This window comes from Dermacentor variabilis, chromosome 3, assembly GCF_050947875.1.
Source record: "Dermacentor variabilis isolate Ectoservices chromosome 3, ASM5094787v1, whole genome shotgun sequence".
In the NCBI taxonomy this organism is placed as follows: Eukaryota; Metazoa; Arthropoda; class Arachnida; order Ixodida; family Ixodidae; genus Dermacentor; species Dermacentor variabilis.
In genome coordinates, this window is record NC_134570.1 from 103,759,083 (window position 1) to 103,882,121 (window position 123,039).

The 123,039-nt window shown below is 46.3% G+C and overlaps 1 protein-coding gene across 1 annotated transcript; it reads right to left on the reverse strand.

Annotated features, from left to right (window-relative positions):
* Positions 1-28,993: 28,993 nt before the first annotated feature.
* On the reverse strand, positions 28,994-95,776 carry LOC142574662 (uncharacterized). The gene is made up of 20 exons (XM_075683698.1): positions 95,660-95,776; positions 95,367-95,533; positions 87,656-87,805; positions 84,242-84,706; positions 82,613-82,741; positions 69,438-69,657; positions 66,328-66,369; positions 64,918-65,634; positions 64,365-64,402; positions 64,147-64,295; positions 61,821-62,038; positions 56,027-56,081; positions 54,995-55,114; positions 52,348-52,470; positions 45,580-45,660; positions 44,652-44,735; positions 41,154-41,316; positions 34,029-34,196; positions 29,806-29,940; positions 28,994-29,219 (listed from the first exon to the last, which is right to left on the reverse strand). The coding sequence occupies exons 1-20, from the start codon at positions 95,700-95,702 to the stop codon at positions 29,112-29,114; spliced, it is 3,375 nt and encodes a 1,124-aa protein (XP_075539813.1). The 5' UTR covers positions 95,703-95,776; the 3' UTR covers positions 28,994-29,111.
* Positions 95,777-123,039: the final 27,263 nt, after the last annotated feature.

Genomic DNA, 123,039 nt, shown 5'->3' on the forward strand with positions numbered 1-123,039 from the left:
CGTTTAAAAAAAATGCAGTATCTGGTGCCCAAAGAATAGAATATACATAATAAAAACGTACAAGGAATGTACAGAAAAACAAAAATCATGAGACATTCCACTCTGTGAAGGTGGATGACCGGCAAAGCTTGCAGCACATGACAAAGATGTGACACAGAATTTTGAACAAACGCACGAACACACTCATTGTCTTAATCGGTGGTTACCGTAACGAAAGGTACGCACACAGATTAATTTTTATGCATAAGGGTTCATCCGTGTTATACCTTCGTTACACATCCGTTATATACATTCGTGTTTTCATTTCGCGATATACTGAGGCAAAGAACTTGAGACCGAAATCACCAGACCCACTGGCAGTGGGCCAGTGGCCAGTGCCGTCAGCGCCTTCGCATAGTACGCCAGGGAGCGCTGGCATGATGAGCGGCTAGAGTTACTGTATGTGCTACCTACGGTAGCATATACAGTAACTGTAGAGCGGCAACGGAGCCAGCTGTGGAAGAAGACGACGACGAATGCTCGAGCAGTGGCACGAGCCATTGCTGATTATAGTTTTTGCTCTCACACATGAACATTTCACAGAATCCTAGCCATAAACAGCTTCGCTCTAAAAAAAAAAGAAAAAAAAAACCACGCAGAAACTCCTCTGGGAGTTCTATAAGTATGCGTAAGCAATGTGCCACTTGCTCGTCTACACGCAGCCCGGTGTCAATATTAATATTATGGAACTTGATGAGGCCAATACAAACGACAGCGCTGCGGTGACAAGAACTGGTGCCGACGGTAGCGCAAGCAGCATTGATGACTCAAGCAAAGTACTGCAGGTGGCGGCGCCAGGTGCGTCGATGACGTTCCGATTATTATAAGCCGTTATCACTTTTTAGCGCTTATCCATCCGCGTCGAACCACTAAGAACAGTGGCCAAACGTACTCAGGCGCGGTGGCTTCGTACAGCAGGCCTCGCCTTGGAGCTGATCTCCGATGTCGACAAAGAGTGCCGACTACTGATAGCTTCGCGAGCTGTGTTCTCGCCCCTTACTTAGCGTTGGAGACGCGCGGGCTCGTATCTTGAAAGCCATGTGCGAAAGTGGCAGATTGCGGCGTGTGCTGAAACCTCCATGAGCGCTGTGTTCTCGCCGCTCCGTGGGCGTTGGCGCGATGTCGAATTCGCTCGCTGCTTCGGGCTCTATCTCTAAAGCGTACTGTCTAAGGACGCGTGGAGGGACGGACGGATGGACGGTTTTCTCTCGTAGGGTAAGCATAGAAATGCTAACGCATTCAAAACAAAAGAAAAACAAAGCAAGTAAAAGAAAAGCACAATAAAATCTCCAAAATCTTGCTTTCTGTCTATCGAATACTTTAAGATCTGAATCCACAGACAAAGTGCGCACGCGCAGTGCAATAAAAAACGAAGTCTCCCCTTGTCGCGGTGAAATCACTTCATCCGCGGAACATGCAAATCATGTGTCAATATTGTGCATCGTTTGGGAGACAAGTAGGGCATCCGCCGCACTTTACAGCTGTGCTATTATAGCACGCCCCCAAAATATTGCATGTGTACCTCTTTCAGCCCGCACTTGAATATTGTTCTTCTAGAGGATTCGCCCTTGAGTTTCCGTTTGAGATAATTATGTTTGCTCATATGTTCAAACATTATAACACACACGCACACACACAAAACTTGGGTCCGGACCGTCAAGGAATTCTGGACATTTCCCTTCGGAAGTTCACGGCAATGCGTAAACGTAGCTGAATAGGCAAAATATTTTAAAAAATACATTTCAAAATATCTGCCCAATATGAAAAAGTTTCAACTGACTACAACGACAGGGTAGTCCCTTCTAACAACATATGTATTTAGGGCACTTAGTCGGAACATTGCTGGTGCGTTAAATCAGTAATTTGGTCAGGGATGGACGATGAAGTCCGTCGACCGACTGACTTCACGTGAGACGTCTCCATTGTCCTTGGTCAGCTGAACTATGCAACGACTTCATATTTTTAGAAATGCTGCAGGATACGTCAGATGTGCGTACAAATTTAAGTAGTGTCGGTTATTGACGGCTTTATGCAAGCGCTATGCGCATGTTTTAAGGCGTCTTTGAATAACGGGACCTGACACTGGCTTTCATTGTGGAGGAAATGGGGTTCAAGCGTGCATACTTTGCAAAATCATGTGCGCGCTAAGTTTTAAGCTGTGTGTTAATATTACGGGCAATTAATATTCCTACTGCAACTGCTCTAGAGAATAAGCTTCGCTAGAAATTTTGCTGGTTCTGTAAGGTCGCACAAAGGTTGTGCGTTTTTTTTTTAGATTGTGAAGTTATATGTTGATAATATTTCAGCCGTATATTAAGAATAATTAGACAAGAACAGGACGTCTGTAAGACGCCTTGTAGAGTAGCGCTTTGAGAGTTTTCTGGTGCACACGGCTGTACCACCTACTAAATTATTTAATCTGACCGTTAAAGAATTCCAGAAGTAAACATTTAGTGATTTTTAACCTATCAGACGCCCTTCTGATTACCATCCCTGCCTTCTCCCTTCCTTTGCTCTTCTTCCTTCCCAAGCTGTCCTACAAACATCGAACTTAAGGGGAAGCTTCAGCTTGGGGTCTCCTACATGAGAAATTATGAATCTTTCTGAGTAACCACTGCACTGAAATTGATTAGTTATTTTTAACTTAAAAAAAAAACAGTTAAAATGTAAGTATTTCAGAGAGCGATTTTTTTTTTAGGCTGGGACCTTCTTTCTTTTTCATAAATTCTTAAAGACTGCGAAATTTCAAGAAACACGACTTAAAGTATACAACTCTGTACCTCAGCAAATAAAAACGGTTTCGCAATTCTGTAAGCTGCACCTAATGTTTCATCTAAAGCGGGCAAGAAATGGTATCATACGACACCCTGGAATATACCCTCTAACTTCTGAATATGATATTTGCAAAACCTTTTCAAACATCGTGACAAACTCACATAAGTCGTAAATACACATATCAAATTTGTCTAATTTAGATGCTCCAATGGATGCAGTTTATAGAAATGCGAAATTTGTTTTTCATGTTGACTTACGAATTTGTAAACTTCGTACTTCTATATTTTTTTCATATTTACAGATTCTCGGCAATTCTGTAAACAATTCCATGGCATAAATCAAAATTATGCTTGCTGCAATCACTGTGGTTTAACTTCCTCTTTTAAGTGCAACTATTCTCATTCAAATCGGTCAAGCGGTTTTTTCATAAAAACATTGTTGCGTTTTACACGTATTTGAGCAGCGGGCCTCTGAGATAAGCCCAAGTTAAAGCTTCCTCTTAATGCATCACGCCGGTTCTATAGGAAACCCACGACACATAACGCTGACTATAGGCAAGCCTGCGGCTGCAGTGGTGCACAAATAGTGAGAAAAAACAGTGAACAACAAAAAAAAAAAACCCAACGGAAGCTTCGCGGGAGCAGTAGCTAGCGCGAAGCTACTCGCCGTGGTTGCACAGTGGCTATGGTGTTGGGCTGCTGAGCACGAGGTTGTGGGATCTAATCCCGGCCGCGGCGGCCACATTTCGATGGGGGCGAAAACACCCGTGTGATTAGATTCAGGTGCACGTTACAGAACCCCAGGTGGTCGAAATTTCCGGAGTCCTCCGCTACGGCGTGCCTCATAATCAGAAAGTTGTTTTGGCACGTAAAACCCCATAGTTTTTAGCTACCACGAAGCTGTAGCTGGTCGTCTTCGAGATAAGGCTTTTACATACGCGCACTCGCTCCCAAGTACCGAGGTGAAGCAAATCAGGATGTGTTTCGTTTTATTGTGCTTTCGTTAGTCGGCGTCATGGCATAGGTCATGGCGCGAATTTCAATTCATTAAGGTCCATACGCCACGTGGCGGCGAAAAAAGGAAACTGATCTAATGTCCAGAATTCATGTTTATGAAGGCCTAGAAGAATGAGGTGTGTGACAAAGAAATACGTACACCGACCAAGTAAAACTTATTAAAAGCCAAGACGTTTAGGCTTCCGTACGGAAGCCTTGTTCACAATGTACGTCTTTCCATGCCATGTCTCATTCCGACCAGACGGGCTTCCGTCGAATTCTCGATTACAAGAATGAGGTGTCCACAGCAGTGACACGTAAGCGCGAACGTGCGCATACGTGTGCACGGGAATGCGATGTATCCGATCCTCCTTTGTTGACTTTCTGCACACTGCATATCCGTCACAAAGCGTAGATATGCACTGCCAACGAGCAAAAAACCCTGACACGTCCGTGCGATGCACACGGCATGTCCCAATAATGTCCCTCACGCACATGCAAGACGCAGAAACTGCTACCAAGTGATTCTGCGAGGGACACCCGCTGAACGAATTTAGCACATGTACCTCAGAAATCCACATTTTTGCAGTGGATATCCAAAGCTGTGAAGGACGTCTCTAGTCTTTGGTGTATAAAAGAACCAGCCTAGCAACTGATTTCAATGTTGTTGCACCACAGCTATGGGCGGCGGCGTGCTGTCAAAATTACCATTACTTCCATTACTATAAATTGCCATTACTACCATTATTCTAGAGCGAAAATTCACAGTTCGTTATGGTGTACCTAAGACGACTTGAAGGCGAAGGCCCAAGTTCCGACGAAATGAACTCGGACACATGAAATCCCCCTTAATTCGCTTAATCTACTTCTCTTGGCCTCTTAATTCCAATGGTAAGTGGTTCGACTCCCACCCAAGGTTGTGCGTTTAAGTGCCTTAATTAACTGTGCCTGAATTCGCCTTTATCAACAGCAGAGGTCGTAGGTTTGACTCCCACCTATGGTAGTGGATTCGAGGACTTAATTATCTATATCTTAATTGCCTGTGCTGAATTAATTTCGCCTTCATTACCACAAAAGGTGGTGGGCTGACTCAGAACAAAAGCCGAGGGTTCGCCTCCGACCTTAACTCTATCCTTACTGAGGCCTGAATTAACGTCGCCTTCAATAACACCAAAGCTCGTGGGTTCGACTCCCATCAAAAGTTGTGGGGCATAGCACCTTAATTAACTTTATCTTAATTACCTTAACTTCCATCAACACCAAAGGTCATGTATTAGGCTCCCACCAAACGTCGAGAGTTCGTAGCCTTTTTGCACCTTTCGTTTCAGCCATTTTAGTAGGCTTTTTGCACCTTTCCGGCGCGTTTTCGCTTAAGGTCGACTGACTAATGAGGCTGACTAATAAGGCTTTGGACTTAATAAAGCATTGCATAGCCGCTCAGTGTTTGTATTGGTGGTTTCCAGCAGCTTCTATGGACATTCGCTTTCGCAATGCCGGGATGGAGAGTCTTTTTTTTCAGATTTTCGCTTCCGATGCTTCTTCCGTGATGTTACAAGCAGCCGTGACGTTAAAAAAAAAAAAAAAAATCACCGCCCAAGCACTCCGTACAGACAGTTAACCAGTGAAGTTGAAACGTGCGTCCCGGTGTTTATCACTGGGTTAATCCCGACAGTTCATCAAACCACGGCTTGGTACGCTGTCGCATCCTCGGTACGCAGTTGCTGCTTGCGCTCAGTTGCACGGCCTGTTTTTGTCCCCAGGCTACAGCATCGGCACGGCGTGGACGAGCTCGTTCCTGGTTCTGCTCGCGGCGTGGGTGATCGAAAGCAGCCCGCTCCTCAGGAGCATGTATGACGCGTGGCCTACGTATTTCGAAGCCACAAAAAAAAAAAGAAAACAAAAAAAAAAAAACAAAAACCGCTGCGCGTGCGCGCGGCTGCGACGGAGAGGAACTACGCCACAAGTGGTGCAGCCAGTCGCGCGCCTCTCTTTCTCTCTTTTTTTTTTTTTCGTGCATGCGCATGGGGTTCCGCCGGTAGAGTTTTCGGCGTACAGTTGACAGATGGACGGACGAATCGGCTTGCCATATTGGCCCTTTTCGCGGCCATCCCGTGGGCTCTGCATGTTTGATCACGTGGTGACGCGTTCATTGCTTGCCTCAATTGCCTCTGTGTTTACAATGTATGCGTACGACACCGGTGCGACTTGGCAAACCTCTGTTTCGGGAGACGTCGTAGGCGGTGACCGGTTGAACGACACTTTCGCCACAGCTTTCAGAGAACGTGCAAAAGAGCTTTCGGAGCTGATTAAAGTGTCCAAATGACGCGAGCAGCGTATATGCTGCTTGTTCTAAAAGCGGGGATAAATATGTATTCCAAGCTAACCAAACTTATCGTTCATGAATTCAATAAGGAGTAGTGTGTTTTGCTCATCATTTTTACTTCGCAAATATTTTGAAGCAGTGGCTTGTCACGTTTCTGGCTCAGTAATGTCTCTCCGTGAGGTCACTATGTAAATATGTTCTGCCTAAACGCTCGCGGGTGTGCTCACTTCCGATAAATTTGTTACTGCTGCGCAGAAGGCTTGGAACGTAGCTATTTTGTACATGGTAATACCTTGCAGCAAAAATGGCTAGTAACTCGCTTACTCTTGTGGAACGTCACGATTGAGCTTCGACCATTCATGCGCTATCATTGTAGCCAATTTATTGTGCGTATATAGTGCACATATATTCAAGTGTGCGTCCATTCACTTATTCTTGACACGTTGGCGATAGAGTGGGCGTAAGTTTCCGGGCCAGTTGGGGTAGTTGTGCACAGATACTGCGGGCGAAACTCTCTATGGCGGGAAGCGGCACTATACTTCCTTTGTCGCTGTTTAACAAGCACTACTCGGACTTGTCGATGTTCCGGTGCCGAAGCCCTTTCTTCGAAGGTTAGCGATACAACAGTGGTGGATGAGCGAATTTCCGTATCCTCGAGGAAAGCCGTGCATTTCAAAGTGTCGGTAACACGTAGGGACAGTTGCAGCAGCTGCTCGCGAACTTGGCCACACAGATTCATTTCATTCTTTAATATGCCCGTCACTACTCTTGCAACCAACTACTGCGCACGTCTTCAATCCACAAGACTGGAGCACAGTGCGTTAGCGAATACTCAGTTGCATTTCTGACTGCTGATCGCACAGGAGCAAGGTGCAAGCGGTAGTGGTTTCGTATTCGTGCGCTGTCGCTTAGGCTACGTGCGGATGGATGGATGTTATGAGCGTCCCCTTTGGAACGGGGAGGTCAGTTCCGCCACCAAGCTCTTGCTGTTATACTGCCTAATGCCCCACCTAGATAAAAAAAAAAGAAAAGAAAGAAAAAGAAAAATGAAACGCACGATGAATTCCCATAACCAAATTTTCTGAGCCCCTATTGTGAACTTTGTTATTGTACGTCTCCGTTTTTTGTCGTTTCCCTACTTTTCTTCCACCAATCTTTCAATCGACTCTTACTAATCTCTTGTACGTCTCCGTTTTTTTGTCGTTTCCCTACTTTTCTTCCACCAATCTTTCAATCGACTCTTGCTAACCTCTACTGCGGACGTGTTTACTTTTCCCCTGCTCTCGGTGAACCAACGGGCTTCAAGGAGTGCACTGATGCCTTAATCGAACGCCGTGCGGATGGATGGATGTTATGAGCGTCCCCTTTGGAACGGGGCGGTGGCTTGCGCCACCAAGCTCTTGCTACTATGCTGCCTAATATCCTACCTAAGTTAACCAATGAGAAACAAAAAAAAGACACTATGAACTACCACGTCCAAATTTTCTGATACCCTATTGCGAACTGTGCTTTTGTACGTCTCCGTCTTTTGTCGTTTCCCTACTTTTCTTCCACCAATCCTCCAATCGCCTCTTACTGATGTCTATTGCGGACCTGTTTGCTTTACCATTGCTCCCGCTGAACCCAAGGGCTTCAAGGAGGCCAGTGGTGCCTAAATCGACCGCTGGATAGGTGTCTTTACATTCAAATAAAATATGCTCCGTCGTTTCCCTAGCTTTACCGCAGCAAGCACATGCTTCTTCTTCCTTCTTATATCTCGCTTTATAGGTGCGTGTTCTAAGGCATCCCGATCTCGCTTCGAAAAGTAATGAGCTTCCCTTTGAGTTATCATAAATGGTTTCTTTCCTAATTTCGTTTTTTCCCCTTAAGTAGTTACTCATGGCAGGTTTCTTTTCCATTGCCGCCACCCATGAGATTAATTCAGCCTCTCTGACTTTCCGCTTGACCTTCTTTGTTGCTGTGTTGCCCACCCCACAGGCCGCATACTTGCTGGTAAGCTTCCTAGTTCTTTTCCTCCACTGTGAATCAATGTTTTGCCTGTACAGATACCTGAACACTCTCCCAGCCCATTTACTTTCCTCCATATTCCTCAGCCGTTCTTCATACTCAATTTTACTGCGAGCTTCCCTCACTTCAAAACTAGTCCAGCCCATATCCCCTTGCACAGCTTCATTTGTAGTCTTCCCGTGAGCGCCCAATGCGAGGCGACCCACTGACCTTTGGTTCCCGTCGAGTCCTGATTGTACCCCTGATTTAAAGCAAACAACCGCATTTCCAAAAGTAAGTCCTGGAACCATTACCCCTTTCCACATACCTCGGAGGACCTCGTACCTATTGTATCCCCATAGCGCTCTGTGCTTCATTATGGCTGCATTTCTCTTCCCCTTGACTGTTATGGTTTTTTCCTGTGTTTCCATATATCCGTTGCCTTCGTTTATCCATATACCAAGGTATTTATATTCTGTTACCCGAGGTATTTCTTGGCCCTGTATCTCCACTGTCTGTTCACTGTTTTCATTGAATACAATAACACCTGATTTTCTAACACTAAATTTCAAACCTAAATTGTTGGCTTCCTGTCCACAGATATTAGCCAGACGTTCGGTGCGGCGCGCCACCGAAAGCGCCATCTCGTTTCTTTAGAACAAACTACTCCGCGAAAAGGGTCAGTGCAGATTCGCTGTAAGAATCTTGATGTTGCAGCTGTAGGGTTATCCGGACACAGACTCTTTCTTACCTGCTTAGCGCAATGAAAACCAATAAGGAGGTCCACTCGGGCTTTAGAATCCAATAAGAAGTTCGCATTTATGAACAATCACACTGATAACGCCACAGCCCATTTAATCGCAATCTTCTATCCCTCAAGACAAACTCGTTTACTGACATGCTGTGAAATACGAATACATATCGTCGCAAAGAATTCACACGCAGACAAAAACAATGATGTAGTTCACATTTCTTGCATTTGTGTGAATATTTTTCGATGCTAGCTACCGTGGATTTGAAACTTCCACTCGCCCAGATAAGCACTTTGATTCTCCTGAGGAAGCGTTGGTATTAATGACATTTCAGCGTCAGTGTCAACTAATGCCAACGTAGCTTATGACAAATTACACTAACCCAAACAAGCCTTGAACTTGTTCTATGTTTACCTATTATATATCATGTGTAACTTGCAAACTAGCACTTGACATGACCGGGTAGCATAAAATCTAATAAAGTTGTTAGCTTTGTCGCCCCAAAGCAAGAAACTCTATGCATATACCCTGTAAGAGAGGGCGGGGGGCTTCAAATTAATATCTACCACATGGAATTTTCTAACCAGCAGCCAATTCCTAAGCACACGAGTGGTTTTGCTGCAAATCGAGCAAACCGGCCCATTAGCTGGATGCAGCAAATCAAAACATGGCGTGGAAAATCTTAGCTCACGTTGTATTCGAAGGTGTATTTTCAATTATGGCGCCAGTAGCGTTGACAATAACGAGCACTAAGTGTTTGCTGAGATGGCCATATTTGGTGAACAAGGCCGCGTTACAGCATTTGCATGTTTTTTTTTACAGAAGACAGGAAGCAGAAAGACACGATATAGCGTTTGTGTTCCAAAGGCACTAGAATATGTACCTGCATCGGAAAGAGCTCTCGGTAAGTTGCAAGCGTATGTTGCCCACCTATGATTCCCAGTAACATTATAGTTTACGTTGCACCTCTCACTCCAAGAGATGTAAGCAAGCAAACTCCGCCTTAAACAAAAATGAGCATTGTCATAGTGTCATAGTGAGGCGATAAAATATGATCACAATATGCGAAATAGTCTCATGAGCGTCAAAACTAAGTTGGGAGCACCTCGGGCACCAATTTTCACGTGGGAGACACACCATGAATCAGACATCGGTGTGTTTTCACCATCGGGGAATCGCTTGAGCACTTGAATGCCTTTGCGAAGTCTTCGTTATACATCAGCGGGACGTTGATCTGTGTACTCGCGGCTGTGGATGAGATCTTTGGACAGCGGTGGTGAGTGCTAAATATGTAAAAAAATTGCGCATGAGAGAGTTCCGACAAACCCCAGGCGGTCTTGACGGTGTGCCAGTTGGTCGAGTTCAATGCCCTGAGAACAGTAGACAACCCGAGCGCACTGAAAAGCGTGTTTACAGGAACGGCATTATCCATGGTGTCGTGAAGGTAAGTTTTGGCGAAGCAGCGTTTGAATTTCTTGATGTTTGCTTGTGTTGTTGGTTTGAAGTTTATGTTGTAGAAAGTCATGGCCCATAGGCTCTCGGCCATTAACTGTCCGAGAACCGCCATGTTCGGCAATTTCGAGATGGAAGAGTCGGTACGGATGAAATTATAGATATTAGACATCAGGAGAACATATCGTTCTTCCACGATCTTTACTTCTCGGTAGTTGAGCATTTTCTTTGCGGACAAGATCGATAAACGTGCTCTGCTTAAATCGAGGTTATAACCGCGGCCATTCAGCAGGTTCTCTGTGAAGTCTGGAGTAGCAATTGGAACCGGTATTGAGGCTTTGTTCATAAACAGAGGTGGCAGTAGGCTCACGTTCTTGAGAACCCTCTTCAATTCGTCGGTGTCCTCGGGTTCGAAAAAAGAACTATTTTTCAATTGTTCGTAGGCGGCATCTTTTATGGTGGAAAATATACTTCTTACTTGGACGTCTTTCTCGTCGCTGGTTAGAAGTTCCGCCTGAAACAAGCCCCATAGTCCACTCAGTTTCATTATGCTGTTAGTGCAGATTCCGAAGAGGCGTGATGAGACAGCGCCGGTCTCGACGTCGAATGTTCTGAGGCCGCTCACAACGGCGTGCCACAGAAGATAAGCGGCTTTCGAGCTCGGATGTGCGTCGTCGTTGAAGAACTCGTAAAGGTGATGAATAATTTTGGCGCCTCGAACCTCGATAATTTCCACTTCATCCAAAGCCAGACCATACGCCTCTGCAGCGGCCCCCAGGCCCTTGATGTTCCAAACCTCGTGGCTGAAGGCTTCGCTGCTGTTGCTGACGTCATAGGTTTTCGAGGAAAATCTACCATTAAACTTGTGGCACAGCGGTTGGGCCATTCTGATTACCTGCTCTATTGTCACAGACTCCTCCGTATTGCTAGTTATAACCTGCACCGTAGTTACGAGGTCGTCCAAGAAGCGATGGTCGAGAGGACATACGAGTGACGTTGCTAAATACAATGTTCCCTCTTCATAGTAGGTGATGCGGAGGACTGATGAAAGATAATACCTCAGCGACATGACTGCGCTGAACAGCATAGCGTTTTGGGAGTCTGGTTTTCTCAGAAGGCCGGCCGTTCGTCGCAATAAAGCTCTTGCCAGGGATGAGGCGAACGACTCGTGCTCCAGAAGGGCGTGTACGCACGTCTGGTAGTAGGCGTTGAGGAAGCGTCCGGCCTCGCGCATTGCTACGTTCCCCGGCATCACACCCGTGATCATGGCTTCCCGGAGCTGGGCTCGCACGGCGGCTTCCACTGGAAGCGCATCACTGATATCGCTTGAGCAGACGTAAGCGAAGAAATCTTTGCACGGGCTTATGCTTCTGTTGACGTACATGAAAATTTCACGGGCGTCGTCTGGACAGCAGAACTCTGCGTCGGAAGGCTGCATGGGGTTTCTTCGGTGCTCATTTACGTACGTGAGCGTGAAGATAATTGCCGCCGCGACGACCACAGACACCAGTATGCCACAGGCCACGAAGATCACTCGCCAGGAAGTAGTAGGTGGCGTTGAGGAAGGCACGTGCGTCGTGCCGATGGCTTCAGGAACGCTGCGTCCGGTCAGTGTCGCTGTAACCGGGCGTGGATTGGCACCTTCCGCCATGGTATGGTAGGGTATGGTATTCCTTGTGCGATGGCGCACACCTGGCTTCTTCCTTCTTCTACTTCGTTCCGCCGTGCGCGCTTCTAACGTGCCGGCGCTAGAGCGGGAATTGGATATCATGACGCAAGAATGCCCTTTTCCGAGAACGCTCGTCCAGAACGAAACTGAGGAACAGAACGTCAAGTGTTGGATGTCTTATAATTTTCCAACTCCTGGTTGAGAGGGCGGCACCAAATTTCTTGTGTCTTTCTTATAGGGGTGCGAATAGGGATAATTGAGACCGAATCTAATGCGCATTGAATAGTGCGAAGTAGCGACGTAGCCTACTCGACTACGCAAGTTCTTTGTTTTATGTTTACACCATGACCGCGGGGGTAAAAATTTACCGTATTTTTGCTCCAATTTAATGTTCATTGGGAGCAGTTTACGTTTTGAAATATTCAAAACGTATTCTAAAGCTATTGGTATTTATGAATTGTGACTGTTGGATTCGAACCCCAAATCGAATAATGCATTATTGTAATTTTTATTCGAAAGTTTCGATCATTCATACACCCCTAGTCCTTTTTGTAGCGGCTTCTTTTGCACTCAAATCATACAAATACATCGCTACATTGTCATGATGAATGTATGCTATGTTGAGCCCTGGTGCTGCGCACTACCTTTCAGGACTTCGAGCGGCTTGGAAAGTCTTTTACATGAATATTGCTCATGCAAATTCCAAATAAACTGTTAATAATGACTAGACATCAATACACACAAAACGTTGACAGAGATCTTCCACCCCGTTATAAATCATCATCATCATCATCAGCCTGGTTACGCCCACTGCAGGGCAAAGGCCTCTCCCATACTTCTCCAACAACCCCGGTCATGTACCCGTTATAAATGCCTTATGTATATTGACAGTCATTTGCACTCTAACGTACCCTCGGGAGAAAGTGCTTTCAATCAACTTGAACCCCAACAAAGAACGACAGGCAGTCTGGCGCGGGTGCAAATTCTGTATACGCGTGACGGTACAGAAATGGCCTCGACGCAAAATTCTCTGAAGCCGCTCACAACGGCATGCCACAGACGGTAAGCGGCTTTCGAACTCCAGTGTGCCTCGTCGATGTAGAACTCGAAAAGGTAGTGAATAGTTCTGGGGCCTCGAACATCGCTGGTTGCGGTGCATTCCTGAAAATACGTTTTGCGTCGTTTTTTTTTGTTTCGACAAAGCAGATTCAGGCCCATGCGAAGATAAAGTTCTCTGTGATTTGTTGCCGTTTGTGTCTTTCTACTCAGTGCTACAGTGTACGATAACAGCGTGTTACTGTTGTGCGGATCCACCAGTGAGACACTAAATGGTGTACATTACCGACAGAATTTTTTTGCAGCTCCCACGCACTGTGAGAATCGATGTTATGCGAAGCATTTTACAAGTGCCTGGCTAATCTAGCGTATTTTTGGTTTCTGCAAAACGATACCAGGTAAAACAATGTGTTCCTGTATATTGACGAATTGCGCGTCGTGAGCGTGTCTGTGACGACAGCAGCACGTCGACGACCAAGTTGAAGACGGTCGCATGGCGGCAACGTCACGATTTCTACGCCGGCCGTTCGGCACACGAGCTTACGACATGACGACTGTTGGTTTCTACATAGGCAGTGGATGAGCGCAAGCTACAGAAAGCGATATTGTGACGCCGTCAGCGACTACGTGTTACGCGACTGTGCGCGCCTATGGCTATATACGTCATGTGGTGTAAATTAAAGCGACGATTGAATTTGCACTCCGGTGAAGAAATATTAGAGTATGATTAGCTTGGGCCATCATGAAGTCGGTACAACGTCACGCAAATTCTGCGTACATTAACTGCTGCTGCGGGGTACATATTCGGAAAAATGGGCCAGTCTCGCAGATAGTGCAGTCAACACGGCGCCTCAGAGCTGGTGCGAGTTTTCACTACGAAAGAAGACGAGTAAGTGGCACAAGGTGGACGCGCCGAGTGTTTGCGCTCGTACGGCATGCATTTATCCATGCGTGCAAAAATAAAATCTATAGTTGAAAGTAGCGTTTTCTCTGCGTATCTTTTTCCTTCTACGTCCTCGTTCAGTCGCACTTACACACTCTAACACGGATTGAAAACAACTAGCCCGCCAACGCGAGTGAGTAAAAACTTTATTAAAGATAAATAAACCAAGGCACGATGGTTGGCGCCCCTCTTCCAGGGCCCCACTGGCACGAGCGGCTCGCTGGGCTTGGTCCAGAAGAGCCAATTGGCTCTCCCGACCCTCGTTCGCAGGCTATGCCTCCCACGGCTTATTCCTCATTAGTGGATGTCGGTGTATTACGGGGCTGTCTATGCGCGGAGGCCTCCTGGAACACTCCCATGTGATGTGTTTTAGTGTGGGTGTGTCTGTGCACCACGGGCACTCGTCAGTGAACCTCGTGGGGTGTATTCTGTGTAGGTGGTGTAGGTTGGAGTACGGATTCGTCTGAATACGACGCCAGTCTCTCTCCTGTTGGCTGTTTAAATTGGAGCGAGGATGTCGAAAACGGCTCCGCTCCTGCCTTTGCTGGAGGAGGAAGTCACGGGAATTCAGTGGAAGGTCGTCGCTGGGCCATGCCGTTGCTCGGACGTTTAATCCTAGAGCGATACGGTCTGCCCTCGCGTTTCCTGCCAGTCCTTCGTGTGCTGGACACCATGTGATAGTGTGGTGCCCTTCTAGTTGATTGCCTAAAATTTTGATTATTGATTGGGGGGCCGTTCCATTTAGAAACAGACGGCAAGCCGCTTGTAAGTCGGATAGTATGACAGCCGCATTGGTTTGGTGCTCGGCGTCCTGAATGGCCAAGGCGATGGCTGCAGCCTCTGCCACGCATGCCGACGTGGTTCTGAAGGCTGCCGTTGTTAGGTTGTTCTGACATGTAGACTATACTGAAGGTGTCTGAGCTGGTTCGACTGGCATCCCTATAATACGTTCCCGGTCCCATGCCAAAAGGTGTGGGAAGGGTCTTTACCCTTGCTCTGCATCGTCCGGGATGGTACTTGGGGTGCATGTTTTTGGGAATTGACAGCACCGCGATGTGCGATCGAACGTTGCGGTCTATCTGTACCGTTTCCTCATCACAATACTGGGGTCTCAGGGGAAAGCCTAACCTCGCCAATACTTCGCTGCCTGAGTTGAAGAACACAGTCGTTCTTTCTTAGCATATAAGGTCACGACTGTATACTCGTCAAAAGTATTGTGCAGGCCCAGTCCCTCGAATCTCTCTGTATTAGCGCATTCGGGAAGACCAAGGGCGGCTTTGGAGGCTTTTCTTATTTTTGTGTTTGCCATTGTGATCTCTTGGTTTGTCAAGGCCTGATACGGAAGGGCGTATGTGATGCGGCTAATTAAGAATGCGTGAACCAGGGGCCCAATGACGTAAAACTATTCTAATTTGTTTTTATTCCAATCTCCTGACGTCAAATTTGCGTAACCGCCGACGCAAGCATCGGGCGGTCACCCGTAGGGTTGTCTGAACAGACCAATCAAACGCTCTCCTCGTTCATAGGAGGTCACTTTTGTTTGCTTAAAAAACGAATAGCATTGCCTACGCTGAGCGGCTTGTCTTATTTCATTGGCTGACAAGAGGCGAGGAGCACGCTCAAGTAGAGAGGGATTTGATGGGGCCGAGCCACTGCACTGAAAACCGATAACCGGATGAAGAGGAGCAACTAGTACCATCTCTAACCTCTTGCAACACATTCTACACTCACAAGTAATTACATATTTAGAGGAACACAATATCATCTTCAAATACCAGCACGCTTTTCGCAAGGGCTTCTCATGCGAAACACAACTTGCAGGATTTGCTCAGGATTTACACTCATCATTGGACGCCGGCATCCAAATTGACGCCATATTCCTTGACTTCTCAAAAGCGTTCGATCGTGTTCCTCACCACCGGCTCTAACTAAAGCTTAGCTTAATATTCACCCACTTGTTCTGGCGTGGGTGAATATTCCTCCTCTCCAGTAGACAACAGTTCATGTCGCTCGGCTATTCGCTGAAGATTGTGTTATTTACCGTAACATCTCTTCTGAAGCTGACCGCCAATCTCTGCAATCTGACCTTCACTCCTTAACTTCGTGGAGCACAACGTGGCTAATGGCACTAAATCTTTCAAAAACTAAGTTGTTGTCTTTCACTAAAAAAGCTTCTCGCATTACAACGTCTTACTTGCTAAATAATACTTCAGTGGAACTTACGGCCACGTACACATATCCTGGAGTTAACTTTCAGTCTGACCTGTCCTAGCATTGCCATATTAACGTCACCCTTGCTTCATCAAACCGCTTACTTGGGTTTCTTCAACGTAACTTGAAACACACCCCAACGCACTTACGTAAACTGGCTTATATCACTTTAATCCGTCCTAAAATAGAATATGCCTCAGCCATTTGGGATCCCGATCAAGACTACATTATAAAGAAACATCGAAGCCCTGCAGAACCATGCTGTGCGTTTAATTTTTTTCGAATTACTCACGTCACACTAGCGTCTCTTCATTGAAGAATGGTGCTGAACTGCAAGTGTTATCATGTTGCCGTAAAATAGCTCCCTTATCAATTCTTCATAAGCTCTACCATCACGAATCACTTCGCGAGGACTTCTTTAGGCCACCCTATGTCTTCTTTACCCACCGTGGTCATCCATTTAAAGTCGAACGCTTCACGTGTCACACACTAACTTATGCTAGATCGTTCATGTCGCGCACAATAACCGAGTGGAATAACTTGCCATCAGACATGGCAACCGTCACCGACATAAATGAGTTTCAGAAACTTCTAATCATGAATTAAAGTGTGTAAGCCTTTCATGTTTCATGTCTCCCCCCTTTGTTTTACACTACAAATGGTGTTAAAAATGTTTTGGCTTTTGTGTAACATGCATATTTTCATGGTTATTGTTCCTGTTTTTATTGCGGCGATTTTCCTTTTCCTTTTAAGTTCACGTGTTGTGTTGTTTTCTGATTTTTTATACATTAATGGCGTGTGTGCTTTCTATGAACCATTTTACCCCCCATTTTTGTGTGTTGTGATTCATATTCTCTTTTTGTACACTTCTGATTATTATTAGTACTACGACAACTTTATTGGCCTTGTATTCTTATTATTGTTTTGTGATTGTAGTTTATCAGTTCCCGTTTTTTTCCTCGACTCATTATTAATTTGTTACATCTGTATGCGTTACTGCACCCCCCCCCCCCCCATGTATGAAGTCCCCTCCTGCGAGAGGGCCTTTAGGGGTATTCTGAATAAGTAAGTAAATAAATAAATAAATAAATAAATAAATAAATAAATAAATAAATAAATAAATAAGTACGCGCCTGGCACCGGCGTCTGCGATTGGTCCGCTTTCCCTTATTTAACTTGCGGTGGCTGGTCGAAAATCGGGGCGGCATGCAACTGAAGCTTAGGAATGACGCTAAAATGGATCCTCAGCAAAGAAGACTTGGCAGCACGAGGTCGTAAACATGACGAAAGTGCTCGAAAACGTTACGCGGCCACGCAAAAAGTTTTATGATACGCAAATAAACCTATGCTTTCCGGCAGGTGCGAGTAGCCAGTGCCTGAGCGGTCGGCGGCAGCCATCTTTTATTCCTTTCGGAACGTGGCAGCCTGCGGCTATTCAGAAGGAAACTCAGTTTTGCTCGGCATATTAATCCATCTTTAACGCGTATATGTTACTTTGACGCGGTGCGTTTTTCCGGTTTTGTGACGTCTCGTGGCAAATGAAGTGGGTGCAGCCTGAAAGCTTTTGAGCAATAGCCGAGGGCTAATGGCGAAAATACATCAAATCAGAAATAACTATTTTGCTTTTGTCCGGTCAAATTATGCATAACCAGTGTGTACACGTCATATTAGATGGGGAGATATCGCGGTTTTCGTGACGTCGCGTCACAACCAGGAGAAGTGGGGGTGGTCCGAAAAATTTTTTGACCAATCGCGTGGAGCTGATTGCAGAATTGGAATAGAAAAGTTTGGAATAGCTTTACGTTATAGCGCCCCAGGCTGATGGTCTCTCCCTCAGTTAGGCCATCTCTGCTTCTTACCACTCTCCGTATCATTCTGGCCACGTTTCCTGCGACCCCGTTTAGTTTCTGAAGGGTGCGGAATGTTCCAGCGTTCCGCTGTATCCACGTCCCCAATATTCTGAGTGTCTCACGAACCGAATGAAGTCCTATTTTTCGGCTGCGCACGCCGTGTCCGCCGCCCTCCTGTATTCCACGACGGCGTCTGTAGCCTTTTAAAGAGGTTCTTGCTTGTTCCCATAGTGCTCCTTGTGAGCCCAGAGCATGATGTCATCGGTATATATCGTTTAGCCGAGATTTGAGTGTTTATCTAGCTCCAGGGCTAGCTTTTTCATCCCCACATTAAATAGCAGCGGAGAGAGTATAGCTGCCTCGGGGGTGCCTCTGTCGAGACAGTTGAAGGTGTCGGATCTCGTGGAGCCTAATCCGATTGTGGCCGTGCGGTCACTGAGGAACGAGCGCACGTAGTTATAAATTCCTGTTCCGCAGTTCATAGCTTCTAGTGCCTCCAGAATAGTGAAGTGGGAGATGATGTCGAAGGCCTTTCTGACATCCAATGCCAGTACAAATTTATCGTGTGACCATCTGGTGGGCTGCAGGACCTCGTACTTTAGTAGTAGAAAAACGTCCTGCGCCGACACGCGGGGTCGGAAACCGAACATGTTGGAGGGGAACATGTTGTTTAGTTCTATGTGGTTCGAGAGCCGGACCTGCACAACCTTTTCAAAGAGTTTCCCCGTGCACGACGTTAGGGAGATGGGTCAACGGCTGTTGATGTATACGGGTCTCGCCCGGTTTCTGAATGAGAATAACTTTGGCTTCCTTCCCTTCTTTTGGAAGGACGCCGTCCTCTGTCCAGACCGTAACGTTACAGAATTTAGGTAAGCTCTTTAGCGTGTCGTCGCTTAGATTGCAAATCATTGCGTTCGTTACCTGATCTACCTCTGGGGTCTAGTTTTTTTCTGAAGGAATGTGCCGCTGCATAAATCTCATCAAAGGTTATGGGGGCGTCCCGTTCCGGTTGGTCCTGACCTTCGTAAACGGGTTTGGTGGATTGCCCAGTCGGAACAGTTCCTACGTATATCTGTTTAATCTTGTCTATCATGTAGGCGTCCCGACCTTCAAACTCGTTTTCCAGCAGTTTGATTGTGCGATTCGCGACTGTTCTTGTACCTCCCGGGTCAATCGTACTCCGAAGTATGCGTCATGCTTTCTTTGCAGTCAACGTACCCTGAAGCGAGTCACTGAACTGACGCCAATTGCTGTCGCTTACCTTTTGCGCGTCCTCGCTAGCTTCCTGTGCTAGCTGAGCTATCCGTATCCTGAGTTTGCGATTAAGCTTCTGCCTTTTCCATCTTTTTGTGATGCCTCTCCGGGCTTCCTAGAGATGCAAGAGGTGACAGTCCACGGCTGGAGCCTACGTTATCGCTTCAATCGTTTTTGTGACCCCAGCGTGAAAAACTGTGATCCGCTCGGCCCATTATCCTTTGTCTGTCATGCTGCCGATCATTTTCTGTTTTTTCACGAAATTTGGTCCCGTCGGATAGCCTTGCCTTGTCAATAGCTCTTCAAATCCTGGCTGCATTAACCGATATGCTTAAGATATAGTGATCACTTCCTAGGTTTTCACCTAAGTTCGTACATCGCGTCTCACTTTAGTTGTTGGTGAACGTGAGGTCGGGGGAAGTGTCCTTGGACACGCTGTTCCCGATTCGCGCTAGGAAATCCGGTTGGGTTAGCTGGAAAAGTCCGTATAGCGCTCTACGAGGTCTGCAAACAAGATGTCCTTGGGACTGTCTCCACTGCAGCTTTAGTTTGAGTGTCTTGCGTTAATGTCTCCTAGCAATATTAATTTGTCCCTACCTTGAGCGAGTCGCATCGCGGTGGTCACCACGTTTTCGAAATCCTCCTGTTTTTGTCGAGGAGAACGTGTTTTAACCAAGTTTCTAAGGGCTGGCTGCACGAGAGAAGTAGGCGTGTGATCGTGGCATAATGCTTTCTTGCTACAAATCAAACGTACGCGAAGGCAATAAAAAAACGAAACAGCGATCATGGCTTAATGGTTAGGCCTCCGGGCAGCTGTGCTCGACGGCATAGGTTCGATTCCACCGTCAGTCCCACATTGTTTTCTTTTTGTTTAAGTGAGGTAAAAGAGTAAGGAACCTACCTAGTTAGCTACCTACGTAGGGGCCGCAGTGCCAAGAATCAGGCAAAGAATGCTACGCATTAAATTATGCAGATCGAATGCACATGTTGGAATCTATGTGAAGCGAATATCTTGTGAAGCTGTTAGTTAAATGCTACAAATTTACCCATTTCGTTCCTGCGTGCTTGGCGTAAAGGAAACTGGGCCCGATATGTACCGCCCGTTTCTTGAGCAATCCCCCGCTATGGGTATGTGCCATATAATCGAAATTGTCCTCATAATCAACGCGTGGCGACCGTGTGAAAGAGCGAGCTGGTTGGCACGAAAGAAGCGAACGTGCGGGGGTGGTGGTTGTATTACGTTTCTTTCCGCAATGCTACACATCCGTTCTTTTGTGAAATGTTGGAGCTATACGACTAGCAAATTATCTTCCAGCCATAGTTCTATCATCCGCTTTAAATGAACTACCGGAGAGACCTTGGGGGTTTCCTCAAGGAAGTCGTCGAAACTGCCTCTTTTCCCAACAATACGTTTCAATACGGAGCATATCTTCAGTGCTTCCCGTAAGGCACCTTCTGCTGCACTGACAGACTGCGGGTTTCTAGTTTTTATATCGTTCCCCTCGTTTGCAATGTAATAATCAAGATGAGCAAAGACATAAGCGGAATGTGCGTTCTTCATGGGGTAAAAACATTCCACGTTAAATTGTACTCAGCAACCCCTCCTGTTAAAGCGTGCTTGTAGGATAGAGGTTGTTTTGTATGACAATCCACCAAATGTCCACTGTGCTCTTAGTCTGAAACAGTTGACCGTTGTGTTGTACATTGCAAAGACGCAGTGTTCTTTCGAGACAGCCTACAAAGAACACTGAAAAAACAAAGGACATAGATTACACTATACTCAGAACGTTTTCTGCCATTTAAAAACCCGGCGGCCCTCCTTATGACATGTTTTGTTAGGCTAATAGTCCTCGGCATAGTCGGATGTGTAACGGGGACGCTGAAACTCTGAGGCCTACGAGATGATTTTTCCGCGAAAGTGCATCGCATGTGCGTAGTGTGTACTCGGCGCCAGAGTAGCCTCCAGAATCAATGTTTTTATTTGATACATCTGTTTATTTGCTTAAACATTAGGTGCCGTTTAACCTAAAGCTTTGCCGATCTCTACGTCTTATTTCCATGTAGTGAAGAAAATATATGTGCGTTGGTGGTTTAATGGCAGAGCATTGGGCTAGCACGCCACTGTTCGAATGCCGCCGTCGGACTCGCTTCTTTATTTTTTTTAAAGAGTAAGATTCAATCTGCTCGGCGAGAACGCGACCAGTGAGTGACCAACAGAGCGCGCGTGCGATCGACCGACAGACTCAGGCGCAACCGTGGGAGGTTCGCAAAGGAAGCTTCGCTTTGAAAGGCCGTTCATTGTCATGTACCGCAATGTTCTAAATAAATGCCCCAATTTGAAATGGACAATTTCCAATTGCAACTTGCTAGTTCTAGTGATTCAGTGAAAATGCGCACATATTGATGGTTATGTTCATGAAACTGCGACTGAAACCACTCGCGATACCAAGTTCAGGTCTATATTTGACACGGGGCCACCCAAGTGCGTGTACTTGTCAACCAATCGCGGCTTAATTCCCATGCACTGTGACGAAAATTCGGCAGCGAGGCGCAGTTATTATACTTTTTTCAAAATCCTTTAGGTGCGCTTCAGTGGCAGTATTGTGGCGCCGCCTAGAATGCAGTCCGACAATGACGGCTGTTGTGTTCAAGATTGTGGTTGTTGCAGATGTTGCCTCTTAAAAGGACACGTACCTTCGAGGAGGGACTGGCCAAGGTTCGCGATGGAAACATTAGGCAATGCCTTGCTTCCAGCCAACCTAATGTTATATATTACCAATGTTTAGAGAAAATGCAAAAAAGTGATTGGAGGATGATCAGGCCATTCTTGGATGGAATATGTACTCATGCCCATAACAACATACTTGCTTTCGGGCGCGACCAAGGCTGCTGGCACCATAAAATAAAGTATCACTTGCAGACAGACTAAGCCCCTTACGCGAAGGCGTTTACTGTAAGTATATGTTTCGTTCCGAGCTGTATCATCAGCAAAAAAGGAGAAAACAGTCCAAGGATTATATATCCGCACATGAAGCACACTGGCTTCATGGTGCAAAACACCAACTACTCAAGTAAAGCTTTCAGTGCGGTATTACACATCTCAGAAGAGTAATTGACATTTCTCACAGTCGAGAAGTATATGACCGGACATGCCAGAAAAATAATGAATGTCTTTAGTCCACTGGAGCAAGCAGGGGCTCATTGCTGCGACGACAAATTGTTGTCGACGGATTCTGGCCACTAAGTATTGCTTTTGCCAAACTCTCTGCGATATTGTTGTACGCTACCCCACAGTGTTAAAATATCCATAGAAACCAAATTTTTCTGACATGAGAAGGAATAGGAAAGTGCAGTGACTGGTGCAGTAGTGCAATATTTGTACTTTCTAGTGACCTATATATGGACAGATAGACAGTCGGCGAACATATTATTATGACACATTGTTGGAATCTTATACATCACCAAGCAATGGGCCAGGAATACGGCCATATAAACGAGAATGTAATACGAAAGGAGAATAGAAATATTGCGAGAGTGATTCAGAAAAATGCTAATTGATCGCCGATTGATCATCTTTTAGAAAAGTGTTCATGAACAGTATATACTGAGTGTATTCAAAACATTTCCAAGAAATCATTCAAGATGGCATCTACGCTTGACGAGCTTAGCATTCATTGGAAAAGCATAATGAAGCTTACAAATATTACGAACTCCAAAAGAGATGACGCTTTCAATTTATCTTATGTCAAGGTTTATTTTAGCTAGGTGCTTCTGCGTAAACAATAGAAGAGGAATTTTGAGCCACCTGGCCACATAGAACTGTAGAATGGTTCCGGTTGTGGGACAAATCCCGACTAACTTGTCCCGGGGATATCCCGGTCGTATGCTCCAAGAAATGTTTTCGAAGCAGCTTGCCTTTGAGTCCTCTTTCATATTTTGTTTTTTGCTTGGTTAGCCGCACCGCACACGAGCATCACCCATGACAACGAACCCGCCAGAACAGAAAGTATGACTTGCTATTGCAAGTGAACTTTTTTATCTTGTATCTAGGGGGCACATATTACACACTATCTAGAGGCCATAAAGAAGAGATTGTCACGAGAAGTGAAACTTTAAAATCGCTGTCTACTCGTGTTTCACCTGAGCCAGATGTATGTGGTAGCATGGCGCGATTGCCTGCCAGTTATCACTCACGCTGCATTCTTTGGCATTTCTTGGCGACTAGCGTGGTTGGACTGGCGCCTTCACTGCAGCACGAGGCCTCTCGAGTCCACGCCGTCGCTCTGGCGGTGATGTAAAGGCCGCCCCACATTCAGCGTTTCTACCGGCGTTTTTTGGCGTTGCGTCTCCCGGCGTGGTCGCATGAACGGCGCCAGAGAGGGCGTCCAGCCACACGAGCGGCACGCGGACCAGCGCCAGCGCAGCGTCGCACAATGTGACCAGATTTATTTTACCAGATACCTCCTAAGCTAATTGTGTAATATCAATGAAAAGAGCTGTCATAAGTATTCTTCAATGCAATACTTATGCCTTTTGCATAGTTTTACGCTAAATAAAATATTCAGGGCTGTGTAGAAAAATTACACAAGGCTAAGCTTCAGAAAACTGGCAGCAATATCGGCGTGAACATCACGAGCGGTCGGCGCGTCGGCGTGCGAAGCTGAGCATCGAGGGTTCTTTATTCTATGATAGAGGGGGAAGTAGGTGCTTTTTATTGCTAGACGCCATACGCCACATCATGGAAAGAAGGCAGCAGCTTTTGCTGCTAAAAAAGAAGCTCCTGCTTCTCATTTGGTACACCCGGCAGGACGATGGCGGCGACTTCAATCCACAAAACGTTTTTTTTAACACGATTCTTGTGTTCCTTGTGTTGGGTCTGCCACAATATCGGCCTTGCTTCTACAATGGCTATAAGAAGCTCGTTATCGATGTTCGCCGGTAGCATGATTGAAGCAACCAAACAAACAGCAATGGCGGCGCGAACTGCGAATGTGCGGAAGTTTCTTGCAAGAGTTGCCAGCAGCGCGGCCACGCCCTGCCACGCGCTGATTGGTCGGCGCTGTCGAGCCGCTTCCGACGGCGGCGGCGAGATCTGGTGTCCCTTGAGCACGACGTTTTGGCTTGGCGCCAGCCTCAGCGTCGACGCCGAGCGACGCCGGGTGACAAAACGCCAGAAAACGCCGGGAAAACGCTGAATGTGGGGCGGCCTTAAGGGCTCACTTCGACCAATACTGGCACTCACGTCCCTCTGGGGATACTCCAGTTTATCCTCCTCCATTCACTCGATGGTCCGCCGAGGGAACTCGCATAATAACCCTGTCCGCTGAAACTTGCTGATGTCCCATAGGACGCTCCGTGAAACCAAAACAACGACGAGGGGCTCGGCGGCACACGCACGAGAAAGTTACACCCAGATGCCGCAGTTCAAAGTACATAAGTGCTTTCGTGCGGATTCACAACGAGTCCTGAGACGCCTGCATTAAACGTTCCGCACCGCCTGCCGTGCTTCAGTTGTAGACGTTCCTCGATGCACCTATGGCTATACGTATTCCCAGGCTTCAGCAGAGGCTCAAGGTCCAGGACGTCGATGCTTCGTAATCCATGCCGACCACTTCAGCGCTAACTTGAGTTGCGTCAGTGCGACAACGCACAACACGACAGTGCTGCCAGCGCTAACAAGATTAATGATCCGATAGAATGGAAGTCAGTGAATCCTCTCACGTTTCGACTGATGGCCTATAGGTGGAGCAATGTATAGGTGGTGGAAATCAATAGTAAGAAGTGATAAATTTAATTTTGCGTTTTGTTTGAATGTTTAGCACCTTAATGGCTATACGTACAAGCAGCCTGCATGTCTGGCAATTTTTGTGCCGATCCGTGCAAGAAACCGTGCAAGATTCGTCGAGTCTTGTTCCCAGCACCACAAAACCTCACGCTATCCTACGATTACAGTCAATACGACGAGGCGCGATGCATTAAAAAACAATTTCAGCTTCTTTTATAAACAGTTTCCAAAGCCAATTAACCATACTTTGACTATGCAAAATACGTGAGCCAACCATGCTTCATTCAAGACAAGCGAAATTTCGCAAATAAAGGTGAAAGATTCATCGGCCTTCCACTCTGTGAATCTGTGGTACGTTTTACCGCAATCGACGCATCCATGTAATACAGGTATTATTATTATTATTATTATTATTATTAATATTATTATTGAAGGTCACAGACAACGAATACATCATTTGACTGTGGAGCGATTTATTCTTGTTCCTTAATGTAGTAGTGACGTGCGTAAGAACTTGCCGCATGGCAGACGGGAATTCCCCAATATTTACAACTTCATTGTGAACCGGGAGTGCAGATTTTTCGGCTAGTCGGTTCGTTGCTTTAATCGAGGTCATAACACTGGGTTCACAGGGACAAGACGTGCGCTGTCGAGTAGTCTTTCTCGTCCGTGTGAATACAGCGCTATGACCTGAAATATTCATTGCGAACTACGTAATTACGAAAAGTAGATGAAACTAAGCTTAACGTTAGAGTCCTCTTAGCGGCTAATCATCATTAATTTCTTTTAGGATACTTTCGATAAAACAAGCGTTACATACGTTTTCTGCAACCATACTCGAGCCTCTGGAAACGCTGCCAGTCGAAATTACAACAGAGAAGGGCACCCCATTCCGAGGGTGAACTCCATCAAAATTTTAGGACTTCTAGTCAACGCGAAAGGCTGTAATGCAGAAGCTCTAAACAAGCTGAGCGCGCAGGCGAAAAATATACTAAGACTCGTAACTAGAATCGCAAGCAAAAGGGGGGACTCAAGGAGGACAACCTACTCAGGGTCTTCCAAGCTTTCTTCATCAGTCACATTACTTACACGGCACCGTACCTCAAGTGGAGCAAAATTGAAAAGAACAAACTCGACACACTCATCAGGTCCGGCGTCAAAAGAATACTCGGTATTCCACAATCCGCTAGCACATTAAAACTACTTGAACTCGGAATTCACAATACCACAGACGAGTTAATTGAAACACAGTTTATTGCACAGATCTCCAGGCTTTCGTCAACTAAGCCGGGAATCAAAATTCTTGATGAAGCTGGTCAACTCCCTATACAGGCACCGCTCGACCGACACCCCGTGTCTAAATTAGCCCGTGAAGGTATAAAGGTTGAGCCCGTGCCGAGGAACATCCACCCAATATATAACGAAGGTCGCAGAAGAGCGCGGGCTAGAGCCATCCTTCGACGAATAGATCCTTACGGGGCAGATGCATTCTTCGTTGACGCCGCCAAATATGGCAGCGAAGACAGGTTTGCAATCACGGTCGTTGACGCGCGCGGAACACTTATCAGCGGCGCATCAATCTACGCCAAACACGCGAACGAGGTGGAGGAAACCGTGATAGCCTTGGCTCTTCAAGCCGCAAAAGGCCCGGCGTCCATTTTCTCCGACTCGCGCACGGCGGTCAGGGCTTTCTCGTCCGCTCTAGTTTGTAAACACGCAGCCGACATCGTTAACAGATGCTTTCGTATTAATACGCCAGAAGAAACTGCAGGTCATACCATAGCATGGTTGCCGGCCCACATGAACGATGCAACTAATCGAGCGGGTTGCAACCCTAACGAGCGAGCCAACTGCCTGGCGCGTGAATTCACGAACCGCGCCAGAGCTAGCAGTCCGGCTCTCCCGCAGGATTGCCCCTTCAAAGATAAACTTACAACCTTTCACGAAATTACGTCACATTACAGACACAGCAGGAGAAAATTCCCTGCCCCCAGTCCGAAACTGAACAGGGCTCAGGCTGTTACTCTCAGGCTTTTACAGACGAGATCGTACCTCACCCCGAGAGCGCTTAGTTCGATAGAGCCGAACTTTCCGCAATCGTGCTCCAAATGCGGTCACGCGTGCTGCTCCTTCGACCACATGCTCTGGCTGTGCCCGTACAACGCGGGCTCCAACTTTCATAACAAGTCTAAGTGGGACGCCTTGCTGAAGAGCTCGGATTTCCCAAGCCAACTTCAGGCCGTCCAGAGGGCCCGCGACGTCGCGGAGAGTCACCATCTCCCTGTCCCGTCGTGGGCGGAGCCACCAACTTGATCGGGGAGCCTTCGGTTCCCCCCAATCAAGTTCCTCAGGACACTCTAATAAAGTTCTTGTCACTGTCGGCGTAACGATAGAGTAGTCTTAAAGGCCAATTTCAGTACGATTTTCTTCCAAGATACCTACATTAGATTGGGAACTACAGAGCATTCGTGAGAAACTGCGAGACGAAAATTTTTTCGCGTTGACGCGACGCACAGACGGACGGACATCGAGCGCTGCCTGCGGGGTAGCTATATACAGCTTTGCTGTAAAAAGCTTACGAAGCCTTAGAAATGGCTGCATCGATTCAACAAGAGCGCCATTAACGTGACCAGAATCGTAAGCTCGTGGGCGCGTACCTGTTAGGATGAGCTATTTGAATGTGCAACGTTAGCTGGACGCATTGCATACATATCTTCCATCAGTATGCAGTGTGCGCGGCACTCTGGAATTTTCACATCGGCGTACATCACCTTGACTCGAAGAAATGTCCTCGCCTGCACGGTATATGCACAACGAGGATTCTAGACGCGGAACACGTTGGCCAGAATTGGTTGCAACTGGTGCATGTTGAGTGAAAAACTTGACACGATCGTCAGCCGGCCAAACTGAGTAGCGTCCGCCACAAAGCTCGTGGTGACGCTATACATTCAATTTCTATTTTTGACGGAAACGCAAAGAGAAGGCTTTATTCGGCTGCCACTGCACGCATGGGGCACTTGCGTGCCGTCCGCTACAAACACTGTATACGCGGAAGCTGGCGTACGAATCACGTGCATGTATGGCAGAGCTTAAGGATACCTTTGGAAGGACTTTGAAAATCTGCTGCTGAAAGTGGCGTCTTAGTTTCTCAGTCGTACGAATGCAAGTAAGAACCGCCTGTGACGGCAGTCTTTCGCAAGTGAGGCAGGGCAGCAAGAGAGGAAACTGCGAGCGGTAAAAAAAGCACAGCAAATAAAGCAGATCTATGCTCATATACATGGTTTGACGCACACGTGCTCAAATTAAAACAATCAGATGGAGAAATTATAGACGATTGCGCATTTATTAACGTCGCCCTATTTACGGGACCAATTCATGCTCGGCCAGCTTTATCTCCATTGCAAGTAAAACATGACTTCACGCTGCAACACACCCGTCACAAAAGTCTTTTCTGGTCGGTGTGTCCATGTCAACGGTAGTCAGTGAATGAAGCTTCTATGCAAACATTCGGGCACTGAACTCTCGATTAAGTAGCATAACGTTCGCTTTATGCGTAAATCAAAATGCAGTTCTACTTCAAAAAATGACGCGGCGCCTATAGAAACTGTTATACGCAGCAAAATGTGCATGCGTCAGTTCGTTCTTTAGAAAAAAAGCGCGTATTCTGGCAAGTCATCGCTGTAAAAAACCTTCAGTTCAAGGCAATATCCCGACAACTGTGAAGGATATAAGCGAGGCGTTTCATCTCTAACTTGTTCGGGCACTGGTTTGGCAACAAGCGCCTGTGGGTTACGACGCCAAACAACGTTCAATACATCCATCAACATCGACGAAAAAAAACTGCAGTCTTGTAAAAGTTCTTTCAGGCGAAACGACGGAACAAAGGGACTAAATAGTTGTGTATCTATGTCAACGCCACAGGAGGGGCCTCCTCGCCTAACGTGTGATACAACTAAGCTATACGCCAAAAATAAAGCACAAACTGAATAAAACAATTTCCAGTGCCCCGGAGGGAGCCGTGTCATTGAGCAGGCGTCTGGCCACCGAGGAAGCCGGCCCTCTCCACCACGTTGACGGCCACAATGACCATGCTCATAACCACAATCTTGGCGAACATACCCAGGAGGAACTGAGGAAGAAAGATTACCACACAAAGGATGACTCAAATAACTGTACGATACACAGCTTTACGATCTGCACAAACTGCATGTGAGGAATTAAACTTTGTAAATACGAGCTCCAAGGCGCGCAACCACGAAAAAAGAAAAACTTATGTAAGTGTCTTACGCATGCTCATTGTCGTGACGATTGTGTAGATATTCCACCAATCGCCATCACAAGCGGTGAGTGGCAGAACGCTAGCTAATAATCAGGAAGTTCTGCTTCATAAGAGAAGTTTTGTGAATACGGGCCTTCGGGGCGTTTTCACAACGCAGGTTTTACGCTAGACCGATCCGTAAGAACAGACACTGTCTGATCCGGTTGACGTAAATGTTAACGGGAGCAGCTGACTTATATCGCAGCCAGTCCTTACAAACACTCAATCTGGCCTCGGGTGTCCTTTGGTTGTCGTTATGCTGTCAGAACGTTGCAATTCGCCAGAAGTGATTGCTCTGCCATATTGTGTTTATCGAGACTCTCCTAATTAGCAGAATTTTAAACACGTGTTGTTATGACTGCGCAGTTTCGACTAGCTAGTTGTCCTTGTTACCCACCAGCTTCCAGAAGGACACCCTCGAAAGCTCGTGCAATATGGCGAGTGGCACCGACGCAGGCATGATAAAGTTGCTGGAGGCGCCCACTATAACTGGGATAGCGTAGTAAGCCGGGTACATCTGCTTCAGCTCGGCCTGCAACGACGGAGAAAATTGCAGCGGCACCAAAGGGCACACACACACACACACACACACACACACACACACACACACACACACACACACACACACACACACACACACACACACACACACACACACACACACACACACACACACACACACACACACACACACACACACACACACACACACACACACACACACACACACACACACACACACACACACACACACAACACACACACACACACACACGCACGCACGCACGCACGCACGCACGCACACACACACACACACACACACACACACACGCGCACACACACACACACACACACACACACACACACACACACACACACACACACACACACACACACACACACACACGCACACACACACACAGGGAGAAATAATAGAACTCTGAGCCTATTGTTTGGGACTCGCAGCTCTTGGTCACATCACCGTTCACCCGCAATAACGTCTAAGGAAGTCCATGTGCAACTTCGGCCTCTCGCTGATTTGCCCTTTCGGCGGCCACCCACCTTTGGCGCTTATCGCGGCAGCGGTCGCAGACTACCCTCGTCAACTGCCGTAGACCAGAGCACCGTAACGTAAAGCTATACTAATCTGCTTCTGTTCAGTTTTATTCGTTAGCGTTGCGCCATTGGTCAAACATTTTGGGGGCAACACCCCATACACGAGACATCACGAAAACTGCAATAACTCGCCATCTCAGGACGACGTGTACGTATGCACTTGTCATGCATGATTAGGCCTGAAGAAAAGGAAAAAAAGAGAGGTTATTTTGTATTATTTTACGCTTTCGTCACCATTAGCATTCGGCGATTGTTTAAAATGTTTTTGGGCCACGCCTAGTTCGTCTTTCTATCACGCGACCTCACGAAAGCCGTGGAATGTTATCATGTGAAAGTGACGTGTACGGAATACATATCCGTTTTGGCGGCATAATTTTTATCCCCCGTAGCACGCCGCTGCGATCATCGACGAGCCACCGCAAGCTAAGAAAGAGTAAACAAACCAGTTGGAAACGACGACGTCGTTCTCCACATTCGGTTATCTATTTTCACTGCGCTAGCTCGACACCACCAAAACTCTCCCTTCTTCTGCGTAAGAAAACAACAAAAAGGTGGCATAAAGACAGTGCATTCTGCTAATCAATTCCATTCTTTTGCTGTACGGGGGAAAACATGTAACTGATAACGCAGTTATACTGATTAACCTTCAGGACATGGTGTACCCGTCTCTACACGTAAATGGTATATTTGAGGTTTCCTTGCTATTCATTCCGGGTTTATTAAAACAAATTTATTGTAAAATAGTGAAAGACGGGGACATTTCCCTCTGTAAGAGCATGGGCCATTTGAGAGCCTTTACTATAAGACCCTTTTCTTTTCATGGGTGTCACCATACTGCGTAGGCAGTGGCGCCATATATAGGCATTCGGCATGCTACCTTGGGCGAAAATTAATATCTCGGAACTGGTTCTGTCAAGAGAATTGATTGCGAGTGGATACGCCGTGCGAACTCAGCGGCTACAGTTCGCAGATTGAAATATGCGGCATAAGGTCATTAATTAAAAATACAATTAGCGTATTTACGTTAGTTATTCAATTGAACAATTTTATTTCTCGTAGAAGTAAAGGTCGCCTTATCGAGTAATTTAGATCAAGGGTTAGAATTGTGGCATCTGCCGTAGGTAACCTTCCGGTGCAACAAAATTTGATGTAGCTGAAACAAAAAACACTCTGTAGATCTGTTTGTTATATGTAGCGTATGGTTCTAACATGTGACATATCATGCCAGGTCGTATTCTGACGTTAGCCAGTGCTTTTTTAGTTTGTTAGCATTACGATTGTCAAATTGTAAAAAGGTGTGTATGTGTGTGTAGTCTGGGAAGCCGATCACGTGGCAAGGTATACACATATACACATATGTCAGGTGTACACATATATAAGGAGAAGGTAAGATCAATGGGCCAGTTGTCACTTGAAGAAATGAGGGCACAGTGGATGTGCTATCGTAAACGAAAATTTGCTTTATGCCAACAGTTTTGAGAGGCGAACTCTCTTCGTCAGGGCAGTTGCAATATATATAATGCTGGATTACCAACCGTAGTGATCGCTGTGTTGAGCAACGGCATCTGCCTCACACAGAAGGTTAACCTAGACGCAGCTAGCGATTTCAAGGTCACTAGACTTGAAATGCGCAAGAACGATGCCGGTGGCTGACGCAAATGTTTCATAGCGTCTGGCGCTTAAATGTTTGGGGTTGGTCGTACACAAGCACTCATGTTTTAGTGCCTACGGCAGTCAGAAGGTTCTGCAATTCACGCTGGCAATTCACGGGCACCGGTTCTCTTCGTCAAGTGAAATCCGATAGAACCAAAATAGTTCACAACATATACACACTCCGCGGCTGATGTTGCACGTCGAATCTTTGCGCAACCAAGAGAAATTGCCGCGTGCTGTATTTACCGCTGCACCAACAGGGTACACAGTGTTTCTTTGACGACCTTGTATTAACTGACATTGCGTAAATTTCACGTATAGAGAGCCAAAAAATCTACAGCCTGTCCTGCTGCTTGCGACGGCAACACGTTCAATGAGCGCCGCGCTGGCTCGCACAAGACAGAGAGGAGGAATGGCCCGTCACGCGCCCTTTCCTCCTCGCCCAATGAAAAGGTCTACACGGGAAGATTTTTTTTTTTTTGTGAAGTCGTCACTTCCCGGGAAAAACTGAGCTGATCGTTTCTGTACGTGCTCTAGCAAATCTGCGTGATTTTATTGCCAGATCCCAAGCATCACGTGAGCACTGAAGTACTGAGCGCACAGAAGCGGTACATAGAGCTTGTTTCAGATTGAAGGGCGCATGCGGAAAGTTGCTTGGTAAGAGATTTAGTTTTCGGCTGGATTTCGCTGTCAAAAACTGAAAGTGAGCGCTGCAGGAGAAATGTTTGAGAGTAGTTCGCGTAAATATTTGCATTAATATGCAGAGGCAGCGGTATACCGTCCATCAGATTAATATTAGAGTGAAGATAAGAAATATTATAGGAAAAACGAAGCAAGTTGGACTAAAATTCATGGGCCGTGAATTTTACCATGTCAGTACATCACTGACATCTTTCTGCAGATATTCAGGATTAGCTGCACCATTGACGTCACGATAATTACAGGAGTAATCCACGCAGGACCGGACTAACTACCCTTCTACTTTCCTCCCGTTTGGAATTTTTCAAATCGTGTACTTAGATTATGCTTAGGCGCAGGAAAATTAATTTGCTCCCTTGAAAGCGCACGAGAACCCATGTTAGGAGGACTTGAATGCGCCACAAACAGTTGTTGCGCAAATTATAATTCGCGTTAGGCGGCAGAGCTTCATGGCGCGGGATCAAATATCGGATGCGGCAGCCGCATTTCGATGGGGGGGGGGGGGGAGAGAAGTGCAGAAACGCCCGTGTGCCGTGAGTTGGATGCACGCTGAAGAACCCCAGGCAGTGGAAATTATTCTGGAGTCCGCCACTACAGCATGCCTCAATCATATCGTGGTTATGGCGCGCAAAAATCCAGAAATACAATTGTCAGCTAGGTAAAAGTTCTGAGAGTGAACTAAGCAGTCCTGTGTTCGGCAGCGGTCACATTCAATTTGCGAAACATAAAGGAAGGCCGGAAACGCAGAAATCGTTCGGTACCCTTCATTCATGTACACTTGTGGGCAAAAGTATGCGGACCACAGGGCTGCCGAAAAAACTAAATCTCTTTGCAATTCACAAGCATAAACTGAAATCCAGGAGTACACGGGAAAGTTCACAATGCCAAGCTTGGACTGCAGTCCTCAATTCCAAGTGGCGCTCACAGACAGAGGAAAAAATCGGCCTTATCACGCAATCCACGGTTCGTATACTTTTGCTCCCGGGTGTACCACCTGGTTTTTTCCTTGCCCTGTTTATTCTTGCGGCCATTCGAGTGCATACGTATGCCTACACTTTCATGTGCACGGTATCCGCATCGAACAGAAATAAACACAGTACAACGCCAAATTAGATGAACCACCACGCTCAGTTTTTTAGCGCAGAAGCTTACAATGCTTAGCACCATGGGCGCCATGATGTCGACGATGACCTGCTTGTCGGTGGTCTCAGCCAGGACCGACGCAGCGAACGCCAGCATGGCTTGCACCTCCAGCACGCTGCGCTCCTCCCAGGACACCACGGACACAGACTCAAACACCTCGTTTGGAATACCGTGGGTCTGCGAAAGAATACCAGCACAAAAGAAAAATAAAGGTAGGCAAAACCTTGCGTCCTGACGGCTCGTAGAAGGCGAACGAGTGACCTAGTTTTTAACGGTATTCTGAACAACCGGCAGAACAATGGAACGACACCGTAAAAATTAATATGTGAATCTGCAAAGGAGGATATTGGCATTTGACCAGGCAAAATGGAGCGGGCTCACAGGGTATAGGTGGAGAAACATGTGACCACGTACGCGCGATTGTCGGGAAATATGTGAATTTTAAGGACAAGAGCGGAATGTTGAGAAGCGCCCACAAGCTACAAAAATTGGTATCAACTCGAGTTGGGATAGGGAACGTTCCGGCCAGAAATTAGATAATAGGAAAGAAAGTGCGCGATTTTGCAAAAGTTGAACGAAAGGCAGGAGAAAAGTATCAGCTGATTTTTGATAAACTTCCCCTCGGTGACACCGAGGAGTGTGCGAACGACACCGTGGTAGCTTACCTACGAGGTCACAAACCACGTGGCAGAACTGAATGACGCAAAAATTATGGCGCGCGACTGTCAATCATTGCGTCCTATTTGCGAAGTATCGTTACTAAAGAAGACATACTCTGCACGTTCATCGAGTGCTGTAGCGCCGACTTAGTCCTCGGTACAGAGACGCGGTTTACCCCTGATGACCTGGATAGTGCGCTCACGCTATCCACTGATTTCAACACCTTTAGGAAGGACGGAATGGATCAGTGTGACGGCGTCGTCATGACTGCTGTAAAAAAAAGTAATTCTCAGGCACAATTCTTTGATACGTATACACACTTTGACTTTATGTGGATTATATTGAAATTGTCACCGGCTGTTTCTTGTATCGCCCGCGTGTGCTATCGTGCACCAGATGCTGCTATTCAATTTGTCGGTGATTTGAACGAGCAATGCAATGATCCACCACTGCCGGTAATATAAGCCGGTGATATTATTTACCCTAAACAATAAACTGCCGGACCCGCACATACGTTGGCGGTATAAGAAGAAATTAATGTACGGAATTTTTAATAAAATTTTCTTGTTTAACTTGACTGAAATGGTTTCTCTCCCTAGACGTGGAAATTCTTTCTGGATTTGTTTTTGCTACTTAGCCTGACAATGTGTGCGTTGAAGGACTGTAATGTATCAGTGACCATATTGAATTGGATTTATTGATAGGAAAGGCAGAGAGGTCGACCTGAGCTAGTGCGCTCTAGTCTGCTACTCTGCACTGGGGAAGAGAAAAGGGGAGTGAAAGTACTTGGATGGATTGTGATGATAAGAGAAGTGGTGAGTGCTTATGTACATGAGACGGTTGCCTTGCTCGAGCCGCTCGTCGAGCTTGGTGTCCTGCAGAAACTTCAACAATACTTTTGTTGCACGTATTGAAGTTGCAGTGTCAGGCCATGGGCCGAGGATAGCTTCCTCCGACAGTGGTTTCCTGCCAACGCTGGCTAAGAAACTGTCTAACACCTTCGCTCCAGCATATATGCTGGGCAGTCGCACAGTAGGTGTTTCAGTGTTTCAGGCGTCTGGCAGTGATCACAATCAGGGCTGTTCGATTGGCCGATGAGGTGCGCGTAGCGACGGGTGAAAGCAACGCCGAGCCGAATCCTGTGTAGCAATGATGTTTTGCTCCGTGTAAGCTTCGGGGGCAAACAGAATTTACCGTCTGGGTCAATCATGTGTAGACGTCTGTGAATGTTGTCATAGTGGGCTCTGTAAGCTTTTGTAAGGTCCTGCATGAGTGCCTTGATCATGGAGTTGGTGTCAGGTCGCGAGTAGGCAATCCGTACTTCATCAAAGGAAGAGGACGCCGATCTTGCCTCACTGTCAGCGAGTTCATTGCCAAAAACACCACAATGACTAGGCACCCATTGAAAGATGATCACGTGGCCACTTAACTCGGCACTGTGATGAAGTTCGACGATTTCCAGCACGAGCAGGTAGTATGGTCCTTTTTTAAAAAAACATTTTAGCACCTGTAGCGCTGATTTGGCATCGCACAATATCGTCCATTTATGAGGTGTCTGCGTTCTCATAAAACGGACAGCCTCCCGTATTCCCACAACTTGCTGGCTCGCTTGCTCGCAGTGACCATAATGTTTTGTACCATAAAATTATGCGGAAGGTTGAGAAGCCAGAAAAACGAAAAACAATTACATATGACTACAAACGGGCAGACATTGTGCAACTTGTTTTCAATTTGTCATCCTTCGCAGAGCACTTCTTAACCACGTACCGGGATCGTAATACTACCAAAACTGCCGCATGGTCCATGAGAAGCTCCTTCAACTAAAGGATCAGTACATTCCTAAATCACAATCACGTCATCAGCCCATAGCAAATGGTTCACGTCGCCCGTAAAGCGACGCCTCAACAAAAAGAAACGCTTTTATGCGAAAGCAAAGCTGTCGGACTCTGATGGCGATTGGGAACAGTACCGGAAGCAAGCGAGCCAGCAAGCATGTGAATAAAGAAACAGAAACAGGTGAAGATGATTTTTTTAAATATTTACCTGCACTGCTAACTAACCAAATATAATAATATGTTTTGGAAAGCCGTTATTCCTAGAGTTTCCTCTGGAAATTCTAGTAATTTAGCTAAGGACGGTGACCCTTTATCGCAATAGGAGGCTGCAGAAGAGTTAAACTTATTTTTAGTTCTGTGTTAGCTTAGGAAAAGCCCATTCCCTCTGATTTTAAAGTTTGAAACTATTGATGCCGGCATGAGTGGCATGGTGACCACGCATGACCGAATCGAATTAAATATTGACCGCCTCACAAATAACTCATAACCTGGTCCAGACGGTGTATGCCATAAATTGTTCAAAATAACAAAACATATCATATCACAGAGGTTCGCAGCTATTTTTCAACAATATATTGACACAGGGTGCATACCCGACTATTGAAAAATTGTTAGTATGACTCCGGTATTCAAATCTGGCAATTTCTCTAACCTGTTTCTATAACCAGTATACCGTGAAAATTACTTGAAGACATCATATCATGTGCCATAATGAAGTATTAGACTGACAACAACTTTTTTTCTTGCAAACCAACATGGTTTGCAAGACACATCTTGCTGCTGATGCATCTTTACTAATTGATGCAATATTTATCGATTTCGCCAAGGCATTTCATAAGGTCCGTCCCTCCTATTTGAGGATGAACCTAGACAGTCTTAACATAAACCACAGCATTGCCAACTGGATAACTAATTTTTATGTAACCGCTATCAGTTTGTTTCTGTAATTGAATGTTCTTCATTATCCCTAGTTAAATACAGGTACCGCTAGGCTCAGCACCTCGTCAGATTATGTTTCTTATTAACAATAACGACTTAACTAAAATCACACATATAGTACTCGATTATTTGCTGACGACTGTGTAATTTATAGACAGGTAACTAACAGCGGTGACAGTACCACTTTCCAAGGAAACCTAGACAGCATTACCATTTAGTATGATCAATGACAGATGAAAATTAACGCTTCTAAGACCAAACTCATAACGCTTACGACTGCTGCTAAGCTCCTGCGCATTTCTTATGCATTAATACGATGCCCATTGAGTACGATTCTTCGTTAAAATGCTTAGGCGTGCATTTTTCTGCCGACCTAACACGTAATTCCCACCTAGGCACAATAACTATATAAAGCATCCAAAGCACCCCGATTCGTAAGACGTCACTCACATCAAGCTAACTGACAGACTAAACTTCTGCGCATACTTCTCTACTTCGCTCAAAAATAGCATATGCGTCATTCATTTGACACCCGCAGAAGATGTACTTAATTATTAAACTAGAGTCATTTCAGAATTAAGCTGGCCGATTGACAACAAGAAATTACTCACTTCATTCCCGTATGACGGATATCGAAGCATCGCTTAACCTTAAAGCACTTGAGAAACGAAGGCTGTTTACATTCAGACTGGGATACATAGCGCAAGAAATGACACAGGGACAAGCAGAACACAGGACGAGCGCTTAGCGCTCGTCCTGTGTTCTGCTTGTTTCTGTGTTATTTTTTGCGCTATGTATCCCAGTCTGAATGTATCCCACCAACACGCCCAAACTTCTTCCCAGCTGTTTACAGTGTTATCTAACTTACACAGACTTCATGACAATTACTTGTAATTCAAAACATCTTATACATATGGAGCGCTCACCGCATTTTTATGTGCCTTGATCGCAATTATAGTGTTTATGGTCAGTGCACGCGTACTAACCTTCTGAATTACTCACCATTATTTGTTGTTTAGCGTCATTCGAATAATTTACCACATGGCGTTGTCTTCCTAACAAACCATGACAAATTTGTACGAAAGTTGAATAGTTCTTTGACCTACCCATAATAGTCGTGTTCAAATTTCAATGTTTACTGCTTTGTTTTTCTTTGTATATGCCGACGTTCATTGCATGTCGATTCGTATAAGTGTTGCTGCTTGCGACTAGATATTTCTTTTACTCTAACCCCCCTGAATGAGCCTTTAGCGTATGTGTATAAAAAGATTACGTTCACGCGTAATGCTGACATCTGCACTGGATCCCTCAAAATTTTGTTGACCGTCTTTATCGTTTGACACGACACTGTGGGCAAGATTTATGAAAGCGAAGTTGTTCTTTGCGCTTTCCCCCAGTCTATGGGTGCTGGCAGCCAAGCCAAGTAGGTGTAGTTTAAGGTCTTAGAGAGGCTTCCGCTGAATAAATTAATTCCGTGTCAAATGGTGGGCTTTGAGCTATGGTCTCGCAGCTCAATAACCTGATGCTCTAGCCACGAGGGCAGAGGTTCATTCATGGTATGAATGAATTACAATCTTACCCCTTCTTACATCATGATATTGTAGCGTGCTCGTTATTGGCCAGTTTTACTAACATCAATATATTTGGCATCCGCCCGGGTCGGAACAGAAGAAAACAGAGAATGTACCATTTTTAGCCGGAGCACAATAAGTCACTCGTCATGGCATCGTCGTTGCAGTTCTCTGATATTATGTGGCGTAAAACACGTGCGCTTGGCTCAAACAGACATGTCTCTGTGATCTGGTAGCATATTTAATAAATACAAATGATGCTGTCCTCTACCCAACTACCGGCAGAATGCTTCGTACAACAATGTTTCCAAAAGTGTGTGGGCCCCGCATAACGTTTGGCCTGCTACTATCTAATGTTTTATCGGCCCAATCATTCTCCTCATGAGCTACTTCAGTATTTTAGCAGCCAGTCCGAAGCAGCCATGTAATTTACTTATTCGTGCGCAATACTTATGTATCCTTGCGCATACGACTGTTAAGGGTCCGGTGCGCTCGCACCACAGCCCGTAAAAATTGATAGCTTTTACTTTGCCGAAAATGCTCTGCCATTAATGTGCCCAACGGCCTCACATGAACTGCATGGTCTGGCAGCAGTGCTGAAACGTCACCCCTATCGCCGTGCCAATTATGATCTGGCAAGGCTGTTTACTCCTGTGTAATGCCAACAGCGGCGTTTTCATTCGGATCACATGCACCTGCCTTGTTAGCTGTAATTGAGTTACAGAAGGCTTATGAATTTTTTGATCCGCTGTTCGCGCACCATATTTATTCAAGTGCTCGAAATGGTGCCCAAGTTGTGTTTAAGAAGCAATACACATTTGCTATAGTTTCGAGTGAAATTCATTATAGAGTGCTACAGCTGTCTCCACATTTGGCATGCAGATTTGGCATCTCAGACAGTAATTTGTAAACCGGACTTCCCTTGTAGCATTCCTAGACATGCACGCAATGAGCGCTCAATGGATCGGTTGATCAGCCGGAAGATAAAGCTTTCTGCAGTGCCATACATAAGTTTGCACCCTCTGTATTCACTATGCTAATCAGATCCAAGCTTAACGTTCGGCAAAATGTGTGTCTATGAAGTTATTCGACGCTAGATCGGATGAACTCGCCGCCCGTAGTGGTCCTGCGGGACAAAGTTGGTATATATTGCTCCTCACGTCATCTGCTTGCCTGCAGTTTTCTACGAACGTATCTCTTGTAAAGCATGTTTGCTCCGTGGTAGTAGATCAGCCATCATAGCTTCTCTTTTTCGTAGACGAGGAGAAGCATAGAGCCACGCATACTGTCTTCTTTGTGCTCTAATAAGGTCATTCATTGTTCTTGATGAATGCTACGTACGTTATATATCGCACCCGTCGTTGGCCACAAAAAAAAAAAAATTGTAGTGGCTCACCAGTTCCAGCGAATAACGCAAGCCGTTTCATAACGTTCTAAACAAATCAAGTGGTCGCGGCAGAGTTGCGGAACTCCAATACGGTGGTGTGAAAATTGTCCACCCTAAAACAATATAATTAAGCTTCTGGAGCTATCGTGTAATACAAACGAAATTAGCCGTGTAGTTACATGACTGTCATTGTGGAATGTGTTTATGATGGGACAGCGGAATAACTATTTTGCCATGCTTAAGGTGATTACGACAGAATATAATGCTGACATGCACAAAAAGCACTATAAACGACTTGTAAAAAACCGAAATTGTATGAGTAAGTGCCAGTTCTCGGCTGCCTGAGAGTATGGGTTCCTATCCCGTGTAACACGTTGGTTCCGCGCTTCTCGCGTAGAAAACAAATCTTCTGACCGAAGGGAGCATGTATTTCTACCTCACCGCATTCGAAGCGTTTCATCGTTCGAAAATTGGCATAAACTGATGAAAGTGAAGCGCAGCCGTCAACGTTGCCGTGCGCCATAAGTAGACCACGTATCCACACTGATGCACCGATATACCTTCAGTTCGATCTCACGGCGAGCAGCTAAAAACGAAAAACATTGGGCGTCTGTGCAGCGGAGTTGCTCGGTGAAAACAGCTCTAATAGGTGAATAGCCATCGTTTGGCACCATAAAGTACTCATAGCATGCTGGAAGAGCGTAGGTATCGCCCTGTACCTAGAATGCCACGCTCAACATACCTGTAGCAGCCTCGAGGCCGCCTGAGTCGCTCCTAGTAGGATCAGAATTCCCCAGGGCAGGGTCTCCCAGACGTGGCGCAGAAACTCAAAGGCGGCTCGAATGCAAGATGTCAGGACACTCGTCGCTAGCATCATGGAAGCCAATGCGCCCACCACAGCCATCCTGGGCACGAAAACCAGTCGTTGTCCCGAAAACACGAGGACATTTCTGTCCCGAATTTTGGCTGCCGTGAATTGAGCTGTTCAGCCGTGTTCTGTAGTTGAAAAATGGAATGTAATATATTCCGAGTGTTTGCTTAACCAAGATTTCGCCTGATGAAAACCACATGAAGCGCTTGTGATTTGCTTCCACAAATTACGGTATGCGCCCAACTGCATAAGTCAGCTACGATCTCGTAAGCTTGATGCATAAATTAATGTGATTAGAACAGCTTACAGCGTGACATGTTCACGTGGACGCCATGGTAAAAAAAAGTAGCAGTGCCTTTAGAGCTCATCCTGCATGAGTCAATTAGGAATCAGTCCATGTGATGAATTTGCTGCTTCGTCGCATTCATTATCTTTAAATTTATAGTCTTTTGTTTCTGGGCGTACTCTCGGGGGTGGGTAAGCGTCTGCTGGACAGGATAAAGTACACCTTCTTGGAATAACTCATGGAGGCTAAATAAGTTGGGTGTTAATCCCATGAAAAAAAATTTCGTATCCTTCACTGCCAGAAATCCTGAAAGAAAGACTTCGCCCTCTCATGAAAGATCACATTTTGTACTTCCAGTCAGCTTCTAGCTTTTTCCGCACTAGTTTTATAATAATAATAATAATAATAATAATAATAATAATAATAATAATAATAATAATAATAATAATAATAATAATAATAATAATAATAATAATAATAATAATAATAATAATAATAATAATAATAATAATAATAATAATAATAATAATAATCCTGGTTACGCCCACTGCAGGGCAAAGGCCTCTCCGATACTTCTCCAACTACCCCGGTCATCTACTAATTGTGGCCATGTTCCTGCAAAGTAGTTCCGCAATTGTTTAGTGTTGGTTAAAGCTACAGAAATAACTGACAGTATTCAGGCGCCTGAAGTTTCACCATGGTGCTCGCTCTTTCATGTAAGCGCGCTAGACGTCTTTCCTCTTGAGGAAACTGACTTTAGTATTCAAAATTAGCATGAGATGTAAGGGAATGTTATAATTCTTGAATACTACGTGAAAGGCTTCCGTCACAATGGACCACGCAGAGTCCTGCCCAAGCATGGATACTAAACGTACGTTTCTTGATAACCATAAGAGTGGCACAACAGCTGTTACTATAGTATTGCATTCTTTGGATGTGTGCGTGGAATTCGCCTCGACGCTGTATCAGCATGAGTAAAACATAAATAGGGTAAGCTTCCCTCACAGAAATCTTAGTCGTCCAAGACGAATGACATTGCATGATTAGTGCTCTCGCATAATATCAAAATCTCCGACATTGCTTTGGTCATGATAGAGTGTGGTATTCACAAAGCCTTAGTTTGTAATTTTACAAGTCACTTGTAGTTTGTTATTCACTTCAGTTGTACTTCTGAATGTCGTTAACCGTCCTTTAAGAATAATTATTGTCACGCACACATTGTTCTGCTTTTCGCCAGTCACAGTTTCTTGCCGGGTTATCACTGTTGTCAACGCATTACTTGGTAAAGAAGCGCATACTGTTTCCGATACTTCTGGAATGTTGTCGCTGATTGTAGTGCAAAAAATTTTGTCTAATCAGATAAGGCGTGCACAGCCAATAGTGCCCTGCGCTATTTCAGAGGGATCGCTGGTGCTCGAGTACATTTCACAATGTACGAAAATGTCACGCGCGCCGTCCGACTAGAGAAAATGTTTCGCTATGAAATCAGCTACAACATTCAATAACTTTCAAATACAATATAGGCAGGTTATGTGCCGAGCAATAGTTTGATAAGTGACCATTCGGTGAAAAATAGTCGCCTGTAAAAAGCAACACGATGTACGCGTGAAATTATTAAGGGGGGATGGTAGGCAAGTACTATCCGAAAAGCGTGTTTCCAATTTCCGCTACTGAAAATGTTTCATATACTAAAGAATATATCCTACAAATTTCATGCCGGAACTACCATTAGAAGTGCTTTAAGCGTGGCGCCAGATTTATACCTTCCTGCTATAAAAATTGGCATGGCTTCTTAGTGATGGGGCACAACTGCTGCTTGAAAAGAGCTAGGAACGTGGCAAGAAACGTTTTTTTTTCTTTTTTGCTTTTACAATTGATATTTGTGGCTTTATAACAGATTCTAGCTTTCCGGATTTTTGAACATCCGCTGAAAAAAATGACATTACTGCTGGCGGGAGTGCGCCTGCCTGAGCATAGGCGATTTTGTTCCTATTAGTTCAAATTCTCTAAACTTCGTAATACAAACAGAGTTTTCGTGTTCGCATGCAATACTCAGAAGACAGGGATGCCTCGTCGTTTCCCATAAAATGCGAAGAAGAAAGCGCAGATTCCGTGTCAACGTTGTTGACGCGGGGCCGAGCCTCGCTCATGAGGACGAGACTTACGAAGATCGCTGGTGTCTCGCTCAGTTCGTCAAAAGCGATCCAAAGCAATGACTGGTAAACGATGTAGAAAGTTATATATGTCTCTGATGATCAAAGTTTGGGCTCGGTGGTTCACAATTGAACACTTACACGTGATTTCTGCTGAACAGTGTTCTTGCGTACAAAAGGAACGTTATGTCCGCAACTATACCAAAATGTTCCAGCGCAATATTTTGGCCAACTTTACGTAAGTTCTCTAATGCATCTACGGTACCAAACAATTATGTTGCATTAAGTTGACTTTACTAACATAAAAGGTATTCTTGCTAAATTGTCTATAATTAGGGATGTCAATGTTGAAAAAAACTTACCTTGAAGGGAATTACGATGTTAATGTAATTCCTTTTGTTCAGTGAAAAGGCCACTTATTGAACAACAGAAGTTCTGAACGCCTTATTTGGATCAGTTATTTTTTTACACGTTCCTCGCCGAAAGTAATAAACTAGATAGAGATAAAAGGTTACAATTACAACACTTCTCAATATGTTTAGGCGACACTTGGTACGCATAACGAGGTACGCTTTTGCTAAGCATTTGGAAATGAAAACAAATTTATTAGACTAACTTGAGAAAACTACAAGGTCGCCAACCTTGATCCCATGAACAACCAATCACCATGATCCTACCATTGCCGCTTGATGGCGTGAAGTGCTTGGCGTCAATCGGGTCGCTCAGAGTTTACCATAAGCACAATAAGCGCAATCTGCACTAAGTAAATTCAAGCTTAACTAGAGTTAACGTCCAACCAATAATGTTAAAATTATATTATTGGTTGCACCATGGCGCATTATTACATCATAGATAGCTCCGTACTTACTACATATATATTTTTTGAACCAAGAGCGGGGACAATCAACTTAAGAATGCATGGTGGCTTACCTCTGTTCGAGGCCGAGCACGAGTGAAGGCGCGTACGACAGCGTAATGATGGCCAGGTACGTGGCGCATGCGAACTCCACACCTCTGCGAATACAACAACGCTACACGTCAGACACCAAGAAAGGCCCTAAAGCGAACATCGCTGCCGCTATGACGTCAGGTTTCGCGCCAGTTATGATAGTGCCAGACCTTTAACGTTGTGGCACCCGTTGCTCATCAAACCACAATTATCTTGCCAGCTAAAAATACCGAGAGCTTTTCTTGAACAATCAGAATGACGTAATTACGTCACCTTTCATAATTTTTGGAAGAAATTACGTAAGCAATGTAATACTGAAACTGAAGGCGTCCGATATAACAACGATAACGTGAGCAGCTACACCACCAAAGTGAAACGTAAGCGCGTATGCCTTGCCAGTTTTGCGGGAAACTATTTAACAACAACACACGCGCACACAATTGCTTCTACTAGAAACCGAACATTTGTGCATTTTTAATACAGAAACGTGACTACAATGACATCAACAAGTCCAGTGACAATTTGTAATCTAATGCCCGGCCGCCTGGACAATAGTTGCCAGCGAGCGCAACTGGTCAGCGATGCGTAGACTTACGAGCATAGCATTCATTCACAAAATATATAATGCGCAGAATACAATAAATACAAACATTAGAAAACGACTCAAAACTGAAGCAAACCGGCGGCATGTATGAAAAACACAAATATGTACAAAAGCCACTTCAAGAGCAGCACAACTGTTACGGTTGCAGTTGGCTGCAGCATGTGACTGCTGCCTACAGAAACACACAGATGCACCATTCTGTAGCTTAAGAGATGTGGAGGTGTGCGCCCATCAATAGACTTATCCGTAAGAGAAGCAGTCATCAGCTAGCAGTTCAGAACCCTGAACTTTGGCATATTTCTTACTTTGACTTTCCCCTGACTGCGCTTCTCTCTTGAGCCGATCTGATGACCGCCACGTTCTCGGGTGACAAGGATGGCGGTTCACTGCGAAAAAAGCATGCAAGAAGACTTTTTGGAATGATTCTGGCCATATCATACTGCTAACATATGCCGTTTAAATTGCTCTAGAAGCGGAAACTGTGACAGAAACTTAGCAAGCGGTTAACCGAGGGTTTTTATCTTCTGCAACACCGCCTACCAAGCCATGTACGGGGCTACAGGTCAGGACAGGAAAGGATTCTTGTGCGTGAAGTCCGACGCGCAAGGAATATTCATCGCTGGTCCTGTAGAACGCAGTCATTATCGGACCAGTCTGTAGGCCGTAGAGACTACGGACTGGTCCTTTGGTCGTTGCCGATCCTAATGGTGACGAGCGATGATGACAGAATAGGATATATATATATATATATATATATATATATATATATATATATATATATATATATATATATATATATATATATCCAATACATTTGCAGTTGTCCTTTCCTGTCATCCGCTGGCACAATATGTAGAAATAAGACGATGCTACCAATAAGCTGACCAGAGAGGAGCTAACTAGGATGAGCATATTAAGCTAACTAACTACTATGGAATTTTCCTGTCAGCGTTGCCAGCGCGTAAAGGTCATTCTCCACACCCCGTCGCTTAAACATGACTGCGATCATAGATGAGTGAAGCCCGCCTGCCCGGCCTGGCCTTGCTACGAATGTACAGAGACATCCCCACTAACTGTGAAAAAGTTATCAATCGCTTCGCCAACGAAAATCCTGGACGACGGACTTTGGAATTTGTGTTGCAATGCTATAGCTTGCCTTTCGCCGTTTCAAACAAACTTTTTTTATAGAACTGACTAAATCTATCAAGCTGACATTCTAGTTCTCTGGTCATTACTTTTGTTTTAATATTGTTTCTACGCAGTCCAGCATACGGGAATTGACATTTTTATATTCTTATTTGCAATAAAGCTGCTTTGTCTAAGTATTTTGGCATGGCCTCTCTAATTGCCAATTTTGACGAAGGGCATATCTATGTCTTTTGGGCGCGGGTCAGCGATGGTTTGCACTGTTCTCGTGATGTTCGCGTACCCTTTAAAGTTCAATCAAATTTGATATACATGTCGAATTTCTGGTGGAGAGTGGAGTGGCGCAGCTACAATTACACGTGTGTTTCGTTCACCGAGCTGCTCTCAGTGAGATGCATAATCACTGTTGTAATTATGCTGTCGAGTTCAGGAGTGGAGAGGAATTTTCTTTACGCTGCCAAGATGCTGATTCTGCAGTGTTTGTGGCAAATACTGAAGTGGGAGGAATGTTCTATGAATATGTCGCTGCCACATGCTGTACTTTGGATTTGAGACTTTGAAGTGATCTTGCGTTTGCAATTTTTTTTTGCAAGAAATGTTACCATGGTCTTTTTGACTGCATACGACTTTGTTCAATGGGCTTGATTCGATTAATGTTGTTTTGCCACTGTTTAATTATTCAGGCGATAGCAATGCAGCCATGCTTTCATTCGTCTTCGCGTTTTAGATTGATGTTCTCCTATATACGTGTAACGTTCGCCCTAATAGTATGTCTTACAGTAAGCGCAGAATAATGATTATTTCCATTGAATTGCATGAACTTTATTTATTGTGCAAAAATAAAATAATCATAACAACTAGCTACACTCCGTCGCGTATGCAATAATTTTGCACTCCACCCAGAGCGATTACTAGTCTAAAATAACGTCTATTATGGCACCATGATGAGTACTCTCTCATATTAACAATGACATTGTGTTTGTTTTCCCCATAATACGTCGAAAACCAATCTTCACAATTGGTTGCGTAAACAGCTTAGCGCAATAAATTATGGATATATCGGAAGCTTGATGAACTGGATTCCCAGAATTCTTTACGAGCAGGAAAACTTATTAGAACAAATGAGTGAGATGACCGTTAACAAGAATTCACAGTATTTTTATTATGGCGGGAGTCTTGTGACAACAGTAACTACATAAAACGAAGAAGGGACCCCCCCCCCCTCCGCCCCCCTCCAGGTGCACTTCGAGCAACCGCCAACACCGCTAAAATGAGTGGCTAAATAGTACGCCACTGGGCTGGAGCAGACCACCGTCTTTTGCACTATATATATATATATATATATATATATATATATATAATTTTGCAAGAGAGCTGTTAAGCCTCAACGGTTTATTTCGCAGGTCGCGCGCTGAAGACGATGACGCTGGTCATGATGATGAATATCTACAGATGAAGAAGATGAAGGGGTAACATAATGCTCACATAATTTCCCCCGCGCGTGGAAGCGGCCAACCTGGCCACTGGTTACGCTGGTTATGGCGGGAAACGCCGTATGAAAGGCTTCAAACGCGAAACATGCACAATCTCGGTGGCACGGTAGCGGCCGTCCAAAGGCGGAACAACTGGAGTGACACGATAGTTGACTGGCGAAGTCGGTTCCCGAACAATGTAGGGCCCGATAAAAAGGGACTGAAATTTCTCGCACAATCCAGGAGCGCGAACTGAGGTCCACAGTAACCCTTCGTCTCCAGGGTGGAAGGAAACGACACGGTGAGAGGCATCATAGCGAATTTTGCGGTCTTGTTGACTGGCTTCGGTGTTGAGGCGGGCACGTTGGCGACACCCGGCAATGCGCGAAACGAACTGCTCACACACTGATGTGGACGAAGGCACGGGGACACCGAAGAAAGAAACATCGAAGGTAGTGATCGGTTGGCGGCCACACACAACGAAAAAGGGAGAGTTGGACGGCCGTGTTGCATGCGAAAGCGACAAATGGTAGAATGACATCCCAATTTGTGTGGTCAGGGTTGATGTACATAGATATTATATCGGACAGCGTGCGATGAAAGCGCTCTGTGAGACCATTACTTTGAGGATGGTAGCTGGAAGTCGTTTTGTGGATAGTATTGGACGCACGGAGAACATCGTCGAGAAGTTTGGAGAGAAAGGTCCTGCCGCGGTCACTCAAAAGGACACGTGGGGCTCTGTGCCGTAAAAAGATGGCTTCCAAGAAAAAGGCTGCAACCTCCTCTGCGGATCCCGAAGATAGTGCGGCTGTTTCAGCGTACCGTGTGAAGTGGTCTACAGCTGTGACGATCGATCGTTTACCGCCAGTGGTTAAGGGTAGCGGTCCATAGAGGTCGTTATCAACGACTGCGAAAGGAGCTTCAGGACATGGGACAGGTTGGAGCAGTGCAGCCGCAGGTGAGGTCAGTCGTTTGCAGCGTTGGCAAAGCGAACAGGAAGCCACGTATTTCGCTACGCTGGTTGCAAGTCCAGGCCAAGAGAAGCGGCTGCGAATTCGCTTATAGGTTTTATGGAAACCAAAGTGACCGGCAGTGGGATCGTCGTGAAAGGTCTCCAATATCTGGGCCCGAAGTGATCGGGGAATGACCGGAACCCAACCGTGTCCTTGGGGAGGAAACACGTACCGGTATAATGTCGAATTTTCGATCTTGAAGTTCTTCAACTGCCGACGGAGCCGAGCTTAAGTGGGCGAGATGATCAGCGAATACGCTCCATAACGGAGTGGCAGTAGGAGTCATTACGTTGGCTAGAGGCAAACGTATGAGAATGGCTGGAAGGGAGCCGGTCGAGAGCTGCGAGCGAAGGGAATGCAGGCGACGCACCCTGCGGTTTCCTCACGGAAGGTAGTAAGCAAGCAGCGTTTGAAGACGGTGGTAGGGGACAACGAGAGAGAGCATCGCATCCTGGTGTTTCTCTCTAGACTTGTAGGTGACGTCGAAGTCGTATTCTTGTAAACGAAGTATCCGACGGCCAAGACGTCCCGTTAAATTCTTTAGTGTTGCCAACCAGCACAAGGCGTGGTGATCAGTAACGACCGTAAAGGGGCGGCCGTGCAGGTAAGGCCGAAATTTTTGCACGGACCAAACAACGGCGAGACACTCTTGCTCGGTAATCGTATCATTTTTCTCTGCAGCTGTTAGCGTGCGACTTGCGTATGCAACCACACGTTCTTCAGAATTTTGCTGACGTTGCAGAAGAACAGCGCCGATACCGTGTCCGCTGGCGTCAGTACGTAGAAGAGTGGGTGCGGAGGTTGTCGAAATCACAAAGCACAGGGTTGGACGTGCGGGCACGCTGGAGGGCGTCAAAAGCAGCTTGGCATTCGTCCGACCATACGTAGGGAGTTCCAGAAGGGAAGAGTTGATGGAGCGGTGCCGCAATGGTGGCAAAGTTACGTATGAAGCGCCGAAAATACGAAGCTAGGCCAAGAAAGCTACGCAAGTCTTTGACGCGTTGAGGCCTGGGAGGCCGTCACTACGAAGGCCAGCGAACGTGGTGGGACCGCGCTGTCCCGTGCTGACGGTCCATGAAGGAAAGGCCGGGTGGGGCAGAGACGGTCACGCCGGAGGCTCCTGGAAAATCTTCTTGGTGCATCCTGGCGGAAAGGCGGAGCAAGCGGCGGCCTGAACGAAGCTCCAGGGAAACTCTAAGGTGTAGAGAATCAAGGGATCGAAAGCAGCATCCACCACTTGCGAGACAGCTGTTAAGCCTCAAAGGTTTATTTCGCAGGTCGCGCGCTGAAGACGATGACGCGGGCCATGATGATGAATATATACAGATGAAGAAGATGAAGGGGTAAAATAATGCTCACAATATATATATATATATATATATATATATATATATATATATATATATATATATATATATATATATATATATATATATTGCAAAGAGCGGTGGAACCAAGAATGCTAAGCATAATTTGAAGAGACAAAAATTGGAGGACGCTTAAGCTTCGCCTTCAAGAGTGGAATGCAACAGCGGTCCCGTCGATCCGCCAAGGTGTGTAAGACAATGTGCTACGGCGCAGCGATCACTTACGAGGCGCCCCGCATCGAGCTGTGCCCCCACCAGTCACGCGGTGAGCGTCGAGCAACACAGCGTTCGGCGCGGCAACGAAACGTGCGCCCCTTCCTCCGTGCGTGCGCCTGAGCAAGCGGAACGAACCAAAGAACTCGGTGCCTCGGAGGCACGGAGCAAGCTCGGAGGGGGAAACGATCTACGCCAGCCAAACGTCGTGATCGGCAAGGGCAGAGAGATAGATAGATAGTGATCTAAAGAAAGGAAGGACGCTTGATTCTGCAACCCGTGAGGGAGCACGGCGAAGCGTCGTCAGGGGAGAGGGAGTCGGGGCCGCGACGCGCCTTCTACCGGTCCCCGCGCAGCCCCAATGCAATGCGCGCGTGGCGCGCCACCTGTCGGGGCAGCGCCGTACATTGAGAGGACGGGGTCTTCTGTGTTTGCCGCAAGATGGATCTGCGTGTGCGAAAAGCGCAAAAGAAATGTAGCGGAAAGGTACTTCGCTACGCGTTTAACTGCGACTTCTGTAATTTACATGCTCATAATTACCGATATACACAGCAGTATAGCTTTCTACGGCACGTTTGTAAGGCAACACCGCATTCACCAGAGGCGTTTTTGTCCAACTTTGAACGCTCGAACTCATGGCTGAATGGATGTATAACAGGGGTATTTTTGTCCCGTGGTCCATTAACTGCTTCTTGTGCAAGAAACCTGAAACGATAGAGCATGCGTTTCTAGATTGCTGGGACCCCATCTTTTTCTGGGATGTGCTACAAAGGACTTTAAAGAAAGAGTTACCTTTAGATCCATATGGAATAAGATTCTTACCGGTAGAAACGGAGGCTTTTCCGTATGACGTTATAATGCTGCAGGGCCTCCACAGTTTGTGGAAAGCTAGAACGCAGTTCAACAATGCTGATGTCAATTCGCGACCTATACGTGATCACTTCATTGAATCTGTAGTACGGTTCAGGGATGTCCATCAGGCACTCCCTGAACAGCCAACATGGATTGACATGCTAGATAAGCTTGCCGCATTGAAAACAAATTTAATATGTTGTGCCAGCAAAATCCTAGTTGACATGTTTGCTTTTTTGTGTATTGGTTGTGTATGTCAAAGCCGGCAATAAAGACAAAAAATAACTCATGGCTGAGTGCTAGCGTCTCCGCCTCACACTCCGGAGACCGTGGTTCGGTTCCCACGCAGCCCATCCTGGAAGTTTTTATTTATGAATTGCCTGCCGGGATTTTCCGCTCACGGCCAACGCCGCCGACACCGACACCGACGACATCGGCTTTTCTGTGACACGAGCTCCTTAACGCTGTCGCGTTAAAAAGAGAGCGGCTTGGATCAGAGAGCAAACGGGTATAGCCGATATTATAATTGGCATTACGAGAAAAAAATTGGACTGGGAAGGTCATGTAATGCGTAGGTTGAATAACCGGTGTACCATTAGGGTTACAGAATGGGTGCCAAGAGAAGGGAAACGCAGTCGAGGACGGCAGAAGACTAAGTGGGGCGACAAAATGAGGAAATTCGCGGGCGCCAGTCGGAATTGGCTGGCGCAGGACAGGGGAAATTGGAGATCGCGGGGAGAGGCCTTCGCCCTACAGTGGACACAAACTAGGATGCTGATAAAACACACACACACACAAACACAGATATATATATATATATATATATATATATATATATATATGCCACCTAGAAACCCCGATGCACGCACGCCACCTGAGGTTGCTGCGCGGCCTCCGCGAGGTGAAACGCGTTCGCATCGGAATCGCGAGATTGACGTACGAAAATACGTCGCCGCTGCGGCTGTTTCCGTTTCAGCTGAGGGGTTGGTGCACACAAGAGGTACACTTACTGAGGCCTTACGTAGAGGAGCCAAATGACGGTGGTGCACGTTACAAGCGCCAGAACTGCTCCAGGCAGAGTCACGATCGCCCACATGAAGGTGTTCACTGGAGGCTGGGAAGTCTCTTGAACCCTGCAGAGCGCACTCGAATGAGTTTATGCACCTGCTAGAACAACCTGAGCATGCTTGTGAGTTGCGAACGCGTTTCTGTCAGCTATACCGTTTACACCAAACATGCGCAAGGCATAACCTGTGCCTCTTATTAATTCTTTTCCTTCCCTTGACAGGGGCGAGATGTTCGCAGGTAATATACGAACGCACTGCATTAATTGCATTTTCTCAGTGTGGGTGGAAGGAAAAAAATTATCATTTTTAATATATTTCTTCAGGTGGATGTGACAATTGTAGCGTTTCTAGTAACACAATAGACTTAAAGCTTTGCTGTGGAACAGGCGTTCATCTTGTTGTCCTGAGTGGCTGTGTCCATCTTGTCTGAGCTTATTCCAACTTCGTTGTCCTTTTCTCCCTTCTCAAGGTACCTGCGCTTCTTCATCTTCTATCCGAAGGCTCATACCACTTCGACAATTACCAGCCAGACAGCCAGACAGCGATGCTTTCACGGTGGCAAACGTTTATGAGCCGTTGCAGTGAAACTATGTGGCACTGACACAGCAAATGTTATCTGAGGTAAACTGCGTGATCAAACTTTACGAGCAAGAAATCTAATTAAGGCTCGAATGTTTTGCAAAAGAAAGCGCATCTTTTGTGAAGCTCACACTGTCCTCGATGTTCTTTTTCATGACGGCTTGAATGTCGTTTGCTGCAAGTGCAACTTGGATGACACTTGGATGACGAGTTTCAGTGGCGCCACAATATTGGTTCCCACGGGGTCCCCCTTGCCTATACACGAAGACATTCCGCATGGACGCACCCTAGAGCCGACCGAAAGGCTGCATGGACCCTCAGCTGAACTATAACAACTACGTTTCCGTAACCCTCCTCGACAATTCGGCCATAACTTCGTAATCGGAACGTTTCAGCGTCTACTACAAGTTATTGGGAGGGGGGAGTATTCAGTAGAACAACATCACACCCGTCGAATAGATGCAGCTGAAGATTTTGAGCAGTGGACCCAAAAGAGAAAAACAAAAACAAAAACGAAGTAAAGCAGAAGCAAAATGGGAACCAGGTTTGTTGAATAATGGCACAGAACACGCGGTACATTTTGGTTTATCTTGAAAAGACGGCCGATGCCATTTTAACCACTACGGTAGTAGGAACAAGAACCACGGGAGTAAACTATAATAATAATGCACCTTACATTTCGCTAACCAAACGGGACCACGTCGGTGCACTGCTTGTCATCCCTGGCGAGTGTTGACGATCGAAATGACGGCTTTAGTTGTCGCCGCATTCGATGACGGTCCAATGGGAATCACTCGCGACCTCTTCAATCGCAACAATAGGCAAAAAGAAATAAAAAGCGACCTGTCGCGGACGAATTCGCTTACATGTATGTAGTAGGCTGCACTGGTTCCTCCGAGGGTTAAAGGGAAGCTGAAGAGTCTGTCGAATTCAATAAGACGCTCATATACGGATGCGGGAACCTTATAAACCATGTGGGTAAAATTTGGGTTTTTTTTCGATTAGGAGCGACGTAATCGTCGGTTAAAATTGCGCTGTAGCTCCGCCCCCCGTCGAATGCCGCGCGCTGCTGCTGACGCTGACGATGCGAGCGAAGACCGAAAACCGCGGTGTTGTGACGTCAACTCTAGTGTTTTGTTCCTTCGCAGCCTGCGCGACCGTGCCCGACCGTGCTTGTTTCTGCGTGCGCGCCATCGTAATCTGCTTCGATCGACCCTGCATTCCTGCACGCCCTTACGACTTCGGTTACGAGTAGTGTGCGGATGGCGCACAGATGAAGGTCACTACACGTATTGCATGAACCGGGAAGCTTTTCACGCGTTTAAACCATCTTTGTAGATTGCCGACAGCTTTAGACAGCGCACAAATGCCGACGATCGCATTCTCGCTTACGTTCCACGAGGAGGCATGCAGGAACACAACACTACAGTTGTTTGACCGGAAACGAGCTCACTACATCGGCGAAAGATCGGCGAGATCATAAGATCGCTTTGCAAAAAACATACTCACCAAAGAGCATTTCCAACACGAGGAGATCCCAAGACTTCGCTTTCGTTCGCGTCGAAAGCACTGCTCGCACCAGCATCGTTTGCTTCTTCGAGAGGCCGGCTCTTCGCAATCGGCTCGCACATGTAGGGAGTAACGCCAAACTCCTCAGAAAAACGCATTCTCTCTAAATTTTCCATTACCTCTTAATTTTCCATTACAGCACCAAACTACCTGGTACCGCGCTTCATGTGTAGCGGCAGCGGTCGGTCACTAGAGTTGACGTCGCGAGGCGCCCGACCAATCACAGGCGGAAACGAGACGCGCGAGCTGGGCGTGTCCGCTGCTGCACTTTTCGTCGAAATAAAGTATATTTGCGCTTTCTTTCGCTCGATTTCGATACGATATTCGAATTCGGAGGGTTGAAAACCATTATGTACACATGTTCACTCATTTTTTTCTGGAAAACCTTTCAGCTTCCCTTTAGCACCAATCAAACTGTACCGCGTCCGTAAATAGAACTCACACGTGACAGGCGACTCTCAGAGCACTCTGGTTGCCACCCTCGTGGAAGCTGCAGATGTTACCCAGCACGGTCATGAGCGACGGGCCCAGCAGGAAGGCGTTGTGTACGTCTGTGCGGACGCTGCGAATGCCAGTGTCAACTTCTTCTAAAACTGTTAGGTTTGAACGAGTGGAGACGTCTTGATTTTCCGCTTGTATTTGCGTAGAACAGTAGTAGCGCTAGCAGCAATCCTGGAGCAACTTAGCAAGTACATCTAATGACCAATCGTCGCAAATTCTTGATTCTGGCGCCCGAATATAAACAATACAGAAACGAATAAAAGAAAAGACGTACGTATTTGCGACATTGTAGAATAGAATCCGACAATTTAAGCGCGATAACTTACTTTGTATTTTGTCACCGGGAGCGTTTCTGTATTTCACATGTACTTCAACAGGTTTCTGAAGGGCAAAATCAACTTTTAAGACGCGATGATTGCTTTTTATCGCAGATGAATAGAGAGTGAGAGAATGAAAAACAATTAAGAAGCGTGTGTCTCTTGATAAATCTCTTCGCGCAGCAGTAACTGTTCACAATCTTGTGCAGAAGGCTCCCGTGCGGGCGCCGAGATGTTCATTTATAATTTTTATCGTCGGTGTCCAACTTTACTTAGAAAATTAAAATGACAATAGATTGACCTTGGAAGGCTCGGGTCTTGAAATCGTTAGTACTCCATGGTACGCTCACCATTCCGCCAACACTGAAACAGTGCTTGGAACTTTTTTGCATTTGTGCGCTTAAAGTGGCCTCGTACGTCCTGGTACACAGGCTGGCGATTCACGGAGTGAGTGATTGTCCAGCATTAGAACAAATGAGTGAACGAAGTCAGGGAAGTATAGCCTGTTAACTTATGTTGCAGATCATTGGAATGAACTGCAAATGAAGCATGTAAACAACTGTAATGACAAGCAGCTGCCACGCCGAAGGAGCTACGCTTTGCGACACATTGAACCATTAACCAATCATGATTTAAAATGCCAAGTTAGATCTCACCTCCTGACTTTCCTTTTTCTAACCGCCGTCATGAACTGGGCTGCTATCTGGCTCCCTGAAAAAGGAAGCAGAATGAATCATGGAAAGCAGGCACCTTAGCAAAAGTTGACAAACTGTAAGGTATTTCATAATAAACATTATGTAAAGGATGATTCAGTTGTATTGATTTATACGCGAATCCCCCCCCCCCCCCCTCCCTTCAATGGACAAATTAACATATTAAACTGAAGTCAAATATCCAAGTGATTTCTTTTGGTGCATAAAGGTAGCTGTTATGCGTTTAATACATCGTAGGTGTGAGAAATTCCCCAGTTCAACGATATGTTCCACGTCACTGGGCGCTTGCGAGGAGGGACACTTATGGCTTCTTAAAGGTTTGGAAGAAACGATCTGTGTTGTGTGCAGGCTGAACTAAATATGATGGATGTAAAAAAACTATTCAATTCTTACGATGTGCAAATGAGAGAACATGTACGCGTAATAAGATCTGTCTTTCACGTTGTCCCCCTGCCGCCGTGGCTTAGCGCCTATGGCGTTTGAGTTGCTAAGGGCGAGGTCGCGGCAGGAAATCTCTGCAGTCGCGGCCGCATTTTGATAGGGGCAAAATGCAATAGCGCCTGAGTACCGAGCCTTAGAGGCACGTTAGAGATACCATAGTGGTCAAAATTATAACGGAATCCCACACTTCGGCGCGCCTCATAATCAAATCGTGGTTTTGGCACGTAAAATCTTGGGGGGAGCATGTTGCCTCGCTGCGACCACTGCAGTACGGATGGATGGATGGATGGATGGATGCTATAGCATGAGCGACCCTTTTCGAACGGGGCGGTGGGTTGCGCATCGAAGCTCTTGCTATTATATTGCCTAATGTCCTACCTACGTTAAACAAGAAAGAAAAAAAAACCCACAATAATTCCCATTACGAAAGTTTCTGAACCCATACTGTGAACTTTGTTTTTGTACGCCGCCATTGTTTGCCGCTTCCCCACTTTTCTTCCACCAGTTTTCCGAACGCCACTTACTAATATCTACTGCGGATATGTTTACTTTCCCCCTGCTCTCGCCCAACCCAAGAGTTTCAAGGATGCCAGCGATGCCTACATCAACCGCTGGGAAGGTATCTTCACATTCTAATAAAACACGCTCCATAGTTTCCCTAGCTTTACCGCAGCAAACACATGCTCCTTTCTTCTTATATCTTGCTTTATAAGTGCTTGTTCTAAGTCATCGGGATCTCGCTTCAAAAAGTAATGAGCTTCCCTTTGAGTTATCATAAATTGTTTCTTTCCTGATTTTGTTCTTTCCTCTTAAGTAGTTACTTATAGTAGATTTATTTTCCATTGCCGCCACCGACGAGGTTATTTCAGCCTCTCTGACTTTCCGCTTGACGTTCTTTGTTGCTATGTTGCTTACCATACAGGTCGCACACTTCCTGGTAAGCTTCCTAGTTCTTTTCCTCCACTGTGAATTAATGTTTTTCCTTTACAAATGCCTGAAAACTCTCCCAGTCTATTCATTTTCTTCCATATTCTTCAGTCGTTCTTCATAATCAATTTTACTGTGAGCTTCTCTCACTTCAAAGCATGTCCAGCCCATATCACCCGGCATAGTTTCACTTGTAGTCCCCCCTGAGTGCCTAATGCGATGCTTGCCACAGACCTTTTGTAGCCATCGAGAAAAGAAAAACTTCTACTTTCCTGTTGTTTTTTTCCTGTGTTTCCAAATATCTATTGCCTACGTTTATTCATATAAGAAGGTATTTCTATTCTTATTTATATTCAAGGTATTTATACTCGAAGTATTTCCTGGCCCAGTATTGTCGCTGTCCGCTGTTTTCATTGAATACAATCACACCTGATATTTAACGCTAAATTTCAGACCTAGCTTAACGCCTTCCTGTCCACAGCTGATAGCCAGACGTTGCATATGACTTTGATTGTTAGCTAGCAACACAATGTTGTCCACCTAAAACAAACCTGGAAGCTGCTGCTCTACTTCTGTACCTGCCAGTTCGTATGAGAGATTAGACTCGATATTGCTCCCTTTAGCGCCCTTTCCATGTTCCTGATGTACATCATAAACATCAGTGGGAATAAAGCGCACCCCTGCCTTAGTTCCTCGTTGATACACACTTTCTCCTCGCTCCTCATCCCTTCCCATTAAACGGAAACGGTGTTTGCTGGTATCTCAAAAGCTGTACAAAATCGTCGCCGAAGCCTTCCCCTTCCAGAATATTCCACAGAATGTTGAGGTATATGTGCTCATACGCTTTTGTAATATCTAAAAAGGTCACTCATAACGGTCTCCTTTCTACTTTGGATATTTCAATACACTGAGTAAGGACAAGTTCTCATCCAGACGCCTACCTATTCTCAAGCTATTCTGAAGTTATACGAAATACCATTATTCAGTGCCCATGCTTGCAGCTTTAAATTAACTGCCAGCATTGCTCAGCTGTATATCACCGATGTAATGGTCAACGGTCTATATGAGTGAATTCTATCTTTCTCCCGCTTACCTTCAAATTAAATTCATTTTGCTTTGTCGCCAACTGTCTAGTAGTCGTATATCTTTTAAACTATTTTGTACTGCTTTCATCAGAGCTTCCTTACTTTTCGGACCTAGTTCATTAATCAGCCTAACAGGAACCTCGCATAAACCTGTGGCTGTGCGCTTCGGAATTTTCTCTTGGGCTTTGTTCCAGTTGAAATTTGTCAGCACCAGCTACTTTTCCATCTGGTTCTCTTTCATGCTATTTTTTTTCTTCAAATACAACCTCGTCATTGTCTTGGAAACATTCGGCTGTTACTTTTCGGATGTAATATAATGCTGCGTGTTCTTCCAGTTTGTTTCCATCTTGATCTAGGATATGTTGCATTGTTGTAGACTTCTTGCCTAACATGTTTATAAGGTTCCAAAATATTCTAGGTGTGACAGTTTTTTTTCACGCGTATTTTTGACAACCATTGTTCACTTTCACCTTTTATCTATGCTTGACCCAGTATTTGAACCATAGATTTTTTTCTTCCTGTGCATTCCCCATTTTCTTACTACTTCGGCAACGGCGCTTTTTTGCCTGCCTGTGCTCTCGGGATGTTTTCCGCCGTACGGCAATCGCTTCTCGTATCTCCCTGTGCCACCATATTTTCGGTTTCTTTTTCCTTTCAAATGAGTATGTTGCTTCTATTTCCGTATTGCTGTTATTACATTTAGAAATTCACTATATTATCACTCTGTGCTTGGCCATTTGCCAAGTTCATCCTCGACTCTTATGACTATATGTTATTTGCTCAGCGTTCAAATTTGGACTGGCCATTTTGTGTCCCTTGCTCTCTTTCCCAACTACATATCCCATTTTCAAATTGGTGCGTTTATAGCCCCACCATATGCTGATATACCCTTCCTCATCAATGACCCTTCCTCTCAGCTTGTCATGAATTTCTTCTGTCATCAGACAGTAATCAGTGGTCGATTGTCCGTTTCCTATTTCCCGCGTGGTCTGCCCGTCACACTTAGGCACTGTGTTCATAATAAAGAGGTTATGTTGCTCACAAAGATCTAGCATTCACTTCCTGTTGTAGTCGATATAGTAATCTAAATATTGTATGTGGGCATTCATGTCACCTAATAGGATAATTTGGAACCATTCCCGAAACCCTTAATACAATCAGCGGTCAATAGGAGAGGCGCCGTGTAGGAGCGATGGCGCGCACACTAATTTGCCCGCAGCAGTGGAAAGTAGAGGGGGAAGCCGGCCTGCGCATGCGAATCGTTGGCCGCTGTTGGAGAGGGAGAGGAGCCGCGATAAGACGGGAAAGAGGGCACCGGAGGAGATAGAATTCCGTTGCACACGCATCACACCACCTGGTAACCATGTGGACGGTCGCATCTGCGCCTCCAAGGCGAGGTTGAGTACCTCGAACAAATGGCGCAGGAAGCCAGCTTGCCTCTTTCAACCCCTATAACGCTGGTTGTGCTGAAAGGTGCATTGCACTACAGAGCTCCCGGTTCGAGGCATCCTTGAGCCAGATGAGAAAGTGCGCGGCACACTGCCACGTAAGCATCGCTGTGGGTAGGTTCCAGCAGGGCGCGTTGGATCTGCTGCATTTTTCAAGCGAGGTGTGCATTGGCTCACAAGTGTCGTTGTCCTGGTCACGCAAAAGAAATAAAAACCAGTTACTCACAGGGCGAAGCAGCTACGGGAAAGTGCGGTTTGATGAATTGACCGCGGCGCCGGCGCCGCAGCGTGAGTCATTATCAAGGATTCCAGCTGCATAGGTGTGCGCTCACGCCACGCGCGCAACCAATCAGTGCCGCTTCGCTTCCACCGGGGAAGGAAAGGGCGGGAAAGGGTCTCGCGTGCACTGCACCGGCTTCATTTCCGGTCAGTTCAATCTCGGGAAACGAATGGGGCGGCCACGCGTTGTGCATTCTCCCTAGGAAGGAGCAGCCTTCGAAGAGCGGTGGCGAGAATTCTCCCATGAAAGGGCTCGCCATCGGCGCGCCGATCCAGCCGTTAAGGGCTAAATATAGTCCGACGTAGCGTGAGCACTCGCACACGTTACGTCACGTTGGCGAGAACAACAGCGTCTATAGTTAGACCGATGGTTTGGGGCACTGGCGCAGCCAACATAACTGGACCGGGCCAACGCGCTCTGACGCGCCCGGAGTCAGGCGACGCTCGCCCGCGCGCCGATAACGTAGGACTATAAACGCGCCTTTAGAGCCAGCCGCGCCCAGGCAATCCGACATCAACGAGAAGATCTCGAGCTGAGGCTGCGGGAGGTCGAAGCAATTCGGCACCGTTACCTGCGGGTTACTTAATCGTGACGAAGGTCAGGTGCACGCAGGACAAGCTTCGCTTACCCCCATTTTCTTGTAAGGGAAGGGTTGGTCGTTCCTTTTTCTTGGCTGTGATTATTGGATGTGGCTATTCTTGGTCTACACATTACAAATATGAATCTAAAAAATATGTTTCAAAAGCTGCGCCAATTCGGCCAGCTGTTGTGCAGCTTTCTCTGCTTGTTTCCGTATTGATGGCGTAGTCTATATTGTGGAATTCACCATCTTGTCAGCTCTGATTTGCCCAGAGGGGTGCTGCGCAGTGAGCGACAGCATTAAATTTCTAACAGTGCAAGCTTTTCTTTCACTTGTCAATGGTTGTGTCTGCTCTAGAGTGCTTGCTGGACGCCACAGTAGAGAGGGTGTTCAGCCTGGTCACCATTTTTTATGGGGTTTTAGGTGCCAAAATCTTGATTTCAATGTAATACACGATGTAGTAAGAGTCTTCGGATTACTTTTGGCCACCTGGGATTTTTCAACGTGCATACAACGAACGGTACATGTGCGTTGTTGCATTTCACCCCCGTCGAAATGCAGTCGCCGCGGTCGGGATTCGATCCTGCGTCCTCGGACTTATTAGCGTAACGCCACAACCACTACGCCTCCACGGCGGCTCTTGTCAGCATAAAAAAAAGAAAGAAACCCCGGACCATGCAAACAAACTAGCTGCGCGCAGTTTGAAATGCACGCTTCACGTGCTATTTCATATAAACGAGTACTTTAGGTGCTTCAACAACAGAGTTTGGAAGCGCCGGGGCACCGGGGCGAAACATGGGCAACAAATTGCTATTACTTGAAATATCCCTGTCTGTGATAAAGATGCTCTTTGAAAAGTTCACGTGGATGATTAGTTTGACGATGCCCTATAAACGCAATGTCAAGGCGATCACTTTTCATTTGAGCGCTATTTAGTAGCCCGTTCTGTAGGACAATGTGAAGACTGCGGCATTACCGAACATCGACGGACGGTAGTCTGCGCTGCGGGAGAGGGTCTCCTCGGCACCGAAGCTGCGTAGGCGGCTTGTGCGTCGCAGTGTGATAGTCTGCCGGCTCTGTTCACGTACGTCAGTGTCAAGTATCGTCGCCATGCTGCCCGTCGAGCGCCGAGAGGTGCGGCTGCAAGTGGTTTGCAGGCGTGACTGTGCAACACCGGGATGGGCATCGACTGGTCTGCAAATGGCCAGGAGACAGTTTCATAGCGTTACCATTATTAGGGTAATTCACGTACTTCTTTACACCTTCTCTCTCCCTTCTGTCTCTTCTCCTTCTCCCTTTCCACAGTGTAGGGTAGCCAACGAGACCCTTGACTGGTTAACATCCCTGCCTTCTTATATTCCGCTCTCTCTGTCGCTCTCTTCACGCACTTTCCAGGGACCAGCTATTTATCTATGTTTTGTATATGTCTGTGTATGCTTTTTCTAACCAGTTTCCGGTCTACCTGGGTCACTCGGTAGTCTGTGGTCGAATGGCTAGCGCATCGGGCTGTGCTGCTAAGGGAACAGGGCTCGAAACCAACCGTGAGACTAGCTTGAGTCACTAGGTGGTACTGTGTACATATGTGCCACTCTTCAACGAGTTTCTTTCCCGCCGACATGGGCCCCTGTAGATGCGGTACTGGGTACGTACGGATCTTTAACGAATCTCTTTGAAGCCTACTTGGAGTACGGGTTGGGTATGCGCCAATCGGTCTGTGATGGGCTTCAACGAATCTCCTTGGTGCCAACTTGGTTCACTGTGTATGGGCCAGTAGGTGCGTGCAGCTCCTCAGTGAACGTATTTGACATCAACTCGAGTGAATGCTAATGTATCTGCCCCTGTGAATGTGCCGCTCTTCTACGACGAATATCAGCCTTCAAAAGCTCAAGCTGATATCTTTAAAAACGCTCTGCAGAGGTTATGGAAGCAACGCAAGCGGAAAAGAAATCCAATATAAATAAAGGTCTCCAATCAAAGTAATGTTCGTCGATGCGAAGTCTAAGCCGAGAGAAACTTGACAAGAAGAGAAAAAAAAGCATGAGTCAGGAGCTTTTCGCGCAGACAGAGAAAATATATTTGGCAAGAGACTGTACCTTCAACCGCAATTCCCAGTCGAAGACACCATGAAAGACTAGTGGACGTCGAGAAATGCCTCACCTTAAAGTTTACTGGCAGAGATTTATGCGGCGCCCAGCATTTTTCCACCGTCTAAAGATCCAGTCTGCAGCGCGTTTAGGCGCAAGCGCTCTCTCCTGAGGTGGCGCCGATCGTGGAAACACCGTTGGCGATTTTAACAAAAAGAACGTGTTGTGAAAGTAACATGATATCCGACTTTGGGCTCTACCTAATGAATCCATTTCAACCACCCAAATACAATCAATGTCTGCATTGTCGCGGCGGGCAGGATGTTGAATATTGTTCCGAAAAAGAAGATGACGCGTCTTCCTCCAGCAGGTGCCATCAACATACCATATCGTTCGATAAAAATGAGTGGCCGTTGGCGCTGTGCTGAGGGAATCAGGTTCGAAACCAATTGTCGGGCCAACTTGGGTGATTGGGCGCGTCATTATGGGTATGTGGTGCTCTTCAGTGAATCTCTGACGCCAACTTGGGTCTCCGGGTATGCGCCAATGGGTACGAACTGCTCTTGAATGAACCAGGAATTGATTTGGGGCTGGATACTTGCCGTTGGATATGTACCGCTCTTCAACGAACATTTCTGATGTCATCTAGGAGCAGTGAACGTGTGCCATTTTTCATTAAAATCATTATATAAAACACATCGACAATTCCCTACGAACCACAGGATATATTGTTAGAATGTGTAAAAAGCAAGGCGCAATAGACCAGGACAGATGAAGAACACAAACGACAAGACCGGCACCGGTCCTGTCACTTGCGTTCTTCTTCTGTCCAGGAAAATTGCGTCTTGCTTTTTACAAAATCAAACATGAACCAACTAACGCAAGCAAATGTTTTACTTGACATATTGTAAATAGCATTAAAGTCGTCAGCCATCTCTAAACGATGGATGCACCACTATTTTTATCTTGTTCTTGAAGAACGTATATTGACTATAGCGTTGCTTCTTATTTGACGTCTGAGGGCAAGAAACCGTGCATTGCGAGACTAGGTAATAAATGAGCAGAGTGTCTGTGATGGAGGTAAAGTTATCTCGTTGTGGCTCCAACTAGGTATCTCCAACTTTTGTGGCTGCAGAAAGCGCGGTGAATTGACACCGTTCTTAGGAGCCCTGACTTACCACATTAACGCCCAGTCTAGATAGCAACAAGCGAACGAACCTGTTGGCTACGTATCGTGTGTCACCGAAGTCAGCCGAGGATGCCCGTCGTAGTACAGCCATAGAGCTGGAAGTCCTCGGCACGGTCGACCGGCGCCTCTGCCGCGAGCCTGTAGCAGCCATTTCCTTTAGATGCGCTAAGGCCGTGGGCTGCAAAAAAAAGCATAGATTACATTGCAATGCCATGGCATTAGCCAAACTTTTAATTCAGTCGACTACCGCTTCTGGGAGACACTGCGGCAGCTCTGCATCAGTTCCTTAACATCGGCACCGAAAGACACGACAGACTGCTTCCGCCTGGCTGATTGCGTGCTTGCTACCGACTTGCTTCGAGCGCTACGAGTCGAAGGACCGTCGGTCCTAGGCGCTGGATGCGGTTCCTGGCTTGATGGTAATCGGCTCTGCGCAGATGGGGAATCCTGAATGGAGCTGATGTCCTTGGCAGTGGCTTGTTTCTCTGGCCCAGTCGATTTGTGAGCTTCAAGTGCGTTCCCATTTTCGTGCGCAATCCCGTTCACATGGGTCTCCGCGGCTTTAGGTGGTTGCTGCAACACTTGCCCCGATTCTGTTTTGGCCAGCTTGATACGCGTGTCTTCTTGAGATGTTCGTTTCTCGCTTTGCTTTTCCTTGTGAGTGCTATCGATCGAGGCAAGCTTCTTAGTTTTCTTAGCATGTTCTTTGGCTGCTGGTATATTTGAGCCATGGTGGCTTCCAACGGCAAGCTTTGACCTGCGTTTCTCGTCACGGGATTTGGATCGTGAAAAAGACTCACGCTTTGACTTGATATGCGACGTTACCGCCTTTTCAGTCTTTCCGGCGTCCGTTTGCGTTGGGGGCTCCTCGTTCACAACATCAGCGTTGGGTACGGTAAGAGAGGCATCATTGCTTCTCCCGTCGTCTAGCTGTTGCGTGGCTTCAGCTGCGCCAGCACAGGGAGGACGATCGAGACCATTGACATTGATGTGGTGGTCCTTCTCGGTCAGCATTGTTTCGAGAGTTTGAAAACCATGACTCCTCACTTCGTTTGTGGCACGATCGCCACCTGAGCCTTTCTTCTCTGGCTGTTCTTCACACCATGGAACAATAACACCTTGCGGTCGCTCTGGTGGCTTGCACGCTGTGGTTGTAGGACGCAGATTGTAGCGGTGGGACGGACTTGCTGCAGAGTCCTTGCTTTCTTTTCGAGAGCGTTTGCGTTTCTTTCGGACAGTGGAGTTGTCCATATATGAACGCTCGCTGGACTCAATTTTCTTGACTGATTTGGCACCACGGGTCTTGCTCTTGCGGCGCTTTGCGGCATCTTCCTGCGTGTTGGTGGTGATAACTGTAGCAACCGTGTCGCTCTCGTCGCGACGCTCCCTACTCGCTGTCTCGTAAGTTGGCTTCTCACGTGGTTGGTCTACCATCTGGTCCAATTTGTTGACGGGGTGCATTCCTACGTCATATTTGGCCTTAGGAAGGCCAGCGCTGGATAATTTCTTGCTGCGCTCTGGTGTATGACAATATGAAGACCACTCCTGGTCAACAAGTTTGGTTCGATGGACCGAATCGGACTCGTGCGGGACGAATGCATTATGCACGCCGAGGTTTGAAGACGTATTTGCGACAGGACTATTTGAAGGAAGGTGTGCAAGGTTGGTATCTCTGGCATTGGCGGTGGCTACAATCGCAGTGGAATTGCTGGTGGAGCCGGTATGCTCCGTTGTAGTAGCGGCAAGACAATTTTGTGAAACATCCGGGTATTTCTGCATGGAACGGGTCACGGGTGCTGGGTTATGTGATGTTTTTGTCCTGCTTGAGGGTGAGCCTGGGACAAGGATTCGATTTACAAGGCCAGCTTCTTCGTCGCCCTGCTTCTGTTGAACCGCAGAGATTCGCCTTATGATCAGCTTGCTGGCGATGAGCCCCAGGTTGCGAAAGAGCCTAGAAGAGATGCTGTTCGGTGCAGGCGTGCCGCCTTCTTCACCCTTGCTGCTGCCGCGTAAAGGAGAGCCACTTCTCCTGAACAGGAAACTAAATGTGCCTCGTCGTCTTATCCGTTGTTGCCCTTTATTGGAAGAGCTCTCTGCCTGCGATACCGAGGCATTTTGCTTTACGTCTTCACATTGAGATATCGGTACTGAGGAAGCATGGCGCTGTGAGGGTTCTGGTCTCGGGTCTTTGGGATGTCCAAGTGGCCCACCCTGCTTGACAGTCGTGAACGGTGTAGTCGGGTTGGTGGATCCTGCAAAAAAAAATAAATAAACACAAGTGACGGATTGTTACCCCATACTTGATGGTCAGCACTATGGACCCAGGAAACGGACTGGTATTTATACATTTTGCTGCGTTCCCCCAGCATATTAAATTGCACCCTTGAAGGAATAATATTAATGAGGCGTCATCCAGGAGGCTAAGGATAATCTAAGCGGTCTTACAATTCCCGCGTGTTTTCGGCTTCGTAAAGCCTTCGACGCTAAACGTTTTGCAACCATAAACACCAAAGTATAAGATGGTAGCGTCATTTACAGAATGTGGCTGGCACAGCATATCGAGCCCAACAGTTTCCTTGCGCGTCCACGTGGGCTCTTGCACTGCAAGGCAGTGAGGTACGTGTGCCAGCTGGCTACCTAAGTGAGACATGTATTGATTGCCCACAAAATAACGGGTCAAAAAGGCCGAGTTGTCGTAACAATGCATGACAGTTGCAACCATCGCAAGGAGACGTGGAGAGAACTTTGAAGTTAAGCTAGAGTAATATATCGTAATACATTCGTGGAAGAGCAAAATCATCACTCCAGATGGCATGAAAAAATATGCTCATATGAAAGGCTGGCAGGGACGCTACATTAAATGTTCCTTAAAAGGTCGCTATGAAGTAGTGGCTTTGAAAACACCAGCTGGAGGCGAGCTAAGAGTAAGATATTCTTAAATGATATTGGATTGCTTTAATGTGTAAGAGGAGATTAAACTTGACAACTTTTTGGGGCTTTTAGTGAGTTTTTTATGAGACGTCGAAATGCGTTAAAGGGAAGCTGAAACACTTTTCGAAAAAAAAATGAGTTCTTTGCGGCATTCTACAGTTTTGAGTCCCCTGAACACGAATATCTGGTTCAAAAAGGGCGGAAACAAACGCAAGCGGCTGTTTTTTTAAGAAAACGCGCACCAGCGCCTCAAGGCATCGCGCGAACGCCGCTGTTGCCCGTGATTGGTCGGGGCAGCTGTGACGTCAATCGCGGCAGTCGCCGGTCAGCGTCGCCGCATGCCGCCGTTTCAGAGCGTAGCACGCTGTTCTGTTCTGGCTTCATAGCTGAGTTGTAAGCATTATGGAACGTTCTCGCTGTCTCGGACAGCTTGTATTTTCGCCGTACATCTTCGAACCGACAGCCGATACGGAAAACGATGGCGGCAATGGCGGTAACGGCGGCAACGACGATGTTGAGTGTGCCAACAGCGAGAGCTATTTGTGCACCTTCTCGCGCGTTGAAAATCTTGGCTGGTACGTATGTTTTTTTTTTCATGTAGCTGCACGTTCCAATGACGGGAGAAAAAATGCGCTAAAGTGTCACTGGGAACTTGCTGCTGGAAGAATGCCGAAGCACTAACTTCTCATTAGATTGTAAACACGGGTGTAATTCTGCGATGTCAAGCACCTTGCCGTTGCTTGTCTAAAGTCCCGTGGTTTTTTTAGTGTTGATACACGATCGCGGGCATAAGTGCCGCGTTTCAAACCGCGCACATGCAGTGCTGCGAGGTACAGTCACGGAAGTTGCTTATCATACATATCCAGAGATGGCCAGAGGTATTATATGTTCAATATTCATACTATGGTTCGACGACTTTGCGATTGTGGCTCGATCAAGAATCGGTATGCGTGCTCCATGCTAGTGTTGACATAAAGATATTAGGCAGTTTTAGCACCGCCGTGTGGTAAACACGATAACTGCCACCGTACGTCGAATGTCACTAGGCAAGCCTATACTCCATGTCATACCTCAGGTGCAACGCTGTGGAAGCTACGCACGAAGTGCAGTCACCAAAATTTATTACTGCGCGCGTTTCCATCTATGCTTCGCAGCGTGCCAGCGGCGTTTGCTCGCGCGAGCATGCACGTGAACCTGCCGCGACGGGCAGCTTCAAGAAAGAACATTTTACGAAAATCGCAAAAGAAAACAAACGTGAGAGGCGGCGGCGGCAGATCTCTCGTAGCGTCGTTCAGTAAAGCGCAGGACGGAAAGAGCATGCCAGTACATGCCAGCACGCTGGTCCGGCAGCTCGGTCGCCGCGAATGACGTCACTCTCGCCAGTTCTCTCCTCTGGCAACCACCTCACCCCGCGCTCCGGGAAGCGATGGGGGCGTGTCCGCGGTGGGGATTTAGAAAGCGATTTCCGCCCCTTATATTAACAAAACGAAGAAAAAAAAATCGGAATCGTAAATTATTAGGTCTGTTCTTCCCAATCCCAGCAATTCATGGAAATTGAAAACCGTTTCAGCTTCCCTTTAAGATAAAATGCTATTCGGAAGAAGTCACCAAATCTGCAGCGTAAGAGAGCAAATTAGAGAATGGCGTGTGCTTCGTTTTCTTGTGCTAAAGGCCAACATTCTACCAGAAAAGTGAGCATGATATTTTAATGAATGCTGTGGAGGTGGGTACCAGGACCCGTTCCGGTTACGTGCAACGCCGGCAGGGAGAAGCACGGTTTGCGGGAAAATAGCTGCGGCACGTTAACTACATCGTAATGTTGCCCCTGGGGCGGTGGTTCCCACAGAACACGCTTGGCAAATGGCCGTCACCGCGTTTGAAATGGGCGTTGAGACGCGGAAAGGCACCTAGATTTCCCGAGTGCCTTGCAATTGTTCCTAAATGAGCGATCAAATTTGTTCCGTAAAGAGCATGACATTAAAACAAAACGGGAAGCATTCAAAGTCAGCGTTCACTCTTTTCAACAATAGGCCATTGTAGATTTTACTAGTGAGGGATATTTCTAAACATGTTATCTTTGTTGCGGTTTCAGTTTTGAACGTTGTGAACCTGTCCTTGCCTCAATTTTTCTGCATACCTGTACGATACCGTAGATATAGTCGCCGCGCTTGGTCAGTACGTGTGGGAGAAAACTTCCCGCAAGGAATTACCCCTCACAGTAACAATTTGTCAAACCTGACATGCATAAAATGGTATGAAGGCAACGCTGAAATGTGCTTTTCCAACTCGGGCCAATAGTCTCATCATGGCAAACGTCGGCACGTCAAGACGACATGCTCAGGCTCTAACGTGGTAACCATGACAATGTAGAAATGTAGAAGAGGCATACCTCTTTTGTCAGCAATGTCCATTCGAACAAGGCCAGGTTCGCAAGGTGCTTGAGAGGCTTGGACGAAGGACGCGGGACTATCATTTTCTGCCGAAGATGAGCCAAATTTTGAAGTAGCCGCTCCAGCTGGCTTGACCGAACCATCTGCTATACTATGCTCCCCGGTTGGCTGGATTTCGCTGAACGTTCCTGGAACGGTCGTCAGCACTTGCATGTGCTCCTGCATTGAAGGCATTGACTGCACCATTGCCTGTCACTCGCCTTGTCTGATGTTTTGCGCCGTTTGATTCAAAGACGCTAAACTTGCTCCACACATCAGCCCAGACATTGCTAACATAACAGGATTCGGTGTCACGCACAGTTAGGAGACTGAAAGACATTGAGGATAACGCCCTTATAATGCTTTCGCACACTTGCTAAAGGAACGTTTTACAAAAGTTGTTAATTATCCCTCCCACTAATATTGGTGGTCATGTTCCCACCATTTTAGTTGTATCTCATTTCAATGACCATTATAGCTCTCCCAAAAGAGCATGCTAAATTCTTCGCCATCCTAAAACCCCTTCCAACGCTCCTAAGCCCTTGCATACGTACTTTACTGCAAACGTTGTAGTGAACCCATACACTTTTGGATTTGTGTACATACCGCCCAAATCCTGTCCTCCTTTTTGCATGAAATATCAAAGATGTGACTTGCTTTGTTCACCACGGACCCCGTAGGCGCCTCGTATAACGAACGAAAATGCGAAGAAAACGAGAGTTGAGCCATAATTTGGAAACCTAAATAGTTATGATTGTTAGTCTTTCCACGCACTACACCCAAGATTAGTGCAGGTTTTTTTGCTGCATGCAAAGGCTTTAATCACCTTTCTGTGCCAATCGCCAATAACATGGCTCCTGTGCTTACTGCCACCATTGGTTGGAGTCCGCAAAGAAAAATATAGAGCGCATCATATAAAGGGGCCTCTAAGCAGGGAGAAAGCGAGAGATTTACAGTTTCCATTTAGCCCTTAAACAATCCAGACACTCCCAAATTTCCCTAGCGTGCCCCACATTTCCTCAAAACATAAAGTAGTTGAATTCCTTTTTTTTTCAGGACATCTTGAAAACAGGCGCGTAACGTTTTTGAGCACTTCTAGTGACACTACCAACTTCGCTGTAAAAATACATCTGTCACCTGACAGGTAGAACGACGGGCTGTTCTGCTTGAGGACAATGATTCAATCCTGTCTTCGAACACGCAATTTTTTTTATTAAGGCCCCAAGCGCAGCGGCGCAGCGACTAACCTACCGCAACTATTTCTGGCATGAAGCAAGTATGCCTTGAAGTTATAACAATAGCAAATCGCGCAATATAAGAATATCGCTGTGGTAGCTCAGTGGCATTGGTGCTGCAATGGCGAGCTGGAGGTCGTGGGCTCGATCCTGGATTAGGCGACCGCATTGTGATGGCAGTGGAATGCAACAGTGCTCGTCTACGTTGCATTGGGAGCGCGCTAAAAATCTCCAGGTGGGCAAAATTAATCCATGCCCTTTACAACAGTGTAGCCTCACAATCAGACCGTGCTTCTAGGCAAGTTATTAACGATGTCTTTTTTGAATCGACAAAAGGGAATACAGTTGCCTACCGTTGCCGGACGCAATCGTCGTGTTACGGCCGATTGGCCGTATTCCTGGAGGTGACGTAAGCGCACTCGCCGTGCTTGCTGGTAGCAATCTGCCCACTTTTATCTTGCCATGCATGTATCAAGGGTGGTTTAACGTAAAGCTATTCCAAACTTTTTCTATTCCGATTCGGCAATCAGCCCTCCAATTAGCCTTCCATGAGTGGTTAAGAGTATTCGGGCTGCGCCCATTTCGCCTGTCTGTCACGAGACGTCACAAAATTTCGAAAAAAGCGTCAAAGTGACGTGCACGCGTTAAAGATGCATTAATATGCCGAAGAAACCTCATTTTTTTTAATAGTTGGAGACTGCCCCGCTTCACTGCACGTCAAACCCAAACCTCTGGTCAAATACGAATACGTCGATAGGGATCTTTTCAGGAAAATTCGAGCCGAAACGACCCCCTCAAGCGAATCCTTCAAAGAACTAGTTACCAATGTTAAACAGGCCATCAAAAACGCGACCAAAGAAATCGGCACAGAACTTGGAGTCCCCAAAATGGACTCGCGGTTAGCGCATCTCCTGGAGGCTAAACACGTTCTTGGAGAGAGGTGGAAAATGCAGAAATTAAATCGCCGACTACGAGCAAAACTAACGTCAATAAACAAGGAAATAGAGTGCTATTCCAAGCAACCTGCCCTGCAACAGTGGGACGAAACGTGCAACGAAACGGATGGTCGCATGGGAAGAGGTAGTAAGTGGAATCTGCTTAAAAGCCTCCTCAACGACGAGCAGTCCAGGAATGCCTTAAATCTCGCCTTCGATAGGCTCATGCATAAGCAGGTCCCCTAGGGCCTCACAGGCGATGTAATTGTCAGCGACCTGGCGCGAACCTACCTACCCGTCAAAGGAGGAGATTCGCAAGGCATAAGCGCCAGAGCGGGTTACACGGGGCTAGACAGGCCAGAATTAGACGAACCTTTTGCAATTTCAGAAATCAGAAACGCACTCTTCAACTTAAATGGAAGATCGGCCCCGGGGCCAGATGGGGTCACCAACAAGCTCCTCCGGAACCTGGACGACAAGGCCATCGAAATCCTAACAGCAGAGATAAACGAGGTGTGGAGCTCGCGGGGCAGGTCCCGTCGGAGTGGCGCACCGCCAAGGTGGTGCTCATCCCCAAACCGGGGAAACCTCCGCACATAAATAACCTGCGTCCCATCTCTCTAACATCGTGCATTTGCAAAGTGGCCGAGCATGCAATACACAATCGAATCGTCGAACACGTAGAAAACTACTAACTATTTAGGCATTATCTAATAGGTTTTAGAAAGAGACTCTCCACTCAGCACGCAATGCTCCTCCTGAAAAGATCTATATTCGATAACGAGACGCGGGACGTACGAGGTATCGTCGCACTCAACCTCGCTAAGGCCTTTGATAAGGTGGCTCACGAACACATCTTGAACGAAATTTCCCATCTCAACCTAGGGCGGAAATTCTTTAATTTCACTGTCTCGTTCCTATCGGAAAAGAAAGCTTTTCTTCGACTGGGCACGACCTCGGGCGTTCCTTACGAACTGTGCAACTGCGGAACCCCTCAGGGCTCGGTCTGATCCCCGCTGCTATTTATTATCGCCATGCATAAACTCTCCGAAAGGCTGACCACACTCCCAAAAATAGGCCACGCAATCTATGCAGACGATATCACAATCTGGTCCCCGGGGGGATCTCTAGCCAATCTAGAGCAATCTCTCCAGGCGGCCATAGATGTAACGGAAGAATTTCTTACATGCACGGGTCTCAGGCTGTCACCGACCAAATCCGAACTCTTCCTCTACAGATAGTCGAGGCAGGGCGTTGGAAGCCTCGAGCCTTTGGAAACGCTGCCATTCGAAATTACAACACGAGGAGGGCACCCCATTCCGAGGGTGAACTCCATGAAAATTTTAGGACTTTTAATCAACGCCAAAGGTTGTAATGCCGAAGCTCTAAACAAGCTGGGTGCACCGGCGAAAAATGTAATTAGACTAATAACTAGAATCGCAAGCAAAAGTGGGGGACTCAAGGAGGACAACCTACTCAGGGTCTTTCAAGCTTTCTTCATCAGTCACATTACTTACACGGCACCGTGCCTCAAATGGAGCAAAATCGAAAAGAACAAACTCGACACGCTCATCAGGTCCGGCGTCAAAAGCATACTCGGTATTCCACAATCCGACAGCACGGTAAAACTACTTGAACTCGGAATTCACAATACCACAGACGAATTAATTGAAGCACACGTTATTGCACAGATCTCCAGGCTTTCAGCAACTAAGCCGGGAATTAAGATTCTTGATGAAGCTGGTCTACTCCCTATACAGGCATAGCTCGACAGACACTCCCTGTCTAAATTAGCCCGGTAAGGTATAAAGGTTGATCCCGTACCGAGGAACATCCACCCAATATATAACGAAGGTCGCAGAAGAGCACGGGCTAGAACCATCCTTCGATGAATAGATCCTTACGGGGCAGATGCATTCTTCGTCGACGCCGCCAAATATGGCCGCGAATGCAGGTTTGCAATCTCCGTCGTTGTCGCGCGCGGAACACTTATCAGCGCCGCGTCAATCTACACTAAACACACGAATGAGGCAGGAGAAACCGCGATAGCCTTGACTCTTTAAGCCGCAAAAGGCCCGACGACCATTTTCTCCGACCCGCGCACGGCGGTCAGGGCTTTCTCGTCCGCTCTAGTTTCTAAACACGCAGCCGGCATAGTCAACAAATCATTTCGTATTAGTACGGGAGAAGAAACTAGAGGTCATACCATAGCGTGGTTCCCGGCCCACGTGAACGATCTAACCAACCAAGCCGGTTGCAACCCTAACGAGTGGGCCAACTGCCTGGTGCGTGAATTCACGAACCGCGCCCGAGCTAACGGTGCGGCTCTCCCACAGGATTGCCCCTTCAAAGATCATGTGACTACCTTGCACGAAATTACGTCGCATTACAGACACAGCAAAAGGAAATCCCCCCCCCCCCCCTAGCCCGAACCTAACAGCGCTGAGGCCGTTACTTTCAGGCTCCTACAGACCAGGTCCTACTTCACCCCCAGAGCGCTTAGTTGAATAGACTCGAACTTCCCGCAGTCGTGCTCCAAATGCGGTCACGCATGCTGCTCCTTCGACCTCATGCTCTGGCTGTGCCCGTAAAACGCGGGCTCCGACCTTCAATACGAGTCCAAGTGGGACGCCTGGCTGACGAGCTCAGATTTCACGAACCAACTACAGGCCGTTCAGAGGGCCCGCGACGTCGTGAAGAGTCACCTTTCCCTGTTCCGTCGTGGGCGGAGCCACCAACCTGATTGGGGAGCCTTCGGTTCCCCCCAATCAAGTTCCTCAGGACATTCTAACAAAGTTCTTGTCACTGTCAAGGCCCCGTTCCGAAAAAAATAGAAGATGGATGTCAGCCGATCGCTCAGACACTGGCTACTCGGAGCTGCCAGAGGGGATGGATTTGTTTGCGTATAATAAAGATATTTGCGTGGCAGTATAACGTTATCGAGCCCTTTCGGCACGTATACAACATCACTCTGCCAACTCTTCTTTGATGAGGATACGCTTTAGCGCATTCATAACCTTCTGTTGCACGCCACCGCAATTTTAGAGCAGCCACCGCAAACTAAGTAAAGGGAGGCGGACCAATCGCAGACGGCGGCACCACCATGCCCATTTATCTATTTTCACTGCGCTGGCTCGGCCACATCGAAACCCTGTACATATAAGCGCGCGCCTCGCCTCTTGTCAGCGAATTAAATAAAAAAGAACCGTTCATTGTCGGCAATTTTATTCTTTTTGAGAGCCAACAAAAGTAACCTCCAACAAACGAGGAGAACGTTTTATTGGGCCGTTCAGACAACGCTGCGGTCACCTACCGATGCTTGCCTCGGGGGTTACGTAAGTTTGACGTGACGAGATTGGAAAAACTTTATGTTACAGGGCCATGAGTCTCGGGTACGCTTGTTCACAGATACGAATACTTCACGAGAGAAAATTGTCGGCATCATAGATGCTGCATCATAACGCGACGGCACCTTGATTCCGGGTGAGCGACAAACAGAATACCCGCTCCTTTTTGCCCTCAAGCATGGGAATGGGTTAAGACCTGTTCGAAAAGCAAGCGAATTGCTTTCTCCGGCATTACGCGATAGGCATGTTGCACACAAAGACACGAACAGAAGTGTTCAGAACAGCATGGGCTGCTTGGAGCATTTGCAAGAGAATTGAGCGACGCAATAGACGGGACGCTGTAGTGCGCAGTTGGCCGTCAGTCACGTCCTGTCTCTCAGCCTGTTGGATTTATTTCAAGGAAAATATTTTCTCCGCGTCAGCATAACTTGAAACGAGACGGTGCAACAGAGACGTGGTAGACCGTAGCCGCCTCTGAATGAACGCGACGCTAGTGTATCTTATTTTCTCGCGAATAACGATAATGCGATGGTGCAACGTTTACACTAAGCGCCTATCAATACTCTAGTGACAGGGGCACAGCCAGGGGGGGGAGAGGGGGGGCTTATGGGGCTTCAGACCCCCCCCCCCCCCCAGAAATATTCTCTTGCTGTCCTGCACCACCGACCAAAACAACCCCTGCGCCGGAAATCACTCTAGATTTTGTCCAGAATGCCTTTCACGCTCGAAAAGACATTGATATTTCAGCGCAAACATTGCAAACGCGGGCTGGATTTCGTGGCAGTGCCCATGCACCTGGAGTCGCATAACGCATGGAGCCCCATCCAAGCACCAAGTTTCTAGGGCGTTTTTATGGCGAGCGGGTCGTTGAGGCATCTCGCGTAGGCCGCGGAATCTACGGAGCGCGTGGATTTCAATTCCGAAACTTAATAGGTATAAAGTTCTCACAAACTTTTGATGTGAAAGGTGCATTGACATTTTCAAAGTCGTGCTTTAGATATTGAATTCCTGAACTTCGTGGGTTGAATGTTATAAACACTTGACGCCAAAGACGCATTATATTGTCTAAAGTCGTACATCGGACCATACAACGAGACAAGCCAAATCAGCACACTATCTGACAAGTAGACAAAGCACACAGCTAGGTCCGATGAGACGAAGCGCTGTGGCGGTTCATTCGTGCCATCGTGTCACAGGAAAATATATCAACATTTTTTTCACCTGCGCAATAGTATCCATGTCAAGACAGTAAAGCCAGCAAAGGCAACTACATTATTTTTTTGTAGTTTGACGTTTATTCGCGAGGCCACACTGAGCCTCTTCACTTTTATGGTTATCGCTACCCGCGGGCTGCGAGAGCCCACCAGAGCGCATGCGCTTTTTCTCATGTTGCTCCAACCACCGCGCGGCCACTTTGGTGCGCGTTCCTTTTTCTCTGGCCGAGTGGATTTTCGCTTGGCAGAGTTTTGGACGCTTCCCGACTAGCAGACGAGAAAAAGAAACAATGGTCGGTCGCCGCCATCACTGTGGGAACTCGACGGATTACAACGCGCTCGCTTGAGAGCAATCACTCCGGAAAATTTTGTCTTGCCGTGGTTTAGGATACCGAGCAGTATGCGCATGGTTCTCTGTGGACCAAGCGTCTCACGTTTTCTTCGATATGCCTTCGGTAACCACATTAGGAGCCCAAAGTAGGCATTCGATCGTGGCCAGCATGCTTGCCTTCGGGTTCTTTCATTTCTGTGCCCCTGCCCCAGTGTTGCGGCGACAGTGTTGCGGCGCAGGGAATTGCCGCATGGTGAAAGTTCCAGTTTGTTACGTCTTCTTTTGCGGAAAGTGATGACGCGCGGGACGCTTCAGTTGCCGGATACTCTTATTATGTTATCGCGATAGCAATTATATGGACACGCAGGCGCATTCCTGCCGTCGCCGTCACCCTCATGTTGCCTTAAAGTCCAAGGGCGATAACATTATTACCGTGCGCCGCAGGCTGTATGCGCAAGTGAAAGCTTAGTGGGGAGAGGGCATGGGTGAGCCGACGATGGTGCCTGAGTTTTGTGTGCGCAAGGGAGAAAAGCGGGGAGGATGTGTGCCGCGTTCTGTCGCGCGCGATACGTCAGGGGGAGTAGAGGGAGGGGGGAGGGCGAGCCTTAGGATTCCGTGGTCTGGGATTGCGCAACATGTTTATTTGCCTTGTTTAACGCATTATAGACACTGACCTTTTCTTAGATACTTAGATATGTTGGAGACTTTTAGGTATATTTGGATATATTGTTGCGAGGTTTTCTGTATACGCGCAGTGAAGCTTGTTTCCAGTGACACTTTTTTTGCCCTTTATCAAGCTGTATCTTTGCATTTGTATATTTTGTTGTAGCTTCGCATGTCTAATGTAAGAGGGTGAGTCAAATGAAAGTGAGCCAACCCATCCCGCCAGTAATGATTTGGTTCATTATCTGCGAGGCATGCGCGTAGCACACAGGGATTTCTCATTTACAAAAGTGACACACAAGTGTGAGTATAAATGTTATTTAATGCTCCTAAAAAGTGCGTTGAAGATGGTTTTCTGACATAATGGATGCTCCAAAAGTTGAACAAGATGGTGTCATGAGGTTATTTACAGCTGCATGTGTTTCCTAAGAAGAAATTATTCGTCGTATGGCTGCCGTGTAAGTTGAACATTGTATTTCATTGGCCACTTTGAAGCATTGGAGCAAATGATTCAAAGAAGGACGTGAAAGTTGCAAATACGATCCAAGACCGGGCCAAAGCCACCGTGCAGTAACCCCCGACACAATTTCAAAGGTTGATAAACTGATTAGACACGAACGGAGGATAAGCATCCATGAACTGGCAGAGCGTGGGAACATTCGCCACTGTTCGGTTCACACCATAATTTATGAACATCTCCGTTATCGGCTCTTGTGTGCGCAATGGTTGCTCAAGGTTTTGAACCACCGCCAGAAGACGGAGAAGTTCGGCGCTACCTTGGCTCATCTGATCCGGTATCACAATGAAGACTTCTTGTTTGCACTTGTGACCGGGAACGAATCATAGTGCTACCCTACGAGCCTGAAACACGACGGCAAAGCTTACAGTGGAAACATTCGAATTCACCACTTCAACGGAAGCAAAGGCCGCGATTTCCGCCGGAAATGTGCTGTTGACTTTTTTTAGATCGGCGGGGCCATTACTGATCAAATTTGCTAAACCTGGGGACTCTATCAATCGTTCGCGATATTATGAAATGCCCTATCGGCTGCGTGTTGCAATCAAGAACAAACGACGCTGAAATTTGACGAATGGGGTCATCCTGCTCTACCGCAATGCCCGTCGCCACGTCGCCGATGTGGTTAACATGAAAGTGGCAAAGTTGAAGTGGGAAACGCTGCAAGATCCGCCGTACAGCCCAAACTTGTCGCCTTGTGACTTCCACATTTTCGGGCAACTGAAAAAAAAAAAACAGCTCAAAGGAACCAAATTCGTGTCGGACGATGATGCGAAAGAGTCCGTTCGAGGCTTTCCGAAGCAGCAACCCAATGATTTCTATGAGGCGGGAATCACGCGGCTCGTTAGTGAATGGGACAAATTTCTAAGTGGTCATGGAGACTACTCTTAAATAAAGTAGGCCGTTTGGCATTTATTCGCATTGGCTCACTTTCATTTGACTCGCGCTCGTATATTTTGCAGAACTCCTACTTTTTATATGTGCTCTCTTGCGACTATAATTTCGGTGCAATTACTCACAATGCATGACCGGTGACAGCTGCTCCTGCGCAATGCATTGGAACAAAGAACAGCGTCATCGAGATTTTTCCATAGCATTGCAAAAAATATAGACAAGGTTCTTGAATAACAAAGTTTCATAAAAATATTTGTCCGATAAACTTGTTCATTTCACGGCCTTTATATTTCATATGAGCAGCATGCACTGCTTTGCTGGTTTCGAACTGATGTAGTTATAATGTTCGTGTTGTAGTTTCTTTACTTATTAAATAGACAAAAAAGATAGAAGCATTGACATCAGTTATTTCAGGTACAATTATTGGGACATACGAGTATATTCTTTCGTTAAAAAAATTAGTATGTTCCTTCTCTTCACAGTGCGCAGCGTTCAAATTCGTTTGCAGCATATTTGGCGATGGCAATGCAGTTATTATTAATGTATTTGATCCGTCGACAAATTTGATAACCAGGAGGCCGAGCTTCAGCGTGAGGTCCCACAGTTCAGCAGGTAAACGTCGACCAGATCCAAACGTTGACCTGCCTTGTACGGAGACTTCGCTTCAATTTCCCTTTTTGACGTGCCCACTGAAATAAATGTTTAAAAGATAATTAACAGATTTTCGTTAATTAGTTATTAATTACCAGGTTTCGCCCGCCATCTCGTGGTCGCCGCAACTGATTGCATGTCTCCGGTTGAAACATCCTTTTATTTGAAAACGGATATTTTTAAATATTACGCAAACTATCTGTAGAAACACTCGTTATATTTCCCGAAAGCCAGGACAGAAATTGCCGCAAATAAATTTGTTGTTCGTTTAGCAGGCAGCTTTAGTTCTGCGCCAAGTGCGGTATACCTCTTCAAATACATGTAAAATGCAAAAATGCTTTCATGAGGCAATCGTTAGATCTATTTCAATGAAATTTGGTCTGTAAATCTGGCAAAGCGAACGAACTTTATACGTCAGCTTACAGCTTATGGAGAATTTTTGAAGTGTTTACCATAGTTTTGCAAGAGCCCTATGTAGACATTGGCGGGATACTTCAGAGCGGTGTATAATACAGCACCTTTGTACACTTTGGATGCATTATTAGGGGCAGTTTACAGACTCCTAATGCTGTTTTCTTGTTATTGTTGAGTTACAGAGGTGTTAACTTGGTACATAAATTTCTTGAATTTCGCAATTCTAAAGTATGTTTCTAAGGAAAAAAAAGTGACATTGAAAATTCCCTTCCTACACTTACTGGGTCTGAACATTCCGTTTTGAATGAAACGAATTTCCATCAAAATCGGCGCACTGTTGCCGAAGAATACGACTTCTTTGTTCCCATGCATTTAGATAGCAGCTCATAAGCTAAAGCATACTTTTTAGATTGAGAGCCAAGACATTAAATGCGAAAGGATGGTTCACATAATGCAGCAGCCTTGATTCGGTGACACGGCACGCCCCATTCAGAACGTCCCCAGCCGGCCGTCGTTATGGTGAAGTGTCCACTGCTCGCGAAATCCATGCGATCTAACAACTCCAAATTAAAGCCACGAAGTCGTCATTTTAATTGCCAGATGATGTACGTACGTTATACTACAGGCAGTGGAGCCGAGCTTGAGTTGCCTTCAGGAGAAAAACTAAAATGACTTTTGCAGTGCGATGCTTCGAGCCATCTTTTTAAGTACAGACATAAGTGTTCCACTTCGATAGTCGACGAAGCTCGACCACATAATAACGACAACGGAAGCCTCCTATGAGTATGCTTGATTTTGAAGACTTCAGTGAAATATTATAATTCCGGTGAGTCCTGCACTACTAGTTAGGCCTCGATGTTTTGTTGGTTGCCACCACGCGGTCTCGGGTGCCTATCTAGCCGAAAACGTCGCAGTTTCGCCCGAAAGCCCAAGCATCGATTGCGATAGGAAATCAGGGAAAAGCTATACGAAGTAAGGATAGTAGTTTTATTGGCAGCATAAGCTTGTAAACATAGGCATACTAACAAAATTATCAAGCATGATGCCACGCGCGCACAAGCAAACATGCACACATCGCACTCGATGACCGCGTAAACTTGCTGTCGAAACGCTGGCGTGAGGAAACATGGCAGCAGCTGCAGCGAGAAAATTGACCTTCGTGCTGCTTCTCGCATCAACGCGAACTAATCAGCGAAAACGCAGCTCAGGGCGGACTCGGTCTCCGTCGCACATGGCTTTCGGGATGCAGCGGCCCGGGTGGGCGTGCGCGGTCGCCTGGGTCACACGGAGTAGAACGCGCCCCCCTCACTACCCTCACCCCGAAGCATTGCGCACTACGATAGTCAAAGCGCTTCCTCCCCGCTTTCCTCCCTTGCGTGCTCGAGATTGAGCCACGATTGCCGGCTCACCCTCGCGCGCTTTCACTCGCCCATACAACATACCACGCGCGGCGACGATATTATCCCCCTTGGAACGGAACCTCACGGTGGCACCGACGCCAGAAATGCGTCTGGAGTGCCAATATAATTGCTATTGCAATAAAAACAAAACAAAAATGTTGGGCCCAGCAGCTGTGTCAGATTTGCAAAACAAATCTGCCATAACTGTTCCTCAAGCAACGTAAACCACTGACGAATTGAACGTGTAGCGTTAAGCGGGAATATATACTGGTCACTGCCTTTTCATATACTGTCTGAACTCATTTCACTTTAGTTACGACCTCTTACAACGGGCGTGAAACAACCTACTTTTGATAGGCAGCTCGCAGAGCAAATTTCACCGACAATTAGGATTTCAGCGTTCATTTCTCGTGCTGCTGCTGGGACGTTTGAATCAGTAAATGCGAAAATTTTGTGTTCTAACGTTCACTAGGGGTCGTGACAAAGCAATCTATAGCGGGTTAAAGTCAAGGTAAATATTTTAGGAGCTTAATGTAGCAAGCACTTATTGCATGTTAATTGCAGCGCAGGAAATATTAGTCTGGTCTCTTACAGTCAGATACTCTATCCTATTTTTCAGGTTGATGCTTTGATTATCCTCTTGAACTGCCACTTCGTGGTTCAAAACCGCGGATGAAAAGTGTGCAATCCGCTGCACGCAGCTCCGCTGGCGGATACCGTAAACATTACCTCAAGGAACGTATTGTTCAGTCGTGTTTATGAATTTTTATAAACAAAAAAATTACTCGAGAGGAACATCATCAGTGTACAAGCATACAACAATAAAGCAAACAAACGGAAGCACATTGGTACACACACGGGCACAGCCCGGACTGTCGCAGACGACAGGCGCTAGTCCTGGCTCTGACGTCACGCGAGCGGCGCGCGCAGCGCCCATACATCTGCATCAGCTCGGAGCTGATGTAGATGTATTGAGAGCAGTCGTTTATACTGGTATTGGCGTGTAGAGAATAGATGTGACAGAAACACCGGTGAAAGCGACGAGTGGCATCTTTAGTAATATTCTGGCATTTATAACAAGGAGTATAGCTGGAAGGCCCGACTGACGCTGCTGTTCCCAGTGTACTTTGGATTCGCCAAATGCAGGAAAGAATGGTCGCTTCTCCGGCTAGAGCTTTGCCAGGCAATACGATTCGCGCAATAGGTATTTCCCCACGACTACAAGGCCTCACTTTGGACTTGATGAAGGCTTCTGGAAAGTAGACTACAAAATATTTTCGCATCCTTTGGGGCTTACCTCGTTCTTGAGTGGTAATCTTCGTGAATCTTGCATTCAGTTTCCCTATTTAACAGTCTACGCTCGCAACCGTCCAATCAAGAATGCTACATCATGCTGCTAACACGCAGGCACTTCATGGCCGGAAAATTCTGATGGGCACGCGGCGGTAAAAAAGAAAAGGAAGGCATGCACTGTGGACTATCATTGCTTGGCGACATCTTAAGTACCAAAGGGTAGTTAAGCGTACACAATTACCTGCGAGTCTATGGACGGCCTGGTAGACGAGAGCTGGCGCCATAGGCTAAAACGGCGCCTCGGCGCAGTTTTTTCCTGAACTTGGGGCGCGTCGTCCGTCGCTGGTGCGCCGCTGCTCCCGTGCCCGGTCTGGAGAAGGCCGGCAATGGGATGAGTTCATCACAAGTGGAAACAGGTGGGCACAAAAGGCTGATTCAACCATTATGCACCGACAGCAATACGTTAGAGGACACCTGAAATATTGTGATACGTCGTCTGCTTTCATTTGAGGAATTGTTCAACCCGTAAGATATTTTTGTCTTTCTCAGGATGGATTTCGAAAAAAAAAAATCTGTTCTGTGTAACGCAAATACGGTGATTATTCGTTAGCTTCCTTGCAATCTTGATGAAAACGTGCCGACTGACACCATCTTCTTTATATTTTCCCAAACAGTTCAGCAAGGTTTCTCATCAGCGTGAACAACGAAACATTCTAATTTTGTGTATTTTCAACCCTACATCACTCAAGAGATTAAATTATTGCCGAAAAAAATGCAATCAGTTTGCTTTTGTTTATGATCCCGGATCGCTATGCCAAGCCTGTTACAATATCGTTTACCAAGCATTCGTTATCGGCCGTCTTCGTATACTGATATACATTTAACGATTTACCACTTCATGTGTCCTCCGCTGGCTAACTCTGATTCTTCTCACTCAAGCTTTCACAGAAGAAGAATAGTTAAACTGCCACAGATATAACGTCTTGAATTTTGTTACGATGAGGTCACTGAAAGCATCGTCAAAGCAGGTTCTGGTATCGATACCACTTGTCGTGGTAGCACTGTGGCTACGGCTGGGCTGCTGCTGAGCTTGCGGTCACGGGTTCAATTCCGAACGCGACGGCCACATTACGATGGGGCCGTAGTGTGTAAAGGCTACTTCACTTCGATTTAGGTGCGCTTAAAGAATTGAGGACTGTTCACCCTCTGCAAAACAGCATCATCTTTTAAGAAGCCCGCGACCTCACGCTGCAGAATTTCACGAAATGACTGTGAATGCGCAGAGTATGTGGCGCATTTCAAGTGGATCGCATACTGCAGGGAAAGAAGGTGAAAATTAATTTCAGTTAAGTATATTTTCATAGTCAGAATTGCAGCAACACGGTCATATTATTTGCCTATTCAACTCCATTGCCACCTCTATAGTACAAATAACGTGCATAAAAGCGCAAACAGGGCGGGTGCTCAATGGGTAATTAGTCCACCAATTAGAGCGCCAATTCAACCTGCCCTAAGGCACACAAACCCGTGAACCGTAACTCAGTTCACTCACTCACTCACTCACTCACTCACTCACTCACTCACTCACTCACTCACTCACTCACTCACTCACTCACTCACTCACTCACTCACTCACTCACTCACTCACTCACTCACTCACTCACTCAAAGTCATTCTCAGTGTTTTCAGTATACCATCAGTACTGACGAAGCGACCATGGTAAAGCACATCTTTGTGCACGCAGCCTTCTTTACCATCGTGCACTTAAATGAGCGCTGCTTTACTGAAGGCATGGATTACCCAATAAGTCCGTCCCCATACTTTATGAAGTTACGTCGTGATGGTATTTTGACATAGGACGTGCGCTAACCTCTGGCCCAGTAGTGGTCCCCGTCTTGTCGCCATTGCCTCCGGTACCCCTCTGTGTCCTGGCGAAGCCACCTTTCGTGTTCTCCGGCTTCTCCATGGTGAGCACGACCTGCGTGAGCCGGTCGAACAGCATCTTGTCCGAAGGGTTCATGGACCGCCCCGAGCTCGAGTCTTGCTGCGAGCCCAACTGCGAGCCGCCGCGAAACAGCTCCGGGGGCCGATCGATGTTCTCTTTGAAGATGGTGGACAGCACACGGTCCAGGAGGTAGAGCAGCGTGGTCGACACCACAATGCCGGAAAGGAGCGACGCGCACGCGAAACTGCACAGGCAGGCGACCACGAATAGCTTGCCGCGGCGCAGTCCGAATCGCTCGCAGATGCTGTTCGCCAAGCACAGGGTCAGCTCGCTCCAGCGATCGACAACCACGACCAGGAAGAACACCAGGGCCAGGATGAGGGCGTCAACCTGCGAAGGAGCGACGAGAAGACGTGCGCATCCTGTCCCTCGGTGGAAAGATGCCGGATTGCAAAAGGACGCCAGGAGCTATGGAACATTGTAGCTTACACAGTTCGGTTTGCCTAAAGGAGCGTCTTGCGGCGCACCGTGGCGTTTCTCCTTCTAAACACGAATGAGGACGTCATAGCTGTGACGTATATCTGATATGCGAATTGGCCACTGACGCGGCAAATACCCCATTCACACGTTGCGTGCCAAAGTCGACTTATCTAACTTATTGCGTTCATGTTATCACATATTGTTTTTAATTTACAATAATCAAAGCTATAGCCAGCTATAGAGCCACCACTTAGAGTCACCAGCATATTAACGCGAAAGCGTTAAAGGCCCCGTGTCGCAGAAAATCCGGCGTCGGCATCCTACGTCGACCGTCGTGTGAGCAAAAATTATTCTGCACCACGTATAAACCTCGCAGGCCCTCCGTGTATAAATCACGGACGTTACTGAAATTGAATTTCTGAAAGTAAAATACGTGAGGAAAAAAGCGGCCGTGGCTTAGCTTGGTTAAGCCTGGTGATTGCGAAGCAATAGTGACCGTAGCGCCCCTGGTGAGAGGAGCGGGACTTAGGCCGCCGTTGGTGGCTACCGCCTCGCCTCGCGACGGCGTGAGATGGGGCCCCGTTTTTACACAGCTGGTGTGACGTCACTACGACCGTAGCGCCCCTGGTGAGAGGAGCGGGAGTTAGGCCGCCGTTGGCGGCTACCGCCTCGCCTCGCGACGGCGTGAGATGGGGCCCCGTTTTTACACAGCTGGTGTGACGTCACTCTAGGTCACGTGGTGTGACGTCACGCAGCGAGGTCAGGCTAAAGGTCAATGGTGCCTACCACCGCCTCGCCACGGAACGGGCTGAAGTGCTACCTAAAGTAGTATTGCTTCGCAATAAAAATCGTAAGGTATGACTTGCACGCAGCCTACAGACATGATAGCGTCGGATTGCAATTTGAATATACAAGAAAATATAATTCTATTACGCGGGAAGTCAAACAAACCTCTTTTCCAGCGATTCTACCATTCATAGAGCGGAGCGCCGAGCTCGGTTCCTTGCAACAACACCGTCCAAGTGGTGCTCGTCTCTGCGCATTCGCGGCCCACGCAAGAGGCCGCGTTTCTTCCAGAATGCTCGCCTTCGCGCACAGCGTTCGCCGCCAGCGTTTCCCGGCAAACGTTACGGTTGCACAAGCTGCAGTTGCCAGGAAGCCTGAGAAGCAGTCGGTGATCTTTGAATGGCATCGCGTTCCATTCTTAAAGGTGAGACCTAAGCGTCCTCCAAATTTTGACACCTAATGTACTTCGAATAAAGGGAATATCAGACATCCACCCGTTCGTAGCAATTGCTACAAAGGAAACCCATACGGGTTCCTCGAAAGAAAAGCCTGTCTGAAAAGGCGTGTCCCGGACCAGGAAGAATTTTTCTACAACTTTGAGGCTTTGCTTTCGAGGAACCCGTTTGGGTTTCCTTTGCAGCAATTGCTACGAACGGGTGGATGTGTGATTTTCCCTTTATTCATTACTTCTCTACACCTTGCGGGTTTCCGCAAAACTACTACGTCAAACTCTTGCCTTTGCTTCGAGTTGTCGACAAATTCGACTTCGCCCTGCCATCTGCTGCTAGCCGCTTGGTTAGCTCAGATGGTAGAGCGGCCGCCCCGGAAAGTCGGTGGTCCCGGGTTCGTGCCCCGCACAAGGACGAATTTTTCTACAACTATGAGGCTTTCCTTTCGAGGAACCCGTTGGGTTTCCTTTGTAGCAATTGCTACGAACAGGTGGATGTCTGATTTTCCCTTTATTCATTACTTATCTGCACCTTGCGGGTTTCCGCAGTACTACTATGTCAAACTAATGTACTTCGGCTTTGAAGTTGTCTGAAATAGCTTTTGTAACTTCTGAACTTGCACACTCCTAGCTTTCAACGGGCTTTATACATACAGCTAATAACCCTAATTAAGACTTTAAGTCGCGTATGATACCTGAACTGTGTTACGTGACGCGTAGCAACGCGCTATCTATTTATTCAGATAAGCGTTTGGGGAGCGTAACCAGCGAGTCCTCGGTGCTGTGCGCCTTGGTTAAACTACAATGGGCTGGTAGATGCAAGTTATAGAAGCTATGTACAAAAGAAAACTATGTGAGATAGAGCTGTAATAAAGAAAAAAAACTAGACAACTTTCCTCTAAAAAAACAATCGCAATTAAACGGGTCAAATAAAGGAAACAAACCAAGTGCGAATATCATTATTCGGATTAAAAACGAGTCAGACCTTGCGGGTGTAGATCAAAATGTGCCAAAGCCACTCGCCCAATAGGAGAGCGTTTTCCAGACAATATGATCGAGACAGTATCGTGGTCTCATTGCAACTAGTGTTCTTTATTTTGTGACAGCCTTCAGCGCTGTTCAAGAACAATACCTTGTGATAGATTCTGAAGCAGGCCCCAAATACTTTCAAACAAATGAATTTATTTCTATCCAAATGTTATTCCCTGTGCACATGATGCATTTAAGTGCCCCGAATCGCCAATGTTCTGATGGCTTTTCTGCTGCAATCACATTGGACTGTTCTTGCAAGTGACAAAAAAAAAAAAGAAGGTTCGCGTGCCGAAACTGCATCAAATCCTGTGTTTGAAATCGAAACGAGTCAAATCCCAACTCTACATCCTAATAATGGTCAAATGTTCTGCATAATTTGTTTTGTTAATTGTTGCGGTTAAGTGACTCTAGCTGACACGTAAAACATATCGGACAGGTGATTAATTGCCTGGATAGCATTGAATTTTGGTCCAACAACAAATTGTTGCGTCTCTTGCCAAATTTTGTTTAGGTGGGTTTGACTGATTTCGAAAAAAGAAAGCTCCTCAATTATCCGTAGCACTACCCAAGTAGTGACAACGCTTAGCGCTCACTGTCAGGTATTGGCGGGCGACCTGTTCTGCTTCCATGAGTCCCATAAGTGGCACGGTGACCAGATGTATCAACGCCGCACCTGGCTTGGGGAGCGAGTTGAATGCCCAAAGCAGGAGCGGAAGAAACAGGCAGTAGAGGCTGCCGCCAATCTGCACCATGCAATGAGACGGGCATTAGGTGCGCGCGCATTTGACAAATCTAGATCAATAAGTGGATTAAGACTGAGTTAAGTAAGGCCGAGATTAAGTTTTACGGTTTTCTTAAAATTAGGCACTCGAAGGTAGGTGGAGTTCATCTATACAAATAAGTTATGTGGCCAAGGGGACCCGAAGTTACATGTTAATTATCGTTGTCTGCCATCCAATTAACTAAAATTTAATAATTAGCTTTTTAGTGACTGCAGTAAGCAGACATGTCTGCACTGAAAAGTTAGAGGCAGTCGTTATTGTAAATAGTTCCACTTGGCAGAAACCTTCTGGCATGCCTGTCCTATGAGATATCGAACTCCAAATTGTAGCTCCAAAAGTGGCTGAGGAGTTCTATAGAGATTTATGCAGTACCAGTGACATCCACGACGATAATGGAAGAGAAAATAGTCTAGATGAATTCGAAATCCCGAAGGTAACGCCGGAAGAAGTAAAGAAAGCCTTAGGAGATATGCAAAGGGGGAAGGCAGCTGGGGAGGATCAGGTAACAGCAGATTTGTTGAAGGATGGTGGACAGATTGTTCTAGAGAAACTGGCCACCCTGTATACGCAATGCCTCATGACCTCGAGCGTACCGGAATCTTGGAAGAACGCTAACATAATCCTAATCCATAAGAAAGGGGACGCCAAAGACTTGAAAAATTATAGACCGATCAGCTTACTGTCCGTTGCCTACAAAGTATTTACTAAGGTAATTGCAAATAGAATCAGGAACACCTTAGACCTCTGTCAACCAAAGGACCAGGCAGGATTCCGTAAAGGCTACTCAACAATAGACCATATTCACACTATCAATCAAGTGATAGAGAAATGTGCAGAATATAACCAACCCTTATATATAGCTTTCATTGATTACGAGAAAGCGTTTGATTCAGTCGAAACCTCAGCAGTCATGGAGGCATTACGGAATCAGGGCGTAGATGAGCCATATGTAAAAATACTGGAAGATATCTATAGCGGCTCCACAGCCACCGTAGTCCTCCATAAAGCAAGCAACAAAATCCCAATAAAGAAAGGCGTCAGGCAGGGAGATACGATATCTCCAATGCTATTCACAGCGTGTTTACAGGAGGTATTCAGAGACCTGGATTGGGAAGAATTGGGGATAAAAGTTAATGGAGAATACCTTAGTAACTTGCGATTCGCTGATGATATTGCCTTGCTTAGTAACTCAGGGGACCAATTGCAATGCATGCTCACTGACCTGGAGAGGCAAAGCAGAAGAGTGGGTCTAAAATTAATCTGCAGAAAACTAAAGTAATGCTTAACAGTCTCGGGAGAGAACAGCAATTTACAATAGGCAGCGAGGCACTGGAAGTCGTAAGGGAATACATTTACTTAGGGCAGGTAGTGACGGCGGATCCGGATCATGAGACGGAAATAATCAGAAGAATAAGAATGGGCTGGGGTGCGTTTGGCAGGCATTCCCAAATCATGAACAGCAGGTTGCCATTATCCCTCAAGAGAAAAGTATATAATAGCTGTGTCTTACCAGTACTCACCTACGGGGCAGAAACCTGGAGGCTTACTAAAAGGGTTCTACTCAAATTGAGGACGACACAATGAGCTATGGAAAGAAGAATGATAGGTGTAACGTTAAGGGATAAGAAAAGAGCAGATTGGGTGAGGGAACAAACGCGAGTTAATGACATCTTAGTTGAAATCAAGAAAAAGAAATGGCCATGGGCAGGACATGTAATGAGGAGGGAAGATAACCGAGGGTCATTCAGGGTTACGGACTGGATCCCAAGGGAAGGGAAGCGTAGCAGGGGGCGGCAGAAGGTTAGGTGGGCGGATGAGATTAAGAAGTTTGCAGGGACGGCATGGCCACAATTAGTACATGACCGGGGTTGTTGGAGAAGTATGGGAGAGGCCTTTGCCCTGCAGTGGGCGTAACCAGGCTGATGATGATGATGATGATGATGAAACTGTAATTGTTGTTTACATGATTATGGATGCAAGAGAGCTAATTAGGGTCAGCGCAAAGCTACTTCCTGATGTGATGAGGCTGTTGCGTGCGGCGTTTAGACTGAAGACGGGGTGGAGGCATCGGCGAAGATGATAAGTGTTTCCTTTTCACTGGCGGCTGGCGAAATCGAAAAGCGGAGAACCCTGAAGAGACGTCGGAAACACGCAACAGTGCAGCCTATAACGATGGCGGCAGCTGCCATGCCGAGATGAGGGAGCCAGGGGAGAAGCCGGAGGACAATGCGCATGCGCAACGGGGACCGCATATTGCCCTTGCCTTCGTGACGCAAATAATGTGACTGCTAATTTTTTATATATTGTAATTTTATTGAATTCATCAGCTAGAGAAACGTATTTAGCCATGGTAACAAATATCTTGTTCTGCTTCTTAAAGTCGGTGTGCTCACGCACGAATCTCCCTTTTCATAAGAACACGACACCCATTAAGATGTCATTGCTTTAAATGTGCTCAAAATGTTTTCCTGGCACAGCAACGCATAGCTTAAACCACTCTCGCGTTGACTCCATAACTCTTCGCAGTATACTTCTGGGCCGATACTCGAGCTTTATCTTGTTCTTCATGTCATTAACTTCATTTCATTTCGTTTCATTTTATTACCTTAAAGACCCCTTTATAGGGGTATTACATAAGGGGTGGGAATACATTAGTACATAATTTGCATAATACATAAGTGAACACGCAAACAACAACAAAAAACTGCATGTGCTAACTTCAGTGGGCGCTGTTGCATAAACTCGATCGTTAAAGTAGCCACAAAGAAAGAAGTCGAGGGTAGAAAGGTCAAGGGATCACGGGAGCCAAAACACCGCTCCTCCGTGCCCAGTCCACTGTCGGGGAAAGTGACGGTCCAACCAGCTCTTTGCAGAGGTGGAGGATGTGGTGGTGCTCCGTCATTCTGGAGCCACACTTAGCGAAGGTCATTCAAGGGAAGATTGTAGACAAAGTTGTCGACGACAATACTTAGTATCTCTTGCGTGTAGTTCTTTCCGTTCAGGTTGTCCTGAGAAAAAAATAAGGTCCAAGGCTCTTGTTCCTGAGTGTGCCACACTAAGCATTCACACTCCAGCGAACTTGTTGCTTGTGTTGCGCAGTCAGTGTAGATTTTCTTGGGACCAATAATGGGGCGTTGTGAATATTCACGGTGCCATTACGGCAAAACCGAGCTTCATCTGTCCAAATTACTCTTTGCAGGAATATCTTCATCATTTTTGATGAGGCCCCGATTGCCGAAGTCAAGCCGCCTTTCAAAGTCTGCCTCACTTAGGTCCTGGTGAAGGCAAACATTGTAGGGATGAAACCTACGCTTCTTTAGCATATTTGCGACTGTTCCGAAGCTGCGTCCACACTCATCGGCAATTTGTCGGATACCGATTTCTGGAATCAACGTTAAGTACCCGAGAACGTCAATTACGAAGTCTTCATCGACAATTATCTTCTTGGTATGTCTTTGATTATGTACCGAGCCTGTTGCGCGAAAGCGCCGAAAGATGTTTATGAAGGTTGACTTAGTTGGAAGTGGACTTATCCTGGCGAGTCGCGCACAGCCGCTTCGCTTATGAGGCGTTGGCATTCACCTCTTGAGTATGGCGGAAGCAGTCTAGTAGGTGGCAGTGGAGCTAGCGCGTTGAAAATAGAATAGGCAGTCTTAGTTGGGCGTCCCCAACCACACAGGTGCGCAGGGCGCGAGGTTGTGCGTGCGTAGCCTAGTGCGCGCGCACGATACGGCAATAGTTGGCCGGACGCAAAAGCTGAGAAGGGGATATTAGCTGACTTTCACGCGTAGGAACCAGTAGTGGGCTACTCGGCGCCGCCATATGCCACTTTCTGAAACTGTGCAGCCAATATCAGCCGCACGAAGTCAAACCACAAGCCGGAGTCATATCTTCGGCAAGAGCGGTATCAAAAAATTCCCTGTCGTGAACACGCGAGAACGTCTCGCAAAGGCCGCCGAACCCGCAGCGGATGCTACGCAGTTTTTGAAAAGATGTGGGCGCACCCAAGATACCGTGCGTGCTGCTGCGTACTGCGCATGCGCGCTGACACCTTCGCGGGTTTGCTGCGTACATAGAGCTGCTGCGGACGCCCAACTAAATCTGTCTGATGTCCCGTAGCGATCTCAAATCGCAGAAAAACGTGCAGAAAAGTTATCTTCCGCGGTCGGCCCTAATAGAATGATGCGTAATGCGCACACCACACGACGCAGTCATCCCTTGATTTCGCCATTCGAGAGTGGAAGGGCAACAGTTATCTTTGCTTATGCCACCGCGCCGTTTTTAGCCTAAACGCCGCACGCAACAGCCACGTCACATCAGGGAGGAGCTTTGGGCAGATCCCCCCCTGCATTGCTTGCGTAATCATATAATGAATTATGGGGTTTTACGTGCCAAAACCACTTTCTGATTATGAGGCACGCCGTAGTGGGGGACTCCGGAAATTTCGACCACCCGGGGTTCTTTAACGTGCACCTAAATCTAAGTACACAGGTGTTTTCGCATTTCGCCCCCACGGAAATGCAGCCGTCGTGGCCGGGATTCGATCCCGCGACCTCGTGCTCAGCAGCCTGACACCATAGCCACTAAGCAACCACGGCGTGTGCATTCGTTATCATGCGAACGGAAACTAAAATTTGCAGCTGGATATCTCGGAACACGGGCATACAAGAATTCTGCAAAGTGTAACTGTGTAGAATCACGAATGCCTCTAAGTTTTCAATACTAACACGCCCGCTTACTGCAGTCACTAATAAGTTATTTCTTCAATTTTACTTAATTGGCGGGCAGAGATCGATAATTATAATCTCATTCTGTGTACCCCTCGCCCCATAAATTATTTGCATAGTTGAACTTCACCTTCATCTCAGCGCATAAGTTTAAGAAAAGCGTAAAACTAAATTTTGGTCACCCTGTATATTTATTCACCAGCAGACCGCTTCCGCCCATTTCAAGTTGTCGAATCAATGAGTCGAGGTATAACAATAAAAATAAGTTACAATATCGGTGAACGGTAGTGGTTTGGGCTAGTTGGTTACAATTCATGATCAATAATATTGGCGCACCGCTTGGAACGAGTACTGGGAGACGACAGACACAAGCGGAATGTCTGTGGTCCCCCAGTTCTTGTTTCAAATGGTGCGCAATAACATTGATCATACAAGATCGGCTTTAGTGATCCAGGAACATGGTAAAGTAGTGCGGCTTCGGTCGTTTCGGCTTATTTAATAATAAGTCCTTGTGTATTTTTCACCTTTTCATCTTATGAATTCCTTCCCCCAACATCAGAACATTGGTCCAGAACAGAGCTGACAATTTTTAGTAAATGCTTAGAAACACTGCTGACATTGAACAGACCACGTGACCAAACCCCACGGTGAACATGCAAATCCGGGTGTCACCTTTTCCAATCAACATTGAAAACGTAGTACGAGAGTCATCAAAGTCGAAATGTTCTAGTGAGGATATTGTTTGTGGTGTAATGCAGAACCAGGATTAACTTTACACATTCAGCAAAGCTATAGCTTTCACATCACTTATATTAGTGTTGTGAATAGTATGCAGGGTGTTTTTTTTTTTTAGCTGCAACAAAATTTTAAAGGATTGCCTATGGCAGATAGCAAAATTCTAACCCTTGATCTCAATTACTCATGAGGCACTCATTACTTCTACGGGAAATCAAAATGTTCCATCCAATATTTACCGTAATTACGCTAGTTACCTTTTCAATTATTTACTCTACGCCACATATTTCAATCTACGAATTATGGCCTCTGACTTCGCACGGCGTAACCACTTGGGACGAATCCTCTGAACAGCACCAGTTCCGAGATATTAATTTTCAAGGTGTCCGTCGAAATGCATTGGTGTTCCTGTTACTTTTGTGCTGCAATGCATAAAACAACGGTTTCTGGAGAAAGTAACTGTTACGCCAATTCATTTCGTCAGACACTTCGAAAATTAAAAATTTGGAACTGGTGCTGTTCAGAGAATTCGTCCCTAGTTGATACGCCGTGCGAACTCAGCGGCTATAATTCCTAGTATGAGATATGTGGCGTAGAGTAATTAATTAAAAAGCCAATTAGCATAGTTACTTTAATTATTTAAATGAACATTTTGATTTCTCGTAGAAGTAATGACCGCCTCATCGAGTAATTTAGTTCAAGGGTTTGAATTGTGCCATCTGCGATAGGCAATCTTTAAAAAAACTGGTCCAGCTAAGAAAAACACCATGTATGCCCGCGTTTTAAAAGTTTGTAATATGTAGCGCGCAACACACTTATAAAGCGAAGATGGGCTATGTGCAACGCTGACACACAACATTTGAATAAGGCGGTCAGGATTTCTATACAGCCAGACATACCACCGTGTAATTCTTATTGGGCTAGCATTTGTTCCTGTTGCCTGGCAGCAAGAACATCGCTGGAAAGAAAAAGAAAACGAGTAAAGGAGAATAGTAGTAGCGTGTCGCGTTCTGAATGCGTCACATGCATCCCGCTTTTAGGACTTCAGGCTGCAATAATCTAGGGCTCAGGTGAATCGAGAGTAAGAAGTACGAAATGTTTCTTGCGTGTTTAAAGCTGCTTGAAGTCTGTAAACACCTGTGGCATGCTTCTATCTGTTTTAAAACGGAGGGTACAAAGGGATACCACCCTGAAGTGAGAGATCTTAGTAAATGAATACAGGAAGTCAGCAAACAATGCTCCCGCAGAGAAACCAAGCTTCTATTTTTTAAAAGAATTATAACTTGGTGGGCACTCTGTTGTCTGTGCATGGGCGTTATATATCAAAGTCGAAGAAAGTGCATATTGATGATGCTGCAAATCAAAGTACCTTTTAATGACGGGTGCGGCATAACCGTCTGAAGGCTTAGGGAGCATACTTTCTTGCAGTGGTTACTCTCGCGGCGTGAGTTGGCCAACAAGCCATCTCTCGCTTACTGGTTCAGTCAAGTTTAGGTGCTGCATTGAGCATAAAGTCTTTGAGAAGGCTTCCTTCGCGGGGAGACCAATGGCTTGACAGGTTCAAGTAATCGCAATTCGATCGTAAGTGCTACTCGAATGCTGGTTCGCTATTTTTGTTTAATTAAGCTTTCTTTGCCTTTCCGCCCCACATCGCAAGTGCTGGCACACGTCTCGCACCATGGGGTGCAAACCCAGTATAGTGCAAACCGTGGTGTCACGAGTTAACCACCGTCATTATAAACCAAGCACGGACCCAAGGTCCGACACAAATAAAATCGGTGCAATGCATGCACTGTGCGGAGAAGACGGAGGCTGTTAAAGAAGTGTCGAGCGAAGCCTTTCGTACTGCGCTACAACAGCTGCAAATGGTTACGCAAGATCAGCATTTCACGCAAGCGCCAAGGAAAAGCTTTCCTTAAACCCACTCCCAATATCGTGGGGATGCGCGTAACTTATCTCTTACTGTTCGCGCGGCAGCACGGCAGTCTCAAGTGCTTTTGCTATAACGCGTTATGACAGAACTCCCATGTCTGGGTAATTGGTGGGGCGATGCGACGTACCTTAATCCCTAGGAAAAGCAGCGGAATCAGGTAGATCGGCATCAGGATGCCCAGGTGCGACAGGCTCCGGCACTCCTGGTAGTCGTCGAGCGCGGTGCTGAAGGAGCGAAGCGAGTACAAAGACGACGCCCTACGCGGTGATTCGGTAGGGGCGGGTGCATCTGCGCCTGAAATCACAGGGGTGGACGCCAGGTACCTTGCGAATTCGACTTCAGCGCTATTCAAAACGCGAGACAGGCGATCCCCGCACAGAGGTGCTCAGATGCTTGTGAATGCTCTGTATGTATACTTACCTTCGTCCTGGCTCTGCGTGCACCTCGAGTCGACGTTGGCCATTTCTGCTCGCTTGAAACGGGATTACAGAATTCTCTACTTCGCTCGGCGCAGTGAGATACGAGGAAAGCGGGCAGGGGAAAGAAAGCGTAACACGAGAGCGCGCGCTGATGTCCTTCGTCTTCTGTGAACGTGGCGTACTTGCGCGCATGCTACGTAGATGATAGACGAGACATTGGGGTAAATACAATTTTATAGTACCTGGCATTATGGTATACATTTGTTTTTTTCTCGCTAGTGGAATATTAGTACTGATAGTATATAACAATAATGAATGACTGTTAAAGAAGATAAGGGCTTCTGGTCGCTGATGTAGTCGAAATTTATTTGGCGTTTCGAATCTCATAAGCTTCCGTTGCTCGTAATAGCGTTAGTAGGAGTGGTTTAATGAGGGAAATAAGGATTATTTCTGCAGTCCAATAGGGAGCACGGCGCAGCGTCAGGGGAAGGGGAAGTGTGAAATAGGGACGTGAAGAAGGGTACAGAAGGGGAAGCAGCAGGAGTCTCGTCTGTTCAAGGAACCGGCCGATCATGAAGGCATTGGCCTGCAGTGTGCGGGCGCTTATCGATAGGCGGTGATCCCGTTCGCCTCGATCCGCAAACTCCAAGATGCTGTTTAGAGCCCAGAGTTGGGGAGGCAACGGGAACATGCGGTCACTGGGTGTTGCTGCAGGCAGGCCCTGTTGGCTGCAGACAGTCATGACCCTTGAGCGTTCCTGTGCCAGCGCTAGGCAAGCACAGAGAAGGTGCTCAAGGGTCTCGGGGTTGCCGCACCGTCCGCAGGCCGGCGAAGTGGAGCGTCCCTTGGCGTACAGCCGCGCCGCCTTCCAGACGCAGCCCGTGCGAAGTCGAATCAGCGTTTGGCGTTCCCTCCTGGTAAGGCCAGCCTCTGGAAGCGGCCTGGGACTCTTGCCGTTGGCCACTCTGGCAACCGGGTGGGCGGTTGTAGAAGACTTTTCAGGGGCTGCCTTGAAAAATCAGAGGCAGCGACTGCTCGTGTGAGTAACTGAGTGTACGTGTGTGAGTAAGTAACCTCCCCATCCCCCCACCCTCCCGCGTGGTTTCCAAAACGTAAAATAACTTTCCACTTGGTCAGTGACTAGAAGCCTACGTGTTTTTCTTTTCTGATTTGGTAGCTGACCGGACGAGTTTTCATCGAAGCCTTGCCAATGTTAGAACTGCATTATAGTAATCGGCTCCTTGACTATTGGTTGATCAAAACCGAATTTATTCACGTCTGACAGTGTTCTACAGCTTCCGCCCGTCGCAAGTGGCAGCAGGAGACCATTTTTTGAAATAAACGCCCGTTATCAAGAGTCCTCCCGTGAGGTGCACAAGTCCTCGTCCACAAGGCGCGGAGCGACTTCGCACCCAATGAAAACGCGCTCGTTAACTGGCGGGCTTACGTTATCGTGACGAAGCACAACTGGCGCTGCTCTATTGCAACGACCTAGGGGCAAGTGCTCGACAGGCCAAGATGGACTCTCGCCCGCACTTCGGCAGATGTTCTGGGACTTCCGAGGCCTCTAAGAGGCCTGTAAGCACCATATTGGCGCTGAAAGCGCTCTGGGGAAGTGGATCTCCCCGCCCGCGGTGGTGGGCAAGCTTGCCCTACAGTCCCTGTAGGCCTTTTCTCTGGATACTGGCGTGATAAGCTGAAGGTTGGAAAGGGGAGGGGTGCCTGTCCTTGATAGAAGTCCCGTGGAGCGTCTCGTCTTCTGTTGCAGCTGTAAGTTTCATTCCGCTAGCACATCTTCTTTACACTTCTTCCCACTTTCCCACACCCCACCATGGACGACGTTGGCATCTCTTGTTATATCTTTTTTGGTTAAGTTATTGCAATCCATTTTGCTTCAGGGATCTGTTCAGGACGTCAGCGTAACCACAGCCTGAATTTGCAGTGGCGAGCGCTGAGGTTTCAACAGAAGTGACTGCAGGGGAATGCGATTTAAGGCATATCCAAGGCTAACTGACTTCAAATAAGAGAAGAGAGAAAATAGACATCCTGATTTGACATTTAACCTGACGTAAGGAGAAGAGATTGTCGTGAATTCACGATTGGCACGGTGTCTACATGAAAATATAATCTCGTCGAGGAAGTGTCAGCAGAAGGCTCTTCTTATTTCCGCGTGGCATTTGCTTCGCAAATCAACAAAAGAGAAAAAATTGCTATGATAAGTGGGCCAGCTTCTTTTCCCCGATACTACAGCAAATATGAGTTGCTCCAACTATGAATGCGCTGTATCCAAAGGCGCCGACGTTGTGCTCCAAATTCTCAACCCACGCGGCCGAGTGAATACGGGGTAGTGCGTCGTTTCCCGTTCTTCTAGAAAATCACCCTACATGTTCAATTCCTGCAGAACATTTCTTGTTGAACTTGTTTTAAGACCGTGCGCACTTTCATCGGCGCCTCCTTCAGACACTTCGAACAGCAGCTGTCGTGGCGTCGTCGTTTATTGCACGACAATTTACTTAACGCGTTTGAACCACAAAAGCACCAAGAATTTATTCTGAGGGAATAGAATGTCTACCGAATACGAGCGCAAAGTTGTGAAGCAGAAAACGGACGTGCTTGCCTCATTTGACAGATCATTTGAAAGGCACCAATGGCTTTTTGCAAATTTTCTAAGCCATCCTTCACGCGCTAAGATGTTTGTTGACTTTCTCCATCTTGTTCGTACCACTGTAACCTACGAAATAGGAGATCATTACTTCGGCTAGACTACCCCACTTGTCCTTGTGGCCGCGTAAACTGAATTAAGAAAATTGACCACGACGGCCTCCAGTCAAGAGGATATACCTTGTGGCCCAATTAGGTAGATAACTTGGGGCAATGGGTTGGCGTAAGAGGCCAGACAGACAGACAGACAGACAGACAGACAGACAGACAGACAGACAGACAGACAGACAGACAGACAGACAGACAGACAGACAGACGGACGGACGGACAGACAGACAGACAGACAGACAGACATGTATTATTACTGTTTGAGCTGTGGGTACGCAATAAATTTTCCATCCCATGGTGGTGGGATGGACATTTGACGAGCGGTGTGTATAGTATATGAAACTGTTTTTCTTGGAAATAAAACTTAGTTGTGGGTTGAAGCGTTTTTGTTGTCCAGTACTTTCTTTGCTTTGCGTTCACTTTCGCTACACCATCCCTCCTCCTTTTTAAAGATTAATGCATTACTAGGTGCTTTCCTTGCGTTTTGTTATTATGCTTAAATATGTGCACTTATTCAGTCATCGTTTTTTTTGTTCTTTCCCACCAAGGTCACAAGCACGAAATGAATGTCTAGGCGAGCGATTAATCCTGCTTATGCAGAGCACGCGCACCGTGGTCTTACCGAGGAATGAGGGAGAGGGTAATTCCGCGATATCGGCCAACTCTGTTATGACGGCATTTCTTGAAATGCTGGTTGGGCCTTAGGCGGAGAGCGTTGAAGCGGTGTATTCCGCTATCACGCACATTATCGGCCTATGTGCGAGTGGCTGAGCTACCCTGGGGACGCTGGCTGCGTGAAAAAGCCCCAAGCCTTTTCGTATTGCCGGCGCCAATTTCCAGTGGGGGGCCAGCTTATTGTAGTTTCAGTTTTTTTTCCTTTCTACGTCACTCTATTTCCTCTTCCTTTGTTCAGCTGAGCCAAAAAAAAATATAGTCCCGCTTGATCGTCTTACCCGTTATTCTTGCACAATTCTTAACGAAACGGTAGCTTTTATGAGAACTGCTGCACTACCATTCAACTCGAAGTTAAAACATCATGGAGCGCTTGTGTGAGTGCTCTTTCTTTGTATGAATATCAGGTGCATTCCTATACAGCACCCCCGTCTCCAGAAAAAAGAAACTTAGAAAATATCTTCGTTTAGAAGGCGGAATTGGTTCCAGAACGCATTTACCTTGTGAAATTGTTGATGCTTGAAGTTTCCTCTCACGACAGAAAAGGAAAAAAAAAGATTTGTCTACTGTTTGCATTAATATTCTTTTGGGGAGCCGCGGGTCATGATCCTTTAGCATACGATTCTGTTTTCATGCAAAAACCTCGTAGCGGCGAAGCTTTGAGACGTGGATCACCTCAGTGCCGTGCTCTGCAAGGTATTTAGCATCATGGCGTCCCAGAAGTCGACGACGACCAACGATCGCAAGGCTCGGGCAGTGCTGTGGGTATTCGCATCGTCGTGTGTGCTGCTTGCCTTCTTAGCCGAATGTTCGCTAGCTCTGAATACGACCGTCACTACCGGCCGGAGTGCGTTGGTAGCAGCGATAGCGAGAAGCCCGGATAGCACTGTGGGCGAAGTAGAGGAAATCGACTACGGGCAAATTGCTCGAGACGTGATGGCCGCGGGCCTCTCCAAAGTGCCGCGCTCTTTGATGCGAAAACTGCTTCAAGCCGACGTGCGGCCCGAGTGCAGTACGACGCTGCTGCGGACCATGAGGGCCTTCCAGAACCTCGAGCCGTGGGTCCTGAGACGTGAGTGGAGTTTTGTTTGTTACTTTGTTGGCACAAAAGCAGTCAATATAAAAGCAAACACATGTGTATTAAGGCGAAAATTTGACCGTCCAGTGTTGGGGCACCAATGTTCAATGGCACCAAGTTTGGGGGCCGCACATACGACCTTTGGTGTGAATAACGGTAAAGTAAGTTAAGGCACAGTTCAGTAAGATAGAGTTAACTAGGGCACTCGAACCCATAACTTTTGGTGAAAGTCAAACGCACGACCTTTGGTGTTAATTATGACGAAGTAAATTAAATTACAGTTAATTAGGATAAAGTTAATTAAGGTACTCGAACCCACAACCTTCGATTGTAATCGAGGCGAAGATGATTAAGGCGCAGTTAATTAAGATATAGTTAATTAAAGCACTTGCACCCACGACCTTTGCTGGGAGTCAAAACCTCGACCTACAATGATATTACAATGTACCTGCACGCAACGTTGAACAGTGGACAGTTGCAACATTCTAAACGAAATATGGAGTTCAAACGCTACAAATCATACTTCCTCAACTATGAAATCTGCTACAACGTAAAGAAATAAAGATTGAAATCCTGTTTTTCTAAGAAATACTTGACATTTTCCGGAATACCATGTATAGTCCGCCTTTAATGGGTTATTGTATCTCTTATTTGTGTTTATGCTATTTTCTGTGGGATATAATTTTTGTATTATGAGGATCCTTACATTAAATATTTGCTACGTTTAGTATTTACCATCGCTATGAGAGATTTATAGGCTCTTTGGCGTGTATATTGATTCGTCTTGTGTAAGTTCGTGTGTTAATTTGTGCTTTTTGGTTTGTGCGCTATTTCGATTGCTACTCGTCTTTTATTCAATATTATGCATTTTACATCTATTTATTATGTATTATGTGTAATATGCGTTTCATGTGTAGTATAATATTTACCTATCTTCTCGCTTTTTGCGCACTGCCTCTATTCCGATAATGGGGGACCCACGGTTCCATTAAGCTGTCACTTAAGACAGCTTTTTTTTTTGTGGTGGGCGTGCCGCATCACGTAGAATACTAAATGGTGCGAATAAAATTTAATGTTGAAAGTTCTACGTAAGTGTTGCGATGCCGTTCGGCACAAATATTATCTCAGGCATCGTGTGCTGAATGAAGAACGGAATAGGGAGCCCACTTTCATGGTCACCATTAGACACGGAAGGGCATATGTAGTTCACAGCGTTCGTGACATTATTATTTTACATAATACGGCCGATTTCGTAAGGCGGTGATAAAAATGTGCACTTGTTTGGGCTAATGACTCTCCATAATTGTTCCGGTTCGTCACCTAACATTTTACGCAGAGTCGCAGTTTAAACTGTGTGCTAAGCGTTGTACGAGGCATTAGATCAAAAAAATTTCTTTTCAACCATGCGGTACCTCAGCCCATGCTCGTACAGAGTTAAAGCGCTTCGCCGAACGAAAGAGGCAGTTTATTTATTGGGACTCTAAGAGTTCCGTTAGACCCTGGCGATGAGGGCTGTACAGCGATGTTCATCGCATGAATGTGCATGCACGTGCATGAATGTCCGCCCGCCCCATGGTTTCGCCGGGGTCGGTCGGTAGTGCATCGTGATGTCACCGATTAGATTTGCGTTCACTTAAAATAAATAAATAAATAAATAAATAAATAAATAAATAAATAAATAAATAAATAAATAAATAAATAAATAATGTCTCGCAGCAAGATTCTAGCAAGATTCTGTTTCAGTGTAGGTTTTTTTTTTGCGCTAACTAATGTGGTGTCGCAGTTTTCGACGCGACCGGAAAGTATCCCACGGGCGCCTTCGACGCCTCCAGCGCCGACATGGGCGCGTTCGACGAGTGCCTTGAGACCCTTGTGCGGGACCGCTCCGGAAATGTGTTGTCTCGGGGCCAGTACTGCAACGTGCTCGTCTACATTAAAAATGCCACAGAAATCAACCTGATGTTGAGGTCAATTTCGGACGCCTTGCACCCGAGGGTGAGTGAAGAGAGCGAGTTCAATAGTCATTCGTATGTCGCATGCAGAACACGAGTATCCGAATTGACTGAGGCGTCCCAATTTAATTGCCCCGAGTACGCGTGCATAGGCAACTGCACATCTAGTAGACCGATAATACACATTGTAAAGGTGTTAAATAATTTAAGGTGTTACCTTGCCTCACAGCATAAAAGGCTATCGTGCCTGCTTTTACGTCAATCCTTCTATGGGGATTTATTCAAGTTGCTGTATTGACAAACCATCGCGTTCGCATCGAGAAAGTATACTTAGCCCAACATAAGCTGAAACGAGGAGACGACCATCAAGACAAAAATTAACCAATTAGCCTTCATCAAAATGTTATTATTTAGCATAGAGCTCCGGTAGACGGCAGACGGAAGTGCTGAATATCGTAACAAGTTCTTTTTTGTCAGGTAAAATTACACCGTAAAACATATAATTTTCGATGTGCAGATGCTAATTATTGTGGCAATCACCTTTTTTATTGTGACGACGTTATAACGCAACATTGGTCACCGTACTCGCATTTTTCGTGGATAACACATCTAGATCTCTTTCTCTCTCCAGCGCAGGATAAAACAACACTCGTAATAAATATTCACCACACAGGAAATGTTCTCACTTTGTCCAGCAGTCATAACTAGACGATTAGTTATTGTGCAGCAGCGTCATTTCAATTTTGTTATCGGAGGTTACTGATTTCACACCATTCGAGCTAACGCGTTGAAAAATATTCCGTGCTTCAACTTGCCCTTCAACGACTCTATTGAAAGCTGCTCATTGTATTGTAGGGTGTTTACCCAGGAAGTGCTTTACAACAAAAGTATGAATTCTAATGCTACTACCATCAAATTAACACGTGTATGTAAGATCCCGGGTGATAGGACACCCTTTTTGTCCACTTGTGTATGCAACGGATGTGTATGCGTGTCTCCGGTTACTGCTTTCAACTAGCAAAGTGTTCTTGACAAAGGTTGGTTCCGTACCTCTATTTCTGGAATTTTCTTTCAGGCCCTTTATTTCAGTGAAGAAGGATTGGTTACGCACGAGGTCATTGCTCGGCTGGGATTATGCTATATTGAAGACTGTAATGAACACGACTTACAAGCTCTGATAAACTCAGGTACGCCATGAAAACAGAAAGTGTCTTTCATTTGAATCGGATATAATTATGGATGAGATTACCGTGCGTGCTGAGCGTAGGCGCCGCACTATTTTTGGCAGATTATAACCCGTATAACTCAGTCTTTCAAGTTTCAACTGCACTTTACAAGGCTCGAGTACGTACTGATTCTTGCGGAGACAAAAACAAGTCACCGTGGAGTATTTGCATTCAGGCTCCTCGTTAGCGAATTTTACTAACTTAAGCGCTCATTGCCCTCTTAATAAAGCACATATCATTCATGCCGGGCGTAAGCCTCTCTTTGATTCTGTAGAAGCTAGTTTTTCTCGAAAGAAATGATGTCGCTAAGGGCAAGAGTACTGCTGACTTCTGGCTGTGTGTGCGGGCGATTTATGTTTTCCTTATTATCTTTTAGGTCCGTGTTTGCTAACGAAACACAGATTCCCCCAGGTGTTAATGCTGCAACTATTAACGCGGTCATGAACGACATTCTGATCACGCAGGAAAGAATTGAGCAAGCAATTGATCGTTTGCCAAATAATTCAGCCCCCGGACCTGACAACATATGTACAAGAACTACTGAAGCTAACTAAATCAGTGACAGCTTGTATCCTCACTGCAATTTTCAGCAGTCTATTGATACAGGAAGAGTGCCTGACGCCTGGAAAGTCGATCGTGTTATACCTATATTTAAATCTGGAAATCATTCTGCCCTTTCATATTATAGGCCTATCTCATTAACGAGTGTACCATTAAAAATGCTGGGACACATAATATCATCGGCAATAATGACGTTGCCGGATCAGTACAACTTCTCTTTTTCAAAACCAACACGGCTTCTTACGTGGTCGTTCCTGCGAGTCACAATTGTTTGAAATCGTAGTCTACCTTCATGACGCTGTTCATCACCTAACAAGAATTTACCCCGTCTTTATCGACTTCGCAAAAGCACCCGACAAGGTTGCTCACACTCACCTTACAATGAAGCTTGCAGATCTTAATATAAACAGGAATGTCCTGAACTGGATCGTTAATTTTTTAACTAACCGACACCAGTCTGCTTCTGCCAATGGATCTTGTTCTGCACTAACCCGTGTAAAGTCCGGTGTGCCGCAAGGTTCTGTGCTCAGGCCGATTATCTACCTTGTTTATATTAATGACATAAGCAGCAGCCTTATTTCCACGGTGAGACTATTTGTCGACCACTGTGTTATTTACACAAAGATCACTGACCTTTTTGATACTAATGCCTTGCAGTCCGATCTTGACGAAATCGCTAAGTGATGTCAACAATGGCAGATGGAGATTAATGTTTCCAAAACAAAATCTTTGACATTTACCACGACTAAACTCATTGTGTCCTACTTTAATTCTATCAAGAACGTGGCCATTAAGACAGTTCCTCCAGTAAAATACTTAGGCGTTCACATTTCTTCAGGCCTCACATGCCATAAACACTTTGATTACATCACCACCAAAGCGTCGAAGAGCCGTGGGTCTTATTAGGCGTCCCTTACATTCCGCAAATCAGCAAAGCAAACTATTAGCATACACAAGTTTAGTGAGATCGCAACTATAATACGCCGCTATCATCTGGAACCCGCATCAAGCATACTTTGCCGGGAAACTCGAATTATTGCAGAATAAGGCCACTAGGTTTATCACAAGGAAGTACTCTCGCTAATACAGCATTTGTAAAATCAAATCGCGTCTAAATTTATATTCGCTGGAAACGCAAAGACTCGTCACCTTGTTATCGCACTTTCAGCGACTTTATTACAATCCTGCGCTATTCACAGAATCTCATGTAAAACCGGCCCATCACATCTTTCCCCGATTAGACGACGGTGTTAAAGTACAACCGAAGATCGCTCGTACCACGCTTATGCGTGATTCGCCTAGCCATTTGCCATTGAAATAAGCTGCCTGCGGAAATATTTTCTGCCAATAACCACGACGTTTTTGTTAGCAAACTGAAGTGCCTATTGCGTGCCGACTGTTGTAATTGTATTGTGCCGACTGCTTAGAATTGTATTATTTTTTTGTTGTCACTACCACTGTAGTTTTACTTTTTACAGTATGTTCTCAGTATTTGCAGTGTATTTTTCCATATGTTTTATCAAGTTCTGTTGTCAGCAAATGGCACTCGTTTGGCTTCAATATTTTCATTATTTATTCGCCGTGATATGTTATGTAATGGTATGTAACCCCCTATGCATGCCGGTGAAAGACCCTTTAGGGTACATGAATAAAAATGAAAAAGAAAGCTAATACATATTCAGACCTAAAGTTGACGCCTACTTCCTTTCCCGTCGTGACCAGCCCCCTGTTCTGCATCGCGGTCACATGCAGGACCGAATAATCACGTTCAGAGAAATACTCCTCCACTACCGCAGAGAGTGGTTGCTCCACCCCCTAGCACACAAAACACTGAATAACTCTCAATCCACCGCTTGGCGACTTTCTCCAAACGCGAAATTTCTCAAATAGCGTGCTATACCGCCGCAGTGGCCCCGATGCATACTCCCCACTCTGCAAAGTGTGCGAGACCCGCGCTGACCTCGATCAAATAAACCTCCAAAGCCTCACCCACCAACACCCACCACACTAACGCTACACGCATCATAACTACTGCCGAGCAGTGGGAGACTTTGCTGCTCTGCTTGCACTTAGGAGAGCAGCTCTGGGCCGTCCGGATGGCCAAAGACGCCGCCAGAAAGCAAGGACAGGCTGCCGACTTAAGAAGAGGGGGGGAACTGGGGGTCAGTCTCCCAACCACCCCTGCCACCCCTGACCCCGTCAAAAACGCAATAAAGTTTTATCTCGCTCCCTATCACGCAGTAGAAACAATAATAAGAAAATATTGTAAAGGTAGAAGTAATGTTGTAGGTTCTGAAAATCCAGAGCTAAATCAGATCATGCCATTGGCAACTCCAGAGATCTCTAGTTGTGCTGGCTACACTGTTTAAATAAACAAAGATGGCTAAGACATCAGTGCGGCTCGTTCGCTTGGTGCTGTGCTCATATTTCTCGTTTGCGACTTCGAGTCGAGGTGCTTCGTCGATGACGAAATGTTCCTCGCTGTTTTGATCACATTATTCAAATCGGCATCACGCATTTCATCTACGAAACCGGGCAAACATTTGCGCTGTGCGTGCAAGGCCTCCGGGCTCCCCTGCCTGGACATTTGCACATAAGATTTTTTTAAAGACAAGAAATCCTTTTAAGAAATCTTGACCAAAAAAAAAACGGGCATATCCCACGCCTTGTCGGAATCGATGTTATGAGAAGCAGTGTGCGGGGAGCCTACCAAGTTAACGAAAAGACCATCAGAGCACTAAGATGTAGGCGGCTGTTTCATGACCAACATGACACGCATTTTATAACAATCATGTCATGACCTATCATTGATGTTTCTCATACACCCTTATTATTCTCTGCCAATTTTGGTACATACCAAGTTAACAAAACGATCATGACAGCACAAGACGTAGGTGGCTAGATAGATACTGTCAAAGTGGCATATGTTCGCCAAGAAATGCTTCGCATTTAAAAACCTTTCGCGGTTAAAAGAACTGCGCATCGAGCCTCCCGGAAAGGTATAAGCACTTGTTCGTGGCGTTGGCTTATAGCCACGAGTACGGTAGTCAATTCATAGCCAATTGCGTACTGCGACTTGCTTTGCAGTTCATACCATATCATCCCACAATATATAGGCAGTATTGCCTGTCGTGCTTTCAGAATTTAAATACAGAGATTCTACCCTGATAGAACGACGCTACAAACTGTAAAGCTACCCGATGAGTGTGTCTTAGAATAAAAACAAATGTGTGTTCCGTTCCTGAGTCAGGGTACACGTTTCTTCTTCGTTCGCCAATCAGTAAGATAAAATCGTCTGCGTCCGACAACTGGCACTTGCTCATGTTTTCAGCACTCAGTGATCGAGATAGGGCCCGAGAATGGAAACACTTCAGACATTCGCCACCCGCAAGACAGTGTAAAATCCCACTGAAACGTGAGAAGTGAAAAAGAGCAATTGAACCAAGTCGGAGGGAATTTTTTCCCAACAGGTGTGCATAGTTTAGCGAGGGTTTTCGTTTGAGCAAAGTAACTTGTACTTGTGTAAATGCCTGACTTGGAAACGAATTCAACCAGTTATAATGGATTTCAGGTGTGTGCAGCGTCGGAAAGCCAACTAGCTGTGCTGTGCGCAGGTTGGATGCTCCAAAGCTGGAACGAGCGCTGTTTTGAGTTGCTTCTAAAGTTTATGCAAGCAAGTGAATTGATGACTCGCCGCGTTGAATGATAAAACAGCATCCTCTGCTTAGAGCGCTAAACTAAACCATTCTACCAAAGGATTTCTCACTCGTGGCACACGATGTGTCATAATCAACTTTAACTTTCCGAGCTAGTTGTCTTTCATGCTGCTTAAAGCGTTAGTAACACTAACGCTGGGGCAAACAACTATAAACTAACAAAGCGGAATGAACCTTAAGCTTACATCAGCATCGTATGTTAAAGCGCCTGTCTAAACAAAGTACACTCCACAACTTGAAACGTAAGCAAAATATTTAAAATATATAAAAAGAAAGCAATGATGTACTCGCAGGCAAGAAAGAAACCGTCTTGAGTTTTGTGTTTCGAACAAACCAGCACAGTATGAGCCATCTTTTGCCGATGCGTGAGTTTTTTTAACCATGTCGCTTCTTTCTGGAAAGGGTGAAATCATACATTGCTGTCTTTTCCCTGCTATCATACTCAGAATGGTACACAACAAAAGGCTTTCGACATCCAACATTTACAAAAGTCGACCTCGTGCGAGGCCGGATCACGAAAATTTGAGAACTGCGAGGCGTTCAGCGCACGACGCCGTGATAGAAGGCCCTGTATCTCTTCGAGGCTAAACCTGGATTAGCAGGTTTTTGGCGCAGCCGCTATGTGGCGAGCGATTACGTGTAGTCGCGAATACTATATCCGGGTAATTTTTACCTCTGCAATGTTCTTAAGAGTGAGGACGAAAAATAGCTACCCTTTGACACTGCTATAAGGCGCCAATGCCTCGGTTGCTTTCTGCGATTCTTCACCACAGATTTTTTTTTGTCTTCTCACACTGTTATATATAAACCTTTAGACGTCGGGCGAATTAACTGAGTAATTGAGTGAACAGCAGTTATTCGGGCAGTTACAAGAACTTCAATGAGAGGGAGCACCGAGATCAAATACACAGTTTTGTCTGACATGGCCGCCCGCCTTATGGACGCCTCATACTATCACTTCATTTACCAGATTGTACGACGCAACGCTGTCCATAGGAGAAAGAAAATTTTAAATTAGGAGAAGTAAGAAGCTTGCAGACCATTTACTTCCCACCAAGATCCAAGTACGCTTTAGACCGTCAAGCAAGGTAAATATACCTGGTAGCGAAGCTTCCATAGGAGCCCATACGTTCAAAACATGGCGGTCCATCGGCGGTTCATGGGGCTTAGCGCCATCTGTATGTGGTGGGAACACTTCCGGCGGACGAAAAAATAATGTGACGCCATGTCCGTTAAAAGCAGAAGTGACGTCATTTTGTTTTCGCAGGCGCGAAATTTGTTTTGTTGTCCTTCCTTTGGAGCTATATATTCAAATGCCCCGCCATTCGACTTGATGGGCGTTTCGAGCTTTCAGCGTGGAAAGCGATGCAGGAAGAGGCCAGCCGTACGGTTGTCGAAATCGCATCCCTGCACAGAGCATACTTTCTTTGGAGGCCGACGAAAGCTTTAGGTGTATAGTGTTGATCCTATTGTCGGATGCCAAGCCCGTCGGCCAGCGCAGTCTCACGAAAACAACTACACAATTATCTGGCGGTCGTAACCCACTCCTTTTAACTGAACAGATTAAGAAGCGATGAAGCTACCCGCCTCACCAAATTCAGACAAACTTCGACAAGCAAGAAAGCACAAACTGTGAGGGGGGCGTATTTCAACAGGTGAACTTTACGAGTGCGCCTTTCTGCCCATTTCAAGACGTGCATTGCATTGCGAGTGATAGTGGCGTCAACGCCCCCTGTAGCGATGGGCGCTGAAAAGAAATGCATTTATTAATAATATTAAAATTGAACTTGTATTTTCTTAACTCGTCATGAATATATAAAAATGACTAGGAATTTTATTTTCGTTGAATGAACCTAACTGTGTCTCGTATGAATTAAAAAAACGCGTTTTTCTTTCCCAGTGTTTGTTCCCTCCAAACATAGTCGCGCTTCAATCGCTGCTCCGATAACCCCCCATGCTGATGTCGGTGACAATCTGTACTGAACCGCTTTTCGCCCGAAGCTTCGCGACCTATTTGAATCGGCCTTGCGTCAAGTACGCAAGTCACCTGCGTCGACTAATTATTCCCTAACATCTTATTCGAGGACGCGGCGTTCCCATGGCCATGCACCTTACGCCCTTGTGGTGAGGTCGGCGTTTATGTTTTTCCTCTAAGAGTGCTGTCTGAGCGTGCGGTCAATTTCAATATATTTTTGTTTTGTGCGGATAGCCAGTGGTCGCTGACCTGCGTGTTTAATGTACGCTGTGGGCCGAGCAAACATGCGCAGCTGTGATACCACGCAAAAAAATACCGGCGAAGCGCTGTGCGTCCCACTTTATTGGCCACTAGAAGACCGGTCCCAAGTTTTGCTTTGCCTTATGAGAAGAAGACGCGAGTATTGCATCGGTAAAATAGCATGCCACCGGGGGAAAACCTTGTGATGTCAGAGCAGCCAAAGCGAAGCAATTGGAATGCATTTTCGATACCCGCGGTGAATGTCTGCTACCGTCGCTGCTGTCGGTGCGCTCGCCGCGCATAGTGCGCAGCGTTAGGTGCCTGACAATTATGTCGCCCTGTTATTTGCCTCGGAATACGAGCGTCACTTCAAAGAAGCGGACGGCTCTCAGAAGGCCGGCTATTTTTATCGTGCCTCGAGACGTTTTGTCAATGCCCTACTCACAGTTGGAATTTGTGCACAGCGAAGCTATGTGTGTGTGCACAAAGAGCAACACACACACGCATGCACACACACACGCACGCACACGCACAAGCGCACACACACACACACACACACACACACACACACACACACACACACACACACACACACACACACACACACACACACACACACACACACACACACACACACACACACACACACACACACACACACACACACACACACACACACACACGCGCGCGCGCGCGCGCGCACGCACGCACGCACGCACACGCATGCACTCAAACACAGGTTTCAATTTTTTTTATCGTTCGCCGGCGCCACCAAGCTCTTGTTATAATATTGCCCAATGTCCTACCTATGTTAAAGAAAGAAAAAAAGCAAAGAAAACAAAACTCGAAGAATTGCTCTCACTAAAATTTCTGAGCTCCTGTTGTGAGATTTGTTTTTGTAAGCCTCCGTTGTTTGTCATTTCCCTACTTTTCTTCCACCAATCATCCAACCGCCTCTTGCTTATCTCTATTGCGGACATCTTTACTTTCCCCCTGCTCTCGCTGAACCCAAGGGCTTCAAGCAGGCTAGAGGTGTATAAATTGACCGCTGGGCAGTTATCTTCACATTATAATAAAACATGCGCCATAGTTTTCTTAGCTTTACCGCAGCAAGCACATGCTTCTTCTTCCTTGTTGTATCTCGCTTTATAAGTGCGTGTTTTAAGACACCCAGATCTCGCTCCCAAAAGTGATAAGCTTCATTTTTAGTTATCATAAATTGTTTCTTTCGTGATTTCGTTTTTTCGTCTAAAGTATAATACGCATAGCTGGTTTCCTTTCCATTGCCGCCACCCATGACATTATCTCAGCTTCTCTGGCTTTCCGCTTGACGCTCTATGTTGCCATGTTGCTCACCTTACCAGTTGCATACTTGCTAGTAAGCTTCCTACTTCTTTATCTCCACTGCGAATCAAATGTTTTCCTTTACAAATACCTGAACACTCTCCCAGCCCATTTACTTTCTCCCATAGTCCTCAGTCCTTTTTCATAAAGAATTTTAGCCTTACATCCTACTCTTCAAAATTTGTCCAGTCCACATCACCCTGCAAATCTTCATTTGTAGCGTTCCCGTGAACGCCCAATGCGAGGGGTCCCGTTGACCTTTGGTTGCCATCGATTCCTGATTGTACCTCTGACTTCAAGCAAACAACCGCATTTCCAAATGAAGATCCTGGAAGCATTACACTTTTCCACATACCAGGGAGCACCACCTCGCACCTATTGTATCCCCAAAGCGCTCTGTGTTTTATTATGGTCGCATTTCTCTTCCCCTCTACTGTTATTGTTTCTTTCTGTGTTTCCGTATACCTATCGCCTTCATTTATCCATATAGCAAGGTATTTATATTCTCTTACCCGAGGTATTATCTGGCCCTGTATTGCCACCTTCTGTTCGCTGTTTTTATTGAATACCAGAACACCTTATTTTATAACACAAAATTTCAAACCTAAATTCTTGCCTTCCTGTCCAAAGATTTACCCAGCCAGATGTTGCATATAACTTTGCTTGTTAGCTAGCAACATAATGCAGTCCGCATAATACAAACCTGTAAGCTGCTTCTCTACTACTGCACCAGCCTGTTTGTACGAGAGATTAAACCCGATATTGCTTGCTTCTAACGCCCCGTCCATCCTCACCATGTACATCACAAACAGCAGTGGGGATATATGGCACCCCTGCCTGAGTACGTTATTGATATAAACTTTCTCCTTGCTCCTCAACCCTTCTCATTCAACACATACGTCATTTCCTTGGTAAATCTTTCTCAAAAACTGTATGCAATAGTCGCCTAAGCCTCCGCTGGCAAGATATCCCATAAAATGTTGCGGTCTACGGTGTCACACACTCCTATAACATCTAAATAAAGCCGGATACAATGGTCTCCTTTCTACTCCGGATATATATATGCACTTAATCGGGAAAAATAAGTTATCATGCAGACCCCTGCCGATTATGAAGCCATTCTGAAGTTCTCCCAATATGTCATCATTCTCTGCCCATACTTTCAGCTTTAATTTAATCGCCTTTGTTGCTAACTTGTATGTTACCGATGTAATCGTCAATGGTCTGTATGAGTGAATTTTATTCTTCCCCCCCCCCTTTCCTTCATAAATAAATTCATTCTACTTTTTCGCCAAGTGTCTGATATTCGTCTATATTTGAACGTTTTTTTCTGCTGCTTTGAACAGAGATTCCTTACTTTTTGATCCTAGTTCATTCAGATCCTAACGGAAACATCTTCTAACCCTGTCGCTGAGCGCTTAGGAATTTTCTCTTGGGCTTTCTTCCAGTTGAATGTGTCAGCACCATCTCCTTTTCTTGCTTGTTCTCTTTCATGTCTTTTTCTTCCTCAAGTACAACCTCGTCATTGCCTTGGAAAGATTCGGCTGTTAGCCTTCGGATGTAAATTAACGCCGCATCCCCTTCCAGTGTGTTTCCATTTTCGTCAAGGATAACTTTTTGTATCGTTCCAGATTTCCTGCCTGCGAAGTTTATATGGTTCCAAAATTTTCTAGGTGTAGCCTTTTTTTTTTCGCACATTTCTGGTGACCGACGTTCACTTTCACCTTTTGTCTTTGCTTGAACCAGTATTTGAGCCATAGATTTTTTTCTCCCGGTATATTTCCCAGTTTCTGGCTACTGCTTCCAGCGGTAACTGCGTTTTTTTTTTGCCAGCCTGTGCTCTCGTGGTGCTTTCTGTCAATCGGCAATCGCTTCTCGTGTCTCCCTGTTGCCACCCATCCTCCCCCCACCAGCTTTTCTGTTTCTTTCTGCCTTTTCGACGAGCATGTAACTTGTCTTTCATTATTTCTGTCTTAATTACACTTAGAAGCTCACGATATTCCCAATATTTACGTGGCCATTTTTCAATTTCTTCATCGACTGTTACGACTATATGTGTTATTTGTTCAGCGTTCAAGTTTGGACTGGCACGTCTTCGCTGCTTGCTCGCTTTCCCAACTGCATATCTAAGCTTCCAACTGATGCTCTTATGGTCACTCCCTATGCTGCCATACCATTCCTCGGCGATGGCCATTTCTCTCAGCTTATCTTGAATTCCTTCCGTCGTCATGCAGTAACTAATGGTCAATTGCCGGTGTCCCGCTGCGAACGTTGTCTGCTCATCACACATAGACCTGGTATTTACGATAACGGGGTTATGTGGTTCACAAAGATCTAGCATTGACTTCCCGTTATTGTTAGTACAGCCATCTAGATCCTGTATATGGACATTCATGTCACCTAATAGGATAATTTCGTCAACATTGGTGGAGCCGAGCGCCATCGGGATGTGGTGTAAGGAACCCAGCGGCACGCATCGCGCGCGTACTCCGCTGTGATTGGTGGGTGTATTCGGCAAGGGACCAGCCAGGCCGCAGCGACCAGAGTCGCAAAGCGAAGGTTTGCTTTTTTCGAAAAAAAAAAGAACTGAACCTTCAGGGCCCCATAAGAACAAGATACGGCGGTTAAAAAACGGTGTCCTCTAAGTATATATCATCGCTTCCAAAAAATACCAGAAAGCATAGAGACTTCTCATTCATAGAGAGTTGGCCGATTTGGCTCACTGCTTGCAGGAAACATTTTGGCTTGTCACTGAAAACACCGATCATGTTATATTGCTTCACGCTGCTAATGATGACATACTTTGAATACTCTATACAGCTGTTCAAACAAACATAGCTCTTGCGCGAAGCATTGCCAGAACTGCTGAGCGACGACTCGAGTGCAAGTTCCAAGTTGCGCCTGAAACAGATGAGAAGTGACCGCTATTGTAATTGCTCGAAGTGCGTGCAGCGTTTGGGGCGCAAACATAAGCAGGATGTCACGATTCAGACAGCGCCACCTAGAAAATTGCCGTTTACGTGTCATCTATAATGCTCGCAGCCGAAGTGGAAGCATCGTCGGAGTCGAGCCCAACAATGCAGAATCTGCGAAAGCTTGGTTCTACTTCACAGCTTTATTCCGAAGTTCAATAAACCCGCACACGCTTTCTGCTTTCATGAATATAATGCGGAATTCCTGCACAACGTGCTGATAGATGCCATCATCAACTTCGTTAAAAATAAGGTGGCTGCGAAGGGATGTGCGCTGTGACTGGCGACAAGTCCGTGAACGGAATTGCAATGGCTCCTTTAGTATTCGTGTCGACCTAAGTGGCAAAAATAGTGCTAGGAAATCGCTAGCTCTTGATTTAATGTTCACTTTCCTTTTGACTAAACCTTTGTTCGATTTCTTCCCAATGTAAAATACATGAAAAAGATATGAGCTGGTGTTCCTTTTCACAAAAAGTTGTTTTCCTGCAATTCTAGCAATAGCCCATACCGTCCTTGCCACCAGATGACCTATCCGGGTGAGGCTAGAGTATGAAGCTGCGCGAGCCAATGACAAGAAGCGAAAGCACGGATAAAAATTATTAATGAGACTTGCTACGATATGCCAGTCCTGCAGTAATGCAAGTCGTCTCCATGAACATGTGGGGAGGTTCTAAAAGCGTATTCCAATATTATGATTGTGTGTTTGTTTTCTTCCAGCAAGCATTCCACTCGTCCGGCTAAAAATATCGAACTGTGTGACAGCAGAACCGAGACCGTGGAACAACACACAAATAGGGATTGTGTAAGTTGCTCAAAACGCTTACCGCTTGTTATCAACATTGCAATAATCTTGCTTGCAAACGAATTGTTTTCTTTCTGAGTCACTCTCTAAAATTAGTGGCCATTGTTTAAGCGCAAACGATCTTGTCGACTGCTTTAAGCTGTCTTAAAGACAGTAACATGATTTTTTTCAAGGTCCTATGTGCAGCATTCTTGCAAGAAGTGTCTGGGGAGCTTTGCACACGCAAATATAAACACCTGCCCAATTTAGGCATCGATGATGCACCCTTGGCCGAAAAAAAATGAGGTTATTAGTTATTCAATAAAGTGACCTGAAATTCTGAGAGTGCACGCGAACTGGTTCACCGCAGAGCGTCTGAAAATTTGAGATTTTTATGTTCAAGGATACTTGGGAATCTTAAGCGAACACTCACATTTTCAGCAAAGAATGAACCGACTTAACACTACGTCGGGGACAAAAGCTTCTTTTGAGCGCTAAATTAAAACTATAAATCGTGAAAAAAAAGCCAGAAACATTTTATTGATGGCCGTCAGCTAAACAAAGATTAATTAATGTACGTGAGGACAATCTTGCATACGCTTGCGCTATTTTTTCAGTATTCATTGGGCAGCATGTCCGGTGTAACGTAAAACTATTCCAATATGCTTTTATTCTAAATCAGGCATTAGCCCTCCGTGATAGGTCAAAGTGGTTCGGGCTTTGCCCATATGGGTGTGGCGCCCGCCCATATGGGCTGGGCCCGAACCATTCCGTCCTATCAGGGAGGGCTAATGGACGATTTAAAATAAAACCAGATTGAAATAGTTTTACGTTATAGGGCCCCAGGTTTGCGACAACTGTCCGTGGGAATCTTTTGCAGGCACAAAGCTGAACTGCTGAGTTGATGAAGCTTTCCATTCGTAAAAACTCTGTAACGGGGCTTTGACTTCCGTTAATAAATGCCTATACAATATTAATATATATGTAAGAAGTCCCCCTGAAAACTGTATATTAAAATCTTAACTTTCTTCCGCAATCAAAGTATGATTGAAATGAACTTGACATTCATGAAATCAGAAAGACAACGGACATTGGACCTCCCAAACATAAGGAACGGGAAACATTCGCGAAGTTATCGATAATTTGTGCAACACTTAGGGCAGGAAAATGTATTATTTACAAATGCCCCTACCGTTCTGGCTGAACTAGTATCCAAGATATACGAGAAGCAGAGCGTGCTGCATATGGCCGCATGATGCCAATACTGCGAAGGTACTAGTGAAAAAAAGAAAAAAAAAACTGGGTGCTATCTTTCGGAGAATTGGAGTTATTACTAAAGTTATTCACCTCAGAAATGGTGTGCATTTTCGTTTGCAGAATATTTGCAGCAATCCTACTGGTTGCCATTGTTATCGGTACAACGGTCGACCATTTCGTGGACCAACTGTCCGAGTTCAAGAAAAAACGCGGTAGGTGAATTTGGTGACCATCCGCATAAAATATTCATCGCTTACAAGTAAGTACCACCACCTACACAGCACCGAAAACGTTCTTATCAGCCGAAGCCGGTGCGTTTCCTTGCGCTTTGCGATGAAGTAGCAGACAGTAATAGCCTTAATACATACATAAAATGTAGAATTTGTTATTCATGAATGCTACTTCCTTTGTCCAAAGAATATTTGCCATGGAACGTCTATTGAAAAAAGAAGGCGGCTTGATCAGCCTATATACCACTGTTCTACAAGGTTATTGTTTTCAGAGATATTAGATTTATGAAATCTCCAGTGAACGATAGCGCAGTTCGCTCACATCACCTGCATTACTTGAAAGAGAGAGAAATTAAAGAACGAGAACCGCAGCTATAGCTTAACCCTGACTATTTGAAAAGGCGGAGGTTCTTTTGCCATGTAATCCCTGTGCGGTGTGAGGTAATTAACAGATTTCACCTATGTACTCTTTAAACATCCGCAGTATGGCTCATATTTGAATCCCAGAATCGAAAACGAGTAGTAACGAAGCGTTAATTTAAACACCAGTGCATTTTGATATACAATGTGAGGCCATTTCTTTTTCTCGAACTTGGTACGAATTCGCGACGACGCAGCCTCCATTGCGTAAATGTCATATGCGCCCAATGTTATTAATTACAAAGTCAACTACTAAGTTAACATCGTAAGTCAGCTAATACGACACACGATGCAAATTGTCGGACATGTAGCGTGCGCATCTTCAAGCGCGGTTCAGCTGGGAATGTCAGAAATTGCGCTTACGCCGCCGTGCTTTTTAACAGGCACGTTTCAGCTGCCGAACCCATGGTCTACGTACGTGCTCGCAATGTAACTGACCGTGAAGGCGCGATGTACCAAGGAGTTTGTTGTACGCACCAAACGAGTCGCAATGCGTCGTTTCGCTGCAGCCTAGCCGTCTTCGAGACCGTGCGCGTCCGCGCGTGTTAAGCGGCTCATTTTAGCACTTTCACCTCGTCGTCGAAACTGCGCCGCGCACTCATTCGCGTTCTTGCACGTTCGTGCCTTCTTTGGGGTCACGCACACATATGCTCGTACGTGCTCCTGCCTTTAGACCCAACTTCAAGCGTGTTTCGCCGTTTGCCTGGTCACCTTTGTCGCTTTCCCTGTGAGGAGGCATGCGGATCGTGGAACGTTTTTTTCCGCACACTAAACGAAGACAACGAGAAAAGGACACAAAGACCAGCGCAGACTGCGCTGATCTTTGTGTTTTTTCCATGGTAGGACATCCTGGCGGGCTAGTTGGTTCTTGTTGTCTTCTTCTAGTGTGCGCAAAAAATTGCGCAATGAAGTCAGACCAATTAGCCCGCCTTTCAGTCTGATGCCGTGGCCATAGCCGCCGCCACCTGAACGCCACCCAACCTCCGCTTTTAACTTATATCACCAAATAAAATGGCGGACCGTAAGGAGAAAGTATCTAAGTATGGGCCAAGCTCGCATAATCTGCGAGATTGGCAAGGCTCAAGGTCGACTTACGAGTGGACCGGGTCTCTTTTCGCTCTCACAAAAGAGTTAACTAGAAAAATAGAAAAGAGCATCGATTTTAGTTTCGTTTTCATAACAGAGTGAATCCTACGGATATCATATCAAAGGAGAACACAGAATGTTTCAGCTGACTCCGGACCAAATATTAAAGAAAGACGGATAACATTATACAAACAAAACGAGGTAGATATAGTTTAGAGTTCAGTAAAGAAGCGCCAGTACTATTTATTTACGTAAGAGTACCTAACTTCTAATTATTATCCTAATTGACAAGATGTCGATTAAGAAGTTATAGACAGTTCTAAGAAGAAAGGAAATGGGTGTTTTCAACCATTTACAATAGTGTGGTAAAGTTTTACATTAGACAAAGAAAGCCAGTAAGCATGAAAAATAGTTCGTTATTACGCCTTAATCCGCACAATGAGCATCAGAAAGCTGCACCCTCAACTTGGTCACCTGGGGTGCAGCCATGAACGAAAAAAAAAAAAGATGCCAGGGCACCTAGCACTTATGAGTACTGAATGCGAAGGCATTAAACGCCACTGAGTGGTACTTCTATACTCCATCTCACGAGCTGGTTGCAGCGCTGTGGAGGCTACACAAATTCTTAGCCAATAGGAAGCCTCAATGGCCCTCGAGATGTGCTCATCCGCGCCGCGTCATCTGCTGAGCGTCTGCTTGCCATCCTGTTACATGCTCCATGGTTGGTCGATTGACGCAAAAAATACTCAGTAACCATAAGCTGCGTTTGCATGCATGCAACATGAGGGCTTCGTTTTACCTGTATGATTTCCTTGCAGTTACCTTGCAACCTCCTTAGCAAGTAGTAAAGGCGAATGCCCTTACAATGATCGCTACGCCACAGCGTCTGTTCGGCGTCTACATGGCGTTTGCTCGCTACCGTCACCATGTTAAGTGCTAAGGGCGTGGTAGTAAATCAATGATGCAGTGAACAATTAGGCTTTTATAGCATTCCGCATCGTCAACGCGTCACCAATGCTAATGCTGTGGCGCCATCTAGTAAATAGAAACTGAAACCAGTTTTACGGATCGGTGCCCTGTCTGTAGTATTCCTAGCAGCCTGAAAACGAACAGCCTTTCTCAATAATTAAGACAAAAATACCTAATGATTTGACCGCAGCATGAGTTAAGACTGAGCGAGGACGGATTCCGCCGCCTGTTTTTCGCTGACAGGGCGGAGAGTGAGTAACAAGCGCGAATTCGGATCGAAGCGAGCGGTCAGCGCTGTATGGGCTCTGCCATGTTGCTACGGTTAAGGTGGCTATTACGGTTACCGGCGGCAACTCTCACAGTAATTCTCGGTATACGACACGTATGCGCAAATATCCCAAAGTGTAGCGTATCCTTCTACCGTATCATGTAGCGAGCAAAAGTAAAACTCTCAAGTGTATCCAATAATCAGCAAGTTACGCCCGGAACTATCTGCCGCTGCGCAAGGATATTGCCTGTGTGTGCTGCATCCAGCTTGTGATATGGCGTTTAGTTATGAGCTCCTTGCCGGCATGCGAGTGCGTTGAGACGCTGTGCACGTTTTGATTTGGCATTACGGAGGCGCATTAGAAGTATGTGAATGTTTGCGCGCACAAGGAACGCGTGGATAACATAAGCTTCCCAGAACGAGAGCAAGGGTGACGTGACGTCGTGAAGATGCCTTTTCCTTTCACGCAATAGCGCAGCAGCAGGTGTTTCCCTTCGCCTCCCTCCGTCGAGACCCGAGCCAGCAAGCGCGAGCCAGCGTCACAAGCGCCCAAGACGCGCTCGTGACGTAGCGTTGCAGTCAGTGGGAAGTTAGGTGCCATTTCGCTGATGCCGTGCACGCTTCCCGCATTTTTGCCCAATGGGCCATTTGATGCTTTCCCATTCACATAAAGGATCGGTCGGGGAGCTACCGCTATATTTGTTGCACCCCTGGCGAAACATGTGTCGGCTTGTTATTGGTACTGAACGAGCGCGGGCACTTATTGTCGCGTCTTGGAAAGTGTGTGAGACTATTATTACTGCGAAGCTGTATACCTCTACCACCCAAGGAAATTTTCGTGTCTTAAGCAAAAAACTCCCCTTACGTAGGCCGATACCGAAGATAGTGCAATATCGGCCCGACCCGCGGCGGAAGTGAAGCAGGCGTTAAGCACTCCCCATACGTACGCTGATACCGAAGATAGTAAAATACCGGCCCGACCCGCTGTGGAGGTGAAGCAGGCGTTAAGCACTCCCCATACGTGGGCCGATGCCGAAGATAGTGCAATGCCGCGGCAACCCGCAGCGGAGGCGAAGCAGGCATTAGGCACTCCCCATACGTGGGCCGATGCCGAAGATAGTGAAATACCGCCCCGACCCGCGGTGGAGGTGAAGCAGGCGTTAAGCACTCCCCATACGTGGGCCGATGCCGAAGATAGTGCAATGCCGCGGCAACCCGCAGCGGAGGCGAAGCAGGCATTAGGCACTCCCCATACGTGGGCCGATGCCGAAGATAGTGAAATACCGCCCCGACCCGCGGTGGAGGTGAAGCAGGCGTTAAGCACTCCCCATACGTGGGCCGATGCCGAAGATAGTGCAATGCCGCGGCAACCCGCAGCGGAGGCGAAGCAGGCATTAGGCACTCCCCATACGTGGGCCGATGCCGAAGATAGTGAAATACCGCCCCGACCCGCGGTGGAGGTGAAGCAGGCGTTAAGCACTCCCCATACGTGGGCCGATGCCGAAGATAGTGCAATGCCGCGGCAACCCGCAGCGGAGGCGAAGCAGGCATTAGGCACTCCCCATACGTGGGCCGATGCCGAAGATAGTGAAATACCGCCCCGACCCGCGGTGGAGGTGAAGCAGGCGTTAAGCACTCCCCATACGTGGGCCGATGCCGAAGATAGTGCAATGCCGCGGCAACCCGCAGCGGAGGCGAAGCAGGCATTAGGCACTCCCCATACGTGGGCCGATGCCGAAGATAGTGAAATACCGCCCCGACCCGCGGTGGAGGTGAAGCAGGCGTTAAGCACTCCCCATACGTGGGCCGACCTCGAAGATTGTGCAATGCCGGGCCGACCCGCGGTGGAGATGCAGTTCGCCATTAAGGGGCCCACACACACCGCTTCACTGGTCATCCTTCTTGACAGAGTGGAAGCGCACTCAGTTTTTTTTTTGCTTACGACACGAAAATTTCCTTGGACGGTAGAGGTATACAGCTTCGCTGTAAAAATGTACTGGCGCCTCCTCAACTCAATCGTGAACAAAACGTGTTCAGTATTGTGCTTGCAATATAATCAAGTTTTTAGTGCGATTACCTCCCTGCGTGCCTGACTAGGCACGTGCCTAGTCGCCCACGCAGGTCATGATGCCATTGTGGTCGCTCCATTGTCGTCATTCCAGCTTCGTCATTCGATTCTCGTCATACAGTCGTCGTCACGCCTCCCACTCCGACTCAGTGACCTAAGTTGTCTGAAAGTGTGGTCCATTAGGTATGTGCTTTGGAACATGATGCGCTTGTCGTTCATGTCATGATGGGTTGTCATTCCTGCTTTCTCATCTAACTTTTGTCATGCCGTCGTCGTCCCGCCGTCGTTGTAATAGAGACATCATAAATTCTTTGTTACACCTTCATTGTGATGCTGCCTTGTTCGATCAAACGACGTCAGTGCAGTTTTATCATCCGACTCTCTTCATGCCGTCTTCTTCATCTCGTTGTCGTCATAGAGTCTTAGTGCTACAGTCGTCGCCATGCACTGGTGATCATCCCACTGTGATGCCATCGTCGTTAATGCGTCGTCGTCATACAGTCATTGTGACGCATTTGTTGTCATACCGTCATCGCTACACTGTCGTTATCATTCCATTACCGACAGTGCAACTTCATCATCCAACTCTCGTCGTGTCATCGTCATGACGTCGTCTTCGTCGCACATTCGTCGCCGTACTGTGGTCGTCGCGGCATCGTCGTCTGCTATCGTAATCAATTTATAAATTTCAACTCAATGTCGTCATTCCGTCATCGTCACACCGCTTTCCTCGCTCCATTCACGTCGTCCTTCGTAATTGTATTTTAATCAAGATGTCATCATTAAATCGTGATTACACTAGCTTATCAATCGACTGTCGTCAGTGCGCCGCCGTCATTCAGTCGCTAGCTGTTGTGCATCCGTTGCCATACCACTGTCATCGTGCCGTCGTGGTCATCGCCGTTATTCCAACTTCTCGTGACCTGTTTCTCGTCACGCCAGCGTTGTCATAAACCCGTCGTCATCTCACTGTTGTCGTGCCGTCTTCGTCACACCGGATTTGTAGCTCGATAGGCGTCAATCCTTCTCTGTTAGTCTAACGTCGTCACTGCGTCTTCGTCGTGCAGTCACCCTCATGCGGTCACGCCCGTGGGAGACCATAGAAACCGAGTGCTATGGTAAAGTCGGCTCATACCGGAGACAGTGTATGCCATGGCAAAATCAGCGGTAGTCTTATACCGACCAGCGCAACCTTTGAACAAGCGTGACTTAAGCAATTAGTGAGTGGCTACATTACCGTCGACAGCCGTCGTGAGAATGGTGCTGCCATATTTTTTTTGTAGCTCAGTCCGTGCAAACTGGGAAACCTCGCGTATAGCCCAGAACTATAGTTTTGTGTTTCGATGTTTTCGAAAAGAGCAGTGGACGTAATTAATAGCATTAAAATAATTTATTTGTGGCGTTTAACATTATAAAGCGGCACAGTTAGCTATGAAGGACGCCGTATTGAAGGACTCTGATTTAGCTCTCCACGAGTATCCGGGATCCCGGTAACGTGTACACGAAACACAATACAGAAACGTTTTGCCATTCGACCCTCATCGGGTTCCGGCCACCGTGGCTGCGAATCGAGCCCGCGACCTCGTACTTTGCAGCCCAATGCCAAGTTGGTGGTGAAAATATTGCCTATTATGATAATATACAGGTACTGTCTTATGTGGACGTGCGATATTGCTCGTTCTGAGTAAATATTTATGCCTGTTTTTTACATGTGAAACACGGAAGGTTTGCCTGCAGAAAGTGGTGGCTATTTCAATATCTTAGCTATGAAGGAGAAAACGAAAAACACGAGAGTAT

Coding starts and splice junctions, on each gene's coding strand:
- LOC142574662 (XM_075683698.1), bottom strand. CDS start 95,702: ATGGCCAACGTCGACTCGAGGTGCACGCAGAGCCAGGACGAAG. Junction 56,082..61,820: donor CTACCGTCCGTCGATGTTCG/GTAATGCCGCAG, acceptor TTCCTTTTTCAG/GGAGCCAGATAGCAGCCCAG. Junction 34,197..41,153: donor CGGCCTCGAGGCTGCTACAG/GTATGTTGAGCG, acceptor ATTCTTTCGCAG/ACCCACGGTATTCCAAACGA.